The sequence below is a fragment of the Salmo salar genome, chromosome 24 (assembly GCF_965601325.2).
Source record: "Salmo salar chromosome 24, fSalSal1, whole genome shotgun sequence".
Lineage (NCBI taxonomy): Eukaryota > Metazoa > Chordata > Actinopteri > Salmoniformes > Salmonidae > Salmo > Salmo salar.
Window position 1 is genome coordinate 31,327,849 of NC_138314.1, and position 121,896 is coordinate 31,449,744.

Sequence of the window (121,896 nt, forward strand, 5' to 3'; positions counted from 1 at the left end):
GTTCCTCCAGAAACCTTTTATTTTTAAATGCAGAAATGTGTTTAGATTAGTGTCCCAGCATGGCCCATCAGTGGATAAGTAGAAAGACAGCAGAGATATGTAACATCTATTCAAAGTAACAGGTTCGAGGAGGGGCGCAACTTTGGTTTTAGAATCGGGGGGGAACATAACCTGGGCATCTAAAGCTCATTTCCTGCATTTATACTAGAGCTGTCCCCAACAAGGAAAAAAAGGACATCCCTGACTAAAAAAAATCTTGGTCAACCAAGAGTAGTCTTTTCTTTTGACCAATCGATTGGTCTAAATTATTTAATGTTGTCACATTCTGACCTGTAAAGGTGTTATTTGTTAGTGTTTAGTATGGTCAGGACGTGGCAGGGGGTATTTTGTTTATATGTTTCGGGGATTGTTAGTCTATGTGTATAGACAAGGGGTGTTTGATTAGAGTGGTCTAGAGGTTTGGTATATGTTCTATGTTAGGTCATTTTCTATGTTTATTCTAGTCACTCTGTTTCTATGTGCAGTTTTGTTCTTGACCTTCAACTGGAAGCAGCGGCTCCTCGTTGCTTCTGATTGAAGGTCCTATAATTAGGGGTTTGTTTGTATTGTGGGTAGTTGTATTCTGTTTTGTGCTTATCACATGACAGAACTGTTAGTGTCGTTTCCGTTAATTGTATACGTGTTTCATTTGTTTCTCCTTCTTCAATATTAAAAAAAGAAGATGAGTATACACTTCCCTGTTGCGTCTTGGTCCTCCACACACACGACACGTGTTACAAATGTGTATTTTTACATATAAAGACACACCTTAAGTGTTTTAATCAAATCAACTATATGTACTGAACTTGTCTGATGCTTTAAGCAGGCTATTTGATTAAATAATGGAGATGCACAAATGACTCAAGGGGAAGCCAGAGATCAAAATAAACAAACCAGAAGAAAAAAACCTCTTCCTGACCCTAATTCTCCCGCTGCTGGCCTTCGCAGAATTAAGCTCCTGAAGTTGCTGGTTTATTGTATAAAATATTCTTGGCCCTCAGAGTTTCCCACGCCAGTGAAAACACACGGGACAGACACAGCTGTAGGCTATTTGTGCAAGGGATAAGAAGTAATCAGGTATTTTATGACGTTTCCACTGGATCAGAGCATTACATTTTTCACTTTCATGCCAAGTGGTTATCGAAAGGGAGAGAGCTGGAAATATTGTTCAAAAACTTTGAGGAACTATTGTCATTCTCAATTGATTCTAAATACAGACTTTGTTTACTTGCTTTTTGAAGTGAAGAAAAATGACTTTAAAAAGCTCCACAGCTCATTAGTGGTGGTGAGTTTAGACAATCAGAAATACCTGAAACTGGCACATTTATAGCCTTACATTTGTGCATAGGCCAGGTAGACTAGTCCTACTTCTATATGCATAATCAGGTGCACGTCCTTAGTCAACATTGACAGGAGTGTTTCAAGCAAAAGATCATTAATAAATTGACAAAACTCGTAAATGGAATGAAATAAACAAAAACTTGTTTCTCACAAGTGTAGCATAGGTTGTGAGTTCTGCAAAACACATATCCACTCTGACAAAGAGAACAGTAAATGACGGTAATAATAATTTCTTCAATGCATTAACAGGAATTACTGTAACCAAACAAACATTGCAGATTGGAAATTATGGGAATCAATGGTAAATGTAGGCTACTACTGGTGATATATTCATGGGGAATTGAGACACAGCAAACAATACAAACAATTAAGTTATGAAACAATGAATACCCATGAAATGGTGGGAGAGAGTGCATTCTAGAGAGGGATGTGGCTTGTGCATCTGAGCCACATGGACCGTGGCATACCCGCGCCTCCTCAATGGATTATATTCCATATAAGGCACCCAGACATTGTGAAGGTTGCACAGTATACCCTTAATCTTGTAATACATCAAATCTAGTGATGCCTAATTTTACATTTCTGCCACCCATTGTAGCATTGTGGGAGGATAACCAACCTTCCAATTAATGGCAATGCATTTCTTAGCCGCTAAAAATGCTAGGTTACACAGTTTCCTCTGATAAGTCTCCAATATCAACATTTCCAAGCAAACAAAAACAGGGAGAATCTGTATCTGACAATGCTGAGACAAAAGAACATACTCTTTGGCAGAATCCAGCCAGCCTTCAAAAGCAAGATCATACCATATGCAAATATGTCCCATTTTGTGTTTTACACCTCCAGCAGAGGAATTACATTTCTGAGTGCATAATTTTCAGTTTCACTGGCATATAGTATGTCCTATGGATGGTCTTAAACTACAGAAATTTCTGTCTGAGATTATATGAACATGACTGTGTCACGTGGAATGACGCTGGAGAGACGAAGCAGGTACGGGGAGTAAACATTTAATAAACAACTGACATAGATGAGACAGAACAGCGTCAAAGACTAAAACTAAAGACAAAAAACAATCAATGCAGCAGCGGGGAACAGAGCTGGGGAACTGACAAATATAGGGGAGGAAATAAACAGGAGATAAGTGAGTCCAGGTGACAATAACGCTGATGCGATTGACGAGGTGTGAGTGATGGATGGCAGGAGCGTGTGATGCAGGGTAATCTGGCGCCCTCAAGCGCCAGGGGAAAGGAAGAGCGGGAGCAGACGTGACAGACTGGGCATTCAAACATATCTGTATCCATTCATCATCATCAACAGTGTCTCATCATTTGATTCAGATGTAGTGTGATTGAGGCAAAAATAATAGCTAAAGTTAGTGAGCAATTGGTAGTTACAGTCTTGTCTGATCGCTGAAACTCCCGTATGGACTCGGGAGAGGCGAAGATCGAGAACCATGCGTCCTCCGAAACACAACCCAACCAAGCCGCACTGCTTTCTTGACACAAAGCCCACTTAACCCGGAAGCCAGCCACACCAATGTGTCAGAGGAAACACCCTACACCTGGTGACCGTGTCAGCGTGCACAAGCCCGGCCTGCCACAGGAGTCGCTAGAGTGCAATGGGTCGAGGACATCCCTGCCGGCCAAACCCTCCCCATAACCCGGATTACGCTTTGCCAATTGTGCGCCGCCCCATGGGTCTCCCGGTCACGGCGGACTCTAAACAAGATCTCTAGTGGCACAGCTAGCAACTGCGATGCAGTGCCATAGACCACTGCGCCACTCGGGAGGCCCCCGAGGCACATAAATAGGGAAAACGGTAAAATATAGAAAAAACAAGCAATGCTTATTAAGGGTTAAAGGTTTAAATGTGCTTGTTTGAACCATGTTAACAGTAAGAAAGAAACTTGAATATACAAACACTGATTCAGATAAACCAGAGAGGAAGAGGGTAAGCGAGAGGGATAACTGGGTCAAAAATCTGTCTTCTGCAGCATGTGGTGTTTTTTCCACTCACCAAGTGAGGAGTTTTTGTATGCTTATTTTGGCGTATTTGCTATGTGTGGCTCATTTAGTATATATTGAATAGAAGTTTCGTAACGCCTTAGGTTGTTACGAGTGTACTGACATAAGTAGGACACTTGACATCCCCGGCAACTTTGTGAGAAAAAAACTTTATATCAGATAAAAACCTTGTGACCCATTCAAGTGTCACACAAGCATGAAGATGTCATGCTCCAGGGCAGGGTTGCCAGGATTCGCAAAAATGTCCAGACAATGACCACTCAAATCCCGCGGGAAAGAACTGAAACCTATGCCAAATTAATAAAAATGTCACAGCAAGAGAGGAGTTTCCATATTTATACAATAAACAATTTTTCCCATAATTTTATCAAGCCAATTAAAAAGGAATATCGTAGTAACTTGGTACGACGTTATAAACAAAATTCGGTTTTCTTCAAAATAATAATTATTGCGAGCTATGACATGATGTAATTAAGGAATTTGAATATGTCGCAAGAGAAAAGATAATTTGCCCTTGATAAACTTGCCATATAATTTTCCATCAATGGATCTCGTTTGACTGCTATGAGTAAGCAATAAGGCACAAGGGGGTATGGTATTTGGCCAATATACGACAGCTAAGGGCTGCTCATAACCATGACGCAACACGGAGTGCCTGGATACAGCCGTTATATTGGCTGTATATTGGTATGTTGGCCATATACCACAAACACCCGGAGTTCCTTATTGCTTTTATAAACTGGTTACCAAAAAAAATGTCCTACCCATGGTATATGGTGTGCTAAACCACGGCTCTTTCAGCCAATCAGCATTCAGGGCTCGAACCTGGTTTATAATTGAGCAATAAGGCCTGAGGAGGTGTGGTATATGGCTAATATACCAGGGCTAAGGGCTGTTCTTATGCACAATGCAACGCGGAGTGCCTGGACACAGCCCTTAGCCGTGGTATATTGGCCATATATCAGAAACCACCCGAGGTGCCTTATTGCTATTATAAACAAAATCGTTAAGAATAATATAAAACCAGTCTGCACACCACCAAGGTGAATTGGTTGTCTTGACTCTAGGTTGACAGTGTTGGAGAATGGGTAATGTATTGACGCTTGAGAGCCAAATCAACCCAAATTTGTTTCTATTTGTCTTTGTTACTTCTTTTTGATATTTATGAGTCTTATTTTTGTATATATTTTTATATTTACATAGTTTTAAATGTTATGATTATTTATTTGTGTTGTTTCAAATGTCTGAATAAACTTTACAGTTTTTTTGTTGGTGGAGGGGCGCTGAAGGGAGCCATACAAGCTAGAACCGCTAGTGCTTTGACTCCATTATTTCTTGATGTGCATCAGTTCTAGGCATCAGCCCTTGAATGACGTTTTACATCGTCACATCCGAGTGTACGTTAAATGTCCCTTGCCCAAGCAAATCTTGAAGTTGAAATCTTGAAGTTGAGCTTAAAAACAACCAACCAAAAGTTATTAATGTACCTAGTAAGCTAACGTATTTCGCTAGCACTCATGTCAGGTTGCTAGCTACAGTTACCCATAACTGGCAAGCTAGTTTTATAGTTTTGTAATTTATTCCTATACATTTCAGAATTGCAAAAAATATATTTATGAATCTAGCAACGTTTTATAGGCTCCTCATTACGAGACTAAGCCAATTTGCCAACGCTAAAATCAATGTGTGTATATATATATATATATTTTTTTAGCAAGCTAGCTTCATACTTTTTTATAACATGCCGAAAATGCAGCCTTGTTTATTGAATTTGACACTTCGCAGGCCACCAAAGTTTGACATGTGACTATAGTTTGCATTGAATTGTGGGTCATATCAACCCGCTGAGGGGGTAAAATAATGTTTGGACTGCAGCTCTAGTGTATTAATGTTTTACGAAAAAGGGTTGGAAATAGGTGTCTCTATAACGACCATCTAAATGTATTCATTATTATTTTTATTTTCTTTATTGCAGAAAAAACAGTATACAAACGACAATCTAAATAGCCTATGTACAACTGGTAAAAAGTTGTCAGGGCGTGCGCTGCTCCCTCTTCTCTCGCTCACATGACTCAGCCAATCACACCCCTCCGTCCCTACCCAACACTCACTCCCTCAGCAACAATCTGCCTCTGCCAGACAGTAAGCAACAGGTCACAGTGATATATATGTTTGTTAAGAGAAATGCCATGGCGGCCGCAGTGCAACTTACTAATAGCCCCAAAAAACGTAACCAATACATTTTCACGAGCGACATCGTCTTCAAAGTAGCCCAATTCGCGAGAAAACAGCAAATGTACAACACTCCTTGAGAGGAACCAATGGGATAATCGAGGGGGGGGGGCACATGCAAGAATGCCCACACACAGGAACGCCCCAAATTACGGGCTGCAGTTGCACACTATTGGCCTTTTCTTCTCTATATGCCATAGATTATGGCGACTCCTTTTGTTGGAGTCGAAAGTAGTCGACTCCTGTGGTTAGAGTTGTGAGAGTAGAGTCTTGCTCGACTCGAAAACACGCTGAAACGGATGCGCAAACGCCACCTCATTACAGTCCTACTAGGAAGACTACATTTGCGTTCTAGAGGGTTGACATGAGCATGCCCATTTAGTCATCAATTTAGCCTATAAAAGTCCTATTTTGTTTGAATATAGAAGGTAATGTGTAGGAACTATAATATTGCAGTAATATTTATGCTGTGATCAGCCTTGACGGATCACATTGGATGATGCTGGCACTGTGTTGATACGCCTATTCTTTTCCATGTTATTGCCCTATTCGGACGGGTATTACTAGAGACGTTGGTTTTGTAATTATAATCCAAGCATGTCCGTTATTCCAGAGAACGAGTCACACAGGATTCTCCCCCCCCCCCCAAACTGCTCCCTGTAATTCCATTTTTTTTTATTTTATATAATTGATGGAAGCCTGGAGTTTATTATAGGCGTGAAGACATTTCATGCTTGGCTGCCAAATGTATAGATGTCCCCATAATTTTTAAATTGATAAAGTGTGATCAAAATCGTTATTATTGGGCGTACTTCCTAATAACAATGCCCCCCCTCAATAATTAGCTGGTTGATCAAATTAATCTGGTTACAACTGGGTTTGGAGAGAAAACGTAGTTGTATTACTGAATGCATTCAACTGAAATGTGTCTTCCGCATTTAACCCAACCCCTCTGAATCAGAGATGCGGGGCTGCCATAATCGACATCCACGTCTTCGGCGCTCGGGGAACTGTGGGTTAACTGCGTTGCTAAGGGGCATAACGACATATTTTTACCTTGTCAGCTCGGGGATTCGATCCAACAACCTTTCGGTTACTGGCCCAACGCTCTAGTCTACCAGCCGCCCATAGGACACCAACAGTCAGCCAGGGTTTGGTTAAATAAACTATAGGCACAATATTTTTTATTGCACATTTAGGCCTAATTAAACATACATTTGGCGATGTTTAATTTAAATTCACTGGCACTGACGACTAGTTTAAACATACTCATTGGTAGCGTAATATATACTTTAATATACTTCAGGCGAATTTACAAGGCACTACTAGACAAGACATCACGAGATACAGATTACCAAAATATAGTTTATGCGCCTATTCTGACAGTCTGTTTGCCTGGCCCCATCCTCCCTCTCCTGCTCTTTAATTGTAAAATACACCATTGCGATAGCCAACGCTATATATTTTGATTACCGATGCACGGTTCTGACTTTCTGCCTGGTGGTCGACATGTCTATGGCGTCTCTCCCTCTCTTTCTTCGCTGTGTATGGCACCCCCAATAGCTGTGAAAGATGCGAGAGTTTGTTCTCGAAGTAGGCGACAGCAAATAGTTTCCTCCGTTGCAAAAATACTGAACCTTAGGAGTCGATTCCAAGCGGAATCGAAGCTTGACAACCAGAAATAGGAGTCGACGGGCAAGGAATCGATTATTTTGGAATCGACTCCCCACCACTACTCTACTGACGCAACCAAATGCTTGAGAAACAGGACTAGGCGCGACAGGTAGCTAGCTAGTCAAGATTAACTTGATGTAAACTAAACATGGTGACGGAGAGGTGAACGACACAGCAACATGGTCTTCGAAAGCGTGGTGGTAGATGTCCTAAACAGGTTTCTGGGGGACTACGTTGTGAACCTTGACACCTCACAACTCAAGCTCGGGATTTGGGGAGGTAACGTTACTTTGACGATTAAGTGTTACAATTTGCAAGACAACGGGCACACTATTTTCACGGCACTTCAATACGAAGTGATTTTCGATAGCCCTGGTCCATTTCCTAACCTGTTACGAAAAAGTCACTTCGGTACTAGTATCGAAGTGCCGTGAAAAGAATGTTTCCCAGAGTAAGACAATGCTGGTTTGCTGAGGGCAAGTATTGCTACTATGCTTGCTTGTTAAGATTTTGTAGGCAACTGGCTAGCTATTATGAGGTTTTATTTGCTAACTAGGTAGCTACGTTTGCGAGCCTACATCCGTCAACTAGCCCAGGTAGCCATCTTCACAGGTTTGCTCGCAAGCCCTACCCCCTCAAAAAAAAGCCAACGTTTTTTGTTTGGCTGGAGTCCAAGTGTGGTCACGCCCGTTTCTTCTTATTATTTGTTTTCTTCTTCTATGGTATAATGGCGTTCGCAACAATTAGAAGTGCATTCCGCCACTTACTGTGCGGGTGGATAATAACGATCCCAAAAAGGAAAACATTTGAGTAAAAATAAATAGACAAACTATCAAAAAATAAATAAATTAAACAAAATCTACCTGCTTTTCTGTAAAAAAATCATTCTAATCAGGTCCCAATACAGGCTCAGAAGCCTCCTGTGAGGGCTGGACATTTCATAGGACAATATTCCTTGTAGTGCTTCTGCCTTGAAGTCTTGGAGCCCCAAAAACTGATATGATATCAGTTCTGTGATATGATACCAGCTTCTTAGACTTCTTAGACACTTGTGCTGTACAATTGATCACTGTGGCTATAAATGCCACAAAATCCACCTTTTTCACAGTGAGTGTATCCAGATCACTTGATTGACTTAAAAAACAAGCAACTGGTTGCAATGCATCCACCGCCATATCTTCAACACTGTTGCCTCTTGCCCCTTTGACTCTCTTCACCGACCTCCACATAGGAGAATCGTTACGCAGCCCTGATCTTTGACACCTCGACCTCCTTCATCCCAACAGGGCACTCAAGGCAATCCGGAGTATGATCCCCACCACAGTTGCAACATTGTCCATTCACAGATTATTCAATATCATACTTCTCCCATCTGCAAACATTTGACACGTGGCCAATTTTGCATATTTTTTATATTGAATGTTATCAGCTCTTCAACCAAAACCTAATATTATCTGAGTGAACAAGTAACACAACAATTACATACTTATTTAATTTATTTCATAAACAAAGTTATGCAACACCCAATGATGCTCTGTAAAAATGTATTGCCCACTTACACTCAATAACTGGTGCCACCTTTAGCTGCAATGACTCCAACCAAACACTTCCTGTAGTTGTTGATCAGTCTCTCATGTCCCTGTGGAGGAATTTTGGCCCACTCTTCCATGCAGGACTGCTTTAACTCAGTGACATTTGTGGGTTTTCATGCATGAACTGCGCATTTCAAGTCCTTCCACAACATATCAATTGGGATTAGGTCTGGACTTTGACTAGGCCATTCCAAAATGTCTAATTTGTTGCTTTTAAGCCATTTTTATGTAGACTTGATTGTGTGTTTTGGATCATTGTCTTGCTGCATGACCCAGCTGTGCATCAGCTGTGCTTCAATGGATGGCCTGGCATTCTCCTGTAGAATTCTCTGATACAGAGCAGAATTCATGGTTCCTTCTTTTAAGGCAAGTGGTCCAGGTCCTAAGGCAGCAAAGCATCCCCCAACCATCACACTACCACCACCATGCTTGACCATTGGTATGAGGTTCTTACTGTGGAAGGCAGCTTTTGGTTTTCGCCAGGCATAATAGGACCCATGTCATCCAAAAAGTTTATACTTTTGAATCATCTGTCCATAGAACATTCTTCCAAGAGTCTTGATAATCATCCAGGTGCTTCCAGGTGTTTTTGGCAAACTTGAGTCAACTTTTTGTACATCACATCATGGGTCCCCTTATGCCTGGCGAAAACCAAACAAAGCATTCCACAGTAAGAGGCACATACCAACGGTCAAGCATATCAGAGAATTCTACAGGAGATTGTCAGGTCATCCGTCTGTGAGCTGAAGCTGAAGCGCAGCTTTGTCATGCAGCAAGGCAATGATCCAAAACACACAATCAAGTCTACATGAAAATGGCTAAAAAGCCCAAAATTTGAAATGTTGGAATGGCCTAGTCAATTTCGGAATGGTCTAATCCCAATTGAGATGATGTGGCAGGACTTGAAATGAGCAGTTCATGCTTGAAAACCCACAAATGTTACATTTCTGCATGAAGAGTGGGCTAATATTCCTCTACAGCGATGTGAGAGACTGATCAACAACTACATGAAGCATTTGGTTGCAGCCATTGCACCTAAAAGTTGCACAACTAGAAAGATATGAAACTTGGGGTTGTAAGTCCAAGGCTTGACACCTTGCCAACAGACAGAGCACATGATAACAAGGTGCCGCTTGCCAGTATTTGTATAGTGAAATGAGGCAAAGTTATTTGTCAGCTTAAGCTCAGCCCTATATGTTTCCAACCTCATGGTACTATGTATCTATTAGCGCTGTATATTCATGTAACAGTGTTTCTTGAGTCTTTTTAAACCAATATGCTTTTTTCCCCCTAGGTGATGCTGTGCTCAGAAATCTTGAAATAAAGGAAAATGCCTTGGTAGGTTTTACATGAATGGCTAGGCCTACTGCTAAACGTATCAGTTGTTCATTATGTAGGTACATTGACATTGTATTGTGCTGAATAGTTTTGTTCTGGTTTCAGAGTCAACTTGACATTCCTTTTAAAGTAAGAGCCGGACATATAGGTAAGATTTGTACGATGACTCTCAACCCAACACCTACCGTAACCCTATGAAATTTACAATAGTGCCTCCCTCCTACTCACTCTTTCTCACTCTTCAACCTCTTTCTATTTGTTCTCTCCCTCTGCTGTGTGTGTGTGTGGTTCTGTCAGGACGCTTGGAGCTGAAGATTCCATGGAAGAATCTGTACACCCAGTCAGTGGAAGCTACACTGGATGGAGTTTACCTGCTCATCGTGCCCACAGCCAGTGAGAACCTGACCGTATCACCGATATGCATGAACCCTAGCTGTAGTGTGTGTGTGTGTGTGCACGTGTCTTTGCTTTTGTTAATGGGTAGCCTATGTCTTTGCATGTTTCAGGTATAAAGTATGATGCAGAGAAAGAGGAGAAACAGCTTCAGGAGGCTCGTCAGAGGGAGCTGCAGAGGATCGAAGAGACCAAACAGAAAGCAGCGGAACAAGGTCAGAGTTCATGTGTCTGTCTGTTTCTGGCAGTTAGTTACAATATTATACATTTTGAGTCTTTGTAAGTAATGTATAGCTTCAAAATGTTTAAAACCGTCATGTGCATCTCAGACTGTCAGTCAGTGTTTACATTTCCCCAGACGCACCCCTTGGCGGGGCTGCCTTTGGGTTAAAACACAGACTCAGGACTGTGACTTTAATGCATGTGTTCTTATATCATGTTCATTGGTGTCACAGAAAACCCTGCACTTGAGAAACAAGACACCTTTGTGGAGAAACTGGTGACACAGGTGATCAAGAACCTTCAGGTGAAGATCTCCAACATCCACATCCGCTATGAGGATGACGTGAGTATTCTGCCTAGTGTACTACAGTGGTACTACACTAGTACTACAGTACTAGAACTATGTATATTACTACTGTGTTGCATTACTGTAAGTTTCTTTCTCCTCTCGTCTCTTTCTCTCTTCTTTCTCAGGTCACCAATCCCAAATGCCCATTATCATTTGGAATGTCTCTACAGAACCTCAGCCTTCAGGTAATGTGTGTGTCGCCTTCTCATGAAATCTGTCATTCATGGTGGATGATGTACAATCTAAATTGCAGCGGTTCGATTTAGTTAACGTCTGGATGTGGGATATGTGATGTTGTCGTGGTTAAAGGGATAGTTCACCCAAATTACAAAATGTATTACTGGTTTCCTTACCCTGTAAGCAGTCTATGGACAAGGTATGACAGCAATCCATGCTTTGGTTTTGTTATGGTTGTGGTCAGAGTTATGGTCTATTTGTGGTCTGATGCTGAAACAGTATCACGTAACTTCTCAACCCCAAAACTGTTACCCCACAGACAGCAGATGAGAACTGGAAACCTTGTCTTCTGAATGAGAAAGCCAAGCTGTTTTTCAAGGTAGAGTATTCTTTACAGCAATGGTTATTCTGTAGATGAGATTTACATACATTATGACACTATTATACTGTCAACAGCATTCTAAGCTGTTTTCTGTTGTGCTTTTTCCTCTCAGCTTGTCCAGTTGGACAATCTCTTTGCCTACTGGAACGTGAACTCAACGCTGTACTCCAATCACATGCCAGACGAGGCCCTAGTGAGTGACCGTGTCATCATTCAGCACCGTTGCTGAGCGGTGAGTCTCTTAAGTGAGAGTGATGTCTATCTATGATGTCTAATTAAGTGTCTCTTCCTGTCTGTCGTTTCCACAGAGATGCCTCCAGAACAGCATGGATATCTACAGTTCCACCCCCATGAAACACGATTTCAGTGAGTGTTGCCTAGTCGATATAGGGGTGTGACATCATTCATCGTCTGGATCAGTCTTGGTATTCATGTTGCCATCCACCTGATACAGGGAATCAAATCAGTCATTTGAGTGTATTGTAATTGAATACTTTTTCTCATTATTTAAACCCACTGTTGAATTGTTGTTTAATTGAGTATCATATCCTTATTAACCTAATTTTCCTGTTCAATGCTTGCAGTTTTTCGTCCGATAACGGCCAATGCGAAGCTGAGCATGAACCCCCGGTCAGATGTAAACTTCTCTTCACCCAAGGTAGACTTGGTAGTAAACCTGAGAGAGGTGGCCGTGGAGCTGAACAGGCCACAGGTGAGACGGGAGAGAGGCCATGAAAGAGAGAGCGAGAAAGGGCTACATTTTCTTCGAGCAAAAGAGCACATTTGGCCAAAAAATACTGTAAAACTCATTAGAATCTGCATTGTGACTTCAACAATGTGCATAATAAGGAGGGGGGCTATTATTTAACCACAGTGAAGGACACTGATGCATGCGATTTCCACAATTTTGCTATCCTGTCTATTTGAAATGTTACAGTATTTTTACCAATATAAAAATTGGGTTTATTATTTCTGTCTCTGTCTTCTTCGTTGACCCCTGAACTCTGACCACTTCCCTCTCTGCAGTATATCAGCATTCTGGAGCTCCTGGGCTCGGTGGATATGATGTCACGCAACCTGCCGTACAGGAAATACCGGCCGCAATTCCACGTGCACACCAACGCCTACATATGGTCAACACTCACTCTTTTGTTTCTTATAGAAAAAAATACTTAAACCCTTTTCTCTTGATGTATTGATGACAATTGTGTTTAATGTTTAGGCAGTGAATGATAATTGTGTAATGTTGCATGCCACCCAGTATAAGATTATTAGACACATTCTTCCAATCAATTGAGTTACAGTGATGTACACAGACTAGGCCCATTGTGACTGTCACTCTGCTTGTGTTTTCATCTAGGTGGCAGTATGTGATTACGGGCATCATGGAGGTGGACGTGAAGCCACGGCTGCACATGTGGTCGTGGCAGCGCATCCACCACCACCGGCACACAGTCAAGCGTTACAGAGCGCTCTACAAGTCCAAGATCACCAACAAGAAGCCCACTGAGAAGCTGCTCAGGGAAGTGGAGGTGTGTGGAGATCAGGGTCATGTTCATTAGGCACCAAATGGAAGAAAACTGACAAACAGGAAGGGACTACCTGGACTTGTCCAATACATTTACATTTTTTTAACATTTTAGTCATTTAGCAGACGCTCTTATCCAGAGCGACTTACAGTAATGAATGCATATATTTCATTTCATGCATTTTAAATATATATCTTTTTTTGTACTGGTCCCCCGTGGGAATCGAACCCACAACCCTGGCGTTGCACACACCATGCTCTACCAACTGAGCCACATTAAAATGCATTAAAATGTTCCATTGCAAAAGGTTTTGAAACATTTTCCGTTGCGTTCCCTAAAGAGCGGAACCCAGACCTGCATTCAAATAGTATTTGTTTTGTTTCTAAAACTTAAGCAGTGCTTGATTGAGCTTGCCTGGCTGTAATTTGACCAATGGAATACTCTCCAAAGTTCAAGCCTCGCCCATCTGGCACTTCGGGCTGACTCAATCAGGCGCTCGAAGTATTTAAAAGAAAGCAAAATGCTCTTTGAACCCAGGTGTGGTGGAGATTGAGAAGGGCCTACTCCTCCCTCACTTTCAGAGTTGCAACCCCAGTCTTTTTCTCTACTCTGCTGCATTGATTGATGGACATTATGTAATTGATGAAGTAATAATTTATGGATTCCCATAACGGTCCGGGAACTGTTTTAATGGATCCATCTTTCCCTCCATGTGCCCAGGAGACTGAGCGAACTCTGGATATTTTTAACATCACGCTGGCCAGGCAGCAAGCTGAGATGGAGGTACGGATTGAGCTATCTGTTGAATTATTCCTAGCTAACTACCTCTCTTCTCTGCATCTACTGTAATGTGTTTAGCCTGTCTGTCCATCAACTAACTCATTTGTTAAAAATGGCAGTAATGCATGACTGAAATAACCCTACTTAGTCACACTGCCATAGCGTAACCACCAGTGCAACGTGGTCACAGTCTAACTAACTGTGGTTCCAGCTCATGGTTGTGGCTGAGGCGTTATGTGTAGACTGTTACCATCATTGGTTGGTTGTTCCAGGCGAGCAAGGCGGGTCTGCGTATCTTTCGTCCGGGGGTGAAGGTGGAGGAGGAATCCCAGGGCTGGTTGGGCTGGATGTGGTCCGGCTGGTCAGGAGATGACGGCGCCAAGTCCAAGGAGGTCAAGACTGGAGGTGAGACTGCCCACATACCCAATCACCATGCTCCATTTTGTACATACATTCTTATTGAGACATTTCACGTTTGATACAGGGTTTCACTTTGACTGATAAATAAACGCAGAATGTCTGTTAGTACCAGCATCCTGCCACAGCTGCAATCTTTTTGGCTTGCAAGCTTGAAGTAGGCCTTGGCTAGCTAAATGCCATTGTAGGCCTAACAAGTACAAACCTAGCTACAAAAATCGACAATGGCAAAACAAGGCACTTGAAAAGATCCCATACTGATATTGAGGTGGAGAATTCCTGTCAATCCACTGTGCATGTTGTTCCTCGGCCTAGTCCTTTAACGTCCATTGTCCAGGACGCTGTCGCTCCTTTCTGCAGAATCCTCTGACACAGGTGAAGCACGGTTGGAGTTTAGAAGACCGCATCAGCAAATGCGTTCTGAACCAACCAAACATTTATTTTATTGGGAGAAATCGCCAGCAAATCAAAGTTGTTACTTTGCAAAGAGATGCATGGGCACCGTGAGAGAGTGTCATTGGATTTAGACAGACATATCAGCAATAAATGAGATTAAACGAGTAGGCTACGAGGGCACCAATGCTTAGTCGTCTACAGCTCACCTTGCCTCTTTTCTCATTGGACAAAAACAAACTAACCAACCCGCTATGATAATGTTAAGGCCACCGTGCTAATCATTCAGCTGGTGTCAAAATGATATCATCCGTGCGCATTGTGTGATTTTAACCAATTATGAGTAGGCATTGCCTATTGTCTACTAAGTGGTTGATGATGTCATTGGAAACACTTATCTTCCTCTATCTTTTTTACTACAAAACATAGAAACGTGTCATTTTCACATGTTGATGTGCTGAAGATGATGAATATGAAGTAAAACATGTTTGACATTTCCCTTTATCCCTGTCCTGTCCCACCCTATGAATTATCAAGTATTGAATCATGTTGATGACAAGGTGCTCATGATGATGATGATGGTTTTGGACCAATTATGTCGATATGTCTATGACTTGGATTTAATTGCGCACTTGGAATTGCATTTAGCATTTTCTTCCCTTTTGTAAAGTTGATTTGAAATGATCTTGTTGATAAGGCGCTTCTGATGAGGATGATGTTTTAATGTTTGTTTTTGTGAAGCTAGACAAATTGTATGGACAATAAAAAAATCTTTATTCTCCTCAGCTTTTGGTGAGCTTATGACTCCTGCCGAGAAGGCCAAACTCTACACCGCCATTGGCTACAGTGAGGTAGCTGTCAATCACAACCTGCCAAAGAACGTGAGTGGCTACTGTATATTTCCTACACATTGTAGTGCAGTACAGCAATCCCTGGTGTCTTCCAAAAGAGATATTTGGATATAGAAAGATAACCCAGGACACTATTCACAATCTCTTTTCCCTCTGATTTTGTTTTTGCAGTTTGAGGACATTAAGATACATTTTCACATGAAGAGAATGTCTTTCTCAATGAAAGACAACAAGGATCAGAATGAAATCCTCAAGGTCACAGTTGAAGACCTGAAATCCATGCTGACCCAGAGGCCCGGAGCACAAGCCATTAAGTACGCACAGTACACGCTCTGGGGTGTGTTCAGTGAGGGGAAATGTTCAGAACGATGCACACAAAAATGAAGAGCTGACATGATGCCAAATTTTACATGACAGAATATCATATCTCTTCTACAAAATATATTTATAATCGGTAACTGTACACTTGTGAACAGTCCCTGCATTTAAATACTTTCCTCCTCCTTCCCTGTTGTAGTGCTTTATCAATGGGATATTGTTGCCAGGTTTTTGTTGTCGTGCCATAGTCCAAGAGCAAACTTGAGAACAGCTGACGACACTATTTTGCGATGCTCGGTTTGTCGGTATCTCTCTCTTTCTCCCCCTTTGCTTTTCCCTTATCTCTCTCCCCCTTTCTCGCTCTCCCCCTTTCTCGCTCTCCCCCTTCTCTTTCTCTCTCTTCCACTGCTTCCTCCGCTCTCTTCCACCACCTCTCTGCCCCTGGTTCTGATGCTGCTGATGTTGTTGTTGTTGCTGCCCTCAGACTGTCGGCCAAGCTTAGTCTGTTTGAGGTGAAAGGACTGGCCAATAATCGGCCTGCGCCCACGCTGCTGTCGTCAAGGAAGGCTGCCACGGTAACAGGGACCCCCCTGCTTGACATTCTGTTTGAGACCAACCCTCTGGATGAGAGTGCTGACCAGCGGCTCCACGTCGAGTCCCAGCCTCTGGAAATCATCTATGACGCTGTTAGTGTTTGTGTTTTTGTGTTTGTGTGCGTGTGTGTGTGTGTGTGTGTGTGTGTGTGTGTGTGTGTGTGTGTGTGTGTGTGTGTGTGTGTGTGTGTGTGTGTGTGTGTGTGTGTGTGTGTGTGTGATTGTGTACCTGTTTACATGACTATGCCAGTTGTTCCTCGGTTCAATCTGGCGTGGAGTTGTTAGAACAAAAATTCGCACCCCCTGTTGCTGTGTGTGTTTGCATGTGTAACAACATGGGTACCTGTGTCTCCCTCCGGCAGGTGACGGTGAACAGCATGTCTGCGTTCTTCTTGCCGCCTGATGACCTCCAGCTAGACGAGCTGACCAACGCCACTCTCATGAAGCTGGAACAGTTCCGAGACCGCACCTCCACGGGTCAGAGCCCCGCCTCTAGCTCTGACTGACAGGCCACACTCACTTTCCTGGGCTGAAACACAGCACTGATGGATTTGTTTACATGTGCTGCAGGCCCAAATATAGAGATCTATTCATTTATTTTCTATGGACATGGAGGTTGGTGAGGTAACCTTATGATTAATCAGCCAGGATATACGCCTCATTGACCTCAATCTCCAATCCATACTTCTTATTTCCTATTGACAGACACCCCTCCCTCCCCTTTCATATCCTATATTATGTAAGAACGTGTTGAAGTATGCCGTCCATTATATGGTGTTGTCTGCAGGGCTGATGTACGTGATTGAGACCCAGAAGGTTCTGGATCTGAACGTCAACCTCATGGCCTCCTACGTGATCGTGCCCCAAACCGGCTTCTACGACTCCACCCAGAACCTCATGCTATTGGATCTGGGTCACTTCAAGGTAGGTCACTTCAATTGACACAGCACACGTGTTTGTGTAGAGACAGCGGTTCGATCTGACGAGTGAGTGAGAGACGATGTACGGAAAATTTGAGAACTGTGATTGATCCTATCATGTTGCTAAATGTCACTTGCCTAATAAGGTAACCACTGAGCAGACTTGCCTTACTGTTTAGTTTACTAGCTCCGAGCAGCCGAACCCTGCATAATAAACGACCTCACCCAGGTGTGCTATGACAGGGGTTTTCAAACTGGGGTCCATACATTTTAGCTTTGTTTTGAAAAACAATTTGGGGTATTTTTGTATGTGAAAAATGATTAGTTTATGAATATTGCTAGCTGCAACAGAATACCATCATGGAAACCATTTTTATGTCTCTATGTCCAGTAGGAAGGAAGTTAGAGGTAGTTTCACGAGCCAATGCTAACTTGCGTTAGCACAATAACTGGAATCCTACAGGAACATTTGGCATACTAGCTGTTCCTGTTCATCCGACTCTGGGGTAGCAGATAAAAAGGGCTTTATTGCCTGGGCAACGGTCCCTGGGAAGAAAAGTTTGAAAATCCCTGTTCTATGGCGTTGTATTATCAGGTGTCAAGTCTGAGCAGAAAGGGGCTACCCCAGCTCTCTGTAGGGAGAAGAACTATACAGGACATCATGTCCCAAGCCTACGACAGCTTCAACATCAAGCTCAGCAGCCTACAGTTCCTCTACAGCGAACCAGGTACACACACACGCACACAATTATCTGCCCAAAATGTGTCATGTGACACAACTGCGCAGGGAAGTCGTTTTCTGTAGCTTATTGTGTTCTTGCGTTGTGTACTTAGATAGAATATAGCTAAATTAGGCTTAACAGTGGTTGTTGTGTTGTGTATTAGACGGGGACTGGAGGAAAGCCCGTAAGATGAAGCAATCGGCCCTCCACATCCTGGAGCCTGTCGATGTCAAGGTGGTGTTCAGCAGAGCCATGGTGGTCACAGACTCACGCATGCCCAAGTAAGAGGGGGTGGAGGAGGTGGGTGGGTGGGTGGAGGAGGAGGAGTGGGTGGGTGGAGGAGGTGGGTGGGTGGGTTCTGGGGTGGAGAGAGAGGGGTGGGTGGGTTCTGGGGTGGAGAGAGGGGTGGGTGGGTTGGTTCTGGGGTGGAGAGAGGGGTGGGTGGGTTCTGGGGTGGAGAGAGGGGTGGGTGGGTTCTGGGGTGGAGAGAGGGGTGGGTGGGTGGGTTCTGGGGTGGAGAGAGGGGTGGGTGGGTGGGTTCTTGGGTGGAGAGAGAGGGGTGGGTGGGTTTTGGGGTGGAGAGGGGTGGGTGGGTTCTGGGGTGGAGAGAGGGGTGGGTGGGTTGGTTCTGGGGTGGAGAGAGGGGTGGGTGGGTGGGTTCTGGTGTGGAGAGAGAGGTGGGTGGGTTGGTTCTGGGGTGGAGAGAGAGGTGGGTGGGTTGGTTCTGGGGTGGAGAGAGAGGGGTGGGTGGGTTCTGGGGTGGAGAGAGAGGTGGGTGGGTTCTGGGGTGGAGAGAGGGTGGGTGGGTGGGTTCTGGGGTGGAGAGAGAGGTGGGTGGGTGGGTTCTGGGGTGGAGAGAGAGGGGTGGGTGGGTTCTGGGGTGGAGAGAGGGGTGGGTGGGTTCTGAGGTGGAGAGAGGGGTGGGTGGGTTCTGGGGTGGAGAGAGGGGTGGGTGCGATGCCTTTTTTGGACTACCACTATGTATAATCGTGTTTATCAAAAAGCTGGTCAGATGAATGATATGAATAAAGTGTGTGTGTGGTGTGTGTGTGAGGTTTAAGATCTTCGGGGAGATGCCTCTCTTGTCTCTGAGGATCTCTGATGATAAGGTGCGGGCCGTGCTGGAGCTGATTAACAGCATCCCGCTGCCGGAGAGCAGGCCGGCGCCGCGCCGCCCAAACACACACTCTACACCTAAGGTACTAACTACTGGGAGTCTCTCTGCCTGTCTGTGGGTTGACTCTCTCTCTCTCTGCCTGTCTGTGGGTTGACTTTGTCGGGCTGTCTCTGGTGTGACTCTCTCTGCCTGTCTGTGGGTTGACTCTCTCTCTCTCTCTGCCTGTCTGTGGGTTGACTCTCTCTCTCTCTCTCTCTCTGCCTGTCTGTGGGTTGACTCTCTCTTTCTCTCTCTCTCTCTCTGCCTGTCTGTGGGTTGACTCTTTCTCTCTCTCTCTCTGTCTGTCTGTGGGTTGACTCTCTCTTTCTCTCTCTCTCTCTGCCTGTCTGTGGGTTGACTCTCTCTCTCTCTCTCTCTCTCTGTCTGTGGGTTGACTCTTTCTCTCTCTCTCTCTCTGCCTGTCTGTGAGTTGACTCTCTCTCTCTCTCTCTCTCTCTCTCTCTCTCTCTCTCTCTCTCTCTCTGTCTGTGGGTTGACTCTTTCTCTCTCTCTGCCTGTCTGTGGGTTGACTCTCTCTCTCTCTCTCTCTCTCTGTCTGTCTGTGGGTTGACTCTCTCTCTCTCTCTCTCTGTCTGTCTGTGGGTTGACTCTCTCTCTCTCTCTCTCTCTCTGTCTGTGGGTTGACTCTTTCTCTCTCTCTCTCTGCCTGTCTGTGGGTTGACTCTCTCTCTCTCTCTCTCTCTCTCTCTGTCTGTCTGTGGGTTGACTCTCTCTCTCTCTCTCTCTCTCTGTCTGTGGGTTGACTCTCTCTCTCTCTCTCTCTCTGTCTGTGGGTTGACTCTCTCTCTCTCTCTCTCTCTGTCTGTGGGTTGACTCTCTCTCTCTCTCTCTCTCTCTCTCTCTCTGCCTGTGGGTTGACTCTCGCTCTCTGCCTGTCTGTGGGTTGACTCTCTCTCTCTGCCTGTCTGTGGGTTGACTCTCTCTCTCTGCCTGTCTGTGGGTTGACTCTCTCTCTCTGCCTGTCTGTGGGTTGACTCTCTGTCTCTCTCTCTCTGCCTGTCTGTGGGTTGACTCTCAGTCTCTCTCTCTCTGCCTGTCTGTGGGTTGACTCTCTCTCTCTGCCTGTCTGTGGGTTGACTCTCTGTCTCTCTCTCTCTGCCTGTCTGTGGGTTGACTGTAATGTCGGTTGTTGTTTTGTGTGTAAATAGATTTCTATTGGGTTGTGTGTGTGTGTGTGTGTGTGTGTGTGTGTGTGTGTGTGTGTGTGTGTGTGTGTGTGTTCGTGTCTAATTTCTGCTTGTTTTCCTTCCGCAGGCTGCAAAGCAGTCATACACCCCTCAGCTAACCCCCAGGCAACCAACCATGGCTGAACTGCGAAACTCCCTCATATGGGAATCAGGTGAGAGACATGCATGCACACATACAGCCCATACAGCCCATTACAAATCGATCTCTGTACTTTACGCATACACACAACTGTGAACATGACAGACGTTAGTGTGGCATTAGCATTTAAGTGTGTTTGTGTGTGTGTGCGCAGGCTCAGAGGAGGACCTGTTCTACGATGCTCCCAGCTCTCCTATAGGCGACAGTCCGTTCTTCCCCAACAACATGCCCAGCCCCCTGCAGCGCTCCGACTCGGTCAAGAGGAGAGGACTGGTCAAGAAAGACCCCAAGAAGAACATGACAGAGTTCCTCATGATGTTTGAGATCAACAAGGTATGCTTAACATAATATACATCTGTGTGTGAGAGAGTTCTTAAACACTTCATTTAGATGTTTTCACTCTGATTGCTAATAAAGCTGCGTGTGTGTATGTGTGTACTTGAACTCCCTCATTCTGCTGTCTAGCTGTCTGTTCAGCTGTGTCGTCTGGCTAGAGGTCAGGAGGTCACAGTGTTACACCTGGACGTCGAGCGTCTCGGCACCGAGCTAAAGATTCGCACCTTCGACATGACATCTAACACCTTTCTACACGAGATCTGCCTAGAGTGCTCAGAGTATATGGGTAGGTGAGGGGGTGGGTGGGAATTGTTGTCTCTTAAAGGTAGGCCTGTCAACTAACTGATCCAGAAATTCACTATCAAAAATGTATCTTAAAAATGTCAATATTCAAATAATAGTTTTGATATAATTAGCGTAAATTTACATAAATACGTACATGTAAAAAATCTGGGTCTTACAGCCTTCTCCACACCAGCTCTAACATTAGGGGAGACGCCACAAAAGGTAGCCACACTTGAATGTGCCTGTTTATGCCATTGAAACCAGCATTTCTCTCCTGTTCTATTTTGTTTTTCAAATGAACTTTATTCCGTTGTCCACTACATTCAAAGGTAGTAATCTAGTAATGTTTGATAGCAACCTATTCTAGTTGTTGCATCTTTACATCACTCCTCTTTTAACATATGTGTGACCTGAAATCGCTTGCATGTGGTGTGTTTTCAGAATGGTGTTTTTCCCTCGATTGCATTTTTGGAACATTAGCAGGACGGCTCTGTGCACCTTGCTGCGTTTGGAATGTGAAGAAATGATTGTCTAGATCATTATGAGATAAACGTGACATGCTGCTTCCTCATTGTTGGTGGTTGTATGGGTGTGGCATGTCTGCAGACATCTCTGTGTGGTTTTGGTGTGATATGATTTTCTGGTTTGATATACTTGTCCAGATTCAGAGGAGAAGAAAGTGCACCTGATCACCACTCTAGACAACACAGAGGAGGACCTCCTCACATTGGAGTACACTAAGGTACACACACACACACACACACACACACACACACACACACACACACACACACACACACACACACACACACACACACACACACACACACACACAGTCAACACTGTTTCATGCATTCTTCATCCAATGTAGATTAACAGTAGAGCAGGTCTAAAAGCTTCAATGTCTCTTTCAGGCTGATAAGAACGGGCCAGAATTCAAGTCTCAGTACAAGAACACTGAACAATCAGTAACGGTAAGATCTTACAATACAATTGTGTTAACCCACGTTTGGAACTTCAACATGATGTTGATTTGAGCTCAGTACTCTGCTCAGTTGTGTTAGTGTGTTCATTGTGGTGGTGGTGTGTGCGTGAAATCTGTCTCAGGTGAACTTCTCATCTCTGGATGTACACCTGCACACGGAGGCTTTGCTCAACGCCATGAACTTCCTGAACAGCCTCCTCCCCCCGACCAAGGAGGCGGTGCCTAGCAAGGAGGAGCTGCCCACAATCCCAGAGGAGGACGAGGGAGAGGGGGAGGAGGGCGAAAAGGAGGAATCGGCCGTTGCAAAAAGAACATGTAATTATCAATTTCAATGTTGAAATGTATTAGAATTTCATGAATCAAGTTAGTTGAAAGTGGAAGAGACTTTGGTTAGGTAATATACCTCCTGTATATTTGTTGCATGTAGAGATATTGAGTAGACACGTGTCCTCCATGTATTCTCCTTCTAATACGTAGCTAGCTAAACCAAATGTAAATTCTCTGCCATTGTATGGATCACTTGACGTTTGATGTATTGTGATGCAAACAAAATCATCTTCACATCAAAGCGTCTTTTAAGTTTGAACGAAGGAACTACTCTTTCATCACTGTCTCTCTGCCCCACTCTCCTCAGCTTCTAAGAAGTCAAAGTTTGAGGACGTGGTGAATTTGCACATCAGAGCTGATCTCAACTGTCTGAAGGTTTTCATCCGAGGCCAGAGCCACATGATAGCAGAGATCCGCATTGAGGGTAACACAAGTCACCGTCCGCAACACAAGTCACCGTCCGCAACACAAGTCACCGTCCGCAACACAAGTCACCGTCCGCAACACAAGTCACCGTCCGCAACACAAGTCACCGTCCGCAACACAAGTCACCGTCCGCAACACAAGTCACCGTCCGCAACACAAGTCACCGTCCGCAACACAAGTCACCGTCCGCAACACAAGTCACCGTCCGCAACACACGTCACCGTCCGCAACACAAGTCACCGTCCGCAACACACGTCCGCAACACAAGTCACCGTCCGCAACACAAGTCACCGCAACACAAGTCACCGTCCGCAACACAAGTCACCGCAACACAAGTCACCGTCCGCAACACAAGTCACCGTCCGCAACACAAGTCACCGTCCGCAACACACGTCCGCAACACAAGTCACCGTCCGCAACACACGTCCGCAACACAAGTCACCGTCCGCAACACAAGTCACCGTCCGCACACAAGTCACCGTCCGCAACACAAGTCACCGTCCGCAACACAAGTCACCGTCCGCAACACAAGTCACCGTCCGCAACACACGTCACCGTCGCAACACGTCACCGTCGCAACACACGTCACCGTCCGCAACACACGTCACCGTCCGCAACACACGTCACCGTCCGCAACACAAGTCACCGTCCGCAACACAAGTCACCGTCCGCAACACAAGTCACCGTCCGCAACACAAGTCACCGTCCGCAACACAAGTCACCGTCCGCAACACAAGTCACCGTCTGCAACACACGTCCGCAACACAAGTCACCGTCCGCAACACAAGTCACCGCAACACAAGTCACCGTCCGCAACACACGTCCGCAACACAAGTCACCGTCCGCAACACAAGTCACCGCAACACAAGTCACCGTCCGCAACACAAGTCACCGTCCGCAACACAGTCACCGTCCGCAACACACGTCCGCAACACAAGTCACCGTCCGCAACACAAGTCACCGTCCGCAACACACGTCACCGTCCGCAACACACGTCACCGTCCGCAACACAAGTCACCGTCCGCAACACAAGTCACCGTCCGCAACACAAGTCACCGTCCGCAACACAAGTCACCGTCCGCAACACAGTCACCGTCCGCAACACACGTCACCGTCCGCAACACAAGTCACCGTCCGCAACACACGTCCGCAACACAAGTCATCGTCCGCAACACAAGTCACCGTCCGCAACACACGTCCGCAACACAAGTCACCGTCCGCAACACAAGTCACCGCAACACAAGTCACCGTCCGCAACACAAGTCACCGTCTGCAACACACGTCCGCAACACAAGTCACCGTCCGCAACACAAGTCACCGCAACACAAGTCACCGTCCGCAACACAAGTCACCGTCCGCAACACAAGTCACCGTCCGCAACACAAGTCACCGTCCGCAACACAAGTCACCGTCCGCAACACAAGTCACCGTCCGCAACACAAGTCACCGTCCGCAACACAAGTCACCGTCCGCAACACAAGTCACCGTCCGCAACACAAGTCACCGTCCGCAACACAAGTCACCGCCCGCAACACAAGTCACCGCCCGCAACACAAGTCACCGCCCGCAACACAAGTCACCGCCCGCAACACACGTCACCGCCCGCAACACAAGTCACCGTCCGCAACACACGTCATCGTCCGCAACACACATCCACAACAGCTGCATGCATGAATTATGATATTGCATGCAATTATGTGTTTGTGTGATTAGATGTGTGGACAGGACATGCAAGCACACACATTATAATGATGCTAGTCCTACCTTGTGGTAAACATGAAGAAATACTCAGGCCACTGATGATCTTTTCCTATTGGCTCTGGAACTGATATCAACACACCTTTGTTGTGCCCCACCATGAAATCGGAGGGGGGGGGGACTATGGATCTGTCGCCGTCCAGTAGTATGTACGTTAGTTAATCACGCGATGTCGCAGACACCGCTGGCCCGATTTTGACAAAACGTTGGTGGATGATGTGCCATACCATAGAGATATGGCATTTACAAAAGTACACTGATTGGCCAAAGGGGGCGCTGTAGTAATCAACTGAAGTTCCAAACTTTGAACAAGCTTGCATCATTCGTTATTTGTGGGGAACAACATGTTTACTGTTGCCTTGTTTTAGACTTGTTCTAGACCTAGACCTGCTCCTCAATGTTCTGCCTCTTTGTTCTATGTTCCAGGCCTGGTGTCGGAGGTGCTGATGAGGAGAAAGGCGGTCGAGGTTCTGGCCAACCTGAAGAACATAGTCATTCTGGACTGTGATAAGGAGGCACTGTATAAGCAGGTAGCTCAGTGTTTTCCTTTGCCTGCCCTAACGAACACGACCCAGCAGTCATTGACTACCATACTCACAAGGCTCACTCATGGCCTCCAGTATCCAAAAAGGATCAAATGAAAAGTTGACATATCAAAATTTGAACAAACGGCAAATCCCAATGTCACCTAATGTTTACCATTTTGTTTTACTTTAGCGATGTTATTTTCCCAGTAAAAGGGCCACATTCACGAGAAATTATGATTGTTGTTTTTGCTTTCTGCTGCTATATTTGTACTGCGTCTGCATCCTAGTGTGTGTCCATAGCTGATAAGGAGGTGTTTGCTTTCCGCATGGTGAACCACACGGACGCCACTGAGGGCGATGCCTATCTAGACATGGGTAAAGTGGACACCAGCATCTCCCTGACGGTGGGCTGCATCCAGGTCATCTTCCTCAACAAGTTTGTCTCTTCCATTCTGGTAAGAGACACCATCTCTCTTAACTCCACTTAACTATCACCTATCCTTTTATGTGCTTCAAAAATTCAGCTGCCAACAACACTTTTCCAGGGTGTCGAAAACCATGGCCTTACTTGTAGTACCGGTACCAAAATGCCCCAGAACCTACCAAGCCTAATCACATTCGGTGCACTTTTTCGGTTCTGGATTGTCCTACGTCATATGACCATCGATGAGCACTCTGTAACGTGACTGCTCTTTGTCCCACCCCTTCTCTTCCTCCTCATTCACCTCTCTCCCCCAGGCCTTCATCAACAATTTCCAGGCGGCCAAGGAGGCCCTGGCTGAGGTGACGGTGCAGGCAGCGGAAAAGGCAGCCACGGGGGTGATGGAGCTTGCTGAGCGCAGCACGCGCATCTCTCTGGATGTAGACTTCAAAGCTCCTCTTGTCTTCCTGCCGCAGTCATCCTCCTCCACCAACGTCACTGTGGCTGACCTCGGTATGGTCACGGTCAAGAACTGCTTCGCCTTGGTCGACTCCCAGACGCATGTTAAGATCCCTCCCATCATCGACACCATGACCGTGGGCCTCAGTGACCTGAAGATGTACAGGTGAGACAGAACAGGGTTGCTATTACAGCACACCAGTAGTCAGCCAATTCTGTTTACGGAATCAGAATTAAACCTCATGGATTCGCAGTTGTTTAAAGTGAACGGATGACTTCATTTGTTCACAGGGATGTGAGGTGTTTCTTGACAATAGACATATTTCTGTGTGTTTCAGTTACTTTTGTATATCTGGTCCATCCCTGGATGTGCAGAAAATCACAACCTGTAAAGCCGTTTGTTTGTTTGTTGTGTTTGATTGTCCAGAACCACCTTTGAGAAGGGGAGATTTCAGGGGGAGATCCAGGTTCTGAAGCCGGTCAACCTGGACCTGTCCATCCAGAGGAACCTGTCAGCCTCCTGGTACCACAGCATCCCTGACATAAAGATCACTGCCCACCTCAAACCTATGAATGTGAGTGTGTGTCTGTATGTGTGTATGTGTCCGTGTGTGTGTCTGTGTTAGTTAAAGACAACTCTCAATGAACAAGAAATGTTAGTATGAAATGATGGTAGTTGATACATTTGTGTAAAGGGGTGGGTGTGTGTTTGTCTTACTAGCTGATCCTGAGTCAGGATGACATGACGGTGGTGTTGAGGACTCTGGGTGAGAACATGTCAGAGACGTCAGACGCTGCTTCCCCTCGTCCTCCTCCGTCTACAGTGGACCGCTCCGACACTGCCACTACCAAAGGCTCGCAGGGCACAGGAGGTACTGGTACTATCCCCACCAGCGATGAGGACTGTTGGGTTGAATGTGTGTGTGAGTCTTAATATTTGGATGATTATTGATAATCATGTTGAACCCTGTCTGTAGGCAACATAGTGGTAACTGCTGCAGTGGTGGAGACCCAGACGAGCACTAAGCTGAAGAACACACTCAAAGTAGACTTCAAGTTTGACTCCATGACTCTGGTCCTGTACAGCCCCAATGGGACTGAGGTGACTACTGCATCACTGCACACCTTCACAAACACTATAATTGACCACAGAAAACTCCATCCGCTTAGATATTCTTACCAAAAAGTGTGCGTCTCTGCCTATGTGTCTGTATCCAGGTGCAGGTGTTGGACTCCAGGGATGATCAGCTGATGCTGGCTGAGTTCACCTTGGGAACTATCTCTACATCTGTCCACATGTTCTCAGACGGATCCATGAAGGCCTCCGTCAAACTCACAGACTGCCTGCTAGACGACAAGAGACGCAGAGTCAAGAATATCACTGCCAGGTAAAACACACACACACACACACACACACACACACACACACACACACACACACACACAGTTACCTTGGTACTAAGCCTACATACACATTCACAGACACTGGGAGAGATACCGCAGAGTGATGTGTGTGTACTGTGAACATATGAGCGTGTGGCTCAGTGCTGGTGTTGATGTACGAGGCTCAGTGTGTGTTCTCCAGCGTGGCATAATGTTCATCACTGCTTCACCATCTGTCTGTTCACATAGGACTGTCACACGGCTAAGATGAATGGCTTTGGTTAGCAACCCCATGATAGTCAAAGCAGCTTTAATTTAATCTCGCACTCCCAGTTCATCAAAACCCATGAGTATTTCCATCTGGTATGTCAATTGTTTTGAGAGAATGGAATCTTTGAATCTGTAGAGTAGAATAAAAAGTTACTCACTCTTCAATGTAACATCATATGACAAACAGATTATAAGGTATTTAGTGCACTGATGGTAGGGTGTGTTATTAGGACCCTTGCTGTAGGGATTGTTATTATTGCTCTTTCTGTAGGAATCATCATGTACACCTGTCCCTCTGGCCTCTGTCTGTCAGGATGATGGCGATTCGTCCGAGCGCTGAGAGGAACGTGATGGTGGAGGTGAACTACAATCAGGGGCGTGAAGGCACCTCTCTGGAAACGGTGGTGCAGGACGTCTACCTCTGTGCCAGCATGGAGTTCCTGCTCACCGTGGCCGACATCTTCCTCAAGGCCAGCCAACAGGGTTTCTCCTCAGCCGCCCCCAAGAACAGCAGCACTAAACCCACAGTTACAGCCACCGCCGCTTCCAAGGAACCTGGTACGATACATTCACATTTCACACTACACAATATTCAAAACAAATGTCATGTTTGTACGACATCCAATTAGTGCAAAGTGAAATGTCTGATAGTTTCACTCCGTTTCTGACAGTTTTCTTCCATTTGATGCCTAATGAACACACCCCTGCTTTCCTCTCTGTCTGTACTCCAGCCCCAGTGGCAGTCAAGTCGGAGATGAATGTTCTGGTGAAGAACCCAGAGATTGTCTTTGTGGCTGACCTGACGCGTGCCGACGCCCCAGCCCTGGTCATGACCATGGAGTGCGAGCTGGTGATGAAGAGCAACCCGGATGGTCAGCTGATGACGGCAGTGGTCAAGGACCTGAAGGTGGTGGCCTGCCCCTTCCTGAGGGAGAAGAGGAGGAACAAGGAGACCACTGTGCTGCAGCCATGCCAGGTGTTCTTCAAGAGCACACAGTCCTCCACCTCCCCGCAGGCCATGGAGGTCTCCATCAAGGCACTGACACTCAAGGTAGGCCACGGCCAAAAAACGGAACAGGAAGAAGCATCTCACTAATAAAATACCTTATTGTCACTTTTTCTTATGTTTTTATTTCTGGCACAGCTGCCAAAACCAGAGTGATGTGTCTTACATTCCATTCTCCTCCGTGCCCCCTTCCCACAGGTGTCGCCCATCATCATCAACACAGTGATCACCATCCAGTCGGTGCTGAGCCCGGCCGGTGCAGACATGCCCCAGTCGGAGCTGGAGAGCCCCGTGCCCCCAGACCTGTGGGAGCGCCGGTCCTGGCAGGACCTCAAGCTGTGGTTCCTGGAGGAGGAGGGTAAAGACGAGGATGCCCAGTCCCTGGTCCGGCTGATTCCCCAGGGTGAGTCCCTGCAGGTGGCCATTTCCTCCATCTGCCTGACCCTGGAGGCTGGGGTGGGCCACCGTACCGTCCCCATGCTGCTGGCCAAGTCCTCCTTCCACGGGGACGTCAAGAACTGGAGCACCCTCATCAATCTGCACAGCCAGCTCAATCTGGAGGTCAGGCACTGCACATCTCTGCATGCGACCTCTACACTACCTCTATACAACATCTACAAAACCTTTACACATCCACACAACATTTTCACAACTTCTACACAACCTCAATTCAACTAAAACATACAGTTGAAGTTGGAAGTTTAGATACATCTTAGCCAAATACATTTAAACTCACAATTCCTGACATTTAATCCTAGTAAACATTCCCTGTCTTAGGTCAGTTAGGATCACCACTTTATTTTAAGGCTGTGAAATGTCAGAGTATTAGTAGAGAGATTGATTTATTTCAGCTTTTATTTATTTCATCACATTGCCAGTGGGTCAGAAGTTTACATACACTCAATTAGTATTTGGTAGCATTGCCTTTAAATTGTTTAACTTGGGTCAAACGTTTCGGGTAGCCTTCCACAAGCTTCCCACAATAAGTTGGGTGAACTTTAGCCCATTCCTCCTGACAGAGCTGGTGTAACTGAGTCAGGTTTGTCAGGTTTGTAGGCCTCCTTGCTTACACACGCTTTTTCAGTTCTGCCCACACATTTTCTATGGGATTGAGGTCAGGGCTTTGTGATGGCCACTCCAATACCTTGACTTTGTTGTCCTTAAGCCATTTTGCTACAACTTTGGAAGTATGCTTGGGGTCATTGTCCATTTGGAAGACCCATTTGCGACCAAGCTTTAACTTCCTTCCTGACTGATGTCTTGATGTTGCTTCAATATATTCACATAATTTTCTTCCCTCATGATGCCATCTATTTTGTGAAGTGAACCAGTCCCTCCTGCAGCAAAGCACCCCACAACATGATGCTGCCACCCCTGTGCTTCACGGTTGGGATGGTGTTCTTCGGCTTGCAAGCCTCCCCCTTTTTCCTCCAAACATAACAATGGTCATTATGGCCAAACAGTTCTATTTTTGTTTCATCAGACCAGAGGACATTTCTCCAAAAAGTACGATCTTTGTCCGCATGTGCAGTTGCAAAACTGTAGTCTGGCCTTTTTAATGGCGGTTTTGGAGCAGTAGCTTCTTCCTTGCTGAGTGGCCTTTCAGGTTATGTCGATATAGGACTTGTTTTACTGTGGATATAGATACTTTTGTAGCTGTTTCCTCCAGCATCTTCACAAGGTCCTTTGCTGTTGTTCTGGGGTTGATTTGCACTTTTCGCACCAAAGTACGTTCATCTCTAGGAGACAGAACGCGTCTCCTTCCTGAGCGGTATGACGGCTGCGTGGTCCCATGGTGTTTATACTTGCGTACTATTGTTTGTACAGATGAATGTGGTACCTTCAGGCGTTTGGAAATTGCTCCCAAGGATGAACCAGACTTGTGGAGGTCTACAATTTTTTTTCTGATGTCTTGGCTGATTTCTTTTGATTTTCCCATGATGTCAAGAAAAGAGGCACTGAGTTTGAAGGTAGGCCTTGAAATACATCCACAGGTACACCTCCAATTGGCTCAAATTATGTAAATTGTCCTATCAGAAGCTTCTAAAGCCATGACATCATTTTCTGGAATTTTCCTAGCTGTTTAAAAGGCACAGTCAACTTAGTGTATGTAAACATTTACATTTACGTCATGTAGCAGACGCTCTTATCCAGAGCGACTTACAAATTGGTGCATTCACCTTATGATATCCAGTGGAACAACCACTTTACAATAGTATATCTATATCTTGTTTGGGGGGAGGGGGGGGGGTTAGAAGGATTACTTAATCCTATCCCAGGTATTCCTTAAAGAGGTGGGGTTTCAGGTGTCTGTTTCAGGTGTAAACTTCTGACCCACTGGAATTGTGATACAGTGAATTATAAGTGAAATAATTTGTCAAAAAACAATTGTTGGCAAAATTACTTGTGTCATGCACAAAGTAGATGTCCTAACCGACTTGCCAAAACTATAGTTTGTTTACAAGAAATTTGGGGAGTGGTTGAAAAACGAGTTTTAATGACTCCAACCTAAGTGTATGTAAACTTCTGACTTCAACTGTGAGTTTAGTCAGACTGCATTTGGTGTGCTGTAACATATTGTTGTGTGTTTAGGTTCACTACTTCAACGAGGTGATGGGGGTGTGGGAGCCTCTGCTGGAGCCCCTAGAGGACGAGATCAGAGACAGCTTCAGATCCTGGACTCTGGGATTAAAGGTGACCCTTAAAGGTCGACTTTGGGCACGAAAAAATGGTCCAACTCTGCCTCTTACTCAATTTTCTAACAGAAATGGGTTGTGCCTTTGGTGGTTCATCGATGTGTCATTCTGGTCATGCACGCCGCAACAAACGTAGCTAGTTCGTTAGCTAAGCTAGCCACTGTAGCAAATAACATTTTATTGGTCACATACACATGGTTAGCAGATGTTATTGCGAGTGCAGCGGAATGCTTGTGCTTCTAGTTCCGACAGTGCAGCAATATCTAACAAGTAATCTAACAATTCCACAACAACTACCTAATACACACAAATCTAAGTAAGTAATAATGTAATAAGAAGTTTGGAATGAAGTATGGAATATATAAGAATATAAGAATATAAGAATATAAATATATGGATGAGCGGCATAGGCAAGATGCAATAGATGGTATAAAATACAGTATATACATATGAGATGAGTAATGCAAGATATGTAAACATTATTATAGTGGCATTATTAAAAGTGACTAGTGATCCATTTATTAAAGTAGCCAATGATTTCAAGTCTGTATGTAGGCATCAGCCTCTATGTTAGTGATGGCTGTTTAACAGTCTGATGGCCTTGAGATAGAAGCTGTTTTTCAGTCTCTTGGTCCCAGCTTTGATGCACCTGTACTGACCTGGCCTTCTGGATGATAGCGGGGTGAACAGACAGTGGCTCGGGTGGTTGTTGTCCTTGATGATCTTTTTGGCCTTCCTGTGACATCGGGTGCTGCAGGTGTCCTGGAGGGCAGGTCGTTTGCCCCCGGTGATGCGTTGTGCAGACCGCACCACCCTCTGGAGAGCCTTGCGGTTGTGGGCGGTGCAGTCATACGGTGATACAACCAGGCGGTGATACAGCCCGACAGGATGCTGTCAATTGTGCCTCTGTAAAAGTTTGTGAGGATTTTAGGTAACAAAAAGCTAGCCAGTAACTCTTTCAGTATGTGTTGACGTCATTTCACGGGATTTGTTTTTGGACGGAAGCTGTAGAGATGTTTTTAAGCATTAAATTACCTGGTATGATAGTGCATTGATCAGTTATACAGTATAAAACTTTTTTTAAAGATTTTTTTGCCCAAAGTCAACCTTTAAAAAATCTCTCATTCACACCACACACACAAACTCACAAACACTGTCCCATGTTCCACACACATCGCTCATCCAGATAGTGTAAACACACTATCCACCACACACTTAACGGCCATGATTTCCCCCAACTGCAGATGAAGAAGAAGCCAGTAAAGTACTCCGGTATATCAGATGAGGTGGACTGCAGCATCCCAGACTACAAGACTATCATCAGCATCAGCAGCAAGGACCAGCTCAACATCACCCTCTCTAAGTGTGGACTGGGCATGCTCAGTAACCTGGGCACGGTAAGTCAATGACGTCACACACCAGCACTCTTATATGTGCTATTCTATTGGCTAGCTGAAAAGATACCTTTTTTGTGAACAATTTTTTGAATTATTTTATGTAATCACGTAATCTATACTGTCAATAATAATCACAATAAAACATTTTAACTAAATAACTTTTTATGTCTACGTGCGTTGTTTTTAATGTGTTGGGATAGCTTGGTGTAGGCCTTATTTCTTGTACATCCCAACGTGTGTGATTGTGTGTGCGTGCTTGTGAATGTATGGCAGGCCTTTGCGGAGGCGGCCAAGCAGACATCAGAGTGTTTCCAGGAGGACGAGGCGCCGTTCGTGGTGAAGAACCATCTGGGTCTGACTGTGTCAGTGGTGTACAGTGATATGTTCTGCCCCCTGGGCCGTGAGGCCACAGAGAACCGTGTAGAGCTGCAGAACGGAGAGAGTGTCAACATGGACTACCGTCGCACCACCACCCACTCAGACCAGTTCTCTGCCATGACCTCGCTGGTGGCCAAGGATTACTACATACAGCCCAGTAAGCAACACAGTTACAACAGTTACACCAGTGCAGACCAGCACCCATATTCAGAGTAGGACTGCTGATCTAGGGATCAGTCTTGCTTTTTATATCATAATGAATAAGATTATATGGACACGGGACCTGATCCTAGATCAGCGCTCCTACTCTGAGAGGCTTTATGAATACGATCCTTGATATTTAGACCCTGGGTCCAAGACAGTGTTAGCGTTCTGACCTAATGCTCGGACATTTGTTTGCGGAGCTAACACGAGTAGTTTGCTGGGTCTAGTGTAAATTTAGTAGTTGATCTCATGGTTTTTGATGTTCTTGTCTTCAGCTCCCGTGGGCCACACTTCAGCCAGCGTGATTCCGTTGATCAAAGTGGGGCGTGGCATGTACAGTGTAATGCACAAAGTCTCTGGGGTCACCCGCTTCCTGGTCTGTCAGATCTACTCTGTGCAGGGAAGCAAGCACATCAAGATCCGCTCTCCCTTCCAGGCAAGTTACAGTCACCAGGGGGGGGGGGGGGGGGGGTTGCTTCCCTACCCCTCTTCCTTCTCTTTCCACTGTACTTAACTTGACCCCAGAATGTACTAAACTTGACCCCAGAGAATATAAATTCTATCTGAACAACAAGTCTCTTTCTCATGTCTCCCTTACAGATCATAAACCACTTTTCCATCCCGTTCAGAGTGATGGAGGGCTCCACGTGTCTGGGGATCTCATTACCTACAGAGGAGTTCTGCGTGCCTCTTGACTCCTACAGGTAGCACACACACATTTAAATACTTTGAGTCCACCAATCAAATTTACAGTAAAAAAGGATCCAAACATTTGATAGGTCCCTGTATGCATGAGGCTGTCCAAGCGTGCCACGAGGGGCTGGTATTTCAGCAGTTTATCGACAAAGGCCTGCCCCATGTAGCCGTCAAATGAGTACCCCCCCCCCACAACAACAACATGTGGCGTATTTGGCACACAGGAAAACACATCATCATCAAGATCAAACCAGCTTCCTGGATGTGTGCTGTTGGTGAGACTACATGTCTCATCTCGTTGGCTATCAGGTCGACAAAGAGGTCATGACTAGCAATAGTACAAATCCTTGTATGAACAGCAACCATTCACAACATGGGCAACAGACTCCATTACATTTGACACATGTATAATACAAAATGGGTTATGGTTTGCAGGGTACCAGAGTACTAGTTTATATTTTGTTGGTAGAACTTGCAGCCTCGCCTTAACAGTAAAGGTGAGAATGTCCTCACCAATGGCAGCATTCTGGTACATGGAGTTTTATTTTCATTTTACCTTTATGTAACTAGGCAAGTCAGTTGAGAACAAATTATTATTTTCACTGACGGCCTAGGAACAGTGGGTTAACTGCCTTGTTCAGGGGCAGAACGACACATTTTTCCCTTGTCAGCTCTGGGATTCGATCTTGCAACCTTTCGGTTACTAGTCCAACGCTCTAACCACTAGGCTGCCCATGGGCGACAGTGGTCAGCACAGTCCAGGGCAGTGAGTTTCCCCTGCTGCCTCAGGCCAGTCCAGTGTTGCAGTAGCTGCATCTGTCTGATACCAAGGAGTGTTGTCCTGGATGTAGGATGAGATGTTCCATCATGGGTGACAGAAGCCTCCACAAAAACACTGCAATCTGCCACAACTGCATCAGAGGCAGTCACTGGCTCAGTTTGCATATCAGTCCGTGTTCATCAGAGCTCCACTCTAGTCCGGTTGCGCATGTTATTGAGGTCTGACCAGACTCCAAACCCTGCAGCACAAGTGTCCAATTTTCCACTGGCCTTCCACCTGAAGCCCAGGAAGTTGTCCTCAACACACACACACCACACACTGACTGCTGTGTGTCCACCCCCCCTTAGGTCAAAGTTGAGCCTGCAGCCGGTAACCGAAGGAGACAATCAATACGATTCTTCCGAGGGCTTCAGCTACGAGTCAGTGAGCCAGCAGCCTGGTGCACGTGTACAGCAGACCTGTCATCGGCATGGCAACAGCGCCAGCATGCTAATGGTCAACATCGTACCTCTGAAAGATACAGTGACATCACAACACACGGGAGTGGCCGGGGAGCACTTTGATGAGCCCTACATCCTGCACCTGTGGCCCTCCGTCCTGCTCCGGAACCTTCTGCCTTACCCCATCACCTATCGCCTACAGGTACACACACACACACACACACACACACACACACACACACACACACACACACACACACACACACACACACACACACACACACACACACACTTGTTGTTTATCCTTGTGGGGACCAAACAATCATTGAACAATCATCGTCATTGAAAACAATTGATAAGCCTAAAATAGCCTTTTTCCATGTGCGGACCGGCGAAATCTCCCCACTTGTCCAAATTTGACTTGTTTCACTATTGTTGTGACGAAAACAAAAAAACACACACACAGACAGATCAGTGGCTACTACCCACATTACTCCTGAGTCCCTACCCACCAGCAGAGAAATGGACCTACAGTATGTTACAACTGCTCCCCTATCACCTTCATACTGCACATAGATATACAGTTGAAGTCGGAAGTTTACATACACCTTAGCCAAATACATTTAAACTCAGTTTTTCACAATACCTGACATTTAATCCTAGTAAAAATTCCCTGTCTTAGGTCAGTTAGGATCACCACTTTATTTTAAGAATGTGAAATGTCAGAATAATAGTTGAGAGTGATTTATTTCAGCTTTTATTTATTTCATCACATTCCCAGTGGGTCAGAAGTTTACATACACTCAATTAGTATTTGGTAGCATTGCCTTTAAATTGTTTAACTTGGGTCAAACGTCTAGGGTAGCCTTCCACAAGCTTCCCACAATAAGTTGGGTGAATTTTGGCCCATTCCTCCTGACAGAGCTGGTGTAGGTGAGTCAGGTTTGTAGGCCTCCTTGCTCGCACAAGCTTTTTCAGTTCTGCCCACAAATTTTCTATAGGTTTGAGGTCAGGGCTTTGTGATGGCCACTCCAATACCTTGACTTTGTTGTCCTTAAGCCATTTTGCTACAACTTTGGAAGTATGCTTGGGGTCATTGTCTATTTGGAAGACCCATTTGCGACCAAGCTTTAACTTCCTGACTGATGTCTTGAGATGTTGCTTCAATATATCCACATAATTTTCTTCCCTCATGATGCCATCTATTTTGTGAAGTGCACCAGTCCCTCCTGCAGCTAAGCACCCCCACAACATGATGCTGCCACCCCTGTGCTTCACGGTAGGGATGGTGTTCTTCGGCTTGCAAGCCTCCCCCTTTTTCCTCCAAACAAAATGATGGTCATTATGGCCAAACAGTTCTGTTTTTGTTTTTACGATATTTGTCCCCATGAGCAGTTGCAAACCGTAGTCTGGCTTTTTTTATGGCGGTTTTAGAGCAGTGGCTTCTTCCTTGATGAGTGGCCTTTCAGGTTATGTCGATATAGGGCTCATTTTACTGTGGATATAGATACTTTTGTGCCTGTTTCCTCCAGCATCTTCACAAGGTCCTTTGCTGTTGTTCTGGGATTGATTTGCACTTTTCGCATCAAAGTACGTTTATCTCTAGGAGACAGAACGCGTCTCCTTCCTGAGCGGTATGACGGCTGCGTGGTCCCATGATGTTTATACTTGCGTACTATTGTTTGTACAGATGAACGTGGTACTTTCAGGCGTTTGGAAATTGCTCCCAAGGATGAACCAGACTTGTGGAGGTCTACAATTTTTTTTTCTGAGGTCTTGGCTGATTTCTTTTGATTTTCCCATGATGTCAAGTAAAGAGGCACTGAGTTTGAAGGTAGGCCTTGAAAAACATCCACAGGTACACCTCCAATTGACTTAAATGATGCCAATTAGCCTATCAGAAGCTTCTAAATCCATGACATATTTTTCTGGAATTTTCCAAGCTGTTTAAAGCCACAGTCAGCTTAGTGTATGTAAACTTCTGACCCACTGGAATTGTGATACAGTGAATTGAAAGTGAAATAATCTTTCTGTAAGCAATTGTTGGTAAAATTACTTGTGTCATGCACAAAAGTAGATGTCTTAACCGACTTGCCAAAACTATAGTTTGTTTACAAGAAAGTTGTGGAGTGGTTGAAAAACGAGTTTTAATGACTCCAACCAAAGTGTATGTAAACTTCCGACTTCAACTGTATACAGTGGTGTAAGGTACTTAAGTAGTACTTTAAAGTATTTTTACTTAAGTCTTTTTTGGTGGGTATCTGTACTTTACTTTAATATTTATAATTTTGACTACTTTTACTTCACTCATTCCTAAAACATATTATGTACTTTTTACTCCATACGTTTTCCCTGACACCCAAAAGTACATTTTCAATGCTTGCTGGACAGGAAAATCGTCCAATTCACACACTTATCAGGAGAACTTCCCTGGTCATCTCTACTGCCTCTGATCTGGTGGACTCACTAAACACAAATGCTTCATTTGTAAATGATGTCTGAGTGTTGGAGTGTGTCCCTGGCTACCCGTAAATAAATTTAAAAAACAAGAAAATCGTGCGGTCTGGTAGGGCTGGGCGGTATACTTATTTTATGATATACCGGTGTTGATCCAGGGAACGGTTTTGGTTTTTAACGTCTATACCGATATTTGAATGTTTTGTTTGTTAAATCTGATACGCCATGTGTAATGTCAATTTTTATAGTTTACTTCGCTACTTGAGTCATCTCTCTCCGCTCTACTAACCACACAGACCTAGCCATGCTTCCTGTCACTCAATGAGCGCATTTGATGTTTCTCAACCACGAGATACTTGCGTTCAGTCTGCATGGTCAATGCAGCACATGCAACGATGCTGTTTTCACTTCGCTTCTTAATATAAATCCACTAGGGTTATATAATGACACTTAGTTTGTGTTTCTTACATCAGCAAACAGCTAGTTTGTCTTTTCTTAGCACGTTTCCCAAAATCTTGGGAGACGCTAATTGTTCGCCACTAATGCTAATAGCTAGCTAGTTAATACATGTGCTGTGTAAGAGCAAACAGCCTGATAATACCAGTGATGGTTTAGACCAAAATCAGCATGTTGTTTGTGCAACAGTATCTTCTAAATGAACGAGGAGTATGCAAAGCAAGAATATGTTATCTACATGAAGTAGAAAACATGCAATGTAGCCAAAGCTTACAGGGTCCCCTAGGAAACATTTATCAATACTTTAGTTAATACCCATGTCACAATAACTCCTCCCTGACATTTTAATTTGTTGTCATCTCAAACAACACTGTATTCAAAGTGCCCACTATTATATTCTAATTATAGAATTAGAATAGTCATTCTATTACCATGATTCCAACAGTTTTGCTGTAATTCGCAAGTCAAAAATAGCAATTGCAACATTTGGTTAAAAATAAATCCTAGATTATTTGCCCATATCGTGCAGCCCTATGTGGCAGTGTGAAAATTCTCAATTGAGCAGTAGTGTAAAGTACTTAAGTAAAAATACTTTCAAGTACTACTTGCATGACCAGAATGACACATCGATGAACCACCAAAGGCACAACCCATTTCTGTTAGAAAATTGAGTAAGAGGCAGAGTTGGACCATTTTTTCGTGCCCAAAGTCGACCTTTTTTTTTGGTATCTGTACTTTACTCCATAGATTTTCCGAAATAAAATACTGTACTTTTTACTCCATACATTTTCCCTACACCTAAAAGTACTCGTTACGTTTTGAATGCTTAGCAGGACAGGAAAATGGACAAATTCACGCACTTGTAAAGAGAACATCCCTGGTCATCTACTGCCTCTGATCTGGAGGACTCACGAAACACAAATGCTTCGTTTGTAAATGATGTCTTAGTATTGGAGTGTGTCCCTGGCTATCTGTCAATAAAAAAACAAGAACATGGTGCCGTCTGGTTTGCTTAATTAAGGAATTTGAAATGATTTATACTTTTACTTTTGATACTTAAGTATATTTTAGCAATAACATTTACTTTTGATACTTCATTTTATTTAAAATCAAATACTTTTACTCAAGTAGAAAGTTTTACTCACTTTTACTTGAGTAATTTTCTATGAATTTATCTTTACTTTTACTCAATCAAGTATGACAATTGGGTATTTTTCCACCACTGTAATTGAATGCAGGAAATGCAGAAATGATAAAAGTGCTGAAATTTGTTTAGGTTGAAGTTGAATTGAACAGTATAAAACAATCAGAATAGAAAAAGACTCACTTAGAATGTATGTGTTGCAACCCTAGGATTACTCACTACTCAAAGCAAATGTACAACTTGTATTATTCCAAAACAAAAAATACCGTCATACCGTCCAATTTGTTTTAAATACCGTGATATAATATTTGGGCCATATCGCCCAGCCCTACTGTCTGGTTTGCTTTATATAAGGAATTTGAAATCAAGGTATCTTTTAAGGTATCTTTACTTTTACTCAAGTATGACTACTGGGTACTTTTTCTACCACTGGATATATATGTATATCATATATCCTCAGACCTTCCTCCTCACATGACTATTATTGGTCACTGATTGATATTGTGTGTGTTGATTGGCTGACAGGACAGTGAAGAGCCCGCCCCCATCACACTGATAAACGGCCACTCAGCAGAGCTTCACACCGCTGTCATGGACCTGTCCAGCCTGGAACTCCACCTCCTCAACTACCTGGGGCAGGATTGGAAGGCCCACTATGGTCTCCGTGGCGACCAGGACGAGATCACCTTCATTGTGTTCCGCTCCCTGCGCGATGAAGAGGAGGAGGTTAGGTTAGGGGAGGGTGGAGAAAGGAAGCGGGCAGAGCTGGACATTGCGGTGCATGTGAAGTATGATGCGGGCCTGACTGAGGTGGCCATCCATTCTCCCTACTGGATGGTGAACAAGACGGGTCGCCTGCTGCAATACAAGGCCAACGACATCCACCGCAAACACGCCATGGACTATGACATGCCCCTGCTCTTCTCCTTCAAGCCACGCAACTTTCTGCACAACAACAAGGTAGTGGGTGGGGATTGACTTTGGTCAAAGCGCAAACCAAATGGCGGGGCTGCTATTTATTTAAACAAGGACTGGGCTTTTAAATGATAATGCCTAATCTTAAAGACCTAATCCTTACTGCTTGTCTCGCCGACCTCTAACCTTTTTCTCTCCCCGTGGCAGGTGCGGCTGATGATCTCGGACAGCGAGCTGTCTGATGATTTCTCCCTGGATACCGTGGGTAGCTATGGTGAAGTGAAGTGCAAAGGGAGGCTCAAAGATTACCTGGTGAGTGGTGGTGAATCAAGACTACTAGCAGAGAACCTGCTGGGAGTTTATTTGAAGTGACACCAGCAGAATTATAGTGTCGGTTGATGTTCACCCTTTCAACAACTTTCAGATTGGTCATGGAGTGTGATTTTCTGAACATTGAACAATCCACAGATGATGAGTGGATTGATTCGGGTTGATTGTGGCTTTCTATGGTTTGATTGAAGATCGGGGTGAAGATCGACCCCAGCAGTTTCAGCCTGACCCGTATCGTGAGCTTTGTGCCGTACTACCTGTTGGTGAACAGGACCAAGCATGTGATCTGGGTGGGAGAGGAGGGCCAGGACCACTGGACCAAGGCCAGACCACACCAGGTACCACAACTAGAGCTCCCTACAACCCCCAATGCAATGCAATTCAATCCATTCAGGAAGTGCAATGAAAAGTACTGATAGTAAAAATGTGTTCAAATCATGGCTTGAATATCAGTTATTTTCCTAAATTTACAGAATTTTTAAATGGAATAATGTAGCCCTACCCTGCATACAGTATCATATCCATGTAGTGAAACTGACCTCTCTGTTTTTGTCTCTCTCTGACTCTCTTCTCTCGCTCTCTTCTCTCTCTCACTTGCTTCTCTCGTTCTCTCTGTGCTACTCAGGCAGCCATCCCATTCTGGCCCGAGAAGGACTCCAAGATGCTCAAAATCAAGGTAGAAGGCTGTCTGTCAACCCCTCAAACCATGGACTTCACCAAACCAGAAAACTGCCTGTTGTTGCACCTGGACAACACTGTGAGTAATGCCTGAAATTGCACTACACACACACACACACACACACACACACACACACACACACACACACACACACACAAACTTAAGGACTATACTGGAGTGTTTGTGGGTAACTACTGTATAAGCTGATGATGTGGCGATAAATACATTTTCCAAGTTGGGTTCTTTAAAGTACTAGTACTACTACTTTTCATTTGGCTTTCCTCTATTTTCCAGCTGGGCGGAGTCATTGTGGACGTGAACCTATCAGACCACTCGATCATTATCTGTTTTTCGGACTACCACGATGGAGCCGCCCCCTTCCTCATCATCAACCACACCCAGGAGCAGACGCTGGAATTCTACCAGAGGTAAAGGAGAGACTGGAGGGAGAGGGTGGATGGGGGAGGAGGGGAGGAGGGGAAGGATGGCGAGGGAGGGAGGGAGAGAGGTAAACAGGGCAATAAGCAGAAATATGTTTGATTAAATGGGTGACATTTTATTCTTAGAACAGGCGCAATGCACTGAAACAACCTATATTCCTCAGAAATCTTAGTCCATCTTGAAGTGGGATGTCTCAACTTTCCTTTTAGCAGTGTCCTTGAGATAGTGGCGATTATTTATGGGGACATAAGTAAACAGTACAAAATCAGTGTTGAGGCTGTCCTCATTGGTTTCTGAATGAAACCTGCATGTTTACAGCCTCAGGTTCAGCAAACTTCCCAGGCTGTGCTGCGTGCAGGATACACCCCGATCTTTTGTTTTTACTTGTTTTCCCTCGGTTTTGTTTGTTGTTTGCACTTACTTTTTATTTGTTTTAATACAGGGTTTCTGTTTTCTTCGATTTGTGTTTTGTCTGTATTTGTCCTGTTTGCATGGATGAATTTCCTTTGGTTTGTGACTTGTGATTGACACTTATTTTGCTTTAAGTCAGAATTCTTTGCTAGTGACACATTGTTTGTCTGAAATGTGAATGTGTGCTCTTTCTTGTTGACAGAGTTTGTGTGTGTTTATGGATTTGTTTGGTTTTTGTTTGGACGGGCAGATTGCGGAGAGACTCGTCAAAATGCGTGACAGACGAGCTGCTCGAACTCTCCTTCTCACTAGAGGAGACCCAGCGCAGGTAGCAGGACCCAGCCCCACGGGTACTCTGGCTCTCACCCACTCAGACCCTGGGGGGAGGGAGAGGGATATGGGGTAGGAACAGACAGAATGAGTGACTTGCCTCAGATGGGGTGGACATATTGGGGAACTTTAAATTCTCTCCCTAGCATACAATGACTAATGCAGAAGGCATGGTCCATAGAGCGAACGTACACATATACGGTGGTGTTTGCAGTCTGTGTTCCCATTTCATGGTTCAGGAGTGGTCAGAGTGTGGTCAGAGCTGGACCCCCAGGTAACCGCAGGTGAAGGGGAAGAGCCTTTGTTCGGTTTTGGTGCTGAAGGAGGATCTGCTCCTTACATGCCACTCCACAAGAAAATAGATTATGTGCATTATATAAATGCTTAGAAATATTGTATTACATATTAATATCACTGTATGGTTCAACAACCACGAGTCAACTGATTGTTAGTGACCAAACTACAGAGCGTGGAGTGATAAAGGAGGAGCTCCGGCTTCACAATGTTATGACTGTTTGCCCTTTGACCCCCTATATTCCAGGTTAATTTGTTTCACAGTGGGACTCTGCTGCTGCTTGGATGGGACTATGGCAATGGGATCTGAACTCTGCTTACTAGTGCCTTCCATTTTCCCCAACCCCCCATTTCCATCACCCATGTTTTTTTCTGACTGTCAGCCATCTTCCTAGTGGTGGGGTTTGCGTGGTCTTGTGTGTGTGCTTTCTAACTCTTTCCCGTTGCGTGTGTGTGCGCGTGCGTGTGTGCGCGAGTAGCAGTCAGAAGGAGAAGGACAAGCTGAGCCCTGGGAAGGCCGTGTACTATACCTGGGCTGAGCCCACCGGGTCACGCTCCCTGGCCTGGCAGTGTGGCAGCTACAGTGGCGAGCTGAAGAGTGAAGAGGTACCGTAACACCGCTTTCTATTCACTCCTACTAGGGTTGGGTATATTACCATAGCACCGTCTATCGGGGATGATTAGCAGCCATCGTCGATGGTGATGACATCGAGGATGGGCAACTGGCGGCCACTTTTGAAAGCCCTCGGATCAACATAGAATATTAGAATACACAAGGTGCAATTTTGAAATTTGGTTGTGCATCAGCAGATTTTCTCTTACAGTATGTCAGTCATTGATGGTCACTCAAATTACTGTCCGGGGAGCCCCAATTGATTTTGTTAGTCAGTCTCATAGAAAAAACTTCTCTCCACCCAATAGCAAAATGAGTAGAATTGCATGAAATGTGTTATAAAATTGCAAAATCTTTTCTCCACCCCAAAGCAAAATGTGTAGAATTGCAACATTGCTTTAAAACTGCAACATGTTCTCTACGCCCCATTATCAAAATGTGTAGAATTGCATGAAATATACTCTCTGTCACGAGGGGAGCTGCTAAAAGGTTTTGCTTGTAATGCGGTGTTGGGGTGGTATGCAGATGTGGGTACACAATCCCTCAAGCTATTTTTTTCTCTCTCTGGATATGACTTGACCTATTAAGCTTCTCTCAGTTTTATGCATCCTGGATTTCTCCCACCGCGCTATTTCATGACTAAACAATAAATGAATTTAACAGTTCTAGTAGGTTCAGAAAGTTTTTTTTATTGTATTTGAATAAGCTAAAAACATGGTAAGGTAATAATGAGATTGATAGAACAATAGCAAGATAAGAAAACATAAAATGAGTTGTTTTGAACAAACCTTACAGTTGAGCAAAGCTTGTAGGCTAGTATAATTAAGCTAGTATATAATTAAGCTTGTAGGCTAGTATAATTAAGCTAGTATATAATTAAGCTTGTAGGCTAGTATAATTAAGCTAGTATATAATTAAGCTTGTAGGCTAGTATACTTAAGCTAGTATATAATTAAGCTTGTAGGCTAGTATACTTAAGCTAGTATATAATTAAGCTTGTAGGCTAGTATACTTAAGCTAGTATATAATTAAGCTTGTAGGCTAGTATACTTAAGCTAGTATATAATTAAGCTTGTAGGCTAGTATGCTTAAGCTAGTATATAATTAAGCTTGTAGGCTAGTATGCTTAAGCTAGTATATAATTAAGCTTGTAGGCTAGTATACTTAAGCTAGTATATAATTAAGCTTGTAGGCTAGTATACTTAAGCTAGTATATAATTAAGCTTGTAGGCTAGTATAATTAAGCTAGTATATAATTAAGCTTGTAGGCTAGTATAAGAATGAAATGAAGCATGCATGACAGGGAAAAAAATGCCTCATTGCCATTGCGAACCAATTGGCCAAAAGCCTAGACTAATCCAACTAACTGAAATATCATAAATGACAAGTTATGAAGTGTGCTTCCCAAATATTATAATAACGTGTTTGTCCTGAAGTTGCAGCTTTCAAATGGGAATAATTATGAAAGTCGTAGTCTTTCGCTTGGCTATTCTCAATCAGTTTTATTTTGAATGACAAATATTTCAGGCCACAATAAGTGAAATTGAGCGAACAATACCAAGGTGGAAACGAATGACAAGTCAAACAATACCAAGGTGGAAACAAATGACATGTCAAACAATACCAAAGAAAATAACATTTTTTTGTCCATTAAAATAACATCATATTGATCAGAAATACAGTGTAGACATTGTTAATGTTTTAAATTACTATTGTAGCTGGAAACGGCAGATTTTTAATGGGATATTTACATAGGCGTACAGAGGCCCATTATCAGCAACCATCACTCCTGTGTTCCAATGGCACATTGTGTTAGCCTTTTAAAATGATAAACTTGGATTAGCTAAGTGATCATTAGAAATCCCTTTTGCAATTATGTTAGGACAGCTGAAAACTGTGGTTCTGATTAAAGAAGCAATAAAACTGGCCTTTAGACTAGTTGAGTATCTGGAGCATCAGCATTTGTGTGTTCGATTATAGGCTCAAAATGTCCAGAAACAAAGAACTTTCTTCTGAAACTCATCAGTCTATTCTTGTTCTGAGAAATGAAGGCTATTCCATGCGAGAAATTGCCAAGAAACTGAAGATCTCGTAAAACGCTGTGTACTACTCCCTTCACAGAATAGCGCAAACTGGCTCTAACCAGAATAGAAAAGAGGAGTGGGAGGCCCGGGTGCACAACTGAGCAAGAGGACAAGTACATTAGAGTGTCTAGTTTGAGGAACAGACGCCTCACAAGTCCTCAACTGGCAGCTTCATAAATTATTACCCGCAAAACACCAGTCTCAATGTCATCAGTGAAGAGGCGACTCCGGGATGCTGGCCTCAAACACCAAGTTATGCATACCTAATTTCAAAATAGGCCGCCATCACTGTTAATTGTGAATGATAATTCAGTTTTACCGGTGAAATGTCCAAACTGCATGCCAATCATTTTATCTCAATTAGTTTACATCTTCTTGAATTACTGTTTTGTGAGCGAATTAGAGCAGATTGTGTTAACAAATAGCCTTTCATTTTGGTTCAATACAAGCATACAGTGCATTTGGAAAGTATTCAGACCCCTTGACTTTTTCCACATTTTGTTACGTTACAGCCTTTTTCTAAAATGGATTAAAAAAAAATTAAATCTACACACAATACCCCATAATGACAAAGAAAAGCAAAATAAAAAACTGATATCACATTTACGGAAGTATTCAGACCCTTTACTCAATACTTTGAAGCACCTTTGGCAGTAATTACAGCCTTCTTGGGTATGACGCAACAAGCTTGGCATACCTGTTTTTGGGGAGTTTCTCCCATTCTTCTCGGCAGATCCACTCGAGCTCTGTCATGTCGGATCGGGAGCGTCGCTGCACAGCTATTTTCAGGTCTCTCCAGAGTTGTTAGATTGGGTTCAAGTCCGGGCTCGCGTGGGCCACTCAAGGACATTCAGAGACTTGTCCCGAAGCCACTCCTGCATTGTCTTGGCTGTGTGCTTAGGGTTGTCGTCCTGTTGGAAGGTGATCCTTCGCCCCAGTCTGAGGTCCTGAGCGTGCTGGAGCAGGTTTTCATCAAAGATCTCTCTGTACTTTGCGCCATTCATCTTTCCCTTGATCCTGACTAGTCTCCCTGTCGCAGAAAAACATCCCCACAGCATGATGCTGCCACCACCACGCTTCACCGAAGGGATGGTGCCAGGTTTCCTCCAGGTGTGACGCTTGGCGTTCAGGCCAAAGAGTTCAATCTTGGTTTCATCAGACCAGAGAATCTTGTTTCTCATGTCTTTTCACAGTCTTTAGGTGCCTTTTGGCAAACTCCAAGCGGGCTGTCATATGCCTTTTACTGAGGAGTAGCTTTGGTCTGGCCACTCTACCATAAAGGCCTGTTTGGTGGAGTTCTGCAGAGATGGTTGTCCTTCTGGAAGGTTCTCCCATCTCCACAGAGGAGCTCTGGGGCTCTGTCAGAGTAACCATCAGGTTCTCGGTCACCTCCCTGACCAAGGTCCTTCTCCCCCGATTGCTCAGTTTGGCCGGGCGGCCAGCACTAGGAAGAGTCTTGGTGGTTCCAAATTTCTTCTATTTAAGAATGATGGAGACCACTGTGTTATTGGGTACCTTCAATGCTGCAGAAATGTTTTGGTACCCATCCCCAGATCTGTGCCTCGACACAATCCTGTCTCGGAGCTCTACGAACAATTCCTTCAACCTCATGGTGGTGGTTTTTGCTCTGACATGCACTGTCAACTGTGGGACCTTATATAGACAGGTGTGTGCCTTTCCAAATCATGTCCAATCAATTGAATTTACCACAGGTGGACTCCAATCAAGTTGTAGATGATCAATGGAAACAGGATTCACCTGAGCTCAATTTCGAGTCTCATAGCAAAGAGTCTGAATACTTATGTAAATAAGGTATTTCTATTTTATTTTTTATTTTTATGAATGTGCAAACCTGTTTTTACTTTGTCATTATGGGGTATTGTGTGTAGATTGATAAAAAAAAATATATACAGTACCAGTCCAAAGTTTGGGCACACCTTCTCATTCCAGGGTTTTTCTTTATTTTTGCTATTTCCTACATTGTAGAATAATAGTTAAGACATCAAAACTATGAAATAACACATATGGAATCATGTAGGAACCAAAAAAGTGTTAAACAAATCAAAATATATTTTATATTTGACATTCTTCAAAGTAGCCACCCTTTGCCTTGATGACAGCTTTGCACACTCTTGGAATTCTCTCAACCTCCTTCATGAGGAATGCTTTTCCAGCAGTCTTGAAGGAGTTCCCACATATGCTGAGCACTTGTTGGCTGCGTTTCCTTCACTCTGTGGTCTAACTCATCCCAAACCATCTCAATTGGGTTGAGGTCGGGTGATTGTAGAGGCCAGGTCATCTGATGCAGCACCCTCTTTCTTGGTCAAATAGCCCTTACACAGCCTGGAGGAGTGTTTTGGGTCATTGTCCTGTTGAAAAACAAATGATAGTCCCACTAAGTGCAAACCAGATGGGATGACGTACCGCTGCAGAATGCTGTGGTAGCTATGCTGGTTAAGTGTGCCTTGAATTCTAAATCAATCACAGACAGTGTCACCAGCAAAGCACCCCCACACCATCACACCTCCTCCTCCATGCTTCACGGTGGGAACCACACATGCAGAGATCATTCGTTCACCTACTCTGCGTCTTACAACGACATGGCGGTTGGAACCAAAAATCTCAATTTTGACTCATCAGACCAAAGGACAGATTTCCACCGGTCTAATGTCCATTGCTCTTGTTTCTTGGCCCAAGCAAGTCTCTTCTTATTGGTGTCCTTTCGTCGTGGTTTCTTTGTAGCAAATCGATCATGAAGGCCTGATTTCACGCAGTCTCCTCTGAACAGTTGATGGACTTGGTCTTTTACCAAATAGGGCTATCTTCTGTATACCACCCCTACCTTGTCACAACACAACTGATTGGCTCAAACACATTAAGAAGGAAAGAAATTCCACAAATATACTTTTAACAAGGCACACCTGTTAATTGAAATTCCATTTTAGAATAAGGCTGTAACATAACAAAATGTGGAAAAAGTCAAGGCGTCTGAATACACTCCGAAGGCACTGTATATCCGGCCTAGTGGCTTGCTGTGTTGAGGATTTTTTTAACTATTCAGCTTCAGATAAATGACTAGTAATGAATCATTGTGATCTTGTGAGATATTGATTCAGCTTTGATCTAACTATACTAAACGAGCACCATTGTGATAAGTGATAATCTTCTATTTGTAATAATAATAATAAGTGGTAAGTAAGACTATTAGGTGTAGGCACCAGATCTTGATGAGGGTTATTTTCAAATCGTGGTGCTGAAAGGACCATACCATAACTAAGTTGTCACATATTGTTCTAGGTTCCACTGTGCAAGAGGGGGTTCTGTGGAATTTTAAACATCAGAGCAGACACTGTGAATTTGGATCCTCAATCTCATTGTTGTGTTGATAAGGTTCCTGTAGTGGATCAGTTTGTCTGCATAGGCAATAGAGGTGATACGTTTCTGTAAGCTAAGCACTCGGACAGTAGGGTGAGTTCAAGTGCGTTGTACATGAGCACAAGTCCATTACAAACTGTTTTGAGGACAGCCGTTTTAACAAACCCTGGAGTTTTGTCTGTGGCAGTTCTTGTAACATCGGATTTGGCCCATTTAGCTCCCCTAAATATGTTGTCATGAATCCGATTCCTCTCGTCCCTCCCGTTGCATGCGAGCTTGCGCTAGCGGTCTATTCAGACTTTTTCTGTCTGTTTCTCAATTATAAAAAGAAATGTAATACAAAAATGTCTGGCCTCTAAGGGGTCTATCGGGCGATTTTATATGTACAGGATAGAACAAAAGTTGATTGCCCAACCCTAACCACCATTCACACTAGCAGTGGTGATATGTTACATTCTCACAAGGTTTGATTGATAATATGGTTCATTCTTATTTATACCAGTGTTTCATATTCGTGTGATGCACATTTTGTATTGAGTACATCAGACCAATATGACACACAGGCGTGAGGCTCAACCATAGTATCTCCTCAGACTAATATGTAGGCTATATGTATACATATTACATATCACACTAAAAATGAACTGATATGAAACAGACTAGGATCTCCTGCTTAGTGTTTAACAGAGCTGCTTAATAAGGTGTAGTCCATCAATAATCACACAACTTTAATCGGATCATTATTCAGGCTCCGATCCTCAAAAGGCTTAGTAAAGGATTAGTAAAGGTCCACCAGAAACTTTCAAAGTGTTACTGCATTTTTATCCCCCTTATACTGGTTTGATGACCTGAGCAGTTTTACAAGGGAAGCAACATGATGATAACCAGTTTAAAATTCTACAAGACAGACAAAATACGTACAGTCGTATAAGCATAGTGTAAAAAGTTGTTGAGGCTTTCTTTGCATCTGATGTGCACTTGATCCGTGTGTAGGACCTGCGGTTGGACGTGAACGAGGAGGGTAAGCTGTACCTCATCTCGTTCTACGAGGGCCTCCAGCGAGTGGCGCTGTTCACCGAGGACAGGCGGATCTACAAGCTGCTGTGTGAGAGTGAGAAGGCCGAGCTGGCTGAACAGGAGATCATCCTCTCCCTGCAAGACGTGGGCATCTCCCTGGTCAACAACAGCAGCCACCAGGAGGTGTCCTTCATTGGCATTACCAGGTATACACACACACACACACACACGGTATATACACTCACTCACTATGGTATGATAGTACTACAGTTGGTTGTACTGTGAGTGGAAAGGTGGTTCCAATTTCAGAACAGCAGCATGTTCAGTGTGCTTTCCTCCTGTGTGTGTGTGTGTGTGTGTGTGTGTGTAGTTCAGACGTGGTGTGGGAGTTCAAGCCAAAGAAGAAGTCTCGCTGGAAACCCCTGAGTTTGAAATATGCAGCGCAGCTGGAGACCCACTTCAGAGAGTACACCGAGAGTGAATCAGTGGACAACACCATCTTAGACCTGGAGAGCAACTTCCAGGTCAGACAGCAACTGGATATGCCACTATACAGTATCCATGCGTCTGATACCATGTACCATCCACTTGATATCCTACCCCTTGAAAATTATACAATTTGTAAAGGTAGATGTGGTTCTCACTTTGTGCACAGCTCCAGCATAACCTGTGTGTGTGTGGGCTAACTCTGTTATCAGGTGTCTCTGACGCCAAACAGGCAAGACATGAGGATGATGAAGCCATATGATGCTCCAATCAGGAGGAACTTCCTTCCAGGGGTGAAGGTGGAGTACAGCGTATCGGCGCGCCAGAGTGCCTACCGTGTGCAGATCAACCGCATACAGGTGGGTTCCAGAGAGTTGGAAAGTGCGCATTCTATCCAACTGTATTGTGGGTCCCCACCCGACCTGACTATCATACCATAGATTTTTACATTTACCATTTAGTCATTTGGCCAACTATTCAGTTAAATTCAATGCCATTCCTTTCATGCTGACGTTTTGGTTGGAGTCCATTTTTTGAGTCCTTTGTTTTTCCACAGATCCAGAATCAGCTGCCTGGAGCAATCTTTCCCTATGTCTTCTACCCAATAAAACTACCAAAGTCTGTCACCATGGACTCAGGTCAGTACCAAACTCTGTCCAAGTCCCTCGGTGTTGTGCAGTCACACTTACATGGGCCTAAGTGGGTCCCAAAAGGGGGCCATTTCGGACGCAACCATACACATTGTTAGAGTGGAGTACTCTGGATAAACACATAGCTATGGGTGTTTCTGCTCCACGTTTTCCTTTAGAGCCCAAACCTCTGACCGACATCAGTATTGTTACCAGGGCAGCCGGACACTCCGATATCTCCCGCATCAAGTGAGTCCAACGCTATAGTTCATTTTCTCCCACCTATCTTCCATCTCTCTCTGTGTCTTCTCTCTCTCTGTTCCCTTACCTTCCTTTCTGTCAACTTTCTCATTGCCTGTCTCTATATCTTCCACCCCCTGGCTTGGTCAGGTATTTCATGGTGCTGATCCAGGAGATGGACTTGAAGTTGGACCTGGGTTTCCTCTACGCCATCTTGGATCTGTTCACCCCGGAGACGGCCAGCGTGATGACATCAGAGCAGATGGTAAGACCCTCCCCAACCCTGACCTTCCCCTCAATTGACCTCCACACTCTAGCAAGTGCAAAGAGCCTTCAAAACAGGGGTCGGCAACTTGCCTTGGCATGCGAGGGTATTTGCCTTGGCACGCTATGGCTTGGCAAGCCACCCACCCCAAAAAAAGACGAAGTAAAATATATATATATATTCTTTTTTCTTTTTTTTCTTGGCGTGCTAAGCCTTGCCTTGATGTTTATTATCTTACTTATTTTGGTCAGTAAATGTTTTTTTATGAACTGGAGAAAATTATTGAAATTGCATGCACTGGTTTCGAAATTGCATTGGTATTCACTGCAATGTTGTAGTTCCCAAGGTATGTCAATCCTGATTAGCCAGTGGGCTTTCATGATTTTGCAGGAGTTTCATATTATTAGTTCAGTGCAAGAGGACCTGCCTCGCCTCTCCCGACAAATTCAAAACCAAGACAGCACTGAAGATGAGAGCTAGAAAGCCTTCTTTTGTTATTTAAAGAAGTTCAGGGCGCAAAATGTCATCAGCAAAGAAAAATAAGGCAGATGTCCACTCATTTATTCCCTCTTGGACAAAGGAATATGGAAGGGCCAGGCTGTTTGCGCTCTCTGTTGTAAAACTGTTGTTTGTCGGACATCAAGTGTACGCCGTCATTTTGAAACGAGACGTGAGAAAAACTTGAAGGATGAGGCGGAAAAGGCTGAAGGAATCAAGAGGGCTGTGTCCAGGTATGATAAGCAAGAAGTTATGTTTACAAATCTACTTGCAGTCAAAAATCAAGCTACAGAGGGGAGCTACAAAGTTGCACTGAACGTTGCTAAACATGGAAAAACATTTACTAATGGGGAATATATCAAGGAGGCTTTCCTCAGTAGTTTGCAGGCTTTATTTGATGGATTGCCTAACAAAGACACAATCATCTGAAAGATAAAAGGCGCCTGTGTCTGCCAGAACTGTTGAAAGGTGCGTTACTGAGATGGTTGAAAATGTAAAGGAGCAGCATACTGTAGCGTTAAAAGATGCACCTGTGTGGCTCTTGATGAGAGTGTGGATGTGAATGACATTCCACGTCTGGCAGTTGTTGCAAGATACTGTGACTCAGAACAGGTATGTGAGGAGCTGCTTTGTCTATAGGATACTGTGACTCAGAACAGGTACGTGAGGAACTGCTTTGTCTATAGGATACTGTGACTCAGAACAGGTACGTGAGGAGCTGCTTTGTCTATAGGATACTGTGACTCAGAGCAGGTATGTGAGGAACTGCTTTGTCTATAGGATACTGTGACTCAGAACAGGTATGTGAGGAGCTGCTTTGTCTATAGGATACTGTGACTCAGAACAGGTATGTGAGGAGCTGCTTTGTCTATAGGATACTGTGACTCAGAACAGGTACGTGAGGAACTGCTTTGTCTATAGGATACTGTGACTCAGAACAAGTACGTGAGGAGCTGCTTTGTCTATAGGATACTGTGACTCAGAACAGGTATGTGAGGAGCTGCTTTGTCTATAGGATACTGTGACTCAGAGCAGGTATGTGAGGAGCTGCTTTGTCTATAGGATACTGTGACTCAGAGCAGGTATGCGAGGAGCTGCTTTGTCTATAGGATACTGTGACTCAGAACAGGTATGTGAGGAACTGCTTTGTCTATAGGATACTGTGACTCAGAATAGGTATGTGAGGAGCTGCTTTGTCTATAGGATACTGTGACTCAGAACAGGTATGTGAGGAGCTGCTTTGTCTATAGGATACTGTGACTCAGAGCAGGTATGTGAGGAGCTGCTTTGTCTATAGGATACTGTGACTCAGAACAGGTACGTGAGGAACTGCTTTGTCTATAGGATACTGTGACTCAGAATAGGTATGTGAGGAGCTGCTTTGTCTATAGGATACTGTGACTCAGAGCAGGTATGTGAGGAGCTGCTTTGTCTATAGGATACTGTGACTCAGAACAGGTACGTGAGGAACTGCTTTGTCTATAGGATACTGTGACTCAGAATAGGTATGTGAGGAGCTGCTTTGTCTATAGGATACTGTGACTCAGAACAAGTACGTGAGGAGCTGCTTTGTCTATAGGATACTGTGACTCAGAATAGGTATGTGAGGAGCTGCTTTGTCTATAGGATACTGTGACTCAGAACAGGTATGTGAGGAGCTGCTTTGTCTATAGGATACTGTGACTCAGAACAGGTACCTGAGGAGCTGCTTTGTCTATAGGATACTGTGACTCAGAGCAGGTATGTGAGGAGCTGCTTTGTCTATAGGATACTGTGACTCAGAGCAGGTATGCGAGGAGCTGCTTTGTCTATAGGATACTGTGACTCAGAACAGGTATGTGAGGAACTGCTTTGTCTATAGGATACTGTGACTCAGAATAGGTATGTGAGGAGCTGCTTTGTCTATAGGATACTGTGACTCAGAACAGGTATGTGAGGAGCTGCTTTGTCTATAGGATACTGTGACTCAGAGCAGGTATGTGAGGAGCTGCTTTGTCTATAGGATACTGTGACTCAGAACAGGTACGTGAGGAACTGCTTTGTCTATAGGATACTGTGACTCAGAATAGGTATGTGAGGAGCTGCTTTGTCTATAGGATACTGTGACTCAGAGCAGGTATGTGAGGAGCTGCTTTGTCTATAGGATACTGTGACTCAGAACAGGTACCTGAGGAGCTGCTTTGTCTATAGGATACTGTGACTCAGAGCAGGTATGTGAGGAACTGCTTTGTCTATAGGATACTGTGACTCAGAACAGGTATGTGAGGAGCTGCTTTGTCTATAGGATACTGTGACTCAGAACAGGTATGTGAGGAGCTGCTTTGTCTATAGGATACTATGACTCAGAGCAGGTATGTGAGGAGCTGCTTTGTCTATAGGATACTGTGACTCAGAACAGGTATGTGAGGAGCTGCTTTGTCTATAGGATACTGTGACTCGGAGCCGGTATGTGAGGAGCTGCTTTGTCTACAACCCATGCATGGTACTACTAAAGGGGAGGATGTAGCAAAAGCCTTCACAGATCATTTTGAGGAGAGAGGTGTCTATTAAAAACATATTCGCTATTACAACTGACGGTACCTCCACTATGGTGGAAACATAAAGGATTCACAAAGCTGATTGAAGATAAGATTGGCCACCTTGTGGTTAAATGTCACTGTATCATTCACCAAGAGAATCTGTGTTCCAAGATTAAGCCCGTAGTGCTTAAGCCCGTAGTGCTTAATCTTGGACAGCGCCTCTGTTTAGCGAGCTATGGAATTCTTCAGTTTGTGAGCATCTTCAGTTTGTGAGCAATTAGATATTCAACAGACACAATTAGTAGTAATGCACATATGAAAATCATAACTGGCACGCAGATCATTAGAAATCTTAGGATAAATTGTAAATTGGCACTCCACGCAAAAAAGGTTGCCGACCCCTGCTATAGACCTTTTCAACTGTCCAAACAATAACACTTTCTACACTGAAAAAAAATATAAACGCAACATGTAAAGTGTTGTTGCCATGTTTCTTGAGCTGAAATAAAAGATCCCAGACATTTTCCATATGCACAAAAAGTATTTCTCTCAAATGTTTTGCACAAATTTGTTTACATCCCTGTTAGTGAGCATTTCTGCTTTGCCAAGATAATCCATCCACCTGACAGGTGTGGCATATCAAGAAGCTGATTAAACAGCATGATCATTACACATTGTCAGTACACAGGTGTACCTTGTGCTGGGGACAATAAAAGGAAACTCTAAAATGTGCAGTTTTGTCACACAACACAATGCCACAGATGTCTCAAGTTTTGAGGGAGCGTGCATTTGGCATGCTGACTGCAGGGATGTCCACCAGAGCTGTTGCCAGAGAACTTAATGTTAATTTCTCTACCATAAGCTGCCTCCAACGTCGTTTTAGAGAATTTGGCAGTACATCCAACCAGCCTCACAACCGCAGACCAACGTGTAAGTACGCCAGCCCAGGACCTCCACATCTGGGTTCTTCACCTGCGGGATTGTCTGAGACCAGCCACCCGGACAGCTGGTGAAACTGGATTTGCACAACCAAATAATTTTTGCACAAACCGTCTAGCAGAAGCTCATCTTCGCGCTCGTCGTCCTCACCAGGGTCTTTACCTGACTGCAGTTCGGCGTCGTAACCGACTTCAGTGGGCAAATGCTCACCTTCAGTGGGCACTGGCATGCTGGAGAAGTGTGCTCTTCACAGATGAATCCCGGTTTCAACTGTACCAGGCAGATGGCAGACAGCATGTATGGCGGCGTGTGGGCGAACGATTTGCTGACGTCAACGTTGTGAACAGAGTGCCCCATGGTGACGGGGTTATGCTATGGGCAGGCATAAGCTACAGACAATGAACACAATTACATTTTATCAATGGCAATTTGAATTCACAGAGATACTGTGACGAGATCCTGAGGCCCATTGTCGTGCCATTCATCCGCCGACATCACCTAATATTTAATCATGATAATGCACAGATGGCCCCATGTCGCAAGAATCTGTACACAATTCATGGAAGCTGAAAATGTCCCAGTTCTTCCATGGCGTGCATACTCACCAGACATGTCACCCACTGAGCATGTTTGGGAGGCTCTGGATTGATGTGTACTACAGCGTGTTCCAGTATCCAGCAACTTTGCACAGCCATTGAAGAGGAGTGTGACAACATTCCACAGGCCAAAATCAACAGCCTGATGAACTTTATGCGAAGTAGATGTCGTGCTGCATCAGGCAAATGGGGGTCACCAGATGCTGACTGGTTTTCTGATCCACGCCTCTACCTCCACGTCATCATGTGGTGCTGTCACCCACCCTGAGACCTAAAGTACTGTTATCCTAGCCTAACCAAGATCATGGGTTTGGTAGGATAATGGATGCTGCTTTGTGGGTATGAAGTGCTGTTGTAGAGAGGGGTTGCATCTTAGGTCAGCCATGTACAGGGATTGTTACACCCACACCAATGATCAATGACATCAGCTACAAATCTGTGTAATATCATCAAACAAAATGAGAGTGAGTGACAACCAAATAAAAGAGACAAACAGGGAATGTTCACTGACCAAAAAATACGCTATACTTAAATTCAAGAATCAACACTGTATTTCCTATCATACAAAGAACGTCTATGTAAACAGTTAATGGGTTTAGACATTCATCTTACTCCAAAACAAGAGATGATTGAATAGTTAAATGAATAGTGTCTAATACAAATAATAAGCAGAATGGCTGGGCTGGAACAGAAACCTGCACACCCAGTAGCTAGATCTCTAGGAGCAAGAGAAACAACAGTGTATGTAACCCGTTGGAGATAGACCCTTCAGTCTCTCCAGGACTTGAGACTCTCTTTGTGACCTTCATCTGCAGAGTTCGCAGGTCTCTGTATCGGAGGTTAGAAAACATACATATTAGACTAGGACTTGCTTCATTATTCTCAAGTAATATAACATTTTTGTATAATTTGTCATAGTTCTCTCTTTGGGACTGAAAATCTGTTCATTAGCTAGCTAGCTTAGCTACTATCTAGGTAGCTAACATTGTTTTTAGCAGATCAAGCTAACGTTTGTTTCATTAAAATAAGAAATATTGGATGGCTGTCTATCCTATTTATATTTACTTAGCTGATGTTACCTAGAATATATAATTAACTTGATAAACAACTTACCCTTGTACCCACATCCTGCTGCTAACATTACTATCCATGCAGGCAATGCAGCCTGCTGCGATGCTTCTTTGGGAAATCTATCAACTTTAATATTCTAATATAGATTTGTCCCCGGACGTAAGAACCATCCTACCTGCGAATACTATGAAAACAACTAGACTAAGTTTAGAACTGTAGTTCCTGGTTTCACTTCCGCTCCTCATCAATATCTCTCTCCTCTCCCTCGGTGGTGTTCAGGTGGAGTTGTTTGAGAAGGACATTGAGTATCTCAAGACTGAGCTGAACAACATCTCAGCCGCTGACACGTCCCCTATCAGTCTCTATGAGTACTTCCACATCTCTCCCATCAAGGTGAGCTTCGGTGTCATTACAGTGCATTTACTATGTGTATGCTAAATTATGTTAGGGCCAGGATATTTTCCAGACAGCATGGCTTGACCAGTAGGCCATCTAGTCATGAACTGTTATTGGCCAGTTATGCACCATAGCAAGGGATTCTATCATGGGATGATGTAGCTATAGCAAGGTGTGTTTGTGTTTGTTTGGCAGTTGCACCTGAGTTTGTCTTTGAGTTCTGGAGGAGAGGATGGTAATAAGGAGAAGAGGGAGACCGAGGTCATCCCTGTCCAATCCCTCAATCTGCTGCTGAAGAGCATCGGAGCAACCCTCACTGACGTGCAGGACGTCGTCTTCAAGTATGGACACATACAATGGCACACACACACACACACACACACACACACACACACATACACACATACATACATACATACATACATACATACATACATACATAGTACCAGTCAAAAGTTTTGACACACCTACTCAGTCCAGGGTTTTTCTATATTTTTACTATTTACTACATTCTACATTTTCTACAAACTATGAAATAACACATATGGAATCATGTAGTAACCAAAAAAGTGTTAAACAAATCAAAATATATTTGAGATTCTTCAAAGTAGCCTTGCCTTGATGATAGCTTTGCACACTATTGGCATTCGCTCAAAGAAAAACCCATGAATGAGGTGGTGTGGTAGGTGTGTCCAAACTTTTGAATAGTACTAATATATATATCAGTTGAAGTCGGAAGTTTACATACACTTAGGTTGGAGTCATTAAAACTGGTTTTTCAACCACTCCACAAATTTCTTGTAAACAAACTATAGTTTTGGCAAGTCGGTTAAGACATCTACAGCATGACACAAGTCATTTTTCCAACAATCGCTTACAGAAAGATTATTTCACTTTCAATTCACTGTATCACAATTCCAGTGGGTCAGAAGTTTACATACACTAAGCTGACTGTGGCTTTAAACAGCTTGGAAAATTCCAGAAAATGATATTATGGCTTTAGAAGCTTCTGACAGGCGAATTGACATCATTTGATTCAATTGGAGGTGTACCTGTGGATGTATTTCAAGGTCTACCTTCAAACTCAATGCCTCTTTTCTTGACATCATGGGAAAATCAAAAGAAATCAAAAAATAGTACGCAAGTATAAACACCATGGGACCTCGCAGCCATCATACCGCTCAGGAAGGAGACGCGTTTTGTCTCCTAGAGATGAACGTACTTTGGTGCGAAAAGTGCAAATCAATCCCAGAACAACAGCAAAAGACCTTGTGAAGATGCTGGAGGAAACAGCTACAAAAGTATCTATATCCACAGTAAAAACGAGTCCTATATCGACATAACCTGAAAGGTCTCTCAGCAAGGAAGAAGCCACTGCTCCAAAACCGCCATAAAAAAGCCAGACTACGGTTTGCAACTGCTCATGGGGACAAAGATCGTACTTTTTGGAGAAATGTCCTCTGGTCTGATGAAACAAAAATAGAACTGTTTGGCCATAATAACAATCGTTATGTTTGGAGGAAAAGGGGGGAGGCTTGCAAGCCGAAGAACACCAACCGTGAAGCACAGGGGTGGCAGCATCATGTTGTGGGGGTGTTTTGCTGCAGGAGGGACTAGTGCACTTCACAAAATAGATGGCATCATGAGGGAGGAAAAGTATGTGGATATATTGAAGCAATATCTCAAGACATCAGTCAGGAAGTTAAAGCTTGGTTGCAAATGGGTCTTCCAAATGAACAATGACCCCAAGTGTACTTCCAAAGTTGTGTCAAAATGGCTTAAGGACAACAAAGTCAAGGTATTGGAGTGGCCATCACAAAGCCCTGACCTCAACCCTATAGAACATTTGTGGGCAGAACTGAACATGTGTGTGCGAGCACGGAGGCCTGACTCAGTTACACCAGCTCTGTCAGGAGGAATGGGACAAAATTCACCCAACTTATTCTGGGAAGCTTGTGGAAGTCTACCCAAAATGTTTGACCCAAGTTAAACAATTTAAAGGCAGTTCTACCAAATACTAATTGAGTGTATGTAAACTTCTGACCCACTGGGAATGTGATAAAATAAATGAAAGCTGAAATAAATCATTCTCTAAACTATTAATCTGACATTTCACATTCTTAAAATAAAGTGGTGAACTAAGACAGGGAATTTTTACTAGGATTAAATGTCAGGAATTGTAAAAAAATAAAAAAGTATGTAAACCTCTGACTTTGTGTGTGTGTGTGTGTGTGTGTGTGTGTGTGTGTGTGTGTGTGTGTGTGTGTGTGTGTGTGTGTGTGTGTGTGTGTGTGTGTGTGTGTGTGTGTGTGTGTGTGTGTGTTTGTGTGTGTGTCTGTGTGTATATATCACACACACACACACAAATTCGGAAGTTTACATACACCTTAGCCAAATACATTTAAACTCAGTTTTTTTTACAAAAAGGGGACATGGTAAAATAAAGCTTTGCCAAAAGCAAATAAATAGCATGAAGTGGTTTTTTGTTTTACCTTTATTTAACTAGGCAAGTCAGTTAAGAACAAATTCTTACTTTCAATAACGGCCTTAACTGCCTTGTTCAGGGGCAGAACGACAGATTTTTACCTTGTCAGCTCGGGGATTCGAACTTGCAACCTTTCGGTTACTAGTCCAACACTCTAACCACTAGGCTATACACACACACACCAAACAGAAACTCTACACAACCACTTCATGCTATTTATTTGCTTTTGGCAAAGCTTTATTTTACCATACCCCCTTTTTGTATACATTTACAGTGGCGTCTGACCCACTGTCATTTTCTGTAACTTCCCTAGATTGGCCTATTTCCAGCTGACATTCCAGTTTCGCACTCGCCAGCAACTACAATGGGAGGTCATCAGACACTACTCGAAACAGGTAATGTCTCACACACACTCCACTCCAAGTGGGAACTAATGGCCAAATCCTAACAAGTCACTCATTCACTTCAATTAATGGTTTATGTGAAAACTTTTAGTTCCTCTAGTTAGGACCCCTCCCAACAAGTAATGTAATTACTATGATACACAAGACAACTGAGCCATGTTCCCATCCATGTCTCAGGCGATAAAGCAGATGTATGTGCTGGTATTGGGCTTGGACGTGCTGGGAAACCCCTTTGGACTTATCCGAGGTCTGTCTGAGGGAGTGGAGGCTTTCTTCTATGAGCCCTATCAGGTAAGACCCCAGTGCAACCAGTATGAACCATGCCAGGTCAAACTACGTATGAACTAAATCACTTATAGTGCCAAACACTGCCAGTATAAATTTGTAATACTTGACACAGTGCGGTAGTTATTTGTATAGATGGTATGTATCTGAGTAACTCTGTTTTGGGGTTCTCAAGGGAGCTATCCAGGGACCAGAGGAGTTTGTGGAGGGTATGGCGCTGGGGGTGAAGGCACTGGTTGGAGGAGCAGTGGGTAAGTGCTGTTCTCGTTCATCTCTTTTCTGCTCACCTTGATTCTCCTTAATTCCCTCATTGCCATCCCTCCACTTCAGACTTAACTATATTTACCCCCTGACATTTCTCTCTCGCGCTCTCTCTCTCTTCCGCTCTCTCTTCTTTGTCCTTCTCTTATGGGTCTCTCTCTCTGTCTTCTCTCTCCCCCGTGTCTTCTCTCTCCCGTGTCTTCTCTCTCCCTTGTCTTCTCTCTCCCGTCTTCTCTCTCCCCTGTCTTCTCTCTCCCTTGTCTTCTAACTCCCCTCTTCTCTCTCCCTCTTCTCTCTCCCCTGTCTTCTCTCTCCCTTGTCTTCTAACTCCCCTCTTCTCTTTCCCTCTTCTCTCTCCCCTGTCTTCTCTCTCCCCTGTCTTCTCTCTCCCTTGTCTTCTAACTCCCCTCTTCTCTCTCCCTCTTCTCTCTCCCCTGTCTTCTCTCTCCCTTGTCTTCTAACTCCCCCCTTCTCTCTCCCCTGTCTTCTCGCTCCCTGTCTCTCTCTCCCTTGTCTTCTAACTCCCCTCTTCTCTCTCCCCTGTCTTCTCGCTCCCTTGTCTTCTCTCTCCCTTGTCTTCTAACTCCCCTCTTCTCTCTCCCTTGTCTTCTAACTCCCCTGTCTTCTCTCTCCCCTGTCTTCTCTCTCCCCTGTCTTCTCTCTCCCTTGTCTTCTAACTCCCCTCTTCTCTCTCCCCTGTCTTCTCTCTCCCTTGTCTTCTAACTCCCCTCTTCTCTCTCCCTCTTCTCTCTCCCCTGTCTTCTCTCTCCCCTGTCTTCTCTCTCCCCTGTCTTCTCTCTCCCCTGTCTTCTCTCTCCCCTGTCTTCTCTCTCCCCTGTCTTCTCTCTCCCCTGTCTTCTCTCTCCTTTGTCTTCTAACTCCCCTCTTCTCTCTCCCTCTTCTCTCTCCCCTGTCTTCTCTCTCCCCTGTCTTCTCTCTCCCTTGTCTTCTAACTCCCCTCTTCTCTCTCCCTCTTCTCTCTCCCCTGTCTTCTCTCTCCCCTGTCTTCTCTCTCCCCTGTCTTCTCTCTCCCCTGTCTTCTCTCTCCCCTGTCTTCTCGCTTCTCTCTCCCCTTTTGTTTCTTCTTTCTCCTTTGCCTCTCTCCTCTTCGCTACTGTGTGTTCACTCTGTCCCTTCTCCCAGGGGGCATTGCGGGCGCTGCCTCCAGGATAACAGGCGCCATGGCGAAGGGTGTGGCTGCCATGACGATGGATGAGGAATACCAGCAGAAGAGACGAGAGGCTATGAACAAGCAGCCCAGCGGCCTAAGAGAGGGCCTGACTCGTGGAGGCAAAGGACTGGTCTCTGTGAGTCTGACCCACTATAGAACACTAACCCCAGTACGGCCTAACTGGTGTCCGAGAATGGAACCCAGAAACATCAGCACAACAGAACCGGGATGTGTGCAGTAGTACAACGTAACCTGCTACGTTGCAGGGGAAGTTGAAGATAAGGTTGCGTTTACACAGGCAGCCTAATTCTGATCTTTTTCCACTAAATGTTATTTTGACCAATCAGATCAGCTCTTTTGCCAATAATTGGGCAAAATATTAGAATTGTGTTGCCTTTGTTAACACAGCCTAAGAGACGTATTATTGTATAAATATTTTTAAAGAAGATTTATGAATAGTTTTTATTTTTAACCAGAAGAGTAGGACTTAAAGGGCTCCATTCTCAGAACTTACAAACAATTTTCTAACTTGATATGCGGATATGTCCCCAAAACTGTTGCCAATAATTGGGCAAAATATCAGAATTGGTATGCCTGTGTAAACACAGCCTAGGTGTTTCCTAATGACCAAGTTCAGATAGTCTCCATTTCAACAGTCTTCACCCATCAGGTGCCTACAGAACACAATCCAGCTGTATGCGAATCTTACCAGTATAGCTGAGCAGTAGAAACAGTCTCTCAGACCTGTTCTCCCTGTCTGTAACACTCCCATTCTCTATCTCAGGGCTTCGTCAGTGGGATCACAGGGATCGTCACCATGCCCATTAGAGGTGCTCAGAAGGAGGGTGCGGCAGGCTTCTTTAAGGGTGTCGGGAAGGGGCTGGTGGGGGCTGTGGCCAGACCCACAGGAGGTATCATAGACATGGCCAGCAGCACTTTCCAGGGCATCAAGAGGGCGGCTGAGACGTCCCAGGATGTGGAGAGTCTGCGTCCACCTCGCTTCATTCACGAGGACGGGGTCATCCGACCATATAAGGAGAGAGAAGGCGTTGGCAGCCAAATGCTACAGGTAACAGGAATTATCTTTAAAACATAAACTAACCCTTATATCCTCTGATATTAGCCACCAAATAGAAGAAAACTAACTAAAATTGGGAGGGATTATGTGAACTCCAATAAGAAACGCTAATCTTCCTTCATGTTCCAAATAGTTTTTCCATTTGTGTCCTAATGAACACGATGCCACAAGGTCAGGTGTCAGGGTTCATGTTAATGTGTGGCCTCGCATAGAAACATCCCCTTTCTCTCCCTCTCTCACTCCACTTCTCAGCCCCTTATTGCATCTCAAAGTCCAGATAGATTTTCATCTTCATTGTCTCCTTCATCCTAAATCTCAGATTTATGTGCGTTAATCCACCTGGTCTACAGTGCTCCTATAGAGCATGGCTGTTGTAGCTCTGTGTGTGTGGAGTTCCACATAGGCTGTGTTTACACAGCCACCCGAAGAACCCAATTGACATTTTTTTTTATATCCAATCTTTTTCCCCATCTGTCCACAATCAAGTTGTGACCCATATCTTATTTGCTCATTCACACTGATGTAGTGTCTGAAGCAGCGCACAGATGCAATTCTCATTTCATTTCACTGTTCCTTTCAATTATGGCAGGTCATGTGCAAAAAACCCATCTCAGAGCAAAAAAATATCTGATTTGAGAGTCACATATGGAGCATCAGAATTGTATCAGCATTGAGATCCACATAAAGATGTGATATAAATCGGAAGTCAAAAGATCATATTCCATGTGTTTTTGTTGCTGTTTACACATTGGGGAAAATATCAGATAGGTATCAGATATGGAAATAATTGGCAAAAGATCTGAATGGGCTGCCTGTGTAAAACCAACCTTAATGGTGTTAGGCCTTGTTCTCACTGGCAGTTTGAAGTGACTCAAATATTTTTTGGCACATCCGATTCTAATCAGATCTTTTCCTGCAGTCTGAACAGACAAAAAGCACATGGAATCAGATGTTTTCCAATCGCATTCAAACCACATTCATAGGTGGTTTGAAATCAGATACAAATCTGATTCCTGGCCATGTGACTTGTCTGAATGGTCAAATCAGATGTCTTTGCCCTCAAGTCTTTTTTTGACTGTTATTTGGCATATCTTGTTGCTTGCTAGATACTCTGACAGTTTGACAAAAACATGGGGTAGCTAACTAGCTTGTTAATTGTTTACAAACGAATTAGTGAGTGCGCTAACAAGCTAAATAGCTAGCTATCTTGTTGACGGTTGTGGCTAGCCAAAAAGGACTGGATCATCTTATCCTTGAGGCTTTAAAAGTGTTCTTACACTATGATTTTGAAAATTCAAAGCAATTGGGAAACTTCCAAGACAGGCATTGTTGGCACCTTAACTTGCTACACAAAAACTTGTGTGAGTGAGAGGAAGCACGAGCACTACCACCAGTCAGCCTGCACCACAGCCAGTCAGCCTGCACCACAGCCAGTCAGCCTGCATCACCACCGCCAGTCAGCCTGCACCACAGCCAGTCAGCCTGCACCACCGCCAGTCAGCCTGCACCACCGCCAGTCAGCCTGCACCACCGCCAGTCAGCCTGCACCACCACCAGTCAGCCTGCACCACCACCAGTCAGCCTGCACCACCACCAGTCAGCCTGCACCACCACCGCCAGTCAGCCTGCACTACCGCCAGTCAGCCTGCACCACCACCAGTCAGCCTGCACCACCACCAGTCAGCCTGCACCACAGCCAGTCAGCCTGCACCACCACCGCCAGTCAGCCTGCACCACCACCGCCAGTCAGCCTGCACCACCACCGCCAGTCAGCCTGCACCACCACCGCCAGTCAGCCTGCACCACAGCCAGTCAGCCTGCACCACCACCACCAGTCAGCCTGCACCACCACCGCCAGTCAGCCTGCACCACCACCGCCAGTCAGCCTGCACCACCACCGCCAGTCAGCCTGCACCACCACCGCCAGTCAGCCTGCACCACCAGCCAGTCAGCCTGCACCACCACAGCCAGTCAGCCTGCACCACCACCGCCAGTCAGCCTGCACCACCACCGCCAGTCAGCCTGCACCACCACCGCCAGTCAGCCTGCACCACCACCGCCAGTCAGCCTGCACCACCACCGCCAGTCAGCCTGCACCACAGCCAGTCAGCCTGCACCACCACCAGTCAGCCTGCACCACCACAGCCAGTCAGCCTGCACCACCACAGCCAGTCAGCCTGCACCACCACCGCCAGTCAGCCTGCACCACAGCCAGTCAGCCTGCACCACCACCGCCAGTCAGCCTGCACCACCACCATCAGTCAGCCTGCACCACCCCCGCCAGTCAGCCTGCACCACCATCAGTCAGCCAAAACTGATTTGAGTATTAAGGCCTGCAGTAAGAACAAAGCATGGTGGAGGTCGAGTTCCTCCTGCCTGACTACATACTCAGGTGTTGCATTGCATCAACCAATTGTTTCATTCCACGTCATCGACAGGCATCAGATTGGTATAACATGTGATTTTGGTTACCTGATATGTTAAATACCGATCCAGGCTTTGTAACATCTGGCATGTGTCAGCAATGTAGTTGGCCAGAGTTTGGGTCGATTTCAATTCAATCAATTTGGCCTGCAGGGCTGGAATGGAATGGGACCGTCATGAACTGTAGATGTCGTGAGCTAAGGCATTGAGATAATAATGTTGTGTTGTGTCGTTTTGGTGTAACTGTAGTTGTAGCTAAGGCATTGAGATAATAATGTTGTGTTGTGTAGTTTTGGTGTAACTGTAGTTGTAGCTAAGGCATTGAGATAATAATGTTGTGTTGTGTAGTTTTGGTGTAACTGTAGTTGTAGCTAAGGCATTGAGATAATAATGTTGTGTAGTGTAGTTTTGGTGTAACTGTAGTTGTAGCTAAGGCATTGAGATAATAATGTTGTGTTGTGTAGTGTAGTTTTGGTGTAACTGTAGTAGCTAAGGCATTGAGATAATAATGTTGTGTAGTGTAGTTTTGGTGTAACTGTAGTTGTAGCTAAGGCATTGAGATAATAATGTTGTGTTGTGTAGTGTAGTTTTGGTGTAACTGTAGTTGTAGCTAAGGCATTGAGATAATGTTGTTGTTTTGTGTAGTTTTGGTGTAACTGGAGTTGCGGGTTCTAGGTGTTGCTGGAGTACCAACAGTTTATCTTGAAGCTTTAATGTACTTCTGTATTGCTGTTTCACTGGGGAAGTGATGGGATAATTTTATTTTCAATGCAAACAAGCTTTTCGTTGAGTTGAAGATTAATAGTAGCGTCAGACACTTTACTGTCTGTGTCTCTGAATATGTGTCTGTGTTTCTGTCTGTATGTCTTTCTGTTTTGCTATTGGCTTTGTCTTCTCTCTTGTCATGTCCACAAAATGGTGGTCTACACTGAATGGAGTACAACTGGCAGTGATGATGATGATGAGAAAGTTCTATACAAATCAAATGTATTATTGTTACTATTATTAATGTGGATGATGAAAACTAGAATGGAATTGATAAGCACTAGGTAATATCAGAACTCAGGATAAGACCCAGCTAGAGTCACAGATGTTTATTGACCCAAAAAGGGGGCAGGCAAAGACGGGTCAAAGGCAGGCAGAGGTCTGTAATCCAGGGCAGAGTCAATAAGTTACAGAAGGACAGGCCGTAAGGTCAGAACCGGGGAGACTAGGAAACAGAACTTGAGAAAGCAGGGAGACAGGAAAACACGCTGGTAAGATCTGACAAGACGAACTGGCAACAGACAGAGAACACAGGTATAAATACACTGGGGATAATGAAGAAGATGGGCGACACCTGGAGGGGGTGGAGACAAGCACAAAGACAGGTGAAACAGATTAGGGTGTGACAGGTAATGCTTTGGTCTTTCATAGTTGTTCTTGAAGCTGCGCTGTACTGATGTTTTAATTTGCTTCAATGGAAACGATGTTTTTGTAGAGCTGGATATTATTAGCGACGGGCTTGTCTGTCTGCCCTGACATTGGCTTGGTCTGCTCTCTTGTCATGTCTACAGAAAAGGGTGGCCTTCACTGATTGGAGTAGGACTGGCAGTGATGATGATGACCGCTAGAGTGTAATTGAATTGCTAAGTCCTAGTTAATGCTTTGTGTACTATATGTTTGTTTGTGTCGGTCACTGGGGTGTAGCCTCCTCCAGCAGGACATTTTAACACTCTAGGCCTCCTGAATAACCAGCTGCCAGGCTGTTTGTCATTCTCGTCTGTTCTTTATTTTTTGTTAACTCTTATGTGCCCGGCATTTTTTTATAAAACACACATGTATTCTCAGGATTCTGCTGCTGCAGGACCCCCTTGCATTTTGTCATGTAAAACCATCATTCTATTTATTTTACCCTTCATCTGTCATCCAACCTTCTGCCCCATCATGTAAGGGGGCGGAGTCAGAAATCGTTAATCATAATAATATAATTGATTAAAAAAATATTACCGTAATGTTATGCTATCGTAGAGCCAGGATTTCTTTGGGAAAAGTAGATATTATTCATATTAAGTTAATATGAAATACAGTGGGCTCCAAAATTACTGGCACCCCTGACTGGCAATGCACAAACAATACTTAAAACAATATAATTATAGAGAAACTCAAAAATACCAACATGTGAGAAATACTGTACTTTATTAATGTTTCAATGGAACCAACCAAAATCATACAATTATTTAATGCAATATAAATTTCACCAAAATCAAGGTTCCATAATTATTGGCACTCCTCATTTAGTACTTAGTGCAACCACCTCTGGCAAGGATAACAGCATGGAGTCTTTTTCCGTAATGTTTGACAAGGTTAAGGAACACATTTGGAGAGATTTTGGACCATTCCTCTATGCAGATCCTTTCAAGATCCTTCACATTCTTGGGTTTGCGTTTATCAACTGCCCTCAACTCAGCCCACAGGTTTTTGATTGGATTGAGGTCCGGCGACTGAGATGGCCATGGCAGAACATTGATTTTGTTGTCACAGAACCATTTCTGTGTGTATCTTGAGGTATGTTTTGGGTCATTGTCTTTTTGGAAAGTCCACATACGGCCAAGTCCCAGCCTTCTGGCAGAGGCAACCAGATTGTCAACCAAAATTGCCTGATACTTGGTGGAATTCATTATGCCATCAATCTTAACCAGTGCCCCTGGGCCTCTGGAATTAAAACAGCCCCAAAACATTACTGACCCACCACCATATTTCACCGTGTGTATGAGGTGCCTCTCCTTGTATGCATCTCTGTTTCGACGGCAAATATGCCGATGCTGTATCTGACCAAAACGTTCAATTTTGGTCTCGTCTGACCAGAGCACCTTCTTCTAGTCATAATTTGAATAACGTTTGGCAAACTCCAAGTGCTTGCGTCTGTGTCTTGGGGTCAGAAAGGGCTTTCATCTGGCAACCCTTCCAAAGAGCCTGTGGTTGTGGAGGTGGCGTCTGATGGTGCTTTTTGAAACCTGGTGACCCCAAGACGCCACCAAGGCCTGCAATTCTTTCACAGTGATTCTTGGGGATTTTGTTGCTTCTCTCACCATCCTCCCAATCCTGGTGGGCAAAATGCATTTGCGTCCTTTACCTGTGAGGTTTCAACTGTTCCATATCTTTTGAATTTTATTATAATTGCCCTGACAGTGCTCAGTGGTATATTCAATCGTTTGTGGATCTTCTTGTAGCCATTACTAGATTAATGAAGGTCTACAACCATCGGTCTCTTTTAAACTGCCAGTTCTTTTGTTTTCTTCATAGTGTTGGATGACAAAGGAATATTGCATGCGTGTTACCTCATTTTTATACCCTAGTGAAACAGGAAGTGATGTAATGGCTCAATATAGTTTCTTAAGACTTAAATCAACTTAAATAAGCGGAATGTAATTCCTGGTTTAATTTTGGTAGATGTTATTTACAATTATCTTTAAGGGTGCCATTAATTGTGAAACCGTGATTTAGAGGAGATTGATTTTTAATTAAATCAATAAATGATTTGGGTGAGTTCCATTGAAACATTAATAAAGTACAGTATTTCTTACATGTTGGTATTTTGAGTTTCTCTATAATTGCATTGTAAGTATTGTTTGTGCATTGCCAGTAATTTGAGCCCATATTGGTCTGGAGTGATGTAATGGTCAGTCAGCAGTCCTCCCTCATGGCATTTTGGCCCTCCCTCTTTCAGAAGAGTCATTTTTGTATTTATTTTACCTTTAGGCAAATCAGTTAAGAACAAATTCTTATTTTCAATGACAGCCTAGGAACAGTGGCCTTGTTCGGGGGCAGAACGACAGATTTGTACCTTGTCAGCTCGGGGATTTGAACTTGCAACCTTTCAGTTACTAGCCCAATGCTCTAACCACTAGGCTACGCTGCCGCTATGCACTCAGTCTTTCACTCATATCCAACACTGCTCTTCCTACTGAAACATCTATTACATCGTCTTCTCATCCAAACCTTTTCTTATCACTTCATCAACATTCATTACCATGTGATAATGAAAGGTTTAAACATTTTATAACAGGTATGCGTTAGACTCAATAAAGAAGTCAGTGTACCACAGGGGAGTATTCAGATGTGGTTTGACATCTCTGGTCACATGACAGATGGTCCACAAGTCAAGTGGAAAGATGATGGCCCTGTTTGAATACTTCAAAAATACACCCTTCCTTTCTTCCTTCTTCCCTTGAAGTTATCACTGATCTAACACAAATGTATGTGTGTAAGCAACTGTTGTAGCACAACTTTCTCCAATCCAACCATGTCAGATCAGGGATTTCTTCAAGGAATGGAGAAAGGAAGGATGCATTCATCAAGTATTCAAACAGAGCCTAGGATGTGTCCTTCATGCAAGCCATTGTCAGATCCGTAGGGGAAGTATGTAGATCAATGTAGATCAGTAACGGTACTCATCAGATCTCCTGCCAGAGCCAGTGTGAATGGTGAACATCCCAAAGCCATTTTAATCGAAGTGTGAAAAAGGTACCAAATTTCTCTTATCATATCGGCAGTAGACTTAGCATTTAGTTTAGCATATCGTATGTTTAAATGTCCAATTTGATGAAGACGTGTGCCTATTTTCTAGAATTGTGTTGAAATAACCTGATAAGCAAATTACTCTCTTTTAGAAAATTGAGAATGGACAGTTCGCCAAGTACAGATACTTTGCTCACGCCAAAGTAAACGAGTCTGATTACTTGATGATCACCAAAAGGTAAGAAGCTGGCTGGGGTTTGTAGTATTAAATGTAGACTGTAATGGCTGTCTGTGAATGTTCTGAGGCTCCATCTCTCGTCTCGCCAGTGGAATCTTTTTCGTGACCAAAGGCACATTTGGGCAGCTTACCTGTGAGTGGCAGTATCTGTTTGACGAGTTCACCAAGAAGCCCATGATCGTGGAGGGGAGGAGGCTTCGGATAGAGGCAAAGGTATCCTCATCTGCCCATTGTAGTGATACACACACACAAAGTAATACCCGATACTACGTGAATGAAACTCATCTTAACCAAACTGCTTATTATAACCATTTGAATAAACCGCTCCCCGTTTCCAAAGAAGTATCTCCCTCTAGCTGGAAACGCCTGCATAGGGAGTACCCCTTCACTCATTTGCATCCAAACAGTTTGTTCCTCTACATTATATCATAGTACGGCCCCCTATTTCTCAGAAATCATGTGTTATCTAAAATAAATATTTTTTAAAAACTTTCCTGTATGTGTTTCAGGAGAGAGTAAAGTCTGTGTTTCATGCCAAAGAGTTTGGGAAGATTATAAACTTCAAAAGTCCAGAAATAGCCGAGGTGGGTTAGCATAACATAAACTGCTGCCATTTGTTGCTGTCGTTGCACACACCAAACAATATTTGTCAGCAAATGACACCAAACTGTAATTCTATGGTTTAGTATTGAAATGTGTGGTTTTGTTTATCTACAGTGGGTTCTTACCAAGCTGGAGGACGCCCGGGAGAGTCTACACAAATACTGACTGGTCACTCCAATATGGCCACCAACCAGCACTGAGACATGGCAAAAGTACAACGTTGACTGATAGTGTGTGTGTGCAAGGGTAGGGTGTGCCCCCGTCAGTATACTACCTACTTACTCTCAGGTTAGACTTGCTCTTTCATTCACACACACACACACACACACACACGGACTGTCTGGACATCTTGCAGACACACAGGCTGCACTAGCTAACACTATCACTGCTCTGGTTGTACACAGCCATGTGGCAGAAATATCTCCTTGCACTTCCTTAAGCCAGCTTGGTCTGCCAGAGGTTGTAGAAGAGGCCGTGGTGGGAGTTTTCGAAGGCAGTAAACTACTCACGGATGTTCTCTGTGTCGTTGGCACAGGTGAAGTGGGAGTAAACAGTCTGTCTGTCTCGGTTCTGCTCCTGGTACATATTCAGGATGAACTTCCTGGTTGCTTTAGGGTCATTCTGTGTGTGTTTCTCTATCAGAAGACAAGTCATGTCAGGTTGCAGTCTGTGTGTGTCTGTAAAACAATGTGTTTGTATGTGTGTGAATGTCACTACTGTCTGCTCTGATTGTACACAATTACGTGCCAGAAATGTCTCCGTTTCCTAAATATACATGTTTGTTTTTTATATTTTCTTTGAAAAAGTAGGGTGCCTGAGGGACTTTCCTAATGGAGCTCTGTCATCACATTACAATTTGATTGACAGTTACTGAATGACGTGCTTGTAAAGATATTGTGGCCAAATTTAAGTATCATTGTGGGACTCAGAGCACTGTTTTTAACTGCCTTGATGTGTATATGTTAAACAATTATTTTACTGTTGATATAGCATTTTAAACTCTGAACTTTTTTTAAAATCAGCTTGTTAGCGGAGTCCAGTCCAAGATGCTAATGATTCTGTTCCAAGACTCACCCTATTCCATTCCACCTCTACCTAAATCACTAACGGTTGTTTTTCTACACAATTCCGAATGCATTTTTTTATATGTCTATCTGCTCTACATTAATTTCAGTGGAGTGTGTGTGGGTGTGTATACTGAGTGTACAAAACATTAAGAACACCTGCTCGTTCCTTGACATAGACTGACCAGGTGAATCCAGGTGAAAGGAATGATCCCTTATTGATGTCACTTGTTAAATCCACTTCAAATCAGTATAGATGAAGGGGAGGAGACAGGTTAAAGAAGGATTTTTAAGCCTTGAGATAATTGAGACATGGATTGTGTATGTGTGCCATTCAGAGGGTGAATGGCCAATACAAAAGATTTAAGTGCCTTTTGAACGGGGTAGGGTAGTAGGTGCCAGGCACACCGGTTTACGACAACAACTGCAACGCTGCTGAGTTTTTTACACTCAACAGTTTCCTGTGTGTATCAAGAGTGGTCCACCACCCAAAGGACATCCAGCCAACTTGACACAACTTTGGGAAGCATTGGAGTCAACATGAGCCAGCATCCCTGCGGAACGCTTTTAACACCTTGTAGAGTCCATGCCCTGACGAATTGAGGCAATGGGGGGGGGGCGTAATGGAGTGGCAGCAGTGTTGGATTTTCTGGAAACCTGATTTGCCGTGGCTACAGATAGAGATTTACATGTTAGTCATTTAGCAGGCACTCTTATCCAGAGCGACTTACAGTTAGTGCATTCAAGATAGCTAGCTGGGACAACCACATCGCAGGCATAGAAAGTACATTTTTCCTCAATAATGTAGCTATCAGTAGAGTCAGAACTGGGGGGGGGGGGGGGGGGGGTCAAGTGCAAGTGCTGGTCAATTTCACTGCGCATGTTGGAATTTTTTACATACCTGCTGTCCACTCCGCATGTTCCAACTACTGCATTCCATCCCTCAGTAGGCTATTAAGCATGATTTCATGTTATTTTATCAGGAGGAGGTTAGGCTACATGTAGATATTTACATGTTGTAGCCTACACAAAAAACATGATCAACATGGTCATACAAACTTGTTGTTTTCTAGTTTTCACCCCTTTTTCTCCCCAATTGGTAGTTACAGTCTTATCCCGTCGCTGCAACTCCCCTACGGACTCGGGAGAGGCGAAGGTCGAGAGCCGTGCGTCCTCCGAAACACGACCCTGCCAAGCCGCACTGCTTCTTGACACCCTGCTCGCTTAACCCGGAAGCCAGCCGCACCAATGTGTCGGGAGTAAACACCGCCAAGTGGCAACCGTGTCAGCGTGCATGCACCCGGCCCGCCACAGGAGTTGCTAGAGCGCAATGGGACAAGGACATCCCGGCCGGCCAGACCCTCCCCTAACCCGGACAATTGTGCACCGCCTCATGGTTCTCCCGGTCGGCTGCGACACAGCCCGGGATCAAACCCAACTCTGTAGTGACGCCTCTAGCACTACGATACAGTGCCTTAGACCGCTGCGCCACTCGAGAGGCCCCTTCGCATTTATTTTTTTGCCCCAATGCACAAATTAAGTGGGGAGTTTACATGCAGCTAACTAGGCAAATCAAATAAAATGTTATTGGTCACATACACACATATTGCGGGTGTAGCGACAGGCTTGTGTTCCTAGCTCCAACGCAGTAATGCTTAGGAGCTAGAAGTAGAGCTGCCATGTCTATCGGCGCCATCTTCTTTAGGCAGCATATCAAACACAAGCAAGACACGCAGTCTTATTGGCGATTTAATGTTTTTTTTTAATCATAATTGCAAACATTGGCTAAGCAGGAGTCAGACAGGCAGTCAAAGTAGTAGTTATTTTTCAGCAACTATGGACAGTGCAGGGTTTCCCAAACTCGGTGCACGTTTAGTTTTTTGCCCTAGCACTACACAGCTGATTCATATAATCAACTAATCATTAAGCTTTGAAAGGTGCTGGAAGGTGCTGGCGCTAGTGGCTACGATATGGCAGCAACCACATCACCAAAACACAGATCGTTTTTGCTCCAATTCAATGTGTAGGGACTGCGTCCTGCTTGTGTGACTGCATTATCCATTACAACAGATGGAGAAGGTTGTAGCCTTCATAATGGCCTTGAATGTTTGTTCAAATCACTGAAGGGTTTTCATTGCAGCTGTTCAGGAATATCCGGCTACATCATGGTTCAGAAGACGGTGTATAAAGTGAGGGAGGTGGAGTGTGAGCAGCAGCTACGTAGAAAAAATGTGTGCGTAAAATAACACATGCACAGAATGGGATCTGTAGCTTTTGAGAAATAGGTTTCCAGAGGGGCGGGGGCAGAACTCTGTATTTGCAGCCAGGTCCTTTATAATCTATGGGTGGGCTTGTGTCTCCTCATTGGCGATATTCATGTTTTTATGCAGCAGGTATGCAATGACATTAACAACAGAGAGATTTTAAAATATATATACAGTACCAATCAAAAGTTTGGACACCAAACGTTTTTTACTATTTTCTACATTGTAGAATAATAGTGAAGACATCAAAACTATGAAATAATACATATGAAATCATGTAGTAAACACTAAATTGTTAAACAAATCAAAATATATTTTATAGTTCATATTCTTCAAAGTAGCCACCCTTTGCCTTGATGACAGCTTTGCACACACTTGGCATTCTCTCAACCAGCTTCATGAGGTAGTCACCTGGAATGCATTTAAATGAACAGGTGTGTTTTGTTAATTTGTGGAATTAATGCATTTGAGCCAATCAGTTGTGTTGTAACGAGGTAGGGGTGGTATACAGAAGATAACCCTATTTGGTAAAATAACAAGTCTTTATGGCAAGAACAGCTCAAATAAGCAGAGAGGAACCACAGTCCATCATTACTTTAAGACATGAATGCCAGTCATTGCGGAACATTTCAAGAACTTTGAACGTTTCTTCAAGTGCAGTCGCTAAAAAAAAAGCACTATGATTAAACTGGCTCATGAGGACCACCACAGGAAAGAAAGACCCAGAGTACCTCTGCTGCAGAGGATACGTTTATTAGAGTTACCAGCCTCCATAAATTGCATCCCAAATAAATGCTTCACAGAGTTCAAGTAGCAGACACATCTCAACATCAACTGTTCAGAGGAGACTGTGTGAATCAGGTTCTTCATGGTCAATTTGCTGCAAAGAAACCACTGCTAAAGGACACCAATAAGAAGAAGAGACGTGCTTGGGCCAAGAAACACGAGCAATGGACGTTAGACCGGTGGAAAATACGACATTTTTGGTTCCAACCGCCGTGCCTTTGTGCGACGCAGACAAGGTGAACGGATGATCTCCGCATGTGTTTCCCAACGTGAAGCATGGAGGAGGAGGTGTGGGGGTGCTGTGCTGGTGACACTGTGTTTTATTTAGAATAAAATATATTTGGATTTATTTAATACTTTTTTGGTTACTACATGATACATATGTGTTATTTCATAGTTTTAATGGCTTCACTATTATTCTATGTAGAACATTTTTAAAATAAAACCCTTGAATGAGTAGGTGTCCAAACTTTTGACTGATACTAATATATATATATATATATACACACACATACATATATACATACACACAGTATATATTTTAAGAAACGCTAAATTGTTTGCTGCTAACTTTATACTTTAAAAAAGTGTTGCTTTTGATTTGGGGTCACTGTAATCCATGTAATTCATTATCAGAAAAATGAAGGGTCTGTGTTTGGTATTGGCTCTTTTTGTCATGATAGGATCTTCAAAGACATACAAGACATTAGACAGTACATAAAGTGCCTATATAGAAAGTCTACACCCCCTTGAACTTTTTTCACATTTTGTTGCATTAAAAGTGGGATTAAAATGTATTTAATTGTCTGTATACACTGTCAAAGTGGACGAAAAATTCTAACTTTTTTAAAATGAATGAAAATAAAACCTTGATTAGATAAGTATTCACCCCCGAGTCAATACATATTTGAAACACAGCTTTGAGTCTTCTTGGGTAAAGATTATAAAAGCAGATTTTTCATCTTCGATATTCGAACCAGCAACCTTTCGGTTACTGGCCCAACGCTCTAACCGCTAGGCTACCTGCCGCCCTAACACCTGTAGTGTGCAATATTTGCCTGTTTATTATTTTCTAAATTCTTGCAAACTCTTGTCAAGGTGTTAGGGCTCATGGTTAGATGGCTAGGTAGGCTAGTGGTTAGAGCTTTGGGCTAGTAACTGAAAGGTCACTGGTTCAAATATCCAAGGTGAAAAATCAGTTTGTGCCCTTGAGCAAGGCACTAAACCCTCATTTGCTCTGGGGGTGCTGTAATACTATGACCATGTAAAACAACACCAGCACCTATCCAGTGTATGTGATGAAGAAAAGTTTTTTTTACACCAATTTTCAAGCAGATTTAAGTCAAACTGTAACATGGCCATTCAGGAACATTCACCATCTTCTTGGTAAGCAAGTCCAGTGTAGATTTGGCTTTGTGTTGTAGGTTATTGTCCTGCTGAAAGGTGAATTAATTTCCCAATGACTGATTCAGGTTTTCTTCTAGGATTTTGCCTGTGCTTAGCTCCATCCCATTTCTTTTCATCCTGAAAAACTCCCCAGACTTTGCAGACCCATACCATGATGCAGCCACCACCGTGCTTGAAAATATGGAGGAAGTTACTCAGTGATGTGTTGTATTGGATTTGCCCCAAACATAAAGCTTTGCATTTAGGCCAAAAAGTGTATTTCTTTGCCTTGTTTTTTTATTCTGTATATTTTTATTTGTTCACTGTCATTAAGGTCATTATTGTGGAGTCACTCACAACAATGTTGTTGATCCATCCTCAGTTCTCCCATCACAGCCATTGAACTCTGTAGCTGTTTTAAAATCACATCTCTGTAGCTGTTTTAAAATCACGTTTCCTGCCCAGCAGCTCAGTTCACAAGGATGCATCTGTGATGTCTGGTTTAATACATCATCCACAGCATAATTATTAACTTGACTATGCTTGAAGAGATATTCAGTGTCTCATTTGTTATTGTTACCCATCTACCAATCACTGCCCTTTTAGGCTTTCGAAAAGCTCCCTGGTCTTTAGTTAAATCTGTGCTTGAAATTCTATATTTCACTGGGGGACCTTACACGTGTTTTATGTTTGGGGGACAGAGGAGTGGGTAGTCTTTAAAAATCATGTCAACCCCTGTTATTTCACACAGAGTGAATTCAGATAACGTATGTGATTTGTTAAGCCAAATGTAACTTCTGAACTAATTTAGGCTTGCCTAAACAAAGGGGGTGAATACTTATGCAAGAACTACAGCGCAATCTGACCCATTGACTTTTTCCACATTTTGTTACGTTACAGCCTTATTCTAAAATGGATTAAATTGTTGTTAAATTGTTGCTGCACAGATATTTTCAGGTCTCTCCAGAGATGTTCGATCAGGTTTAAGTCCGGGCTCTGGCTGGGCCACTCAAGGACATTCAGAGACTTGTCTCGAAGCCTTGGCTGTGTGCTTAGGGTCATTGTCCTGTTGGAATGTGAACCTTTGCCCCAGTCTGAGGTCCTGAGCGCTCTGGAGAAGGTTATCATCAAGGATCTCTCTGTACTTTGCTCCGTTCATCTTTCCCTCGATCCTGGCAAGTCTCATAGCCCCACAGCATGATGCTGCCACCACCACGCTTCATCGTAGGGATGGTGCCAGGTTTCCTCCAGACATGACGCTTAGCATTCAGGCCAAAGAGTTTGATCTTGGTTTTATCAGACCAGAGAATCTTGTTTCTCATGGTCTGAGAGTCTTTAGGTGGCTTTTGGCAAACTCCAAGCGGGCTGTCATGTGCCTTTTACTGAGGAGTGGCTTCCGTCTGGCTGCTTTACCATAAAGGCCTGATTGTTGCAGTGCTGCAGAGATGGTTGTCCTTCTGGAAGGTTCTCCCATCTCCACAGAGGAACTCTGGAGCTTTGTCAGAGTAACCATCAGGTTCTCGGTCACCTCCCTGACCAAGGTCCTTCTACCCCGATTGCTCAGTTTGGCCGGGCGGCCAGCACAAGGAAGAGTCTTGGTGGTTCCAAATTTCTTCTATTTAAGAATGATCGAGACCACTGTGTTATTGGGTACCTTCAATGCTGCAGAAATGTTTTGGTACCCATCCCCAGATCTGTGCCTCGACACAATCCTGTCTCGGAGCTCTACGAACAAATCCTTCAACCTCATGGTGGTGGTTTTTGCTCTGACATGCACTGTCAACTGTGGGACCTTATATTGACAGGTGTGTGCCTTTCCAAATCATGTCCAATCAATTGAATTTACCACAGGTGGACTCCCATAAAGTTACAGAAACATCTCAAGGATGATCAATGGAAACAGGATGCACCTGAGCTCAATTTCAAGTCTCATAGCAAAGGGTCTGAATACTTATGTAAATAAGGTATTTCTGTTTTTTCTTTTCAATAAATGTGCTAATATTTATAAAAACCTGTTTTTTTTTTGTTTTTATTATGGGGTATTGTGTGTAGATTGAGGGAAAATAATTATTTTATCCGTTATAGAATAAAGCTGTAACAAAATGTGGAGAGAAAAAAAAGTCCTATTAATAAAAAATGTAAATATATATAGAAAAAGGAGTATTTTGTGTAGATCAATGACTGTTTTTACAATTAAATCTATATCTATCCCACTTTAACGCAACAAAATGTGAAAAAAATGTTCAAGGAGGTGTAGACATTCTATAGGCACTGTATATGTCTGTCCCCCAGTTCTGCTTGACTTTTTTTTACTGACACGCACCAATAAAGAGTTTACATCAAAGACAATTTTATTTGCCACAGTTTGCAGCAGGTATAAAAGGTTCAGTGAAATGTTTATGTGCTAGCTCCCTCAACAATGCAGTACATTAATCAATATCAATAAAAGTCTACATTTAACTACTGTAACAATTTATTGAAACGTAACAAATGTATCTTGAATTTATTTTTGTAAGAAACAAATGTAGAAAATGACAGATGCACATATTGAATAAGAAAACAGTCACAACAATTTATGGACAGAATTCTTTCATGACCAAAAATCTGTTATGGTTAGAATACATATACACTTAGGGGTGAATCCTCATAGCTGAACAATTTAATTATGTGGAAAGATTTGCTCCTAAATGAATTAAAGTCTCAGGTAAATGTCCCTATGTTATTCCTCTCGCAAGGCACTTCGGACAGATTACTTGGCTAAAACATGCATGCTTGCTTCACCGTTTAGATATATGGTGATGTAGTGAAATAATATATAAATACAGTATATGTATGAAAACAAAACAAATGTAATTTTTTTTCAGCCAAGTCTTGCTTTTCTCACATTTAAACAAGTAAAAGACTTGGCCAAATAATAAATTCACAATTCCACTTGCACTCTCATCACACTAGTGCTCACTGAGGAGTGTTAGACAGGGTTAGGTAGGTTACTTTCTAAATGTTATCCATTACCGTTACTAGTTACCTGTCCAAAACTGATTACAATTTTTTAAGTTATGGATTACCCAAACTCAGTAACATAATCTGATTACTTTCAGATACTTTTGAATTATTGTCCCCTTAAAAAGGCATTAGAAGAAGACAAAAAGTATCCATCGAATGCATTTGGTGTGTCATAGTGGTCTCTGACTTGTGGTCAGGCTCGCTCAGGTGGAACAAACTTAATCTAGCGCCTCTTTTCAATTTTAAAATAATCAAAGAAGTAGTCTTCTAGTTTTTCAAAAGTATCTAATCTGATTACATTATTTTAGGTGTTAACGTAACTGATTACAGTTAGTTTTTGTAGTTACCTGCCCAAAATTGTAATCAGTTACTCCCCAAACCTGTAGATAGATCATAGTTTTACAGTTATTTTTTTTTATAAATCAAAAGGTGCTATACTTAACTCCTTCCTCTATACTAACCACACAAGGTAAATCAATTCAAGTCATCCATTTCAAAGACGATACAAGAAAAATATATTTTATGTAAAAAAAAATACTTTGGCATCCTCGTCACAGTGAGTAGACTTTTCTTTCTTTCCAAAATATATGTACAAGAGATTTTCTCTTTAGTGATCTGATGGTTTTTATTCAGATACTATTTCCAAATGGTATAGATGCTGAGCCTAACAAAGCACCCTGGACAGAAAAACAGCACTACAAATCAGGTTGGAACCAAAATTATTTTCCAATTGTTTCATTCTGAACAGAACCACACTTTTTTTTGTTCCATTCTACTGTTCCGAACAGCAAAATAAAGTTCTGAACCGGTTCGAATCCCAAAAAAGTACCGGTTTATATCATTTCTTTCCGTTCCTTTTTTTAATCTTTGAAATCAACAGTTTTGTATGTACAAGTCTCATTAAATTACTTCAACAAACAGTGCAGACAGAGCAGGCAAGCTAGTTGTTTACATGCGTGATGGACAGATAAGTGTAGCCTATGGACCAAGATGCAACTGAGGGTCTCTGGGAAGAGAGCGTGTTGAGGAGGAGGTTTGAAGCGCTGGGCATCTTGTTATGACATGCATTATCTGAATTAGGTCCACAGAATTATACCTAGGAGGAGCGGCTTCTATGGAGGAACTTTGAATGTCCTTGGAGGTAGCTAGCTAACAAGCTTGAGTGTGCAGAGCGGCACCAGAATTAAACACTTTTTGTAATTAATAAATCCTACGTGAAACGTTACAACAATGCATATAACATCCTTAACTAGCATAGAAAAAGTTAATCCATTCTTCTCTAGCTAATTAAAAATCTCTCTCCCCATCTTCTGAATCATGTTTGTAGCATCAGTACAGAATCCTATGCTTCTGATGGGGGAGGGGCAGGTAGCCTAAACACGTACCCACACTGTCAAAGATTCTCAGCTTGCAGGCAGACACTGGAAAACGTTTCTGAGTGACAGAGTGAGGGCTTTGAATAGGCGCATTGTTGCGTTTTTTGTGAGACTAGAACAAAAATGCCTGGAACGTAAAATAACGTTATTAACTGGTTCCCATGCTTTTCAAATAACGGTTCTGTTCCGGAACAGTATGGATCACTTTCATTCCCGGTTCTGTTCTGTTCCTTGAAAAATGTTATTTTCCAGTTTTCGGTTCTGTTCCCTGAACTGGTTCCAACCCATGCTACAAATCTTGCAGTCAAAGCATTTTCTTCTACCGCAACAATCTAAAGTTCCAACCTAACCCTATACATATACTCTCAAGTCTCTTAGCCTGATCCTAGATCTGTATGTGCTTTAACCAACTCATGTCAATGACAGTTAGAGGAGTTGTCTCTCGAGCACATGCTACAGATCTAGTACCAGGCTAGATGTCTCCTAACCTCACAGGAGTCTTAGCTCTCCTCTAAATAATGGCAAAGTCCTTGAGGTGATTTTTGATGATGGTCTCTCTGATAGCAGCAAAGACAAAGCGGATGTTCTCCGTGTCAGTGGCACAGGTGAAGTGGGAGTAAACAGTCTGTCTGTCTCGGTTCTGCTCCTGGTACATCTTCAGGATGAACTCCCTGGCTGCTTTAGGGTCATTCTGCGGCCCTGGAAACAACAGCTTTAGTTATGGCGTGTGCATGCGTAGCGGAGGTTTTTCGGTGAACTACCCTCATGTGATGAGTAACCTTGCTTGAGACCTGAAAACCTGTGTTAGCTCCCAGAACGAATGCCTAGGCTTTAGCTCAGTGGGCTAACATGGCATTGAGTCATGTGGCCATCTGGGTTTGATACCTGGTTGGTCATATGTGTTAACTAATGGGTTCTCTTACTATACTGATAAGAATAGCGGTCACACAAACACTACTAGAGCTTACCAGTGTATTCTGGGAAGTAGTTAACAAGGTGGGAGTGCGTAATCTTCTCCTCTAGGATGTCGGTCTTGTTAAGGAATAGGATGACAGAACATTGCTGGAACCAGGGGTATGTGACGATGGTCTTAAAGAGTGCTTTGCTCTCCTCCATACAGTTCTAGGGGAAAGACAATGCATGTATAGTAAGCGGATATGAAAGCCCATACTTAAACAATAAGGCCAGAGGAGGTGTGGTATATGGTCAATACACCACGGCTGAGGGTATATTGGCCATATATCACAAACCCCCGAGGAGCCTTATTGCAATTTTAAACTTTTTACCAATGTAATTAGAGCAGTATAACTACATTTTTTTGTCATACCTGTGGTGTTCGGTCTGATATACCATGGCTTTCAGCCAATCAGAATTCAGGACTCAAACCACCCAGTTTATAATCTCACATAATGTGTGAGATACAATTTATTTTTATTTACCAATTTTACACAACAGCATGTTTGCTCATGTATGTGGCCCACAGGTGTATCAGTAAAATGTCCGGTGCCTGAACACTGCTCTGACTGACGGGGAGCTCACCTCGTCACATTCAGCCAGCACCTGGTCGTATTCGCTGAGCGCGGCCAAGAAGATGATGGACGTGATGTTCTCAAAGCAGTGGATCCACTTCCTCCTCTCTGACCTCTGACCCCCCACATCCACCATCCTGTCACATCAAGCCAATGTTAGGAGCGTTGCTTGTTGGTGATAGTGTTTCCTCGAAACATGTGCTCAGTTGAGATTGGAGAAGGTGCCAGAACCATTGACAGAACCAAAGTTTCCCCTCACCTGAAGATTACTTCTTCCATGTCAAAGTGGTACTCGATGATTCCCGTAGTCGGCACTCGGACCCTCAGGATGTCCTGCTCAGTGGGAAGGTAGGAGGCCTTTGCGATCCGGTCCAGATCACTCAGATAACTGAACAACACAGCATAAAAATAATATGTTTATGGAAATTGTGTGATCACCCAGAGAAAAAAAATGAACAATGATACTACAAACAACGAATTAAAAACTTCAGACTGGTACAGTATACGCCCCCCAAAAGAGAGTCCTGAGAAAGACTCAGCTAGAGTCTTAACATTGTCCATGTAATAACAGCATGCTGGCAGCAAATTTACATTCCAGTGTGAAGATTGATTTTGTTCTCTACCAGGACATGCAGGGGGAAACAATTGCAGCAGCACAGATGTCATCTTTAATTAAGGTTCTTTGAACGGCTTTGCAGTCTTACGTTATAGTGTAATTACTTTTGTCAATAGAGATGTGGTCTTTGTTACCTGACCAGGAAAACTCCAGGCCCTAGTTATAGCCCATAACCAGGGCCTGTGGTTTTCCTGATCATTATCAGGTTAAGAAAAACTCCTGCCCTATGACTTATGTCTACTCACTATTTGGCGGCGTCAGATAGCTGGTACTCCCTGCGGCGGGCATAACACTCCTGCACTCCACCGTCCCTCCACAGGCTCCTGATGGCGTCCACATGGCCTCTCTCCAGATCATTCACCATATCCACCTCCACCTCACTCAACATGCTGGCATAGCCCTGGGAGGGAGGGAGCAAACAAGATGGTTGGGGTGTTCATTAGGGCACGCAAGGCAAAATGCTTTAAAACGCTTCACAAATTAAAACTAAAATTGAGTTTATTTTTGGAAAAGTCCTTGGCTCCGTGATCAGCTGGTGCGGAAGCAGACCTGAGGTGTGATGTGGCTGGGATTCTTGCCTTATTCTGGGCCTCCAAGAAGGGGATGTTGAGGGTCTCCATGGCGTGGATCATGGACTGCATGGCAGTGAAGATGTTCTGGTACACCAGCTTGGTGTAGCCTCGCTTGTCCTCCTCTGAGTAGCCGGTGCCATGGATGATTCTCATCTGTTTAATGAAGGTGCTCTTCCCACTCTCTCCAGTACCTGGTAAAAGGGGAGAGGGGTGAGGATGGGGAAGGAAGGAAGGAATACATGGGTAATTGAAGAAGTGCGAAGCACTATATCCAGACAAGGATAGCATCTGGACAAACAAACCAAAATCCATAATCACCTATTACAGCCCTATTCACATTTAGACACACACACACACACATTCTCGATCTATTTCCCGGCTGCTCCTGCCAGCTCCTTCGAATTTCTTGGCCTGGTCAGTGACCAAGAACAACATCTCCATGGATACAATAACTATTGTGATGTGAGCTCTAGATCTGGATCCTGGAGAGATCCTTGACAAGGGTCCTTAACAGAACCTAAATGGACCTCTACCACCATAACAGAACCTGTCTGTTATGGACACAAAACATTTTGTTTTACTGAAACGGAGTGACTACCAGAATATCATTTTTTTTTTTTTTTTTAACTAGGCAAGTCAGTTAAGAACAAATTCTTATTTACAATGACGGCCTACACCGGCCAAACCCAGACAACGCTGGGCCAATTATGCTCCGCCCTATGGGACTCCCAATCACTGCCGGTTGTGATACAGCCTGGATTCGAACCAGGCAGTCTGTAGTGACACCTCTAGCACTGAGATGCAGTGCCTTAGACCGCTGCGCCCTCGGGAGCCCAAATATAAGCAAATATAGGACCCAACACCTGACTTGGACCAAACGTCTTCGTTCCATTGAGTAAGACGAGGAATCCAATAAAATAGTTAAAAGCCACCCACGGACCCCCCACATCCCACCCAACAACCAGTATCAGTTCTCTATGTCTGACAAGTAGTATGGTGCGGCTTGGAGTTTTGCTTCTTCATCCTTTGTAATGTATTACCTGTGAATCTGGTCATGTTTTTTTCCCCTGTTTAGAGAAATTAGCAATTGAAGTAGTTAGCATTATTTAGCATAAATTAGTGTGAAAATACTAGGTTTTGTCCGTGGGTGGTTTTTGATCATTTTATTGGACTCCTCGTCTTACTCATTGTTAGGAAGAATTATGGTCCAAATCGGATGTTGGGTACTATATTTATTGAAGATTATATGAATCCTTTTAATTAAAATGGCCAATTTGGGTGCAATTAATTTTCCTAATTTCTCAGAGATCAAATTACATTTCAACAAAATAATGTTTCAGGAATGATAATGCCATTTGTTTCTAACTACAGAAACGATTTCAGCACAATTTGAGATGGTGGGTGTCAATCCTCTTTCTTGTGCGTTTTGAGGTGGAATGACCCACCTGAGTGGCGCAGCGTCTAAGGCACTGCATCTCAGTGCTAGAGCCGTCACTACAGACCCTGGTTCAATCCCGGGCTGTATCACAACCGGCCGTGATCGGGAGTCCCATACTGCCCTACCAAGCAAAAAGGCAGTAACTGCTAATTTGGTCGAAAATGAGTTAATGGCATTTTTTTATACATTAAATACATGCTTAATCATGTGGACAAGTATCCTGCCTCGTATTGTGTTTTGGAGAAAATGGGGGTCATGTTAGCAGTAACTGCATAAAGTTACTGTGAAACCAAGGTAAATAAAAGCAATTTTTGTCAGTTCCACGCTTTGAGCAGTTACTGCCTTTTGCTTGGTAGGGCAGCATAGGGCGGCGCACTATTGGCCCAGCGTCGTTAGGGGAGGGTTTGGCCGGGGTAGGCCATTATTGTAAATAAGAATTTCTTAACTGACTTGCCTAGTTAAAATAAAGGTTAAATAAATAAAAAAATCGAATGACCCACCAGATTGTTAGTTCAGAGGAAATCACCGGGATAGGCGAGGTGAAAAATAGATGAAGAGTGAGGCTGTTCCTAAGAAGTGTTTAAAGAGGGGTCAGCTCAGCCTGGTCTCATAGACTAGACATAATATAGTAACATATCACACTATATGGACTGTCTCGGATTTACGTACATAATACGAAATGCTCCGAGACCAGGTTGGTCAGCAATCTTTTTTGCGTTGTTTCTGAGAGGAAGTCAGACAGGCTCATTCCTGGCCACCATGTATTCACAATTCCTGGAGCCACTCAGGATTGAAACATGTCAGCATGGATAATTGTTGCCAACAAACACCAGACCCCAACAGAACACAGTTTCTCTGTTGCTTGGTCTCCTCTGTCTTTAGTCTCCTATGAAGACTTAAACACCAATGCACCACACTGAAACACACACCCTCCTTCCAGCCATTCATTTTCAGCTACCCTTGGAAGACAATGGACTTCGAAAATGCTTCTTCAAGGTAATTGGACAGTGTGCCTGTATGTGTTGAGCTCTAGGGGGTTTCCAAGAGACTAAAACCAAATAAATGAGTTGTTGCTAAGGAAACTGTATTTGCAGACATCTGTACATAGGCTTTAAAACATTTAATGAATTTTACTTTCAAAAACTAGCCAGTCAATATTCTAATGAGAACAACATGAAAGTGTGTACTCAATAAGCCACCACCCCACACAGATCCACCCACTAGACATAATGGGCAGGGACTTATGCCTGACAATGACCAATCAGAGGCCATAGGCACTTGTGAATATTAAGTTGACCAATCAAAGAGAGAGCATGTATAACTGACCAAAGCAGTCAGAGAGGGAGCTGGCGTTTGCACTTACCCTCATGACCTAATAAGCCATAGAGATACAATATAAATGTTCTATTTATGTTTTAAACGCTTTACTGAAGATGGGTTGATCCATCCATTTTGCAATTGAGATTAGAATGTGCATGTAGTTTTCCAAATAAATACAATGAGTTATATACATTTTTTGTAACATACAAACTTAAATTCATTCATTAGGACATTCACACCTGAAAGATAATATGAATTACCCGTATATACACACACACTGAACCAAAAATATAAACACAACATGCAACAATTTCAAATATTTTACTGAGTTACAGTTCATATAAGGAAATCAGTCAATTTAAATTAATTAATTAGGCCCTAATCTGTAGATTTCACGATTGGGAATACAGATATGCATACGTTGGTCACAAATACCTTAAAAATGGGCCTCACAAGTGTAAGAATGCTGTTCATTGACTATAGCTCAGCATTCAACACCATAGTACCCTCAAAGCTCATCATCAAGCTCGAGGCCCTGGGTCTGAACCCCACCCTGTGCAACTGGGTCCTGGACTTTCTGACGGGCCGCCCCCAGGTGGTGAAGGTAGGAAACAGCACCTCCACTTCGCTGATCCTTAACACTGGGGCCCCACAAGGATGCATGCTCAGCCCCCTCCTGTACTCCCTGTTCACCCATGACTGCGTGGTCACGCACGGCTCCAACTCCATTATCAAGGCCTGATCTTGGGCACAGGCACTATGGTGGTCTGCTTAAAACATGTTGGTATTACAGACTCGGACAGGGAGAGGTTGAAAATGTCAGTGAAGACACTTGCCAGTTGGTCAGCGCATGCTCGCAGTACACATCCTGGTAAATCGTCTGGCCCTGCGGCCTTGTGAATGTTGACCTGTTTAAAGGTCTTACTCACATCGGCTGCGGAGAGCGTGATCACACAGTCTTCAGGAACAGCTGATGCTCTCATGCAGGTTTCATGGGCCATTTGCCTCAAAACGAGCATAGAAGTAGTTTAGCTCGTCTGGTAGGCTCGTGTCAATGGGCAGCTCTCGGCTGTGCTTCCCTTTGTAGTCTGTAATGTTTTGCAAGACCTGCCACATCCGATGAGCGTCAGAGCCGGTGTAGTACGATTCTATCTTAGTCCTGTATTGACACTTTGCCTGTTTGATGGTTCGTCGGAGGGCATAGCGGAATTTCTTATAAGCTTCCAGGTTAGAGTCCCGCTCCTTGAAAGCGGCAGCTCTAGCCTTTAGCTCAGTGCGGATGTTGCCTGTAATCCATGGCTTCTGGTTGGGGTATGTATGTACGGTCACTGTGGGGACCACGTCATCGATGCACTTATTGATGAAGCCAATGACTGATGTGGTGTATTCCTCAATGCCATCGGAGGAATCGCAGAACATATTCCAGTCTGTGCTAGCAAAACATTCCTGTAGCTTAGCATCTGCTTCATCTGACCACTTTTTTATTGATCTCGTTACAGGTGTTTCCTGCTTTAATTTATGCTTGTAAGCAGGAATCAGGAGGATAGAATTATGGTCAGATTTACCAAATGGAAGGCGAGGGAGAGCTTTGTATGCGTCTGTGTGTGTGGAGTAAAGGTGGTCCAGCGTTTTTTTCCCTCTGGTTGCACATTTAACATGCTGATATAAATGTGGTAAAACAGATTTAAGTTTCCCTGCGTTAAAGTCCCCGGCTACTTGGATAGACGCCTCTGGGTGAGCATTTTCTTGTTTGTTTATGGTGGAATACAGCTATACTATCAATGCTGTTTTAGTGCCAGCCTCTGACTGTGGTGGTATGTAAACAGCTACGAAAAGTAAATACAGATGAAAACTCTATAGGTAGATAGTGTGGTCTACAGCTTATCATGAGATACTCTACCTCAGCGAGCAATAGCTCGAGACTTCCTTGTGCACCAGCTGTTATTTACAAAAATACATAGCCCGCCCGCCCTTTGTCTTACCAGACGCTGCTGTTCTATCCTGCCGGTACAGCATATAACCAGCCAGCTGTTCAGCCACGACTCGGTGAAGCATAAGATATTACAGTTTTGAATTCCCCGTTGGTAGTTTAATCTTGCGCGTAGGTCATCTATTTTATTCTCCAGAAATTGCACGTTTGCTCACAGAATGGAAGGAAGTGGGGGTTTATTCCATCGCCTACGAATTCTCAGCCCGCCCTTTGGCCCCTTTTTCTTCGCCTCCTCTTCACGCAAATCACGAGGATCTGGGCCTGTTCCCGAGAAAGCAGTATATCGTTCACGTCAGGCTCCTCAAAGGAAAAAAAAGGATTCTGCCAGCCCGTGGTGAGTAATCGGAGTACTGATGTCCAGAAGTTATTTTCGGTCAGAAGAGATGGTAGCGGCAACATTATGTACAAAATAAGTAAAAAAATAAGTTACAAAAAACACAAATAAACGAACAAAAAAACAATCGGTTGGGGACACATAAAACATCTGCCTTCTCCGGCGCCATTATGCGACATAGAAATGTTGCCTGTAATCCATGGCTTCTGGTTGCGGTATGTGAAATTGTTAGATATTACTTGTTAGATATTACTGCACTGTAGGAGCTAGAAACACAAGCGTTTCACTACACCCGCAATAACATCTGCTAAACATGTGTATGTGACCAATACAATTTCATTTGATTTACCATACCATTACCCATGTGGTTACCACCATCAGTCAGTTTCTCTGTCTGTCTGTCTCTCTGACTGTCTGCCCAGCTGGCCTCTCTCCCACTCAGAGGAGTATTTAGCTGTAGGCATTAGACATTACCATAACCACCCATTGACCACAGGAACAGACACACACACCTACACTTCCTCTTTCTTAGGAGGTGTGAGGACAGTAGTCTACACAAAGCCCTGCGACAGAGTCTGTATAGTCTCTCACTGAAGCATGAGGAGGCTGTAGCTGATGCTGGTGTAAAACATTGGTGGTTCACTTACCTTGGGGAATTCCCATCGAGCACCAACAAGTTCATAGGATAATATTAAATTGGGTGTCAAATGACAGCTAAGACTATATTTTTGGGAAGTGAAGGCATAGATACATTTTCCAACCATTTTCCCAAAAAGTAAAGGTTTTGATTTCTAGATAAAACAGAAAGAACATAGAAAACATACCAGAAAAAGTCTTAAAATGTATCAGAAATACACAATAATGTTGATGTAAAGACCCCTGCCAACTAATATCAACACATATATTTTGTTTTGGAGAAAATGTTTACCTTCTGTAAGTTTAAGAAATATTACCTTGTGCCTTGTATTTCCATTACCAGAAACCCACACATCTTTAAGATATACTATATAAAAAAAGTATGTGGACACATAGGGTTGCAAAGGGTCGGAAAATGTACGGTAAATTTCCTGAAATTTTCCATGGTTTTCAGAATTTTGCTTAAATTCATCAAAAAAGGTTAGCTTATAACAGTGAACCTTTTTTGTGGGATACACATAATTCTAGGTCTTGGGGATAGTTTAACCAAAATATGTCACAATTCAATGGAATTGCAACCCTCTGCATGCACAGTGCATTCTTCCATCACATGTACAGCTGATTCTCAACATCTTGCACACTAATGAGATGCTATTGAGCCCACTACTACACTGTCTGAGCCAAGGACTACATGCTTTCTGGTAAGTTTTGATTACAATACTGGGTGGGGTGAATATATTTTATATGACATACATCATTTTTTTGTCAACTAGTAAATAGTAGCCTACAGCAAAGTGTGTTTAAATAATTTCTAACTTAACAATTTCTGCTAGTTCGTTTTTGCTACCATGTGTGTTTTAGCTTGCTTGAATCTGCTATCTGAGGAGTGTTAATTCACCTGTTTCCATACATGTTGCATTTTAAAACATTTATATCTTACAAAGGAGTTAATCTAACTGCTTAACTATTTATCTGTTCATGGAATTGTATTTGGGGGTTTTTTACAAAGAAAAAAATCTAATCTTTACAGGAAAATGCCACGGGCACTATCTGATGTGTGGAGACATTTCACTGCAGCTAATGTAGAAGGAAAAGTTGTGTACATTTGCAAGTACGGTGCCAAATCATATGTGAAGAATGCAACAAAGATGCAGAATCATCTGGCCAAGTGCATAAAGTTCCCTCAGCGCTCACAACAAGCAACCTCTGACAAAAGTCCCTCTAGTTCTATTCGAGATGAAATTGATGAATCAGACACCTTATTGATAGCAAGAGCTCATTGTCCTCCTAGAATCAGAAGTTTGTTTGACTCAACGGAGGAACGTAGTCAGAGAAATGCTGATGAATGTCTTGCTCGAGCTGTGTATGCAACTGGTTCACCTCTGATGCTCACAGGCAATGTGTATTGGAAGAGATTTCTGAATGTTCTTCACCCAGCATACACCCCTCCAACCAGACATGCTTTATCTACTCATTTGCTGGATGCAGAGTTCAAGTGAAGGTCAAGCAAATCATAGTGAAAGCAGACTGTATTGCAATCAAGTGGAGGAGTCCTACCCTCACATCACACCCATTGGCTGTGCTGCTCATGCATTGAATCTGCTCCTCAAGGGCACACTACAAGAGAGCCAAGGAAATGGTTAAGTATGTGAAGGGTCATCAAGTTATAGCAGCAATCTACCTCACCAAGCAAAGTGAGAAGAATAAGAGCATCACATTGAAGCTGCCCAGCAACACCTGTTGGGATGGTGTTGTCATCATGTTTGACAGTCTCCTGGAGGGGAAGGAGTCTCTCCAATAAATGGCCATATCACAGTCTGCCGATATGGACAGCTCCATCAAGAGGATCTTCCTGGATGATGTATTTTGGGAGAGAGTGGTAAGCAGCCTGAAACCAATAGCAGTAGCCGTTACACGGATTGAGGGAGACAATGCCATGCTGTCTGATGTTCAGACTCTACTTGCAGATGTAAGACAAATCTGTACTGCCCTGCCCACTTTACTGTTGCTCCAAGCAGAGGAAACTGCAGTTCTGAAATACATCAAAAAGCGTGAAGACTTCTGCCTGAAGCCCATACACGCCGCAGCGTACATGTTGTAAGTATGCTAAGTATGCTGGCAAGAGCATCCTGTTTGGTGCAGAGATCAACAAGGCATATGGTGTCATCACTACCGTGTCTCGCCACCTTGGCCTGGATGAGGGCAATGTTCTTGGCAGTCTGGCGAAGTACACTTCCAAGCAAGGGCTTTGGGATGGAGATGCCATATGGCAGTCGTGCCAACGTATCTCATCAGCCACCTGGTGGAAGGGACTTTGTGGATCTGAGGATCTTTCCCCTGTTGCCTCCATCATCCTCCAAATCCCACCAACATCAGCCGCCTCAGAGCACAACTGGCTGACGCAACAGGCTGACCAATTCAAGGGTTGAAAAATTGGTGTCCGTCCGGGCAAATTTGAGGCTTTTTGAGCCTGACAACGAGCCAACCTCAACAAGGTTGGAAAGTGACATTGAAGATGAGGCCTCAGAGTCTGATGTTCAAGAGGTGGACATTGAGGAGGTCCAGGGAGAAGACATGGAAGCCTGAGAGGAAGACAACCAAAGCTTTCGTTTCTAGACTAATTTTACAGATTTATGTTAAATGTTTTTGGGAGATGCGATGGATCATTCAGTATTCCCTTTCTTTTGTTGTTGAGTGAAATCATCCCATGTGAATAGTCAACTCATTTAATTAAAGTTCAAATTGTTTTAAAAAAATGTCTATTAGAAGGATTTAATCATTTGCAATTATGTCTACTAAAACATTTATGTTTCTGTCTCCATATGATATGGTAAATATATCCAATGCAAAAAACATCTACACTTAAATGGTATTAATATTAATTTACATATTTCTGTTAATTCCCATATATTCCCGTCAATTCCCACGGAATGTTTCAACCTCTGAATATTCCCCAAAATATGCAACCCTCTGGACACCCCTTCAAAATAGCGGATTTGGCTATTTCAGCCACACCCGTTGTTGACAGGTGTATAAAATTGAGAACACAGCCATGCAATCTCCATAGACAAACACTAGCAGTAGAATGGCCTTACTGGCTTTCAACTTGGCACCGTCATAGGGTGCCACCTTTACAGTTTGTCAGTTTGTCTAATTTCTGCCCAGTTAGAGGTGCCCTGGTCAATTGTAAGTGCTATTATTGTGAAGAAGTGTAAACATCTAGGATCAACAACGGCTCAGCCGCAAAGTGGTAGGCCACACAAGCTCACAGAACGGGATCAGCAAGTGCTGAAGTGCGTTGCGCGTAAAGATCGTCAGTCTTCGGTTGCAACTCTCACTACTGAGTTCCAAACTACCTCCGGAAGCAACGTCAGCACAATAACTGTTTGTCGGGAGCTTCATGAAATGTGTTTCCATGGCCGAGCAGCTGCACACAAGCCTATGATCCCCATGCGCAATGCCAAGCATCGGTTGGAGTGGTGTAAAGCTCGCCGCCATTGTACTTTGGGGCAGTGGAAACATTCTCTGGAGTGATGAATCACACTTCACCATCTGGCAGTCCGACGGACAAATCTGGGTTTGGTGGACGCCGGGAATACACTAATGGTCTGGGGCTGTTTTTCATGATTCGGGCTAGGCCCCCACAAAGGGAAATCTTAACGCAACAGCATACAATGACATTCTGGACGATTCTATGCTTCCGACTTTGTGGCAACAGTTTGGGGAAGGCCCTTTCCTGTTTCAGCATAACAATGCCCCCATGCACAAAGCAAGGTCCATACAGAAATGGTTTGTTGAGATCAGTGTGGAAGAACTTGACTGGCCTGCACAGAGCCCTGACACCTTTGGTATGAATTGGAACGCCGACTGCGAGTGCCTGACCTCACTAATGCTCTTGTGGCTGAATGGAAGCAAGTCCCCACAGCAATGTTCCAACATCTAGGGCAAATTCTTCCGAGAAGAGTGGAGGCTGTTATAGCAGCAAAGGGGGGACCAACTCCATATTAATGGCAATGATTTTGGAATGTTCAACAGGCAGGTGTCCACATACACTACATGACCAAAGTATGTTGTAATTTCTCTCCCTCATCAAAACAAATACATGAGGTGGTGTCACAACTTCTGCCGAAGTCGGTCCCTCTCCTTGTTCGGGCGGCGTTCGGCGGTCGACGTCACCGGCCTTCTAGCCATCGCCGATCCACTTTTCATTTTCCATTTGTTTTGTCTTTGTTTTACACACCTGGTTTCAATCCCCCAATTACTTGTTCATTATTTAACCCTCTGTTCCCCCATGGTTTTTTGTGAGTGATTGTTTGTATGTATACAGTCCGTTATTGTGGGTTAGTTTATTGTGTTGTATTTTATTGATTCCTTGAGTAAATTATGTTCCTTACTCATTTCTGCTGTCCTGCGCCTGACTCCTCCACACCAGCTACACACAGGCCGATTACAGGTGGGAGGATAATGAACGTTCACAGAAGTAACAAGTAATGGTAGACCAACCAAGTAGCTATAGTGATTTTATTGATATTACATTTTGTTTATAAATTACAAAGTGATTAAAACCCATTACCAATTACCCCAAAATCTGTAATGGAATTACTGAAATTGAATTGGCTAAAATGGGAAATCATAATATTGACAAACCACAGGTGGGTCACCTGCTACCACTGGCATACTGTTATTTTCAGCTCATAACTGTTTTTTTTTTGTCTTTCTGTCATCTGGTGGTCAAACCAAGACTGTTAAAAACAATCTGGACAACCCCTCCCTCTCTCTCTCTTTCTGCCTCTCACTCTCCAGTTAATGTCACCTTTCCCAGCTCTCACTGACCCATAAGCCCCCTCCCTCTCTTTCCACATACTGTAATCAGAATCCTCACCAACTGAGCACGACCAACACTGGACATCCATGGACATTGAAAAGTAGTTGAAATTTGGTCAGTTCATACTGGCCTTGATGTTAACATCCACAGACAGACCGGACTAAATCTGAACCAATCAAGTTTAGATAGTACAGTGAGTAGAGCACAGTAAAGTACAGTACACCACAGTAATGGAAAGTAAGTAGAGCACAGAAGAGTACAGTCCAATATGATACAATAGTACAGTAAAAACAAGTATAATGTAGTGTATTGTGCTGAACTATACTCTACAAGGTGACATGTCATAGCTGACACCCCATTCTTTCTGCAGACATCTTTAACTCTTAATTCGGAGCAGGTATTGGAAAAGGTGGTCGTATAAAAACATGAAGGAGATTTTACAGTGGTTTCGTTACGAAAGTTTGCATCTGCGCAGTTCTTCCACTAAATTAGTTTTTGTACATTTGTCAGTGGAAATTGTAAAACATTGTCCTTGTGCATAGAGTTGTATGGTTTGTTACACTTTGAAATCAATGGTTTTTGTTTGGCATACATTTCAAAGTGAAAGAACTGAGTCAAATCTTAATTCCATTACTGTAAAATAGCCCCTTGACTGTGCAATATGAAAGTGTTACAATACACATGGTGATCATGTGTAGATCTGGACCAGAAACCCTTTTCATCGTGTGCTGAATGTCTTCCACGAGTTTTACTGTGACCAGTCACAGGTCTAATGATACCTTTAGGGACATGTACAGTTGAAATTGGAAGTTTACATACACTTAGGTTGTGTTCAACCACTCCACAAATTTCTAGTTAACAAAATATAGTTTTGGCAAGTCGGTTAGGACATCTACTTTGTGCATGACACAAGTAATTTTTCCAACAATTGTTTACAGACAGATTATTTCACTTATAATTCACTGTATCACAATTCCAGTGGGTCAGAAGTTTACATACAGTAAGTTGACTGTGCCTTTAAACAGCTTGGAAGATTCTAGAAAATGATGTCATGGCTTTAGAAGCTTCTGATAGGCTAATTGACATCATTTGAGTCAATTGGAGATATACCTGTGGATGTATTTCAAGGCCTACCTTCAAACTCAGTGCCTCTTTGCTTGACATCATGGGAAAATCAAAACAAATCAGCCAAGACCTCAGAAAAAAAATTGTAGACCTCCACAAGTCTGGTTCATCCTGATATGAGACTCGCGGCTGTATTTGCATGGTTTTGCATGAGGTCATAACTCCGGTACACCATCTACCTGCGACTACAAAAACTTCGTTGTGGCCAAGGCCCAACGTAAGCCACTAGAATCTCGTAATTAAAAGCTTCCCAGATAGTATTAGTCTTTGTCGACAGTGAACGTGAGGCCATCAATTTCTTTCAATTCAACATTGAAAAAAGGCGCAAATTTGTTGCACCTAAACTAATCTGAGCATAAATCAGACACCGCTATGACGACACACCAAATTAAAGTAAAATAATATTAAAACGAATGCGCTCCCATGTCTGCACAGTATTGGGATTATATTACTACATATCACTATTATTCTAACTTTAAATTGGTACGTCTACAACACTCTGATAGCCTACTGCTCCCTTCCTCACCTGATTTTACAAGTGTGGTCCAGGCTTTACCCAAGTAGCCTAGGACCCTAGGCTATGCAGTGTGCACTTCTTGACAGATGTGACAGCTCTCACCTAATAGCAGCAGTTTGAGTTCACTGCCCGAGTCTTTCTTGTCCTGTCGCAGCTGCCTGTCAATCTCCTGATTGATTCTGTGATTATCCTTCTCCTCGGCCGACATACAACATCCAGCCATCATTAACCAAACTTTGCAGGCGTAAAATTAACGAGCAATGATTATTATTGAAGCAGTCACTATTACATGGCGCTCTGGTACATCCTGAACTCCACGGTCGTAGGAGGACGCATCTCCACGGGGGCGTGGCGGGGACTGACGCGCCTTACACACAGTAGATGCCCGACTGAATAGTTACATACAGGTAACACTTGAGTAAATGAGGGATACAAAGTGTATCAGCCTGGTCTCATAGACTAGACCTAATATAGTAAAGGTACATCCAGGACACTCAAATTAGTATGATATGTTATTTTTGGTATGGTTACATAAAACAGAAGATTACTTATGGCAAAAGTGAAAGTGGGGTGGATGGTTGGGCGTATACTGCCAACATCTAGCAACCCAAAGGTTGCATGTTCAAATCCTATCATGGAGAATTTTAGCTACTTAGCAACTTTGTAACTACTTAGCATGTTAGCTAACCCTTCCCCTAACCTTAACTCTTTAACCTAACTCCTAACCTTAACCCCTTACCCTAACTCCTAGCGAACATCTAGTAACCCAAAGGTTGTGTTTTTGAATCTCATCAAGGAAACTTGACCATTTTAGCTAATTAGCAACTTTGCAACTACTTAGTAACCTAACTACTAACCCTAACCTTACCCCTAACTCCAAGCCTCGCTAATGTTTGCCACCTAGCTAACGTTAGCCACAACAAATTGGAATTTGTAAAATATCATGTGTTCTGAAAATTCGTAACATATTGCATGAATTGCAATTCATAACATAACATACGAATTGTAATTCGTAACATATCATACGATATGGATGATGGACATCCACAAATTAATACATACCATATGAAACGTAACATATCATACTAATTAGAGTGTCCAGGATTTACATTTACTACAGTATGTTATGTCTATCCCTGAGACCAGGTTGAGTAAATTGAAAGCAGGTGCTTTCACACAGGTGTGGTTCCTGAGTTATTTAAGCAATTAAAACATCCCATCATGCTTAGGGTCATGTATAATAATGCCCAGTTGCCCATTATTATGGCTACCATGGCTAGAAGAAGAGATCTCAGAGGAGCATAGGGGGTTTAAAGGGTGTGTGTGTGTGTGTGTGTGTGTGTGTGTGTGTGTGTGTGTGTGTGTGGTGTGTGTGTGTGTGTGTGTGTGTGTGTGTGTGTGTGTCACCAGATCTTAACCCAATTGAACAGATTCTGGAGCTGCGCCTCAGACACTGTTTCCACCACCATTAAAAAAAACACAAAATTATGGAATTTTTCATGGAAGAATGGTGTCACATCCCTCCAGTAGAGTTCCAGACACTTGTAGAATCTATGCCAGGCCGATTGAAGCTGTTTCGGCGGCTCGTGGTGGCCCAACGCCCTATTAAGATGGTGTTTCCAATATTTTGGCAGTTACCTGTAGTTACAAGGAGACTAAGGCACTGTTATGTTTCTATAATACCTAGGCTCATATGACAAAAGTAACACTAAATCAAGACTTCCAATTTAGAGTCTTCCTGCTTTAGAAATAGATGAGTTTAATTATCTATTTTGGCTAATAAAACTGAACCAAAAATATAAACGCAACATGCAACAATTTCATTGATTTTACTGAGTTACATGAGGAAATCAGTCAACTGAAATAAATTCATTAGGCCCTAATCAATGGATTTCACGACTGGGCAGGGGCATGGCCATGGGTGTGCCTGGGAGGGAATAGGCATACCCACTGGGGAGCCAGGCCCAGCCAATCAGAATGAGTTTTTCCCCACAAAAGGGCTTTATTACAGACAGAAATACTCCTCAGTTTCATCTCACAGGTGAAGAAGCCGGATGTGGAGATCCTGGGATGGCGCGGTTACATGTGGTCTGCGGTTGTGAGTAGGGCTGTGATGGTCATGACATTTTGTCAGCAGGTGATTGTAAAGCAAATAACTGCCAGTCTCATAGTAATTGACCGTTAATTAACATAAACACATTTAGCTTCTGCTGCCTTCCAGGCATAACCTACAAGCCACTGAGGCAGACCTTTGGAACGTCTACACTTAATAAATGTACCATCACAATAATTCCAATATTATTTTAGACAGGTTTAAAGAAACATGATATTAAGAAAATGTAGTCTATTTCATAAGAACAGAATAGCATACTTTGAGTTGTTATGTGAGGCCGTGATCTGGCTATGCCATATGGCTCTGGGTTACATTAGTTCATTTAGCAGACAAGATTTGCTTAGAATTCTGTGGCATTTTATAGTATAAAGAATACAATTGAACAAAGCTGAATAAAATAGAAACAATATTTTCTCCAAACGATTTGAGGGTGTGCGCACATGCGGCTATTCTGTGTTGAGCAGTTAACAAAGAAACATACTCCAATATGCTTAATTTAGAGTTATTCATGTAACTTAAGTTATGATACAAACGTTGGGCTATATGGTTTGATTTTTAATACATTTGAAGTCTGCATGATGCGACAAAAAGTTGCTTGAAAGGCATGAGCTCTGCTTTGTTTTTTACGCAGGCTGTGTGCACTTCATCAGTCTCTCATTCACAATTCGACAAGCACTTGATAATGCCTCGAGTTTCCCGGTGGCATCCCCTTTGTGTGGCCGTAAGGCCTCCTAAAAAAAATCCATGCCTTTTACGGCCAGTGGTCCATTGTGCCCTTGGACTGAATATAATAATTATAAATCCCTTCTCCCGGCTGCATGCTCCGAAGGCCCTCTCACTCACATGGCTCTCCGTCATGTGACCAGTGAAGACAGACACATTCAGGACGCAACTGCGCGTTTTCTTATCCAAATCCGTGGCGGATATTGAAGATATTGGAAGAACTGTCCACATTTACTTTTCGTCAACCAACAAGATGAGTTGGCCTAACAAACAGCAAAAGCACTAGCCTATGTCAATCTACTATCCCCCATAGTGCAAAAGTTGACCTATTCTGTGCGAGAAAGAAATATTCCAAACCTAGTCTGGGACAGATGTGGGATGTGATAGATCCCAAATTAATACAACCACTAGCATAAAAAAAAAATATTTAAGCAATGAGGCTGACGCAACAGATCAGAACGTTAAAATGTTGATAAACTATTAGGCCATTTATTCACATTATAAGCGCAGCAATGCCCACATGGCAGTAGGCTATAAGCACAAATGTTGCATTAATGGGAAAACACCATTCTCAAAAGTCACCACGAATGCGATTATGCATGTAATGTTTTTTTTGTAAAGGTGCATTTTTATGTTGAAATTATCTTCCCCAGACTTGAAACTCACACACTGCTTATGTATGCCAGTTAGGCTCTACACCAGTTGTAAAGCAGATTAATGTGCTTAATTTTAAGAAGTCATTTGGCCACTTTAGTTGTGATTCTAACCTTTTCAAAACATATAGGCCTATGGGCTAGGGTACATGATGTGTGCGACTATGATTTGAAAAAGTTGCAAAAAAAAGGCATACACTGTTTCTTGCCTTACTGCACACAAGCTGGTCATCATTCACAAGTGATAATATATAATTCACAAGTGATAGGCTAATATTGTCACCTATCAGACTATTCTTGATTTAATTTTGTCTTTACATATACTAAATAATGTGTTAAATTTGTTTTGATTAGAATGTACCATTATCATGCACCTGTCTCGAAACAAGAGCAAGGGGGAAAAAACAACATTTAATCTATGCACTTAAATCGCAAATGGAGGACACTTCCCGTGGTTCATTTTCATGCCAGCCAGGTAGGCTATAGAACTGTTGTAAAGAGAAGCAATGTGCTTAATATTAGGAAAAGTTGAGAAATAACATAGTAGGCCTAGCCTATAGAAAACTGTTGGAATCCTCCTCTTTTTAAAAGAGGCCATCACTCTGTTTTGTCACACAATTCCATAGCCTATAGAAATGTTGCACAAGTTGTTCCTCGTCATGGTCTCTATTGCACCAAAGCCAGTGACCTCACAAGGTAAATATCTGTCAAGCACCTCTAGGAAAGGAGTTCATTATTTTAATTTAACTCTTATCCAGAGCGCCTTACAGGAGCAATTATGCTTAAGTTCCTTGCTCAAGGGCAAGTGGAAATGTTTTTCACCTAGTCGGCTCAGGGATTCAAACCAGCAACCTTTTGGTCACTAGCCCTACACTCTTAAGCGCTAGGATATCTGCCACCCTTTATGGCATCTATCTACACTCAATATACATTTTGCTGTCTTTCCTGTTACTTTCTGGCTGGCTTCGTGACATAGCCTTCTGGTCTCGGTGTGAATACCGAAACATGTTCATACAGGTGTCATACATACTCATTTAGAGAGCGGAAACATGATGAAGTGTTCCTTAATTAAATAAGGGCAGGAGGCACATGTACATGTGAACGTTTTTCTATCACTTTTATGTAGTTCATAAATACATTTGAAAGAATGTACATTCTGATGATTAGCCATCAAAACATATGCAAAAGCTTCTATTAATGTACATTCCTCAACTGGATTTGAAATTTATTTAAACAAATGTGTGTGCCTAGCATATTGTGAGCGTGGTGCACGTGCTAATATGGAAAGTGCCACATTTGATCCCCTACCTGTATTCTAACCCATCACCCACTCTGGTAATCAAGTGCCGTTAAAAAGACACCCCCACGTCCCATTCCCTAGCCCCTGCCCCCTACTCCTTCAATGTTACAGATCTGAAAGAACTGGGTCGTGCTCATTAGGCACCAAATAAAATAAAACTGACTGAAACCTGGCCTTGTCCAATAAGAAACTCTTTATTTTTCGAAAACATTTTCCGTTGCATGCCTAATGAACACAACCCAGGATAGGTTCAAGCATGTAGGAACTCGGGATGGTTCTAATCTAGGGTTGTTTTCGTGGAACCTCGACAGCAAAACGACACTGGAAGGGGGTGCAGCATTACGTTAAATGGCCCCTGAACAATAAGCCCCAATGGAACATAGTAGTCCCAGTGTGGGGAGGACTAGGGGAAACCAAAGCCCTGTTTGAATACTTTCATACATCCTTCCTGCCTCCCTTCCTTGGAGAAATCACTGATCTGGCAGTGGGATCCCAGTGGACAAAAACTGATTAAATCAATGTTGTTTTAGTGATTTCAACTAAAACTTGGAAAATCTACTTGGAAAACTGATTGGATTCGAAAAAAAAGTCATCGTAAGAGAATGTCTTTTTTTCACCAAACTTTTAACCTAAATCCAATGACATGGTGTTTTTTTGTTGATTTCACATTAGTTGACAACTCAAACAAATGAAAAATCTAAACGTTGAACTGACATCTGTGACCACTGGGATTCTAGCTTTAACATATCCAATCATGCTAGATCAGTGACTACTCCAATGAGGAAAGGAAGAAATTAAGTGTTTTCAAAAAGGGCCCTCATCTAGTAATACTTAGGACAAGTGCTCATTTCCTGAAACCACTATTTTGGTCTAAACAAATGGAATTAGCCCTGTAATTGGAGTCTGCAGTCTTTCATACAAAAGTGAATGAACAAAAGCTATTGCAGCTTGTGGCATACCGTTCCGTTAGAGCATATTGATTGCTCATTATGCAGATCTAAAACTGCACTTGGTTTCTTGTTGAAAAATTAACTGGCAAAAAAATATATACATTCTCCTCTTAAAAAACATGTTTTTTCCCAAATTAATTAGCCATATATTAGACATACATATTTTCAATACTTCACATTCAATCTGGCAAAAAAGTCATGATTACAAAGCCAACATGGATGCTGCCATACAGTTGAAGTCGGAAGTTTACATACACCTTAGCCAAATACATTTAAACTCAGTTTTTCACAATTCCTGACATTTAATCCTAGTAAAAAAATCCCTGTCTTAGGTCAGTTAGGATCACCACTGTATTTTAAGAATGTGAAATGTCAGAATAATAGAGAAATATTTATTTCAGCTTTTATTTCTTTCATCACATTCCCAGTGGGTCAGAAGTTACATACACTCAATTAGTATTTGGTAGCATTGCCTTTAAATTGTTTAACTTGGTTCAAACGTTTTGGGTAGCCTTCCACAAGCTTCCCACAATAAAATGGGTGAATTTTGTCCCATTCCTCCTGACAGAGCTGGTGTTACTGAGTCAGGTTTGTATGCCTCCTTGCTCGCACACGCTTTTTCAGTTCGCCCACAAATCTTCTATGGGATTGAGGTCAGGGCTTTGTGATGGCCACTCCAATACCCTGACTTTGTTGTCCTTAAGCCATTTTGCCACAACTTTGGAAGTATGCTTGGGGTCATTGTCCATTTGGAAGACCCATTTGCAACCAAGCTTTAAATTCCTGACTGATGTCTTGAAATGTTGCTTCAATATATCCACATAATTTTCTTCCCTCATGATGTCATCTATTTTGTGAAGTGCACCAGTACCTCCTGCAGCAAAGCACCCCACAACATGCTGCTGCCACCCCTGTGATTCACGGTTGGGATGGTGTTCTTCGGCTTGCAAGCATCCCCCTTTTTCCTCCAAACATAACTATGATCATTATGGCCAAACAGTTCTATTTTTGTTTCATCAGACCAGAGGACATTTCTCCAAAAATTACAATATTTGTCCCCATGTGCAGTTGCAAACCGTAGACTGGCTTTCTTATGGCAGTTCTGGAGCAGTGGCTTCTTCCTTGCTGAGTGGCCTTTCAGGTTATGTCGATATAGGACTTGTTTTACTGTGGATATAGATACTTTTGTAGCTGTTTCCTCCAGCATCTTCACAAGGTCCTTTGCTGTTGTTCTGGGATTGATTTGCACTTTTCACACCAAAGTACATTCATCTCCAGGAGACAGAATGCATCTCCTTCCTGAGCGGTATAACGGCTGCGTGGTCCCATGGTGTTTATACTTGCGTACTATTGTTTGTACAGATGAACGTGGTACCTTCAGGTGTTTGGAAATTGCTCCCAAGGATGAACCAGACTTGTGGAGGTCTACAATTTTTTTTCTGAGGTCCTGGCTGATTTCTTTTGATTTTCCCATGATGTCAAGCAAAGAGGCACTGAGTTTGAAGGTAGGCCTTGAAATACATCCACAGGTAGACCTCCAGTTGACTTAAATTATGTCAATTAGCCTATCAGAAGCTTCTAAAGCCATAACTTCATTTTCTGGAATTTTCCAAGCTGTTTAAAGGCACAGTCAACTTAGTGTATGTAAACTTCTGACCCACTGGAATTGTGATACAATGAATTATAAGTGAAATCATCTTTCTGTAAGCAATTGTTGGAAAAATTACTTGTGTCATGCACAAAGTAGATGTCCTAACCAACTTGCCAAAACCATAGTTTGTTAACAAGAAGTTTGTGGAGTGGTTGAAAAACGAGTTTTAATGACTCCAACCGAAGTGTCTGTAAACTTCCAACTTCAACTGTATATATAAATAAGAGAGAGATGTACAATGATTATAGCATTCATAATTGCACTATGCCTCAATGTCAATTACAGGCTTATGTTTAGGGCATTGTTACAAAAAAAACTGATATATTCAGAAATAACTGGGGGTCAGAGCCACTGGAGCCAATCAGAAGTGAGGGATTACTTTGGTACAAATTGTGCTCAATGCTCCGCCCCCTTTAACGTGGGAAACAACTAATCATCTCCACTGCTAACAAACTAAAACAGTCAGACAGCCGTGCTGTGATTGGACAATCAAAAGGACACAGCTGCATTGTGTTTGCTCAGTCTACGTGAGACCTCGGAGCTATGACTGGCTGCCATAGCTGCATTTGCAGTGGCCCAGCTCAGTCCAGGCAGTGAGAGAAGACTAGCAGCCCCTCTACGAGAGAATAACCTCTTTCAAAGGCAGATTCTCACAACTGACTGTCACCCATCAGTAGAGCAAGGTCCTCCCTCTGCCAGTCCCTGCCTCTGTCTGGGCAAAAGAAAATAACCATTTCATACTTTGGTAATCCTTACAAACGCAAGCCTTTAATAAAAAGGGGCTTATGGTTACAACCGGTCACTAGCGGAGTTCAGCTTCTACTGTCAATAGTATTATCATATCCTCACAATGGCCGCAAAACGATTGGCCACTACGATTGGCCCTAACAACAACGACCCTATGGACTCCAGTGAATGAGTGTTTTGTCAGGCTTGGCTTACTGACTCAAACAAGTGGTTTTGGCATTCAACAATTAATACAAGATGGGGGAGAAAAGTCTTACCACAAACGTGGTGAAACACTTTAAAAGGTCACACGGTAAACTCTTGGATCCTTCAAAAGGCTGTGTCCTGTCTTGCCTCCAATACTCTTTCTAGTTAACAGCGTGAAAGGGAGCCTCGAGTTAACGCTACATCCTCTTGGCATCGGCAATATATAGGACCTTAAAAAGCCTGGTACAGCACAACTTGATTCCAGAATGACTGACCTCCTGACCGTAGGGACTGAGATGGGTGATGAGCATCATGATGCTCGCTCACTATACAGCCCAGTTAAATGACTGACCTCCTGACCCTAGGGACTGAGATGGGTGATGAGCATCATGATGCTCGCCCAGTTAAATGACTGACCTCCTGCCCTACTGTGTGTCTGATTGTACAGGTCAAACGGTACTAAAGTGGATGCAATAATCAAAACAATAATTTTAAGAAATCACAGTGTCAACACTTTTCTCCCTTTCAGGGGGAAAAAATGTGTTCATTCATGAATTAGAACTGCAGAGGTCTTAGTTGACAAGCAGGAGAGTGGACACCACAGACTGGCACTGGAATGGACCGGCTAGATCGAATCAAAAACTAAATGGCGGGAGCACCTTGGAATCAAGTTCAGAGGCATTGGACAGAACCCAGCAGCCACATTGAGTGTCTTTAAAAAAGAGAACGCTAAAAAGAATTAGAATAATTGGAGGAACTGTGCTTTACATATCCAACAGTGACCTTCAAACCCCCTAAACCCTTCAATCATGTTCTCTTTTAAATAGAACAAAAGAAAAGGGTCAACAATGGCAATAAATGAATATTATGTAACCATTCTGTTTTTCTTCACAGATTTGACAGTGAGTAAGTTGGAGAAGGGTCTCTGGGCCCCAGCCTTGCTCATGCTGAAGTCCCTTCTAATATTCTAACTCTATGGTTTCACACCAGGTTGTACTCCTTCAGGTTGAGCTGCAGGATGGTGTCTTTGACAGCGGCGAACACAAAGCGGATGTTCTCCGTGTCTGTGGCACAGGTGAAGTGGGAGTAGATGATCTTGTCGCTGTCTGGGTTCAGGTCCACAAACATCTTCAGGATGAACTCGCGGCCAGCCTGGGCATCTCTCTGGGGACCTATGTTAGAGACATAAACATATTATAAGCCTTGTTATTACACATTATAAAAAGGCTCATGAATGCTTTTAACAAGTCATAAACCATTCTACCAGTGGGCTTTAAGTAAAAGGAAACTGTATTTTCACCCAGAGGCCACTCACCGTCAAACTCTGGGAAGTAGTCAACCAGGTGGGAGTACATGATCTTCTCCTCCAAGAGGTCCTTCTTGTTGAGGAAGAGGATGACGGAAGAGTTCTGGAACCAGGGATATGTGATGATGGTCCTGAACAAGGCTTTACTCTCCTCCATTCGGTTCTGAGAGAGAAACGAGAGTAGAAGAACAGTTTAAGTCCAGCTGCTTTCATTAAAAGTGTAAGTTCAGCTACACTATCCCGTTAAGAACAGGTTTTAAATCAGAGCGATAGAGAGAGAGATGGCCTCCAGATGCCTTTTCATTTCACCACTGGGCTGCTATGTACTTTCTTTTAACCTTTACATTCACTGCTAGACACACACCGCACCTAAAGTGATCCACAAAGTTCATTCTATGATGCCATATCCATTTAGACAAGAGTATTGTCACAAATCTCTGCTCATTTGTGTGCGGTGCTCCACAAGCAATCTTTCAGGTCTCATAGTTCTCAGATTTGCATGGAGGTTTGAAGTACAGGTGACAAAACGATAATATTTCACAGCTTTACATCCAACCAACTGGTCTTATGCTGTTTCTATTGTATTGTCACCATAAACATTAATGATGTTTTAAAGGTCTCCGTTTTTTCCCCCAAGGACACAGACAGTGAAAAAGCCAAGCGCATGCTGGAAACTGCTGGGAACAAACAGATGTTGTGCCTTCGAGGAAGTTCTGTCGCCCTGAGGCTGTATTCAAAACAGCTGCAGGAGTAATTTACAACTGCTTTCCAAGTGGAAGGGAAGTCTAGCTGGAAAAAGCAGTCTTATCTTCATTATTTTAAATTAGGAAAAGCCTTTCACCTTTAAAAGTGCAGAGGTGTGTCTCTAATACACCATAGTTGAGAGAAGACCATAGCCACAGATATTCACATTATGTTGTCCATTGTAATAATGTCATTTGAGTGACGGAATTGTAACATGTTTCAGAGACCTGTATTTAACTTGCTTTGTTGGATATTATTCGGAGTCCTATTGTCAAATGATGTAACTTCATGCAAAGTGCTGCTGTTAACTAAATAGTCAAATAGGTGTACTTTGTGTGTCAGGGCCGGCGCCAGAACGAATCATTTGGACGGGCATTTGATTTCCATAGGTGGGCAAGGTTTTTTCTTTTTTCTTCTTCACGGGACCGCCTGTGTTTTTTTAATGGATTTCATAGTAAAAGACATGTCATTTAACTGTAAAAATGTATTACCTTTTTAATGTGGCATTAACACAACCAGTCAATTTTCTCATCTGATTGTCAAACAAATCACTTCAAAAAGTAGGTTACTTTCGGACGTTCGTCCAAAATCATTCCAGCATCTGAACAGCATACTGTGCACCCGCCAACTTTCCTTTAATTCGCAAGTAGCTGAAAATCACCAGAGAAAGCATCTGAGCGAGCGATACAGCACCCCTCTGTCTTACTATATATATCCGGGGCGGCAGGTAGCCTAGTGGTTAGAGCGTTGGGCCAGTAACCGAACGGTTGCTAGATCGAATCCCCGAGCTGACAAGGTCAAAATCTGTCATTCTGCCCCTGATCACGGCAGTTAACCCACTGTTCCTAGGCCGTCATTGAAAATAAGAATTTTCTTAACTGACTTGCCTAGTTAAATAAAGGTTAAATAAAAAATATCCCATGTACCTGATGCTTTATGGCCAAAAAGAGTATGACATGCCATAACCCTTTTTAGCCAGATAGCATCAGATACATGGGCTACACATACTGAGACAGAGGGGCGCTGTTTAGCTCGCTTTGATGCTTTATCTGAGATTGAGTCTTTCTGTCATCGCTCGTCTCAGTAGAAAATTATAAATATTTCAATATTTATTTTATTTGGACAGGCAACGAAGTACGGTAGGGCAGAACCCCTAAGGCCCACCCATAACGCCAGCCCTGTTGTGTGTGTGTGTGTGTTAAATAGACAAAAACAACGCTCACCTCGTTATCAGATTCTACGAGCACCTGGTCATACTCGCTTAGTGCCACCAGAAACATGATGGATGTGACGTTCTCAAAGCAGTGTATCCACTTCCTCCTCTCTGACCTCTGACCCCCCACGTCCACCATCCTGTCATAGGAACAGAGGAGCAGCGTTAAGTGCAGATGACTTGAGTACCACTAGAGATGGCATGGAAATATACTGTAGGTCCTATTCGTGTTCGCTACATGATCATTGTTTTAGTGAACTTCCAAGCTGGTACTACACACTATTTATTTGGTACACCACCCCATTGCCAAAATGGTTCACTCCTACAGACAGTGTTCACGTGGCCTTGGGATGCTATATAAAAGCAGACCGACAGGCATCAAGGCATTCACTTACTGTTCAATTGAACATTAGAATGGGCAAAACGAGTGACCTAAGCGACTGAGCGTGGTATGGTCGTCAGTGCTAGGCACGCTGGTTCCACTATCTCAGAAACGGTCTGTCTCCTGGGCTTTTCATGCACAAGTGTCTAGAGTTTACAGAGAATGCTGCGACAAACAAAAAACACTTCCAGTCAGCGGCAGTCCTGTGGGCGAAAACAGCTCGTTAATGAGAGGTTGAAGGAGAATGGCGAGAATTGTGCAAATAACAGCACAGTACAACAGTGGTGTCTAGAACAGTATCTCGGAACGCCCAACTGGCCGGTCCTTGTCACGGATGGGCTATTGCAGCAGACGACCACACCGGGTTGCACACCTATCAGCTAGAAACATGAAGAAGTGGCTCCAGTGGGCACGCGATCACCAACACTGGACAATGGAGGAGTGGAAAAACATCAACTGGTCTGACGAATCCCAGTTCCTGTTGCATCATGCTGATGGCAGAGTCAGGATTTGGCATAAGCACCATGGGTCCATGGCCCCATCCTGCCTGGTGTCATGGTGAAGGGAATGTTTTCCTGGCACACATTAGGTCCCTTGATACCAACTGAGCAACGTTTCCATCCCCTGAAGAACTCTGGCTGTTCTGGAGGAAAAGGTAGGGTCCAACCCGGTACTAGATGGGTGTACCTAATAAACTGGCAACTGAGTGTAGATGCCCCAAGAATATAACATCAATTGATAGAGCTCTACCCACTGGTCTGTTCTCCCCACTACATCAATATGGAAGTGGAATAGTACATATAATCAGTGGCTAGTGCGAGAACTGAGACAATCCTTCATCTCAGGGTGTCATTCTATTCCATTGTTGCTTTGTTAGAATAGAATAGCCCAGTGAGCTTGATGGTTGGCATACCTGAAGATGACACTCTGGAGGTCAAAGGGGTACTCGATGATGCCCGTAGTGGGAACCCTAACTCTCAGCACATCCTGCTGGGTGGGAAGGTATGAGGCCTCTGCGATCCGGACCAGCGCATTCATGTAACTACGGAGACAAAAAAAGTATTGTGAGTGCCCACTGACAGGTGATGATAATATATGAAAGTATAGAAAAAGAATGACCAGACATGGTCGGATATTTTAAGTTGGCAGCCTAGGGAACATTCGACCATGAAATCTCCTATTTACTAACTATTTACTAACTATTTGACCATAGATAAAGTACAATATTTATAACATCGTGACCATTGAAGTTGTCTGTCTGAGATTGAAGTTAGCAACTCGCAGGAATGGCCTTCATAAGTAGAGTTCGAGATCTCATTTACTCACTATTTGGTAGAGTCCGACAGCTGGTACTCCCGTCTCCTATCGTAAGCTTCCTGGATGCCTGGATCGTTCCATAAACACTTGATGGCGTCTATGTAGGGGTTTGCCAACGTGCTGACTTTCTCCACATCCACCTCTCGGACCACGTTAGCGTTGCCCTGAGAGAGGAAAAAAACTGATTAAGACGCTCCTCCAGGTTAGACTTTCAGTCGACAGAAACAAACATCAATTGAATGGCATCAATTCAAGGTTCTATGTGTCTTACATGGGACTAAAGCATAACCCAGGCAGAGGCAGGCAATCTTGACAGTTGATGAGTATGGCTGTGTTCCAGGTGGTCGATTTTGCAATTGTAGTGCACAGATGACCAGATCCCATGACTCCTGGAGAGGTGTTTAATTAACGTCTCAGGAAGCGCAATAATATCATATAGGAATCTTCTGAGATGCACAGCCTACAAAAAAAAGAGCCTAAAACGCGGCCTTTTTCTTTCACTATGCCGTTCCACAGATGACTCTTCGTGCCTAATATGAATCTACCACATAGCCCAACTCCAGAAGTATCATGTTCTAATGTTACTTAGAAAAAGGAAAATGAATTCCCTTATGTCACATGACTGTCTTCACTTCCTTATCTGGCCTCACCTCATGACTTATTTCTACTGTACCTTGTTACCAAAACCCAAAAAGCAAGTGATTGTTTTTCCTGGTGACAACCTGGGAATGACATGCTACTGCCCCCTGTTGAAAGTATCCAATCGTTAAGCCAGCACAACAGGAAAATTCCACAAGCTTCATATACAATACAGGCCACTTGTGATTTAATCAATAAGACTATATGAACACTAAGGAACAACAGAAACCACTGAACATACATAAGGGAACCATCCTATCCTCAAATAACAACATGAGACTACATGGTCAGATGTCACACCAGGCCTAGGGATTCAAATGAGACGTGGCCAGTCGATAACAGATGGGTCTCAGTTCCTCTATTGGCCAGTTATGTGGAATTACCTGCAGTTCTAGATGTGACTTGAGAACTTTCTTTTCTGCAGACCCAACTGTTTGTAACTGAAGGGGATAGCACCACTATTTGGTCAAAGGAATAGGCAGAATTAGGTTTAGTACACCAGATCATGACTTTCCTCTCACTCACACACAAACCCTTGGCTGGATGACATGGAAGGGGGTTGGATGAGAGTGACAGGGAGACACAGGAAGTGCCAAAACAGACAGGATGTGATTGTGGACGACTGTTCCATGAAAGATAGCATAAAGGAGGAGATTATGCTCAGTAACACATCTCTCTCATTCTCACTGTCACACACACACTTCCATTCCCTCTTTCCCTCCTTACCTTGTTGTGCTCATATTTGTAAGGGATCCTTAGGGTCTCTGTGGCACGGATCATGGACTGCATGGCAGTGAAGATGTTCTGGTACACCAGCTTGGTGAAGCCTCGCTTGTCCTCCTCTGAGTAGCCGGTGCCATGGATGATTCTCATCTGTTTAATGAAGGTGCTCTTCCCACTCTCTCCAGTACCTGGTAAAAGGGGAGAGGGGTGAGGATGGGGAAGGAAGGAAGGAATATATGTTTTGTTTTTTTTATTTCACTTTTATTTAACCAGGTAGAACAAGTTCTCATTTACAACTGCGACCTGGCCAAGATAAAGCAAAGCAGTGCGACACAAACAACAAGACAGAGTTACACATGGAATAAACAAACAGTCAATAATACAATAGAAAAAGTATATATATATATATATATATATATATATATATATATATATATATATATATATATATATATATATACATACACCACACACACGGGACACGACATGACTGCTACGCCATCTTGGAAATGGAATGGGTAATTGAAGAAGTGCGAGGCACTATATCCAGACAAGGATAGCATCTGACCCAGAGTCAAGACAAACAAACCAAAATCCATAATCACCTATTACAGCCCTATTCACATTTAAAACACACACACATTCTCGATCTCCTTTCCCAGCTTCTCCTGCCAGCTCCTTAGATTTCTTGGCCTGGTCAGTGACCAAGAACAACATCTCCATGGATACAATAACTATTGTGATGTGAGCTCTAGATCCTAGAGAGATCCTTGACAGAGGTCCTCAACAGAACCTAAATGTACATCTACCACCCTAGTCATAGACTGTTCTCTCTGCTACCGCACAGCAAGCGGTACCAGAGCGCTAAGTCTAGGTCCAAGAGGCTTCTAAACAGTTTCTACCTCCAAGCAATAAGACTCCTGAACACCACTGCTACTCTCTGTTATTATCAATGCATAGTCACTTTAATAACTCTACTTACATGTACATATTACCTCGACCAACCGGTGCCCCCCGCACATTGACTCTGTACCGGTACCCTCTGTAAATAGTCTCGCTATTGTTATTTTACTGCTGCTCTTTATTTACTTGTTCCTTTTATTTCTTGTTCGTATTTTTTAAACTGCATCGTTGGTTAGGGGCTTGTAAGTAAGCATTTCACTGTAAGGTCTACACCTGTTGTATTCGGCGCATGTGACTAAGAATTTGATTTGATACACGGGGCCAACATAATGATGAGGTATCTTATCTCCATCAAACCACAACTGGAGGTTAATATCCTATACGAGCTCTACACAGGGACAACATAATGATGAATTACTCAGGATGTGTCCCAAATGTATCCCTATTCCCTTTATAGTGCACTTATTTTGACCAATGAGCCTTTGTCAAAAAAAATAAAAAATAAAAGTGCACTATAAAGTGAATAGAGTGCCATTAGGGACACAGTCGTCGTCGTCGTCCCCCTTCCCCCCCACACAGTTCTGAGAGGAGATAGAAGAACCTCTTCATTTACATGAAGCTATAAATAAGGAGAGGGGAGGGCAAGCAGGTGTATCCTGGGGGAGAAATGGAGCAACACATCACACATCACTTCCTGTAACTCTGGATCAGAGATAGAACACGTCCCTGGTGAATGACTCTGATAACTAGAGATAGTAGACATGAAACCATCAACTGGTCTTTGGCTGGGACTGAAACCAGTGGACTACAGACAGCTGGTCCTGTTGTAAAGTACATGTAGATCTTTTGCAGACTAAGGGTGTTGCCAGGCATACGGTTAGGGTCCTACAGAAAGTGTTAAAGTGGTACCCTCTAACCCAGAGTCCCCCCAAACACAGAAACACATGAAGTAGAGAAAGCTACAATGTTTTGGGATCATACATACAGCATGTTGGGAAATGGAGTTAGAACCACACTGATCTTGTAAAGACCGAAGATTACCTGCACTTAATTTAGCTTGCTGAGATACTAGTGATTAGATTGGAGTTTAGAGGACGGGGAATATGTTGTTCCAATGTTGGCAACTGGACTAGTTTATATATGTGTTAAGGTAGCAGCCTATATCAGGGGTTCCCAAACTTTTTTGCTTCGTGACCCACCAATTGAGGTGTCTTTTGAGTCGCAACCAACCATAAGGGTTGAGCGGTGAAAAAACATACACAGACCAAATAATAAGTAAAAAATGTAAATCTGGCATCAGAGAGAACATGTATTTGTAAAGCTAATTTCCTGCAATTCTAAACATGTTGGCATGGAGCTGAGAGAATTTTGCAGTTAATGCTGTGTTCATATGCTCGAACATTATAACAAAATCAACGGTGCCTGATTGTCTAGCTTTTATTTTGTTGATTGTAAGTTCTCAAAAATATATACAGTGAGGGAAAAAAGTATTTGATCCCCTGCTGATTTTGTACGTTTGCCCACTGACAAAGAAATGATCAGTCTATAATTTTAACGGTAGGTTTATTTGAACAGTGAGAGACAGAATAACAACAACAAAAAATCCAGAAAAACGCATGTCAAAAATGTTATAAAATGATTTACATTTTAATAAGGGAAATAAGTATTTGACCCCTCTGCAAAACATGACTTAGTACTTGGTGGCAAAACCCTTGTTGGCAATCACAGAGGTCAGACGTTTCTTGTAGTTGGCCACCAGGTTTGCACACATCTCAGGAGGGATTTTGTCCCACTCCTCTTTGCAGATCTTCTCCAAGTCATTAAGGTTTCGAGGCTGACGTTTGGCAACTCGATCCTTCAGCTCCCTCCACAGATTTTCTATGGGATTAAGGTCTGGAGAATGGCTAGGCCACTCCAGGACCTTAATGTACTTCTTCTTGAGCCACTCCTTTGTTGCCTTGGCCGTGTGTTTTGGGTCATTGTCATGCTGGAATACCCATCCACGACCCATTTTCAATGCCCTGGCTGAGGGAAGGAGGTTCTCACCCAAGATTTGACGGTACATGGCCCCGTCCAACGTCCCTTTAATGCGGTGAAGTTGTCCTGTCCCCTTAGCAGAAAAACACCCCCAAAGCATAATGTTTCCACCTCCATGTTTGACGGTGGGGATGGTTTTCTTGGGGTCATAGGCAGCATTCCTCCTCCTCCAAACACGGCGAGTTGAGTTGATGCCAAAGAGCTCCATTTTGCTCTCATCTGACCACAACACTTTCACCCAGTTGTCCTCTGAATCATTCAGATGTTCATTGGCAAACTTCAGACGGGCATGTATATGTGCTTTCTTGGGTAGGGGGACCTCGCGGGCGCTGCAGGATTTCAGTCCTTCACGGCGTAGTGTGTTACCAATTGTTTTCTTGGTGACTATGGTCCCAGCTGCCTTGAGATCATTGACAAGGTCCTCCCGTGTAGTTCTGGGCTGATTCCTCACCGTTCTCATGATCATTGCAACTCCACGAGGTGAGATCTTGCATGGAGCCCCAGGCCGAGGGATATTGACAGTTCTTTTGTGTTTCTTCCATTTGCAAATAATCGCACCAACTGTTGTCACCTTCTCACCAAGCTGCTTAGTGATGGTCTTGTAGCCCATTCCAGCCTTGTGTAGGTCTACAATCTTGTCCCTGACATCCTTGGAGAGCTCTTTGGTCTTGGCCATGGTGGAGAGTTTGGAATCTGATTGATTGCTTCTGTGGACAGGTGTCTTTTATAGAGCTAACAAACTGAGATTAGGAGCACTCCCTTTAAGAGTGTGCTCCTAATCTCAGCTCGTTACCTGTATAAAAGACACCTCTGACGACCCCCTCTCTGATCGAGAGGGGGTCAAATACTTATTTCCCTCATTAAAATACAAATCAATTTATAACATTTTTGACATGCGTTTTTCTGGATTTTTTTGTTGTTATTCTGTCTCTCACTGTTCAAATAAACCTACCATTAAAATTATAGACTGATCATTTCTTTGTCAGTGGGCAAACGTACAAAATCACGAGGGGATCAAATATTTTTTTCCCCTCACTGTAAGTCCCTTATCTTGTCTACATACTTTATTTTAGTCATTTAAGTTCACACTTAAATGTAAATGTATATATTTTTTTTAAATAAACAAAATATATTTGTTTTTGAAATGCACAAAAAAAATTGCTTCCTGCGACCCACCTGGACCCCTGCCGTGACCCACAAGTGAGTACCGACCCACAGTTTGGGAACCACTGGTCTATATACAGTTGTGGAAAAAGTACCCAGTAATCATACTTGAGTAAAAGTAAAGATACCTTAATAGAAAATGACACAAGTAAAAGTGAAAGTCACCCAGTAAAATACAAGTTGAGTAAAAGTATTTGGTTTTAAATATAGTTAAGTATCAAAAGTAAATGCTCAAATACACTTAAGCATCAAACGTAAAAGTATAAATCATTTCAAATTCCTTATATTAAGCTAACCAGACGGAACCATTGAAAACAGATAGATAGGGGCACACTCCAATACTCAAACAAAATTAACAAAACACAGCATGCGTGTTTAGTGATTCCACCAGATCATCAGTAGGGTTGACCTGGGATGTTCTCTTGATAAGTGTGTGAATTGGACCATTTCCCTGTCCTGCTAAGCATTCAAATAACGAGTACTTTTGAGTGTCAGGGAAAATGAATGGAATAATAACGACATTATTTTCTTTAGGAATGTAGTGGAGTAAAAGTAAAAGTTGTCAAAAATATAAATACTTAAAGTAAAGTACAGATACCCAAAAAAAAACAACTTAAGTAGTACTTTAAAGTATTTTTACAGCACCGTCTATAGAGCATTGATGTGATTGTCACAAACAGAGCTGCAGGTAAATCAGGCCTAAACCATACACTGCGTGCACAAGTATTAGGCAAATTGTATTCCTCGAGATTCATTTTATTGTTGAACAAACACAATGCTCTCAGTCAATCCAAAGTTATTGAACCTCAAACCTGAATGTTTAACAAAGGAAAAGTGAGTTGTCTTTCTCAGGGAAATATATAAGTGTGCACAATTATTAGGCAACTATTAGTGTGCAGAATTATTAGGCAACTAGATTACAAAAATAATTTCTCTCAACTCACTTGTTTATTCTCAATTTTTAGAGTAAGTGTAACAGATAAGTAACACAAAATGACAATTATCTAACATTTTTGGCCTTTCAAAAATATTCAGTGACCAATATAGCCACCCTTATTTTCAAGAACTGCAATGAGCCTTCCATCCATGGAGTCTGTCAGTTTCTTGATCGGTTCACGATCAATTTTCGCTGAAGCAGCAACCACAGCCTCCCAAATGCTGTTCAAAAAGGTGTATTGTCTTCCATCACTGTAAATCTCACGTTTGAGAAGGGCCCACAAGTTCTCAATAGGATTTAAGTCAGGTGAGGAAGGGGGCCAGGTCGTTATTCAGGCATCTTTGAGGCCCTTGCTGGCTAGCCAAGCAGTGGAGTACTTGGATGCATGTGATGGAGCATTGTCCTGCATGAAGATCATGGCCTTCTGGAATGCTGAGGACTTCTTCCTTCTTCCACTGTTTGACGAAAGAATCTTCCAGAAACTGGCAGTAGGTTTGGGAGTTGATTTTTAGTCCATCTTCAACCCGAAAAGGTCCAACTACCTCATCCTCAATGATAGCAGCCCATACCAGTACCCCTCTACCTTGCTGGCACCTGACTCAAAGTGGTGCCCTGTGTCCATTACTGATCCAGCCACGGGCCCATCCATTTGGTCCATCAAGAGTCACTTTCATTTCATCTGTCCATAAAACCTTTGAAAAATCTGTCTTCAGGTATTTCTTTGCCCAATCTTGACGCTTCAACTTGTGAATCTTATTCAGTGGTGGTCTTGTTTCAGTCTTCTTGACCTTGGCCATGTCTCTGAGCACTTGACACCTTGTACTTCTGAACACTCCAGGTAGGTTGCAGTTCTGGAATACGGTGGCACTGGAGGATAATGGGTTCCTGGTAGTTTGACGTTTAATTCTTCTCAAGTCTTTTGCAGTTAATTTGCGCCTTTTCTTCCCCACGCGATTTTTGCGCACCAGTTGACTATTCGCAACAAAACGTTTGATTGTCCGGTGGTCACACCTCAATAGTTTAGCTATTTAAAGAGTGTCGCATCCGTCTGAAAGGCATTTTACATTTTTGGCTTTTCAGTGTCAGTTAAATTTCTTTTTTGGCCCATATTACCTGAGGTAATGAGGCTGCCTAATAATTATACACACCTTGATATAAGGTGTTATTCACGTTCGCCACACCCTCCCTCATTACACAAAGACGTATCACCTGAAAATGATTAAATCCAATAAGCATTCAAGTTTATATGGTTTGGAGTTCAAAAATATGAATAGAAACAATGATAAGATCAGAATATTCACTTGCCTAATAATTGTGCACGCAGTGTAGAGACCAGTACTAATGTGTTCTAATGCTCCGTTTGTAAACAAGTGGGAGGTGGGATTTACCAGTTGTGAAGTTGTAAATACCAGTTGCATGCATTCATGTGCTTTGAAGTCGTTGATAAATGCTGATTGACTAACGGCCAACAAGATGCGTAAACCATAACCTAAATGTACAGCTATCAAGCAAGTAAGCAATTTAAAGAGTAAAAAAAGCACATTTATAGTTAGCTTTTTATAAATACTGTTTTGTTACGTTTAACTGCCGAAAATGCTGTTTGAGGTAATTTCCTTAGTAGGTGACGTTTGAGTTCCACATGTGGGAGAAATCGGAGCTCAGGGATGATCGACAAGTTTCCCACTAGTAATTACCAGTTGAAGGGTCATTCAAGTGGATTTTTCCTAGTCGTTTGTGGTAAATTCCCACTTGGTTACGAACACAGAATAAGGATGGCCTGTATCAATGCAACAGTCTTCTTCCCCCATCACTCTACCAGCTTCTCTCACACGGATTACATCATAACATTGACACAAGTCATTTTTTAGGGAACTAACGCAACTTTGGAAATATTACATCATAGACAAACATCTTGTATTTTTTTTAACTGTGAATTGTGCATCTACTTTCTATGAGGACGTGTAGCTGTAGACAACAAAAATTATGGTCAAGGATAAATACAATAATAATGAAGTAGCCTAACATAATACATTTAATTTATAGTGCTTTCTATTATAATATTGATGTTCTTATATTATGCATCTGACGTATCCTATACACTTGCACCAGACAGTCCAATGGTATGTGATAGAATACATGTTACCCAGGATCCCACCTGAATTCACAAACGGACTGCTTTAGGGGTGGTCCCATCAAGATACTTTAGGTAAGGCGTCAGCATTCTTCATTTCGGTTGGCGGTTAGTCAAAGTCGGCTAGGTGAACCGAACGAGTGTGCTGGCATACTCTCTTAAAAGACCTTCGCTTGAAAAACAGGAAAAAACGCAATAGTATTGTTTGTCCATTTTGAGATACCGTAGCCAGTATACAGTTCCTCAAAATAGTCTGAATTAATCTAAGATAATTGAAGAATCGGTCATTAATGTCATCATTTTGCCGAGGAGATCTTAGTCATGCAATTTTACATCTAACTAAGATGTTTGGTGCAGTATTTCCCAATGAAAACGTGCATGAAAAGGAGTAGTCTCTCATTGAATGACCACAAAGACTTTATTGAAGAATCCCTACTGTTGACCAATCACCAACAAATGGGCGTAGACTTCAGCTCCGAACTTCGGCTTGCCTCTAGAAAACAAATGGTGTGCCTGGACAGCCGAAAAAACCCTCACCAAAGTCCAAAACGTCCTCATAATATATGCACAAACTCTTCTGAACTGTTTTGGCTGGGAAGCATGTGGACGCTTTTAAGGCAAGGTTGGGCTCAATTCCAATTAAAGGCAGTCAATTCAGGAAGGTAACACAAATTACATTTTTACATTTCTGAATTTTACATTCAAATGGAATTAACTTCTTCTGTGATGACAAAGAGCCAATGAGCAGACTGAGGCCCCACCTGTTCGCACTCAACGTGGAGTGTCAGAACTCTATAGGGTTTGCCTGGTTCTAGAGACCCCCTGTATTCTGAGTGGTGCATGAGGGGTTGCATTCAAGTAAGAAAACTGACACATGGCCGATGCTCTAGTATAGTTACAATATAATAATAATAATACAATTACGCCATTTAGCAGACGTGTTTATCCAAAGCGACTTACAGCGACTTAGGAACCCACTATTCTGGAGACGGATGCAATTGTGTTCCGCATTTCAGGGCGTTCCTGCATATGCAGGAACCCCTTTTTATACTTCTATTGGTACATGTTAAGTTTGGACAGGCGGAAGCTCTCCAGTACGGTAGGTGGTGTTAATGCATTTTGGATGCCAGAAGGGGCGGGACCGACAACGGTAGCTAGCTAGCCGTACATGGGTAGCCAGTGTCCTTCGCCCCCGGCTGTTAGGCACTGTTTTCACGCAGTTCTGTTATCGACTGCGAAGGAAAGTTTTCGGCAGGTGGGAGAGAAGGACACTGTGTGCTAGCTTAGCCAGCTAGTCCTAAGGAGGACTCTGGCAAACAGCAAGCGGGAGGCGAGGGCAACACCGTGTGCTAGTTAACTAGCATGCTAGCTAACACACAGTGTCGCCCCTGCCGTGCTAGTGGGAGGCGACTGATAGACAGTGTCCTTCGCTCCCGCCAATCGGGCACTGTTTTCCTGCAATTCTGTTAACGACGGTGAGAGCAGGTGTTTGGCAGGCAGGAGCAAAGGACACTGTCTACCGGTGTCGCTCCCGCTAGCTAGCAAGGAATGCCCACATGCAGGAACGCCCTGAATTGTGAGCTGCAATTGCACACCATTGCTATCCTGGCTAACTGAGCTACATTCTTCTTAAAGAATGTCAATGAAGCAAAAAGGTCAACAATGCTAAAGTTCACTGTATATGCACTCCCCAAACTCATTTGGCGACAGAGTCATTTAACAACTGTTGGACTTCTTCGATACACCCAGAAAACGAAAATGAACGATCACTGTTAGTGTGTTAGTAATGACCCCTCACAATGACCTGTTTATTCTGTGAATTACCAATACTGCATTTCAAAGAATTGTTGCGGCTGCTGCCGTGCAGCAAGTGTGCGAAAAATCCAGTTTGCTGACCTATGTCCTATGAGAGCTGGCTTTCAGTTCAGGCAGCTAGGAGATTATTTGATTACATCTGCCCCTTTCAAACCAAGTCCATTTACAAGCCAGCCTTTTTACATAAGTAACTTTCATCATACAGGCCTATATCCAAAACAGACAGACTCGAATAATGAATAGTAACTTAGTAAAAGATGGTCCATTAAACCTACATTCTAGGATTAAAAAATTAACAAAACGTTTTCCCCTGACACTTTTCCTGATATAGGCCTATACAGAAGCTGAGGGATGGAGCTGAGGAAATGTAACCCCTCTCAAATTCATAGACATAGCTCTAGATGCAAGGACTGACAATCCATGACATCCACATGATACCTTCAAAAATATGTTTAAAACTATTAGCCTCTTTCTTGCTTAAGGTCTTCATGTTTGTAAACACGAATAAACCTTTATATTTTGGGGGTGTGATAGAAAAGTACAGTTGTGTTAAGCATTCATAAATTATATTCTTCTTGAGTCAACGGGTAGGTTAAATGTTAGGAATTGAAATGACCATTGAACAGAAAGCCTTATCCCAGAGTGTACCTTTAAAAAAGGCCGTCTCATTTAGAGACGTGGGCGAGTCGCGCGCACAGATTGTTGGGCCAAACGTTCCGACTCGAAACATTCAAGAACGTCTACAAGTCTTATATGTAGTGCAAGTAAACACTCGTTTAGCTCAGGATTTCTCGACCCTGTAATTGCTACCAATAAAACGCCTAGACTTTGGCCTCGTCCGTAAACAGACAGAAACCACAAGTCTATCATCCTAGTTACGACGTATTGAAGTGAATAGTTGGACGGTTCCTGCGATTTTTTTTAATTCTAAAAAGGTAGCAATATTCAAATAAAATTGCTTTGGAACACTTGCGATTGATAGAACTGCTACAATTTGGCATGTGTGGCTGGCTACAAAGTTAGTCTGGTTTTCAGGAGTAACTCGCGCAGCACCACCCAAATTGAATTTCGCCTTTATTTGCATCACTCGTCATCACCACTAGCTTACCGAGAAGCAACAGCTTCAATTCCCGGCGAGCATCCCTCTTATCCCGGCGGAGCTGTCTTTCGATCTCGTCGTTGATCCGCCTGGATTCTTTCGCCTCCTCGCTTAGGCAACACGCCATTATGGCGTCTAGGGTCATTCTTTTAAAATCACCTTTCCTTCTTCTTTATGCACTACGCAGATTCCAGTTGCGATAAATTATAACAATTTACGGATATCAAATCACGCCATTACAGCTGCAAAAAACATGGACGCGTTATAAAGCGGCATAGCCTGGGGGGAGAGGAAAATGTATAGGCTATTTGAGAAATTGTTGACCCCCCTCCCCCGTTTCGTTTCGCTTTCTGACGGACTGTCAGTCAGCAAACAGTGGCTCGGGGAGTTAACTAAATGTCAGAAATTCTAATTGGGAAGTCTGAGTTTCCTTCTAAATATGATCATCAGAACCGTTTAAAACAATGTGATAAGCATTCTCATTCTTGCCCAGTCATCCTCTTCACATATTTTTTTAAAGCATGTCTTCGTATCCTAATAGTCCCATAATCCATTCGATGAGAAAATACATGAATAAACGTGCTCGCTTTATTTCCAATAGCTCGACTCCCGGGCGTGGTAAAGCCGAATATGGCGGATTTACACTCCAATCCGCTAGGCAGGAATACTGTTATTTCTCTCTGACGAAAGAAAAACACAAGAAAAAACGCACCAATCTCATGTTAGCCTACTTCCCAAAACGGAAAAACGCGTCATCCGTGTGCTTTCAAAAACAGGGAAATGTAGATTATTCTGCTATACCTTTGCCTATAATAAAGTTGGAAAAAAATACGTTTTTCGTTCAGCCTTCCCGTCCTCAATTCTCCATGTGTTTTTATAACAGAGACATCCACTCCTAGCCGGTGACGTCGGACAGTGGAAGCAGGGAGTGTCCTCAGAAGAAAAGCGACTCCAAAGTATCCCACCAAACGAATAGACAAGCGGTCGGTGGGATACCGCTACCTGCTCTTATTACCCAAAAGCTATTAAATGAATGATACATACACTACATGACCAAAAGTATGTGGACACCTGCTTGTCGAACATCTCATTCCAACATCATGGGCATTAATATGGAGTTTGTCTCCCCTTTGCTGCTATAACAGCCTCCACTCTTCTGCGAAGGCTTTCCACTAGATGTT

At 43.2% G+C, this 121,896-nt stretch overlaps 3 protein-coding genes across 5 annotated transcripts; 1 reads left to right on the forward strand and 2 right to left on the reverse strand.

The window, feature by feature from the left end:
• Positions 1 to 7,342: 7,342 nt before the first annotated feature.
• Positions 7,343 to 79,161, forward strand: LOC106585690 (intermembrane lipid transfer protein VPS13A). Of its 2 annotated transcripts, XM_014172179.3 has the most exons (70): positions 7,343 to 7,592; positions 10,200 to 10,243; positions 10,349 to 10,391; positions 10,541 to 10,636; positions 10,750 to 10,851; positions 11,092 to 11,201; positions 11,333 to 11,392; positions 11,704 to 11,763; positions 11,879 to 11,959; positions 12,075 to 12,132; positions 12,351 to 12,478; positions 12,793 to 12,899; positions 13,127 to 13,298; positions 14,016 to 14,078; positions 14,348 to 14,480; positions 15,672 to 15,766; positions 15,908 to 16,050; positions 16,539 to 16,740; positions 17,010 to 17,124; positions 17,435 to 17,571; positions 18,163 to 18,295; positions 18,453 to 18,570; positions 19,344 to 19,488; positions 20,721 to 20,805; positions 20,947 to 21,125; positions 21,258 to 21,414; positions 22,076 to 22,155; positions 22,328 to 22,387; positions 22,521 to 22,713; positions 23,033 to 23,149; positions 25,336 to 25,439; positions 25,724 to 25,891; positions 26,175 to 26,482; positions 26,744 to 26,891; positions 27,038 to 27,188; positions 27,294 to 27,418; positions 27,535 to 27,704; positions 28,283 to 28,527; positions 28,701 to 29,020; positions 29,174 to 29,536; positions 31,568 to 31,669; positions 32,916 to 33,068; positions 33,342 to 33,603; positions 33,926 to 34,086; positions 34,251 to 34,354; positions 35,475 to 35,769; positions 40,150 to 40,584; positions 40,747 to 40,851; positions 41,061 to 41,207; positions 41,495 to 41,626; positions 41,843 to 41,976; positions 42,651 to 42,728; positions 43,504 to 43,630; positions 50,090 to 50,319; positions 50,484 to 50,637; positions 50,812 to 50,958; positions 51,156 to 51,237; positions 51,408 to 51,477; positions 51,619 to 51,733; positions 57,636 to 57,749; positions 57,948 to 58,093; positions 60,551 to 60,632; positions 60,819 to 60,932; positions 61,102 to 61,177; positions 62,331 to 62,494; positions 63,143 to 63,427; positions 70,513 to 70,598; positions 70,688 to 70,811; positions 71,108 to 71,182; positions 71,316 to 79,161. In XM_014172179.3, exons 1-70 carry the CDS (start codon positions 7,493 to 7,495, stop codon positions 71,364 to 71,366), a joined length of 9,768 nt encoding a protein of 3,255 aa, XP_014027654.1. In that variant the 5' UTR covers positions 7,343 to 7,492; the 3' UTR covers positions 71,367 to 79,161. The 2 variants fall into 2 exon arrangements, with proteins under 2 accessions (XP_014027654.1, XP_014027655.1); XM_014172180.3 differs by lacking the exon at positions 42,651 to 42,728.
• Positions 79,162 to 79,189: 28 nt separating this feature from the next.
• LOC106585634 (guanine nucleotide-binding protein subunit alpha-14) lies at positions 79,190 to 96,231 on the reverse strand. The gene is made up of 7 exons (XM_014172055.3): positions 96,085 to 96,231; positions 83,804 to 83,988; positions 83,471 to 83,625; positions 82,869 to 82,997; positions 82,620 to 82,746; positions 82,049 to 82,202; positions 79,190 to 81,779 (listed from the first exon to the last, which is right to left on the reverse strand). Exons 1-7 carry the CDS (start codon positions 96,206 to 96,208, stop codon positions 81,592 to 81,594), a joined length of 1,062 nt encoding a protein of 353 aa, XP_014027530.1. The 5' UTR covers positions 96,209 to 96,231; the 3' UTR covers positions 79,190 to 81,591.
• Positions 96,232 to 105,027: 8,796 nt separating this feature from the next.
• On the reverse strand, positions 105,028 to 121,119 carry LOC106585689 (guanine nucleotide-binding protein G(q) subunit alpha). 2 transcript variants are annotated; one of them, XM_014172178.3, is made up of 7 exons: positions 120,725 to 121,119; positions 110,633 to 110,817; positions 109,277 to 109,431; positions 108,864 to 108,992; positions 107,579 to 107,708; positions 105,621 to 105,774; positions 105,028 to 105,477 (listed from the first exon to the last, which is right to left on the reverse strand). In XM_014172178.3, the coding sequence occupies exons 1-7, from the start codon at positions 120,858 to 120,860 to the stop codon at positions 105,287 to 105,289; spliced, it is 1,080 nt and encodes a 359-aa protein (XP_014027653.1). In that variant the 5' UTR covers positions 120,861 to 121,119; the 3' UTR covers positions 105,028 to 105,286. The 2 variants fall into 2 exon arrangements, with proteins under 2 accessions (XP_014027653.1, XP_045562801.1); XM_045706845.2 differs by lacking the exon at positions 120,725 to 121,119 and adding an exon at positions 117,826 to 118,074.
• Between the last annotated feature and the right edge of the window lie 777 nt (positions 121,120 to 121,896).

Excerpts from the sequence above, each read along its gene's own strand:
- LOC106585634 (XM_014172055.3), bottom strand. The coding sequence starts at position 96,208 with ATGATGGCTGGATGTTGTATGTCGGCCGAGGAGAAGGATAATCACAGA. Across the intron at positions 83,989-96,084 it reads ACTCAAACTGCTGCTATTAG|GTACTGGAGAGAGTGGGAAG; the intron begins GTGAGAGCTGTC and ends CCCTTTTACCAG. Across the intron at positions 82,998-83,470 it reads CTATCTGACGCCGCCAAATA|TTATCTGAGTGATCTGGACC; the intron begins GTGAGTAGACAT and ends TGTGTTGTTCAG.
- LOC106585689 (XM_014172178.3), bottom strand. The coding sequence starts at position 120,860 with ATGACCCTAGACGCCATAATGGCGTGTTGCCTAAGCGAGGAGGCGAAA. Across the intron at positions 110,818-120,724 it reads ATTGAAGCTGTTGCTTCTCG|GTACTGGAGAGAGTGGGAAG; the intron begins GTAAGCTAGTGG and ends CCCTTTTACCAG. Across the intron at positions 105,775-107,578 it reads TCGTAGAATCTGATAACGAG|AACCGAATGGAGGAGAGTAA; the intron begins GTGAGCGTTGTT and ends TTTCTCTCTCAG.
- LOC106585690 (XM_014172179.3), top strand. The coding sequence starts at position 7,493 with ATGGTCTTCGAAAGCGTGGTGGTAGATGTCCTAAACAGGTTTCTGGGG. Across the intron at positions 70,599-70,687 it reads TACTTGATGATCACCAAAAG|TGGAATCTTTTTCGTGACCA; the intron begins GTAAGAAGCTGG and ends TCGTCTCGCCAG. Across the intron at positions 70,812-71,107 it reads GGCTTCGGATAGAGGCAAAG|GAGAGAGTAAAGTCTGTGTT; the intron begins GTATCCTCATCT and ends TATGTGTTTCAG.